At 40.3% G+C, this 144179-nt stretch overlaps 6 protein-coding genes across 10 annotated transcripts in view; 3 read left to right on the top strand and 3 right to left on the bottom strand.

Moving 5' to 3' along the window:
* The window catches only part of fbxl6 (F-box and leucine-rich repeat protein 6), an 8520-nt gene extending 4581 nt beyond the window's left edge, over window positions 1-3939 (bottom strand). Inside the window, exons 1-4 of the mRNA XM_050034827.1 lie at window positions 3882-3939; window positions 989-1605; window positions 145-303; window positions 1-21 (exon numbers count right to left, since the gene is read on the bottom strand). The exon at window positions 1-21 is cut by the window's left edge and continues 43 nt beyond it. Coding sequence (XP_049890784.1) covers window positions 1-21; window positions 145-303; window positions 989-1530 — 722 coding nt within the window. The 5' untranslated portion in view covers window positions 1531-1605; window positions 3882-3939. The remainder of the gene's footprint in view (window positions 22-144; window positions 304-988; window positions 1606-3881) is intronic.
* A 65-nt stretch (window positions 3940-4004) lies between these two features.
* LOC126384014 (uncharacterized) lies at window positions 4005-8725 on the top strand. 2 transcript variants are annotated; one of them, XM_050034825.1, is made up of 4 exons: window positions 4005-4093; window positions 4850-4958; window positions 5475-5541; window positions 5825-8725. In XM_050034825.1, exons 2-4 carry the CDS (start codon window positions 4902-4904, stop codon window positions 8326-8328), a joined length of 2628 nt encoding a protein of 875 aa, XP_049890782.1. In that variant the 5' UTR covers window positions 4005-4093; window positions 4850-4901; the 3' UTR covers window positions 8329-8725. The 2 variants fall into 2 exon arrangements, with proteins under 2 accessions (XP_049890782.1, XP_049890783.1); XM_050034826.1 differs by having other exon boundaries at window positions 4850-4962.
* An 866-nt stretch (window positions 8726-9591) lies between these two features.
* slc52a2 (solute carrier family 52 member 2) lies at window positions 9592-18125 on the top strand. Its single transcript, XM_050034965.1, has 4 exons — window positions 9592-9867; window positions 13063-13912; window positions 13998-14121; window positions 16374-18125. Exons 1-4 carry the CDS (start codon window positions 9738-9740, stop codon window positions 16590-16592), a joined length of 1323 nt encoding a protein of 440 aa, XP_049890922.1. The 5' UTR covers window positions 9592-9737; the 3' UTR covers window positions 16593-18125.
* A 5339-nt stretch (window positions 18126-23464) lies between these two features.
* Window positions 23465-27858, top strand: si:ch73-196l6.5 (riboflavin transporter 2). Its single transcript, XM_050034798.1, has 3 exons — window positions 23465-24477; window positions 27321-27444; window positions 27587-27858. Exons 1-3 carry the CDS (start codon window positions 23465-23467, stop codon window positions 27794-27796), a joined length of 1347 nt encoding a protein of 448 aa, XP_049890755.1. The 3' UTR covers window positions 27797-27858.
* An 11905-nt stretch (window positions 27859-39763) lies between these two features.
* Window positions 39764-93942, bottom strand: nfatc1 (nuclear factor of activated T cells 1). 2 transcript variants are annotated; one of them, XM_050034405.1, is made up of 11 exons: window positions 93566-93942; window positions 90408-91455; window positions 89898-90057; window positions 82327-82529; window positions 79094-79266; window positions 75687-75827; window positions 63565-63620; window positions 59737-59869; window positions 54056-54682; window positions 46350-46465; window positions 39764-40858 (listed from the first exon to the last, which is right to left on the bottom strand). In XM_050034405.1, exons 1-10 carry the CDS (start codon window positions 93582-93584, stop codon window positions 46365-46367), a joined length of 2661 nt encoding a protein of 886 aa, XP_049890362.1. In that variant the 5' UTR covers window positions 93585-93942; the 3' UTR covers window positions 39764-40858; window positions 46350-46364. The 2 variants fall into 2 exon arrangements, with proteins under 2 accessions (XP_049890362.1, XP_049890363.1); XM_050034406.1 differs by lacking the exon at window positions 46350-46465.
* Window positions 93943-110555: 16613 nt separating this feature from the next.
* atp9b (ATPase phospholipid transporting 9B) overlaps window positions 110556-144179 on the bottom strand; it is a 60786-nt gene continuing 27162 nt past the window's right edge. For 2 of the 3 annotated variants that reach the window (XM_050034255.1, XM_050034257.1), the window contains 20 exons: window positions 141936-142011; window positions 138783-138859; window positions 134861-135021; window positions 134400-134542; window positions 131855-131967; window positions 128665-128916; window positions 123094-123255; window positions 122684-122776; window positions 121074-121157; window positions 120745-120915; window positions 120252-120350; window positions 120050-120139; window positions 119521-119665; window positions 119148-119212; window positions 118100-118255; window positions 117513-117577; window positions 117008-117116; window positions 116806-116863; window positions 115635-115838; window positions 110556-113413 (listed from right to left, as the gene is read on the bottom strand). In XM_050034255.1, the coding sequence (XP_049890212.1) occupies window positions 113277-113413; window positions 115635-115838; window positions 116806-116863; window positions 117008-117116; window positions 117513-117577; window positions 118100-118255; window positions 119148-119212; window positions 119521-119665; window positions 120050-120139; window positions 120252-120350; window positions 120745-120915; window positions 121074-121157; window positions 122684-122776; window positions 123094-123255; window positions 128665-128916; window positions 131855-131967; window positions 134400-134542; window positions 134861-135021; window positions 138783-138859; window positions 141936-142011 (2460 nt within the window). In that variant the 3' untranslated portion in view covers window positions 110556-113276. Of the gene's footprint in view, window positions 113414-113817; window positions 113851-115634; window positions 115839-116805; window positions 116864-117007; window positions 117117-117512; window positions 117578-118099; window positions 118256-119147; window positions 119213-119520; window positions 119666-120049; window positions 120140-120251; window positions 120351-120744; window positions 120916-121073; window positions 121158-122683; window positions 122777-123093; window positions 123256-128664; window positions 128917-131854; window positions 131968-134399; window positions 134543-134860; window positions 135022-138782; window positions 138860-141935; window positions 142012-144179 lie in introns of all 3 variants that reach the window. The other variant, XM_050034258.1, reaches the window with a different exon arrangement.

Raw genomic sequence — 144179 nt, 5'->3', positions numbered from 1 at the left:
AAGTCTCGTAGGCGAGAGAATCTACAGAACAACAGAGTGCAGTTTATTTCTTTTTCGAGGTTTTAAAAAAAATCTAAGCACAAATTAAATCACAGTTCCCATTATGTGTATTTCAAATCTCGTCATGAATCTAACGACACACACCTGTTCTGTGCCAGCCAGCTGAACGTGTCCTTAACCTTCTTCTCAGTTTTAGGTAGCTGGCTTTTCCCTGGTGCAATCCAGCAGTGACCTACAGTCACTTTGCGCCACAGGACTGGACTGGAGGCAGCGGCGTTCCACAGATGACATACTCTTGCCACCCTACGCCAGAAACAGTGTAGAAATGCATGGATTTAGTTCAGTGGGGAATTTACGGTTCCCAAAAAACACAACACTACAAGCTGGATGACAAAATCATTTTCATGACACCTATATTATTATTTATTACTTTTATTTCTTTTGAAAGTTAGACAGTGTATGGGAGTTTGACTGAAAAATGTTTCCTACACGTCCCTCTGCAACGCATGTTTCGAAATAGATGTGTAAAGTATTGTTCTGTCCAAAGCCCAAATGTCAAAAACTCATTGAAATAAATTGTGAATATTTGCTGGTTTATTTTGTCTTCTACGTTATTAAATTGAACATATGTGGACTTTAGACTCTTCAGGCCAATCTTCAGATGCCCCCTTGAAGTTGTGAAATTATGATCTGTATTTTCACTATGTTCTGATATTTTATGGATGACATGGTTAAGAAAATTTAGTAAATTTATATGGAATTATACATAAAACAATGAAATGTATGTTCAGTGCAATGGAATGTGTGAAACTGTTATGCATTAAAACAGACAAAAGTCATTATATATTTCCACTGAAAGTTACCAAACGATAATATTGAAATAGAGGATCTTCCAGCCCTGTATGCTAGATCTCAATCAGGTCATAGTATAAATGTTTGGTATTTAAGTATTCACTGAGATACGTCAAATCAAAAATGTGTTTATTACCTGCATAGAAATGGTACAGCACCATCTTGTACGACAACCATCTGAAATATATTGACTAGCACCTCCTCAGGAAGACTTTGACCCCATCTATTGTCTGCTGCTCCCTTTGGCACAAACAAATCAGCGTCCTCTTTTTCCTTGGCAACAGGACTATTATCCACTTTAGGCTTGGCACGGACTGTCTTTTTTTTCTTAATCTGACTAGCTTTCACTTTTCCTTTAGTTAGCTTCTTCTTCTTTTTGCTTCCCTTCTTTGGGGGAGTCCAGGCGGAACCATCATACTGAGAGGTAGAACTCGAAATGACGAGAAGCATATCTTCCCCTTGATGGACAGTGTAGCCAAGCTGGGCAGGCCTGGAGACTCTGGCCTTTTTACGCTTCTTGGTTTTGGCATCTGTAGGGTTACCAGTGGTCCTCTTTAAAGCTGCCTTCTTTGGCTTTGGTCCATCTTCTCCTTGACCTGATGTATTTGATGTGCTTGGTGTGGTGTCACCTCTTGTCTCACTGTGGGCTGAAGCCTCTGCTTCCGGGGAATCCATCATCCGCTACTAATTTGTCTTATCATGAGCTTCATTCAAAGACAACTGGACATTGGCTGAGAAGTGACAAACTGGTATCTGAAAATAGGATAAAAAATAAGATCAATTTGCATCTGTGTGGGTGATTTAATGTGAATAAGGATGTTAAGTACACAGTAGCAGAGTGGATGGAGAGAAATCAAATAAATATAACAGAATAACTCAAAAGATTGCAATCTTATCTTGTGTCTTAGAGGCCGTTTACACGGCAACGATTCTGGGATAAAACGGCAAACTTTTGTTGCGGTTTGGCCGTCCGTTTATACGAGAACAGCGATCTGGCCGCCTGAAACCGCAAACATTTGAAAATTTACACTGCCGCCCATTGGTCTGGCGTGCATACTACAGCGTTTCCAGTAGATTTTGCGGCTCCGTGTGAACGGGGATCGTTTCAATAACGTTGTCATATAAACGCAGAAGTTTTTTAAAACGCAAAGGACATACTTTTCCGTTTTCAGAGAGACCGTTGTCGTGTAAACAGGGCCTTACTTACAGTTGGGGATGCACAATAATAATGGCATGTCATCTGTATCGGCCAATATTGGCTTTAAAATAACTATCAGAACTGCCAAACATGCTTTTTCTTATTTTGCACAATGAATGGATATTACATACATTGGAAAGTATTGTATTTCATGTCTCCATCTGCTAGTGGGCCATCATGATAGAAGTATACATGTATGACATGATGTTAATTCTGCTGCAGAAGAGACTTGATGATTACTAAAATTTGGTGGGGGGAAAAAAGTGAATACATCAACATCGGTATCTGTTATCAGTTGTTATATATCAACATATCGGATATTGGCAAAAAATCCAATATTGTGCATCCTTACATAGAGCAGATCAGTACAAATTTCCATGTTTTTCGCAAAACTTAAATCTCACACTGATGCCTTAAATGCAGATTTTCTTATATAAGTATATTGTAAATGACACATAAAAGTCCAGATTTCTTAACTAAGTCAGTGCTAAAGGGGACAGTATAAGACAACAGAATCCTACACTGCTCCATGATGATGAGTTATGTGATTAGCTGCACAGATTACCAAAATAATGTATGGAAAATGCTCAAAATCTAGATATGGAAACATCCCTTTCAACACCGAGCACAGTCTGTGCTTTGATCTAACCAAAGCACTGAATTTAAGCAACTCAGTGGATGGTTTTGCCCATAAGACTGGTAAGAAATATATATGAGGTTTAAGGTAATGTTACTGCAACTTTAAAGCTGGTTTTATAAAAAGCGCATAAGTATATGCAAGTCTTTTGTAGGACTGCTAAGAGTTAGTGTGACAGCTAATGGCTGAGGCTTGTTGAAAGTGGTGGATAAATGGTTTAGATTTTAAAAGGCATGACTTAGAAAAGCAGAAACACAAAGTGACTGGCAGGTGTATAGAGTTTCTATTTACTTCCCTGCGTCCAATGAGACTTCTTGTGGCACATTGCTGTATGAGTAAAGCATTATCATTATCATTCCTACATTTCTGATATTTAAGTTTTTGCACTACAAGTCACATGTGGCATATATCTCATATCTAGCATATTTTGCTAGCAAACAGTGCTTTCCAGTGGTTCAAATGTCACTAGATGAGCACAGATTTGAGGTGCAGTTACTTATTCCAATGAGTTTTTTCTAATTGATGCTATTTAATGGTTCTAATCATGTTGCAATAAACTTTACGTTAGTGCAACTGTAACAATATACAGTAAGAGTTTCATGCAATCTGCCAGTACTGAGAGTGAGGGGTTTGTTTCTCTTTAAGCGTGTGTGGCCCATTTGTGAGCCAGGAAACTGTATGAATCCATGGATAATGTGCTGTTAGTTGTCCATTAACATGTAAGAAGTGGGGAAAAGTTTAGAAAATACGAGGACAAGAAATACAGCGATTTCAGCGTTTTTGAAAATGTGTTGTCTGTCTCGAAGCTGCGTCCTCGATTGTGTGTAAATGGAGGAAAGGACAGTCACATTCATCACAGATTTGTATACAATGAGGGGGGAAAAGACTATCGAATAAATCAAATACAACATTTAACAACGTTTTTTGTGGCGTTAGTTAAAAATTAATCATTTATACCTCTTCAATAGCATCAATGGTGACGTTAATTTGTTAGTTAGCTAACACCAAACCGATCATATTGGCTGTTAACGTTGACTAAGCTAACCTTCCTGCTACAATTAACTAGATAGTTAGAGATTCGCCGTGCAATATAACGTAGCAGAACAATGGCGACTGTTACAACGCTGACAACAGATACTACTGACAGAAATATTTTCTCAAATAAAAAAATAGTATTTCGTTATTTCACATTACCTGCTGCTAGTTCACCAAGTCGGCTAACAACCTCAGCAGTAGACCCACAATGCATTTCAGGTCCCTCTGTGATTGGTGGAGATTTCGACAACAGCCCGCCTTCTGTAAAACTATCCAATCACCGACGATCCTACTGTTTTGACTCCACCACGCTGTGTTGTTGTGTAGAGGAGCGAAGACACACTGCACGGTGATGTAACATTAGTTTTGGGGTAAGAATTTACACTTTTAAAATAATACTTTACCACTTATTAATGTCGAATTATTTGTGCATGCTACAGCACGCAGCACAGCACTTCTACCTGGTATTAATCACGGACGACTGTAGTACAGTATGCTGACTTTCCTGCAAGTAAAGTTGGTGCTAACACTCACAAGGCTAACATTAGCATGCAGAGGAAGAGCAACATTAGCATTGATTTGCAGATGCAGCGGTAATGCGTGAGTTCTGTTTTAAGTTAGAGCCAGCAAACCACAGAGATAGTCTTCAGGTTGTTATTGATATCCTTATTTATGGCAACGAGAGAAAACAGTGTTATTTTTGCATGTGTACAGCTAATGTGGAATATCCAAGTGTGGTGGGGAGGGATTCACTGCATAGCATGGAGCACAAAGTGGCACAAAGTAACACAGATGCACACTCATTTTTACCAGTTTATTAGGTGCACTTTTCTAAAAAACAACAACAACAACAACAACAACAAACAAAAAAAAAACAAAAAAACACCACAGTCTAATACAATAGCCCTTTTCGCTTTATTGTCATTTGAACTCTGTAGTCTGCGCTGCTGTTGTAATGTATTGTTATGACGAGGGGCGTTTAGTAAAATTGTGTCCACCCTATTTAGATCAATAAGATTTATATTAATAGTGTTAGAAACACCTCTCAGCATAACACAATACAATTCAACTCCACCAATTTAACCATAAGATTGAGTAAAATGTTTTCAACTCATCGTCTTTTTCAGGAAAGGAAAGAAGTTACGTCTCCCACAGAGCCTCAGTGTCGACTTGCTGTGCATGCTAATGCCAAGAGGAGGCATTATTCTGCAGGGGTGCACTCTCCAGGACAACACTGTAGGTATGAAACTTGTTCCTGTGCTGTTTCATTTGTAGAGATAGCTTTCAGACTTGTTTACTCTGCTTTTTAGGATTGAATGAACACAGAGGCATGGAAACTGATATATGAGTGGCTGTCCTTAAAGATATACAATGCAGAATTTTACTAAAAGAAAAAACAATGGACAGACTCATACAGAAGTAACCCATGACCAACTAGAAGTGAGTGGCGATGTATTTTACTGCAGAGACTCTCCCCTCTACCTGTATTTTCTTATTTTTCTGTGTTCGGGACAGTAATGGGCGTGACCCTCACAGCGCTCAGTTTAGATTGGGACTTCATAAAAAGATAGTGACCAGGTGCCAGATATGAACATTAAAACACAAATCACAATTGAACTATTCAGTTTCACCCAGATGTTAGGTATGATTACAGTCATACTGTACACATCCTCTTTCTTCTTCAAGTGGTTATGCATCTAGGTGCTGAGGATTGCATCTTTTTTTTTTTACATGGTCTCTCTTTTGAAACAGCGGACAATGGAGGAGGGCCAAGATTTCTCCCTTTGTGGTAAAGCCGTCGTCACTGAAGCTCATCTAAGTAAGTAAAATGCACACATAATAAAGCTGTTATTAAGATGACTGTGACCCAGTTCTCTGTATAATACATGTATCACTTAAGTTTTCTAGCATTATTGTATTTTTAAAGCATAACCCCCATACTTTTAGAGAAGCTTGCATCGTTGGTGGTAACATTGTCATTAATCAGAGCACCTTTAGTACAATCACAGATTTTTTTAGCAATCCTATTTCCACCCATTCTTTTGCAACCTCTTAGTCAAGCACTACTTTTCTGCTCACGTGCCAACTTTTCTGTTTTTCAGGAGATGAGTATTATTGGAAGCTTGTTGCAGACTTCATTGGTCCTCAGACGGGAGAAGGATTAGAGCTTGACTGGGCATCATGCAAGAACAGACTTTTGATTCAAGTAGGACTTATGATAGAGGACAATAATTTTCCGTGGATTGCCATCATAGATTGGCTCAAGAAAATCTTCCCCAGTCACCAGTCAGCTGACTTTCGTCGTTTGGTCGAGAGAGGCATCGCGACTACACTGAGTCTGGGAAGTGAAGCGAGGCTGACCTTCCTGGAATCAGATGTCAACTTCAACTTTGTTGGCCCAATATGTGACAGCATCGGAGTTGAACGACAAGATCTTTTGGAAATGACAGATTTTTCCGAGCGGGCGCAGTCAATTGAAGTCACAAATGGATTGATCCTAGAGTTGAGCAACTTTGTCACCAGGGAACGAATTACGCCAGTCTTTTTAGTTCAGTGGCTGAGAAACTTCAACCCTGAGTTTTGTAAGAATGGGAATATTCAAAGGGCATATCAAGTCCTTAGAGCCAAGATAAAAAAGTTAAAACAACTTTACCGCAATCATGAAACGAGGAGACACAGGAGGAATGCAGCAATGGAAAATCTGCTTCAAAGTCCATTTGAACTGGTGAGGAAAAAAACACCAAAATTTCTTGTGAAGAAACGCCCGAAAAGAGACGACACCAGAAATTACGAAAAAGTTGCAATCAAGGAGGAACATGAGACCTATGAAATCATGCAAGGCGAGCAGTCTGGGACGAACAGAGGAGTTGTGAGGAAAATAATACGGAAAGATCATGTCTCTGTACGCGACGAAAGTGATGAGGATACGGATCAATCCAACAGTGAAGAAGAAACATTAGATAACCAACAAGAGGCCCTGACCCTGCTTGACATTGCAATGCTGTCTGTCCAGAAGCTGTCAAGCGTGTACGGTGGGAAAAACGAAGGATGCAAGCAAGTTTGCTTAGATCTCCTCAAAAATCAGTACGCGCTGACATGCAAGGAGCACCCAGCCTTGGCCGAGTTTGAGAAAAAACTTGACTCACTCTGTGAAGAATTTTCAGTTGTTTATCCCGTTGTGTTTTTAAACTACAACGCCAACTTCCTCGTTGATGTGCATGACGCTGTTGAGCAACAGATCATGAACTTTGAAAAAGACATCATTCTATCGACGGGAGAGAAACTGGGCCGTGACAAGCTTCCAAAATTCAAGGACTTTGTGAATTTTTCAGAGAGTGCCACTTCACGCTACATCCACATGGCCTGTGATGTGTTAAGCCCGAGAACCCCTGCCACGCAGAACTACAGGAGACACTGGATAGCTTTCTGTGAGGAAAAGAAAAACCCCTCCCAGTTTGCAGTAAATCAGTCGAACCGATTCAATAAATACTTTGAAGCTGCAGCGGGTCTCATCCACCATCACAAAGAGATGGCTCTCTTCCTCTCTGACCTTCTGTCAATGACCAACGACGAATGCCCAAACATTATTCTGGAATGTGTTGCTGCTGATGCTAATGATTCTGTGATACAGAGCCTTGTGTGTGTTCTGGCCATCGTGTACTGCAAAATCCTCGGCCCTTACTGGCAGCTTCTGAAGAGTGGAGGAGAGTACTCCCTCTTTAGCCATTACCTACTCTGTCTCTACCAAAAGTTCCTGGATTGGTCCAAAGATCCTTCAACACTGCTGGAACCTGAAGGGGGAACAAATGTTTTTCTGCAGTTCCCACTGCAAGAGAAAACCTACGAAGGAGTGTTTCAGTACTGCGGTCAGTGGCACACAAACAGAGACCTAATCAGAGCTTGCTTAAAAAGGATGATAAAGGTGATTGCTGGCGTCACTGAGGAACACCTGAGGGATTTCCTGCCTGGAGGAATATTTTCTCAAGTCCCCTCACCAGATTTGAGCTCACAACTTGTTAGTTGCACATTTTCTGTCTTGATGGCAGAATATCCCTTCAGTCATGCAGACCCTGACAAGAAGAAAAAAACTGAGAAGTCCCCCAAACGTTCTCAGGAAGACAACGACCATTCTGGTTACTCTGATGACACTGACGGTGAATCTTATGCTAAGAACAATCCCCACACCAGCCAAAAAGATGCCTACAGTCCGCAGATGAAGAAAGGTCACAGTGATAAGAAGGAAAAGGAAGCAAAGGTGGAAGAAGAGCGTGAGGAGAACAAGGATATAGAGTACATAAAAGCTACAGTGACCAGAAACGGAGGGCCGTGCAAGACGCAGCAGGACGTCGACAAAATGATGCTGCGTTTCGATGGGAAATCCCGAACTGAGAAACGGGAAGCGATGCGTTGTGAGATATTGTACCAGAAAATGGTCCTGAACAACACAGACCCAAACTTGTATTGTACTTTCCACAACAGCACACAGATGGTGTTGAAGCTGAAGCTCGCACTCCCTCGAGTTAAACCTGGGTACTCTCTTGTTTGGGCCCCTAAAAAGACAAAAACAAAGGCTACGACTGGATGGAGTGAACACAGCAGCACATGAGAGATTTCATTGTGATGAGGCGTGATATTGAGGGAGAGAGGATGTTTGTGTTAACATGTGACTGACTTCCTCATATGATTAGAAACTAAGCAGAAATACACACAACGACCTCAACATTGCCACACAAACACAATGTATTTTCAGTGTCATTAGTTGAAATTATAAGGTTTGATTTTGTGGCTCTTATACTTTTAATATGGTTTTGATATGGTATAATTTGTATGATGCTGTATTGTAACAATGACTTTCTAGAAAAATAACTTTTTTGTTGCTGAAAAGGAAACATTATTTTTTTTTACATAAGATTGTACCCATTGTTAATCAGGCAAAGGTCAGCCAATCACTGCTGACTTAAAATGTGTTGTATAAACCACTGACAAAATAAACATCTTTGTTCATATTCAGTTGATATTTACTTTCTCAACCTGTAAGACCAACTAGAAAAGGATAAGCTAATGTCAAGTTATTGAGACGAGAGTTCTGTGTTGCAAAATCAACCCAGTTTAAGTTCAAGTTCACGGCTGTGTTCTCCACCATCGGTCAGGGTTTGGGTTTGTCAGTCACACAATGAGTCTTGTGTTTTTCACATTTGAAGGGTATTTGCGGTTGCATCACAGGCATCAGCCATGTCAATGAGTTCGTTCTTTTAAATGCAGTGACTGGGAGGGACTCAACAATACAAGGAAGCAGTAATGAAAAAAGGGCCAACTGGGGTCACTGTGCTACAAGGCAAGGCCTTAATTAATTTTCCATAGAGAGAGGAACCAACCCCACCCAAAATACCTACAGAACATTATGGTGTCCCTAAGCCTTATAATGAGCAGCAGCCATTTGATTTCCTGTTATGGTATTAGTATTTTTACAGTTGTATGTAAGCTATAGACATATTTATAATTCTGTATAATTGATATATTTACTATGACACAGTATAAACATGAAGCAAACCTAGCTGTCTCTGTGACGCCGCCCGCCTCCGTTGTCAGAGGGCAGTAAAACAAACGCACCCACTTCCTCCAACCTGCAAGTCCATGAGGCTTTTCTTTGACAATGGTGCTTTCAAGTCTTCTCGGAAAATATGAACAACGCCTTACACTGCAACAACTGACAGGGCCGCTGTCTCCCACTGAACTGATGTTTAAGTGTTACTTTCCAGTTAAGAAAAGGGACTGGTTTTGTGTCCAATAACCAGCATACAAAGAAATGATAGCCCACGAGAGTAGCTTGATATAACCGTGACGTGGCAATTTACGAGGGGTAAGCGAAGGCATCTGAAGGGGCGGGAACTTTGCGTAAGAGTCCACCATTCTCCAGGTTACGGCGTGTTAGAGAACACACTGTTGTTTAACCCAAACAAAGCCGGACGGTCCACCAACATTTTCTTTGTCCACTTGGCCAGAGTAAGCGGTACCATGTCCGGTAGCTGGTGGCGCAGTGCGGCGGTGACCCACGGGCTGGTGGCACTGTTCGCCATGGGCTCCTGGATTTCCGTCAACAGTCTGTGGGTCGAGCTCCCGGTGGTTGTCAATGTGCTGCCCGAAGGTCAGTGGTCCAGCTTCTGCTTAGAGATAACATATGCTCACCTTATCTGGCCTTTGGTCTATTAGAGTCAAGCTTCTGTTAAAGCAATCTTATCATTTGCATCCATTTGCTTTAATATTCAATATTTGGTGACTTTAGTGGGGCTTTAGCCTAAACCTGGCGATGCTAGCTTGAACCCAACGACCCAAGCTAAGGTTATATGTTCCATTTAATACCACAGCTGTAACGTGACTAATGTGATGGTTTCTCAATTCAGAAATACTAAATAATAAATGTAAATTTATATAATTCATCGCAGTTACGGGTATAACAGCATCAGTTAATAAAATAGTAATATACATATTTCTACACATTTTTGTTGCTTTTACTCGTGGTGGAATAACAAACGTTTAGTAATCTACAATCTTGAACGTACCTGTACTTATATGAGAATTTAAATTTTATTATACTTAATACCTCATTACGTTTGAGAATAAAACATTAAACTTTTACATATAGGCCTATCCGATAGCAGTAATTGTTACTGAATGCATTTAGTTTTACATTAAAAGCATGTGATCGATTTAAAATTATGATTTATGTATATGTTAAACTACCCAACAGTACATACAGTTAATAGTAAATGCACCTCCACTAGTTACATAGTAATCGATGTGTCATAATAATCCAATAATATATTTTATAACACTGACAGGGGTGATTCTGTGGCATAATGAGTACTCTGATATTTCAAATTCATTTTGTTGCTAATACTGTCTTATATTGCTGTAATTCTTATATCAATAATGAAATAAGAGAGGTATAATGAGCCTGAATATAAAAATGCTGGATGGGCTGTTCAAAATAAGTTATTTCACCAGCAAGAGAAGTTCAAGTTTGTAAGTTTTTCTGAAAGCACCAGTTGTCAGTCCTGAAACATTCCTAATTACTTTTATTTAGATATGAAATATAGTGAATTGGTGAGTATTGGGGTCATTTTTTTACCAGCTTATCAAGAGCCTTCCAGTTCATGTCAAAGATTTTTTTTTAAATTGAAAACTTGTATTAGCTTCATCGGACATTGCAAAATCCCATAGCTCTCCTTCAGATGTTTTTTTTTAAATTATGAATATTTGAGGTTTGGCCCTCATAGCTGAATTTATCATTTTTGTGATTGTGTTCGAAACCTCACAGGTTGCTTAATTTTTACCGTATTGGGTTGAAATTTGTACAGAACATCCAAGAAACCTTAAGAATAATTTGAAACATAATTTCATGTATCTTACATATTTGTTGATGAATGTTTTATAGTGGTTAAATGAAAATGTCTTACCCAACCTATGACTTTCTTACTTCCAAAACCGTAATATCTCCTCTAGTACTCACTGTCTTGCAACCAAATTTTGATTCTGTGTTAATATAGTACTATCACATCTAGAAGTTATTTTTAACTGCCTAAAATATAAGTGCCACATATCTTGTATAGTTTAGAGTTGAAAAACCTCTTTTTTTAAATATATATTTTGACTATATATTCCAAAGAAGGATTATTTTAATTTCCTTGAAACGTTTTAATGTTAAAGTGTTAATATCCATTGCTGATATATTAAAAAAAATCCAATATGTTATTACTTCTTCATCATTTCCTAAAAAAATTAAAATAGCAAATTTTTCATACGGAAATTTGCAAGTTACAGCTTATAATGGCTTGGTTTGTTGCGTACTGGTTATTATATTATTCCATGTGTCAGGAGAAAATATTAATCGTATGTCTTTCACTCAACATACATATTTTTCAGTGTCAGATTTTTCTGAACTGGTGTCTGACAGCATGAACTAGTAGTACTAGAAAACAAAGCAAGTCTGAGCTAACCCCACCTGAAACAGGTTTGGGTGGATTGTTGCAAAATGGATTGCAACATACCCAAAAGTGTTGAAAAGCGTGCAATAATAATTTATTTCATCATTTAGTTGTTTTTAGTTTAGTTTATTTGATAAGAATTCAAATACAGCAGTAAAAAACACAAGTTTATATGACATGGTCAGGGATGACACAGTCAAGTCCAGGACCTTTTTCTATTGTGATCACTGATGCTCCGTCATATGTGATGTGATAACGAGATCATGGAGCCCTGCTCCTTTGGAAAAAGAGACCGCCTGTCACAAGACAGCCGACACTAAATGGAAAAGATGATCTTTTAGGTTTGGCAGAGTTGGGAACAGAGGAAGAGGAATGAACTATTGAAGTTGAGCAGTGAATGTTCTGACTTGACAGATGAGTTTGTTTACAAGATGACATCTAGTGTGCAACGGACCAAGTCATTACAAGCTGTAACTTGCAAATTTCCGGATCAAGCGAAAAACAGGCTAAATAGGTTTCACAGATAATAGAAAACCTCACGGTTAAAATACCTGACTATGAAATATACCTACTAGATAGAGCAGCCAGTGAAAAGTGTGAAAAATAAGATGAGAAAAAAAATGATGGATCAATATAACATCTTTGAATCTTTTAATTTATCTGTAATGAATATTAACACTAACCCATAACCCATTAAAAACCCTATAAACCCATTAACCCACAAAAAGCCATAATGAAACTTAATCATTCTTGGGAAAATAAACAGTCAAAATATCTTAAAAAGTGCAAAGTTCAACTCCAAAGTTATATTTAACAAGACATGTGGCAATTACTTTTACATGCAGGACCAAATGACTTCTAGATGTGATACAACTAGTGGAAACTAGTGGAGATATTAATTTTTGGAAATGAACAATGATTCTTTGGTAAAGTTTAGAACACAGTTGCAAAAATGATGAAATTAGCTCTGAGGACCAAACTTCACAAATTCATAACTCAAGAGTGTTTGGAGTAAAGCTAAAGGATTTTGCAAGGTTCCATGAATTTATCAGAAGTTTGCACATGATTTTTTTTTTTTTTTCAAGAAAATACTTAATAAACTGGGAAGCCCTAAGTGAGTTTGTATGGAATGACCCAATTTCTAAATGAACGTAACTTTTTGTCTTTATGAAACAGCAGAAACCCTGTTAGACAATTATCCTGTCAATCTGTGAAATACATGTATAAAATGGGACAAGTCATGCATTTTCATATCAATAGAATAATGTAGAAGCCTGAAAATAAAAATGCTGGAGTTCAGATTAAGTTATTTTTTATCCATTCCTTATCAACCTAACTGTCTTTCCCTCCTTCAGGGTGGAATCTACCAGCCTATCTCTCAGTGCTGATAGCGTTTGGGAACATTGGTCCAATAGCGGTGACCATCACACACCACTGTGCTCCAGGACGTTTAAACGAACGCCTCATCATCCACTGTATCCAGGTGCTGGCAGTGGTAGCCTCTGGTCTTCTGGCTATCTTCTGGTCAAACACCGTCACAATAGCCGGAGGAGAAAGGTCACTGCCGTTCCTGCTCTTCACCTTCGTGTTGTCTTTTGTTTGCTGTACATCCAACGTCACCTTCCTGCCTTTTATGTTTAGTTACCCCCCTCAGTACATCCGTACTTTCTTTATCGGCCAGGGCCTCAGCGCCTTGTTCCCTTGTATTGTGGCTTTAGGACAAGGCGTTGGCAAGCTGGAGTGTAAAAGTGTGAATGGCACAGTGCAGCCAGAGTATTTAAAAGAGAACTTTCCTGCGCAGAACTTCTTCTGGTTCTTGTGTGTCATGCTGTCAATCTCAGCTCTGAGTTTCCTGATTTTAATGAGAAGACAAACACAGTCACAGGAAGATGCATCGCCAGAGGAGTTTGACAATGCCGCAGCGGTAAAAAATGGAGAGGAAACACATCCGCTACGAAACGGAGGGACACCAGTGTCTGAGGATCAGGTGCAGGTGGTGGAACAGCCACAGACATTTTGGACAAAGAGAAACATCTACCTGCTGTCGCTGCTCGCCATCTCCAACGCCCTCACCAACGGGGTGCTGCCGTCTGTACAGAGTTTCTCCTGTTTGCCCTATGGCACCATGACCTTTCACCTCTCTGTGGTCCTTGGCAACATCGCAAACCCTCTGGCCTGCTTTCTCGCCATGTTTGTTGTCATGAGGTGAGAAAATATAAGAAGGATTGAATACATAGATTACTTTTTAAAAATCTTTACAGAGTTTGATGGAGCACTTTTTGTCTTCCAGGTCCTCCACTGGTCTGGGCTTCTTGTCTGTAGCTGGGGGAGTATTTGCTGCATATCTCATGGCGTTAGCAGTGCTCAGCCCCTGTCCTCCACTCCTGGGAAACTCTGCTGGCATGGCTTTAGTGGTGAGTGGTGATAAATATTCCTGGAGCTCAGTTTTCGTTTAAAATGTATCAACACAATAATTGAGTTTTTCAGCCTAATACCAAAACAACCCTTTTTCAATACTTTGAGAATTCCTTTTTTTTTTTTTTTTTTTTTTTGAGTTTAAAGTTCAATGTTTCAAAACACAAGCAGACATGTGAGAACTTTGCTTAAAAAATGTCTAAAAGTGGCAACATAAGAAGAACTATCTGAGAGTAAGTGAACAAAATTATGAATCTGACTAGACATTTGATGCTGTCTCCTAATCTATAGCCCCTTTTACACTGCCAGATTTTCGGCGAATGTGGGGCCGTTCTGCTGGAAAGCTGTGAGCGTTTAGACATAGACACACAGAGCTGGATTGGCGAGTTGATCTGAGGTACCCAATTTTCCACCGCGTAGGGGTAGACATATTGGCGGAACCTTTTTGGTTTAAAAAGAACGAGGCGCCCTTCCGCCACAGGAGGGGCAGTTGATGACATGTGGGAGGAGCTGTTGATGATGCCGCACGTGCGACCCACTGGCGGTGGATAAACAGGAAACAGCTGATAGCACGAATGAGCAGCTCATAGCAAGAGGGAAATGCAAACCTGACAGATCTGTAAAGATGAGTAACTGGGGAGACAAGGAATTGCGCGCCCTCCTTGCCCTCGCAAACGAAGAGGCCATTAACCGTCAAATGACGGGGATGGTGAAGGACGGGCCAACTTATGAGAGAATCGCCTAAGGACTGACCAGCAGCGGCTTCCCTCCCACGTCACTGTTTACGTCACATACTGAGCTACATGTTTTGTTACTTGCTCACGCCCCCCATTGCCCCGAAAAAGGCGCATTCTGTATAAACAAAAGTAGGCAGGCGGCATTTTGCTGCACTCCCCAATTTTGTTTTTAAACTGCCAATGCTGAAAAAAGACTGATTGGGCTTTCCTGCAAATTTGCACAATTCCTATCTAAAAAGGGCTCGTGTGACACATTGTAGTCTGTATGACAAAAGTTTTCAACATCCTGAAAACTTTGGTGTCCAAAATAAACATAACATTTATCTGCCAAAGATTGTTATTATGTCATGAGACATTTCTCATCATCTTTCTCCTCACCTTGCCTGTGCTCTTCTCGCTGGTAAGTGGTTAAGCTTAGTTGGCAACACTGCAATTTAAGAAAACACATGAAAATACATAAAACTGTTGTAATTTTTTCTATGTTATATTATGTCTCTCATCTTTTGCACTGTGTTTTTATCACAAGGCACCAAAACACCAAGATGGTAGGCATGGGATGAGCTGCACCTTAATAAACTGTCCTGTGTTTGTCTTCTTTTCGGGTGCAGAAGTTAAAGAAATGTCACAGTGTAGCAAAGGACAACTCATACGAAGAGCAAAAAAAGATTCAGACTGAAGTCTGGATTTCAGAAATCTCTATTACATGTTGCAGGGCTGAACAGACAGTGAAAAAATATGTAAATATACACAGAGTGCAAAAAGTGCAAATGTTTCAGTCCATGTTGGACTTTCCTCAGAGCAGCCCTGCAACATGTAAAATTGAGATTCTTGAAATCAGACTTCAGTCTGAATCTTGTTTTGCTCTGTCCTCCTTTGCTACACCAAGACACGTGTGTGCAAACCTACTTGCCAAATACAGGCACCCACGACAATGAAAACTGTTTCTAACGGACACTCAAAAGTGATGCGCACGACTGGGACATGATGACTTATTAAGTTATTGTTGCTGGCTGTCTGTAAGTGGTGTTAGAAAATGAGCTAAAATGCTCAGGTTTTTTTGTTGTTTTTTTGTTTAGTGGGACATGTGTGTTCAAGGTGTGTTCATCACTTTTCAGTGTCCCCTGGAAACAATTTTCATTGCAATGCATCAAGCTCTCAGGACCACTGTAGATAAGTAGTAGTAACAATTTATTTTGGCCTTTATTGACAATTTTCCAAAAGGAATGCACACAATAAAGAATATTTAACAATAAGGCATTAAATTACAACAAAAAATAGTGACAAAAGAGGTGTAGGTTGAAGCTTAAGCTAATTATAGCAACCCTTGTTACATATAATATTCTAACAGGCAACCCTATCACACATTTTCTTGCGCTCATCAGGGTTTAGTGATATTTAAGTCTGCTTTACAGATTTCTCTCACCAGATCCCTAACTGACAGAGGCTAAAGCCTCTTTTTTCTCCTGTTCTCATGTCCTTCACTGACTTCAGCTGCGTGCTTGTGCCCACTACAGGTCATCTCCTGGATTATTTTCACTGGACTCTTCTCCTATCTGAAGGTGGTGATTGGGACATTGCTTCACGAGGCGGGTCACGCCGCACTACTGTGGTGTGGCATCTCTATCCAGGCGGGCTCCCTCATCGGAGCCCTCACCATGTTCCCTCTGGTCAACGTCTATCACGTGTTTGCCCGGGCTAAAGAATGTGAAGATAACTGCAGTTTGCAGGACTGAGATATGCAATGCTTTTATGTTTTTTAAAGACACACTTCCTGTTAATTCATCACCAAATGACTGTTTTAACCCAGTTTCTGGGGCTCCTGCGTGAAGCACCACATCTGTCTCGGGGATCATGCCACCAATGAGGCATCCTCTGCTGATTCTGAGGCCTCTGAGCCTGTGAAAATAAAAACATTCCCAGATAATGGGAGCATTGTGCTGCTGCGTATTTGGCCAAGGGGATGTGAAATGCCTATGATGGAGTAATACCACAAGTGCTTTGTGTGGTATTTTGAATCTTTGTAGTTGTTTACTGTAGAAAAATACAGCAGCTGATTTTTTCCCCCACAACAACAGATCATGTGAAAAGTTATTTACTCAGGGACATAATCGTTAACTCATTCATTCACTTCGTGGCGACTGAATCTAATTCATGAGAAATATTCATATTGTTAGCTGCAAACTGCAGTGCCATCTATACAGATGTGTTTTTATTTCATTAGTTGTTTTTTAATTGCTGTGACTGTCTTCAGTGTCTGTCTACCTCTTTCCATTTATTCAATGCAAGTATACAGTATGATTATAATGACAGTTTCAATAGAGTCAGATATATAACCAAAAAATGTGGGAGAGGTTTGACTTGTAATTTGCTTTGTCAGTAAGTCATAACAAAAATAAATACCTAGGCATACTGCTCTGCAAACATCAAAAAGCCTTTAATGTATGAGCTTAGCACCTATGCGTTTCCACTCACTCTTCATCAGGGCTGTGACTTATTGACAAAACAAATTCCAAGTCTAACCTCTCCCTCCTTTTTTGCTCACAAATGTCCTTGGATCCAAAGAGCACCTGTTTGTGATACATACATAAGTGAAATAGCACTCCCCAGCCAACCTACTTTACAGAGTCAGATATATAATTTAGTTATGCTGAGGTCAGCATAATGAAAACTTTAACATATAGTTCATAGATTCAGTGACATTCCTTGATTTCATGCCAGAATTGTTTATTTGTGCCAACTTCATAAAACATGTTTTCACAAATTTCAGTTCACTTTAGATTTGACTGTATTCCTCCTGTTTTAAACAAACATTTTATGTCATGTACTCATCACTTCGGATTTTGATTCATTTCAGATACACAGTAATGTCATGTTGCCTTAAGGGAACAGTAGCTGGCCTTAATGAGTAGTCAATAAGAAGTAAATAGTTTTGGTAAACAAGGGATTGTGTCTCAGTCTTTGAAACAAAAACAAGGAAATCTTGTAAGGTTGCTTTATTAAACATGCTGCTACAGTAAATCAGATTTGATAACTTCATTAAACTACAGAAGCTTACAACAGAAGTTAATGTTGCCTTAACTTTATGGTGGCCATTCTGCTTTTATTAATTTATCAGTGCTTTGGTGCTGATTTGAAACATGTTTGAACTGATCAACAGTGCTTTTACCTTTATTTTGTATTTTTTTCTCACGATTTTCAAATAGTGTAAAGTGCATTATGAAGGTTATGAAATGACATGTAAACAATAAAGATTTGTTGAAAATTTTCTCTTTTTTTAATAATTATATTTTTTAGGATAGGGTAAGGTATTAAAGTGCAGTGCAGTATGAACCCTGAACTTCAACAATAGATAACTTCATCAATTAACACAGAAAAAAATAGAAAAGCACTCGGACAGAGCAGACCTCCGCCAAGCAGCTCAGATTTCCCGCCATTTTATTATTTTATCCACTTCACTTCAACCGATCACCAAAATTTTATCATCTGTTCCTTGTCCCATTATCAACCTTTCCTGTTTCAACAAAATCCATTCAGAACTTTTTGAGTTATTTTGCAGACAAACAGACCAACGCCGGCGAAAACATAACCTCCTTGGCGGAGGTAAAAATGGGTTCATTATATATTGCATTTTTCGTTATTTAATGTGATGTCTGACTTGCTTCATTGCTTGACTTTTGTGATGTAGGGAACAGTATGTAGGATATATACATATATTGCTGCTTCATTTGTCACTGATCAACATATACTTAGTTATGATGAGTTGAATTCAGTGATAGTGAAAACAGAACATTAATTCTGTGTAGGTGAGCTTTCCAAACTCACTTGACATCAAATGAAAAATTATCTCTACTGAACACTACAGACACGCTGAAGAATGTTGGACTGGTGTCCATTTGTTAATTTGGGGAATCAATATGCCTATATAGGTATATTACTGGTTACATACCAAAATGTGACATTAAAGGAACATTTTTGGAAATCCACTTCATCCTCTTGCCAGGAGTTTGATGAGTAGATCGACGATACCACTCTCATGTCTGTATGCTAAATATAAAGCTACAGCTAGCAGCTTGTTAATTTAGCTTAGCATAAAGACTGGAAGCACAGGGAAACAGTTAGCCTGGCTCTCTCCAAAGGCAAAGAAAATCCAACTAGCAACACCTCTAAGGGCCGTTTCATAGTGGATGCACGCAATGCGAGCAAGCGACACGAGCAACGTACTTCCTTTCACAGTCAACACATTGAACGCAAGCGATGCGGGCGACACTTGAAATGCAATACATCGCTCGCTCGCAATAGGGGGTAGCAGAGTCACTGGTACATTCCGGCTAGCTAGTACTGCTGTAGCTAGCTAGTACTGCTGTAGCTAGTGCAGGGCACTAGAACTGTCATATAAATGGGGGTGTGCCCGTACAAGTTAGCAAAGTTTTTCCTCCTCGCCCGCCATATTTCATACCTGCTTCTTCTGTGGATAACAAAAAGTAATTAATTTCAAGTGCGTCGCTTGCATGATCACCCCCGCTGGCAACGCATGGTATTACACGCGTCACTGCATCGCGTATCAAAAAAATGGACAACAAATTTTGAGACGCAAGCACGCATCATGGCGGCCAATGCATCTTGATGCGTCGCAATGCATTCGCGTCTGTGTGCCTTTGCGTCGACTATGAAACAGCCCTAAAGCTCACTAATACATCTCATTTGATGAATTCTCAGGTAAACAAAAGTTTCACGAGGGTTATGTGCCAGACCTTTTCTGGCTGCTTGATTAGCCAGATTGTTACCACTGTTTCCAATCTTTACCTTATGCTGACTGGCTGTAGTCCTATTTTAACAGACATTTTTGGTAGTGGTATCAATCTTCCTATTTGACTCACGGCAATTAAGAAGCATTTCACAGCAGGAAAGATGGTCTTTTCATAAAACTGGGCTGGCTATGCAGTGGAAAGACGCCAATACATTTGGAATTGGTGCTACATGACCTGAGAAACAAGGGAAAAAGGGCTGTGGCATTCATTTTTTCTTAACAGGAAGTAAACTGACAACTAATAGAATGCACTGCGCAGCATCGAACCAATAAACGCTTCTGCTGGTGGCTGATGAAATGCGAGCTTATCCATTTTGACTATGGATGTATAAAGACACCTGGATACAGCATTGGAGGCGAGACCCCATTCAATCCTATGAAAGTTGCTCAGTAGCATGAAGCCAAAAACATTCAACTGTCACGTATAAAATTACCCAGATGATCAGTGCCACTTCTGCATCATTGGGCCCCATGGCTAATGTGACCAACACCACACAGTTGTGTTTGGCTACTATGAAAAATGGCTTCAAAGCCCGACACACTTCCTGGTGGCCTGGATTTGACAAAGGAAATAATACGGCCGCCGGCTGCACTGTAACAAACAATGTCGTAATACAGTTAAACGGTAATCTAAAATATGTTTATGAAATCATTTTAGGTGAGAAATGGACGATGCAGAAACAGAATTCGTCTGAATTAGAAGGGGTGCGCAATCTGTAGTTCGTGCAGCCAGGCCACCAAGAAGTGCATCAGGTTTTGAAGCCAATTTTCGTAGTGACAAGGAACTACAATGCCCAAGTCCGTCACATAATGCCATGGGGACCAAAAATACTTTTTCCCATAGACTTACATTGTGAAAGAGATGTCAATAAAACAGTGAATACATTTTTTGAGCATCACAATCCCTGTGATATGACTCATTTCACTATCAGAATTTGATCCATTTGGTCAAATAACATTTGGAAAGTCTAGAAGAGCCTCACAATTGAATAATTTTGTCCCTATTCAAATTAGTGGAATGCTAAACCGGAGGTAGCTGGCTCGACCAGTGGAAGTCTCCAGTGCGCCTGCTCTATGGGCCCAATGATGCGGACGCAGCGCTTATCATGCAGGTAATTTTATACACAGCAGCTGAACATTAAGCAACCCAAAAAAGCAATGGACAGGTCTCCGCCTCCAACGTTGTATCCAATTCTCTTTATACATCCAATGACAACAGCCCTAGAGCTAGTGAAAATCTGCCGGATGATTTGAGCTCAGAGATGAGTAGGTAAGATACAGCAAAGTTTACCACAGGTAATTTTAAACATACTACCCACATTATCATGATATAAAGCTGGTGGAAAATAGGCAAAGTATCCCTTTAAGTGAATCAATGTTGAACTATTCCTTTAAGTGTTTGAAAAGTGCCTCACATGATCATTTCAATTACCAGATTATTGGCTTTAAATCATCTGGATTGTTGTCAAATGATTACATAAGGTTACATTAATTCCGGTTTTCCAAAATAGTAAATTAACTTGTGAAATGTGTAGTTGTGTAAGTAAACCATGTAAACACTGATTTTCACCTCTGCTCTCATGATCCCCTTAAGAAGAATTAACAAATTCTGTAGATTCTTGAATGCGTCTCACTCATTCAAAAATCGCCTCTAGGAAAAGAAACTGCATGATGTGTCTGCAAATGACAACATGTGATGTTTTTGTGATGCTCCTAAAAGTCCAGACAGTGAAGGTACTTCATGTTGAGACAATGATCAGTTAACCAAACATGTGTTATGGTTGGCTACATGTTCTCACACTCACTCCCCCTAAGGAGGGTTTAATCCCTTGGTGCACACAGAGTTTACTGCAAAGGACTTTGGCTTCTTTCTCTCTGCAGAAAACTCCAAACTCTCCAGCACCAAACAGCATGTGAGTATCAGCAGGGGTCCACACTGGGATCAATTTGATTTGAATAGTTAAATGGTTCAATCTTAGCTTAATTTTTCATGTTTTATGTACAGAGCTGTTATTAAAATATGTGCATGCTTTAAACAGTTTGATGATTCTCTAATATTATAATGTTTAAAAGCTAAATATAACAAACTATAAATCAGGAGTGTGCATGCAGACCTAACAGATAATTCTTTTTTTGCTAACACACTGCTTAGAGAACTCTCTCTTCTAACACTTTGAATTTTGTCTCTGATCAAAGACCACATGCAGATTCTTTTCCTAATAAACAATGCAATGTTGGGTGTTTTCCTAGATTATGTAATAGGAACCAGTGCAGTAGGTGGTCATGTTTCCTTTGCTGTATGCTTGCTGTTTTAAGCTGGTTTAACCAGAACCTTGACTAAAATAAAAAATAACTTGGGTGAAATCTGGCACTGTGCGTGCAACATTTTCAGCATGTTGCAGCTTACGTGACTGACTGAGAATCTGCACAAAATAAAATGGGCTTCATTTCACAGCAGGCAGATCAGGAAAAGACAAGGAAACAGTAAACACTAACCAAATGCAGGAATAAGTCACGTACTGCACCTTTAACAAGTGTTGGCAGAAAGATGATTCGTCATTGTAGCACATTAATCTGTGATGTTGAGTTTACCATTGACATTCTGTGTAGTAAACCTTTTGATGATTTATTTTACTCACTTAAAATTATTTGCTGCAATGATGCAGATAAACCTGAAATTTGGCTTTCTCCCATTAATAGTAAAGGAAACGGCCAAACACACAGATATACATTTGTTTTTTGACGTAGGAGGACATTGCATTACTTTAACTAAACCATACCCAGACTCTTATCCTGACTTTAACCAAATATTAAGCCTAACCTAAACCCAAAACCACGTTTTAACTCTTAAGCTAATCATTAACTTTTCGTACCAACATTTTGTCCCTATGACATCGGCATAAATCAGGAATGCTTCTTTCCATCCAGACTGGTTTGGTTTGATTTGCAGAGATTTTAAGATACTGGCAAAAAATGGGTGTAAAAAAAAAAAAGTACCTTTAAAAAAAGAAATAACTTTATTATTTCTATATTACGCTACTTAATACATCTCCACAACATCTCAGCGGCAAATATTGTTATAACAATAACAATATTATTTAATGAATTTATCAAAAAATAAAAGCTTACCACTACTTGAGCAGCATTCACGCCTTGGAAACCAGAAGTGAGACAGGAGTCCTAAATCCTATAGCTAACCACTTTTAAGCCCGAATAAATGTCTTTGTAAAAAAGAGTTGACAAAAATCTGGGACACATCTTTAAACATTTTATATTAAAAATATATTTTAAAACAAAGATGATTATAGCAGTACATTTTTACACCGACATTATGAGTACAAATTGTTAGTTTCCGATTTTTAAGGCTTTTAACACATTTAATTGTTTGAAGTTGTGAATTCTTGTCTGGGATAAGGCTATTTTCTGGCACAGGACAAGTTTAAAGTTCTAAAAATATAAATGCAATTGAAAATATCTTTATAAATCATATTTATTTCATACATATATATCCTGTAAAAATATGGTTTAATCCAGAAACCAAATTAATGTGTTGATAAGTTCTAATTTTAAGAGTTATTTTGGAAGGACATGATTTTTCCCAATCATCAGGAATGGGTGACACCAAGTGTTCACCCCGTACTTGTGACTTTGTGATAACAGTTTGAGATTTGAATTAAAATGACTTAAAGGTCAGAGTTCATGTGATAAACGTGTTTGGGATTAAACTAACTAGAACCTGTTCCACTTCTTTAAATCAACAGACCTTCTTTGTCTACTTCTACAAAAGACACCCCCACCATGTCCCTTCTCACCCACCTGTTGGCGTGTCTGTTCGGGATGGGCTCCTGGGTCTCCATCAACGGTCTGTGGGTGGAGCTGCCCCTCATTGTCCCTGAGATCCCAGAGGGTTGGTACCTGCCCTCGTACCTCTCCGTCCTCATCCAGATGGCCAACGTGGGGCCACTGTTCGTCACCCTGATGCATCGCTTCCGGCCTGGTGCCCTGAATGAAATAGCTGTCATATATGTGATCATCGGCCTTGGCACTGCGGCGAGCTTCCTGCTGGGCTTTTTCTGGAAGGAGACTGTAGTGGTGGCCGGTGTTCCTCGCAGCGTAGCCCTCCTTGTCTTAACTTTCTTCCTCGCTGCTGTTGACTGCACTTCCTCTGTCACCTTCCTCCCCTTCATGATGCGTCTCAAGACTAAGTATCTGACCACGTACTACATTGGGGAGGGTGTGAGCGGCCTGCTGCCTGCTCTAGTGGCTTTGATTCAGGGTGTTGGGGTGGTCCACTGCATAAACAGCACCCAGTCTCTGAGCCACACACTTAACTCCTCCAACAGTTCTGTGACCTTTGACCTCCGGGCTCAGTATCAGCCAGCCAACTTCTCCGCTGAGGTGTTTTTCTTCTTCCTCAGCGCCATGATGCTGGTGTGCCTGGCGGCATTCCTGCTGCTGAACTACCACCCGTCTGTGGCCAGGGAGCTTCCCAACGGTCGATACACCAACGGGGTGAAGGAGAAGTCTCAGAGTAACAGGAGGTGGGCGGAGCAGAAGTCCATGATGGATCCATGCAGACCTGCCACTCAGAAGCGCAGAAGCAGCTTTGGCACCGGCTCTTACAGCTGGACGCAGGTGTTTTACATCTTTGCGATCCTGGCCTGGGTGAACGCTCTGACCAACGTGGTGCTTCCCTCGGTGCAGTCCTACTCATGTCTGCCGTACGGGAACAACGCTTATCACTTATCAGCCACCATGGCTGCTGTGGCAAACCCTCTCGCCTGCTTCATCGCCATGTTCGTCCCTATAAGGTCAGTGTGTGTGCTTTGATTCACTTTTTTTAATTTCATCAGTCAACTTTATCTACATTTCTTAAAATCATAAAAATACATTGGAGGTCCAGTGTGAAGGATTTGGGGAGATCTATTGGCAGAAATGGAATATAATATTCAGAAGTATTTTTTCTTTCGTGTGTAATCACCTGAAAATAAGAATCATGTTTTTGTTACCTTGAAATTAACTATTCAAAGCTCCATTAGGAGTGGGACCTCTTCCACAGAGCCAACCAGGTTACACTGCCATGTTTTTACAGTAGCCCAGAATAAACAAACCAAACACTGGCTCTAGACAGGGCCTTTCTTGTTACCTCAAGGCCAACGTAGGTTCTCTACATGCTTGGAAAGGGATTGGTGAGTGGAGGGGTATTCAATTGGTTGCAATTTTCAACCTCAACGCTAGATGCCACTGCATTCTCATGGATACAGCAGATGGTAAACGGCAAACCTGATATCATTTTAGTGGACGAGAGAAGGAGGGTATAATTAGAGAGAATACCAGCAACAGTAATAGTGGATGACCTTATCATCCAAAATTAAAATATTTTAATTTTCTGATATCCACTGCGATGGAATTTACAACCAGGTGTGACATAGCTCCGTCACACAAGGAGAGAACACTGGACAAATCATTTTATTTTTTGTAGTTTATCCCATTCTTTGTTAAAAATAAGCCATCACCATCGCAACATATCATCATGCATCTTTCATTTTACCGTCCTGCCATTTTGTCAGACTGTTGTTTGTTATTTCTGCTCCATCCAGAGGGTGTTGTCCCTTTGCCATCTACCATCTGGCTGATTCCATGTAAACACAGCATAATGACTGGACCTTTAAAGCTAATAATAATAATAATAATAATAATAATAATAACAACAGTAATAATAATTTGGACAGCCTGGAAAAGCCTTTATCCTAGACCCTCGGTCTGCATGAGGGAAAAAAGTACTTACAACACAAGAGGGAGAAAAAAAGGAACTTCTGTTTAAAAATCTTAGTAAACTGTAAAATGTGAATAAGTTTCAATATTCTTATGTTAAGAATTTTTTCTTCTAGGTTCCACTGCAAAATGCATATAATTTATGGAGCTTGATCACTATCTTTATTCAAGAGAGTGGCCTATCAGTTTGAGAGAATTATTTATTGATTTCACGTTCAAAAACCCTGCCCTCGCACTCAAATAACCTCTGCTTGCGCTTGGATCTACTCTGTTTCTGCTCAAACTGTGTGCTCGCACTCAGATACCATTTGCTTGCACAGATTTCCTGCTCGAGCTTCGGCTTTTCTCCTCGCGCTCAAACTGTTTCTGTGCGTTCACGGAATTTCTGCTCTCAGATTTCTGCCCCGCGCTTCGATTTTTTTGTGTAACAACCCTGTCAAAATCCCCCAACCAACAGAATGCCAGATTTACTGTTGACCAATGAAATGATCCCTGCCTCCTTGTGGGCGCGCTCGCTTTAGTATTAGAGCGTCCCATCCAGGCGGGTAGGCTACTCTTTAACCGGGTTCATCCACTCCCACCCTCCAGGGCTTTGTTAAATATTCTTCCCTTGCTTTCTTTACCAGTTTTGGAATAAAGGGACTGTTAATCATCTATATATTTATATCTATATCTATATCTATATCTATATATATATATATATATATATATATATATATATATATATATATATANATATATATATATATACATTTTTATGGTGAGAAAACACAGGAAATCCTTGTAATTGAAAAGCTGGAGGTTGCAAATGTTTGCCAATGTTGCTTAAGAAATAATTCAAAATGATCATGGCCACTAGCTCCATTTAGACATCTTTACAGAAACTGGACATTTGTCAGACAATGCAAACATGATCAGCACTTTAGAGTCATAACCAAGAGTGTCAGGGGGCCCCTGGCAAAATGTCACTCATATTAAAATGTACTGAACAGGAAAAGCCTTGAAATGACCACAGAGATGCAAAGTAACTGTAAAGGGAAACAAAATTACCTTTAAAGAGACACAAAACGACAACAGGGAGGAACAAAGACACTACAATTGGAAATAAAATGGCCAAAAAAGACACAAATATCTGAAAAGACAAAAAAAGGACCTTTAAAGAGACATAAAACCACAAAGACATGCAGAGAGACTACAAATAAAAACAAAATAATTACATAGAGACACAAAATAACCAACAAGACACAAATATTCAGAGACAGAACATGACTTCAAAGAGACACAAAATGACTACAGAGAGACACAAAGGAACTTCAAAGAGAAAGACAACAACCAAAAAAAGACACAGATATACCCCTAAGAGACATAAACTGACCTTCAAAGAGACACAAATGACAACAAAGACATGCAATGGAGCTACAGAGACAAACAAAATGACTACAAAGGGGCACAAAATAACCAAAAAGACACAAATATTCTTTAAAGAGACACAACATGACATTAAAGACAACACAAAATGACAACAAAGGCACACAAAGGAACAACAAAGAGAAAGAAAATGACAAAAAAAGATGCAAATATACCCCTAAGACACAAAACCACAAAACAAATGCTGACAACTCCAAAAAGATGCAAAACAACAACATACAGAGGTGGTGGGGCCTTTTGCACGTCTGTGCCCAGGGGCCCACTGTCTCATAATCCACCCCTGATACTTTGTCATACTGTGACATATTTGACAGTATATTTTAACCCTGCGATTTGTTTGTGATGTATTCTTTGTTTTTATCCCTGAACGCAAACGTTAATAAATCCTGGTTCCCAGAACAAACCCTGATTTGGCCGATATTTTAAAAGTGATGTGTCTTTTTGTTCACAGATCTCTGCTGCTGATGGGAGCACTCACAGTGATAGGAAGTGCAGTTGGAGCTTTTATAATGAGCATGGCAGTGCTGAGTCCCTGCCCACTGCTGGTTAATGAAGCTTCAGGTAGTGTCATCATTGTGAGTACACTGCCAGTCTTCATTTACACACTTTACCTCCGTTATCGTCCTCACTTGTGCATCACTGTGTGGATGTTACATAACACTACATGCAGGAGACCACAATGGACATATTCAAACTCACCTTCCTCTCCCTCCACAGGTGTTGGCCTGGATCCTGTTTGTTCTCACTCTGTCCTATGTGAAGGTGATCATTGGGGTGATCCTGCGGGATGAGGGTCACAGCGCCCTCGTGTGGTGTGGAGCTGTGGTGCAGCTGGGCTCTCTTCTGGGAGCTGTCACCATGTTTCCACTGGTCAGTGTCTACAGCTACTTTTCATCGGGGGATCCGTGCAACACAAAATGTCCCTAAATGAAGAGGTCATGAAGAAGAGACTGGAGGCAGATAAAGCGACAGCTCAAGATGTTTCACATCTTTGGTTGCACAATGATCCACGATTGTGGAGCAAGCATTGGTTTGTTCTTATCAGGATTTATTTACTTAGCAACGTCTGAATTTCATCCTGTCATCTGAGAGATTTTGCTTGTTACAAGAAAAGCAAACCACAAATACAGAGCTACATAAAGTCATAATGTAGCTGCTTCAGACAGGATGGGATCTTTACAGATGTTGTGGAAATACTCCACTACAAGTCAAAGTCCTGCATTCAAACCTTACTTTAGTATTATCAACTAAATTTACCTACTTAAAGTATTAAAGGCAAAAGTACTCACTGTGGAGTTAATTGTTCCCTGTCAGTATTATACTATTATATGTCATGTTAATAATTAATAGGGGAGACCAGGGTTGGTTGACATGCTTTTCACTCTGCCATACTTTTCTGGCATAATTTATGTGAGAATATTATAACCAGCAGCAAATGACAGCTTAAGGTCTCACCTATAACTATAAGTGTGTTTCAATTGACACAAATGTTTTCGAAAACCTAGCGATGAATGATTAAAGTCTTGTGCATTTGTGCCAAACCAGTCCCATCACAGGTTGCTTGGCACAATGTTAAATTGCTATAGTTATGAAAAAGAAGCAAACAATAGAAACAATTTGAACATTTAATTTAAAAAAGAGCTAGAAAACATGAACATTTAACAGAATATCTGTCCATTTTAAAAGCAAACAACTTTCCTAGGAAGTTCATCAGTAGGGATGTCTAATTACTCTTCCCATGGACCATCCAAAGAAATAATAATTAACTATCAATACAAACATTGTTTCTGATCTTTCAATATAGTTTTAATGTCAAAAAATACAGTTACAGCTAATTGGAAAATTGGATGGACAATGTGCCAACCAACCTCTGCTAACATCTCACCCACTGCCATCACTCATTAGACTTTCAAATCTTATATCAAAATGTAGCTGACTCCTTTGTCTCAACTAGAAGTAACTGACTTCCAGAAGGTTCAACACAATAGATGAGCAAACATTGTGATGTTACATTTGTGTTTCTGTGACATTCAAAAGACCAGAAAATAGCTGTGTGCCAACCAACCCCGGTCTCCCCTACTGCTGCATTATGTTGGATTATACTGCTGTAGATTTTGAAGCTTGTGCTCATTTTAACTACTGTGGGGTGGTTTAATCTATATTAATGCATCATATTCTATAAGATCATTATATATTTGTTGCATGGGTGTCCTGTGAGAACCACATATCTCTAAAAAGTCAACTTCTCATGGTGTCAAAAAAAACAGCCCTGTTTTCAGCTTTGTGATGATAAAGAGTTTATTTAGCTCAGGACAGTGGTTCCTAACTGGAAGGTGGTGGGTCCATTCTGAATGGACCTGCAAGTGACTTGCGAACGTGTCATGTTTGAAAATACCACACTTCTTTTTAAGTACAGTGAATTTCCAGTGCAATTTCCTGCTGTAAAAGTGAGAGAACAGACAGCTACTTGACAGAGACAACAAACTAACTCAATCACATGACCAAACACAAGTATAATGCTGAATACATTTAACTGTGTGGACCTTGAACTCATGACTGAGGAAGAATTGGCCCCCCATGGCTGGATAAGTTGGGAACCACCGGCTTAGGAAGTAGGCAGCTTTTCTCAACACATGAAGGAACACTCCATCCCTCAGTTTATCACTTACATTCATGATGAACACATCTGGAGATACATGGTTTTCACTAGACAGGAAGAGAATTGTAAAATTGTAAAATTGTAATCTGTAAAGAAACTAAAGCTTTCACACACATTTAGTATAAAGTACAATATTTACCTCTGAGCTGCAGTGAAGTAGAAGAATAGTAAAATAAAAATACTCAAGTAAAGTACCTCAAAAGTGTACTTAAGTACAGTACTAGAGTAAATGTACTCAGTTACATTCCACCGCTGTATAAATCTACTCTGACAACAGTATTTGGGGCGGTACTCTATAACCAGAGTGTCAATTATTATCAAAACAGTAATATATGTTGAACATGTTAGATCTCCTGAAAATGGCTGTTATCAACCCGGAGCAAAAGTCTACTGTGTTGACAAATAGGCAGAGAACATTCACCAATATATGACTGTCAATAAATAAAAAAAAGCAAGGAAAAAAGTAAATGTAAGAGTAAAGTTACTCCAAAAATATAGCTGACAATTTGTTTTTTCAATCTTGAAGTTTTAATTTACTTAAAACTGAAACATCACTGATATGTGCGTGCTTATCTCTCTTATTTGTCAAGTCTTTAAGTGTTTATTTTCCTTAAAACAGTGGTTTTCAAACTTTTTCTGTCGTGCCCCCTTCCCCTCACAATTTTTTAAATTAATTGTTAACTGGGGAAGCAACTAATAAAAACTGATTCATGTTTAATTTGAGTGAAATAAAGATAAAATTAAATCATAAATCATATTCATTCAACATTGTTTCACTACATACTTTCCCCCTGGTCATCCCCGCTCCACCGTCAGTGGCTCTGTGCACCTCCGGAGGGGCTCGCTCCACAGTTTGAGAACCACTGTTCAATGTGTCCTTTCTGTTACACTGAGCTGCATCTGACCAGCACAGTTTATAGAAAAATAGATATTTGAATAAGTTGTGTTAAAACAAATGATTTGTAATATAACAATTGTGAAATCATATTGTTTTTTTTTTTAAAAATGTATATGTGTTTAATCATATTATTTATTGTATGATGTGACATTACACTATAAACATATAATCCAAACATTTTAAATAACATAATGCCCCTGTCGTCTTTCTATGCCGACCTGCTGCACACAAACAGGACAATCCGTCAACAGAGGATGCTGAACATACATTTTTTCAGAATACATCATATTGTGCGGCTGTCTTCTACAAATAGATTGATAAATAAATAAATAAACACATAATTAAAGTTAAGGGTGGCACGGTGGTGTGGTGGTTAGCACTGTCGCCTCACAGCAAGAGGTGTGGGAGTCCTTCTGTGCGGAGTTTGCATGTTCTCCCCGTGTCAGCGTGGGTTCTCTCCGGGCACTTCGGCTTCCTCCCACAGTCCAAAGACATGCAGATTGGGGACTAGGTTAATTGATAACTCTAAATTGTCTGGCGACCTGTCCAGGGTGTACCCTGCCTCTCGCCCGATGTCAGCTGGGATAGGCTCCAGCCCCCCCGCGACCCTCAAGAGGATGAAGCGGTTAGAAGATGAATGAATGAAGATAATTAAAGTTAGTGAATAAAAATAATAACAAAAGAACAGTTCAAGACTACACTTAACTGACATTTCCCTCTCTTCTCTATAGCTTTGTTGCACCACTTAGACAACTCCCAGTGGCCCACATCATTGAAAAGAGCCCCAGACCAAAAGTATATACAAAGGTGTAAAGACAGGGCTGCCCACATAATTATGGTGTAGATTATGCTTAAGGACAAAGTCTGGTGTTTAAATTAAATTATATCCATCTCCTGATTGTAAAATACAAAGTTTTCTTCCATACACAAAAACAAATAAGACATATTTTTTTATGCTTCCCCCATGTCACACTTGCAGTACAGGGCAAGAGAAATACTCCTTCCACTTTACAGATATTTTTCATATGAAAATATCATCAGCATTTCCATAGATACTCTATTATTTATCCTGTAATCTCCATTTTGGCATTAGAGGCAGAAACCTGCAAAATGAATGAATGATTCAGTCATTAATTTCCTGTGACTATCCTGTAGCTGGGGGCCACAGACATGTCAATCAAGGCTCAATCCAAGAGGTGTGTCTTCCTCAAGCTTGGGTTCTCTACCAGAGTCCTGGGAGTTTGAGGGTTCTGTGCAGTATCTCAGCTGTTCCTAGGACTGCACTCTTCTGTACAGACACCTCAGATGTTGTACCTGGAATCTGCTGGAGCCACTCTCCCAGTCTGGGGGTCACAGCCCCGAGTACTCCAATAACCACTGGCACCACTGTTGCCTTTACTCCCCACATACTTTCTAGCTCCTCTTTCAGCCCTTCGTATTGTTCCAGCTTCTCATGCTCCTTCGTCCTGATGTTGCTGGATTGCTACATCTATCACCACTGCCTTCTTCTTGGTTAGCCATCACCAATTTGTCAGTCTGGATCTGGAAGTCCCACAGGATCTTAGCTCGGTCATTCTCAACCACCTTAGGAGGTGTCCTCCATTCTGACCTTGGGACTTGTATATAATATATATTCTGGGGGATGTTTTGGGCCCCAGATTTTGCTGCAGAGTGAGCGCTCTTGACTTTCATGCTACTCTTTGGCTGCGGACACAATGCAGCAGCACAGAGGGGGAGAGACTCTGCACCATGAGGCTCTGAGATAACATTATCTCCTCTCTTCTGCTTGGAAGTGGTTAATTTACAGCTCACAGATACTTAATACGACACAATCTCTTGCTTTTGTTTGAGATCTAGTGTTGGCAAAAAATGGTGTTGCACATTTTTGACCCATCATTAATGCTGTTAGCTTGTTTACTATATTGCATCACTGTCACTCTGAACATCCTGCCTGCTGTGCCTGTTAACACTTTATATTGAAACCCCCCCTGAAAAGTTGAATATTCGTATTAAATGGTCAAATCTGACTCAACTCAACTCTGAGTTGTGTACAGCCCTACATTTTTCAATTGTTCTCAATGAGGAGCAAGCATATGCAGCTGCCTAGAGAGAAAACGCTGCACTCAGAGGTTGTTTTTTTTTCAGTGTTCCACCTTTTTTGTGCTATGAGTGCTTTAAACTAAAAACTCTTCAAACTTTTCAGAAAGGCGCTGGTGATGTCACTACCGCTTCTTTAGCTAGGCTGCTGTCTAGCTAAAATATTTATATTGTTGTCACAGAAACACAACCTATGTGCAGCATGTCATTAAAAAAAGCATTGCCAGGGCCTAAAATGTTTTGGTTGCCTGTTAAGTTGCATGTGCTGCCGTGCAGAGCTCAGTGGCACTGAGAACATTATATTAAACACAGTTTACGCTGTATATTTCATTGCCCAAATGTAATAGTTCAATGTATTGTTCAGTTTGTAATGCATACCAAAGCGAAAGCCTCGTTCCGAACGGTTAAATATGAATATACATATATATATATATAGGCTTCTGTGTCAGTAGAGGATGATTTTCGCCTCTTACTTTAAGCAGGTGAGCAGCTTCCCCTGGGTGGAGAGGTAAAGCAGTGGATGCACAACACTTGCAGCAGACAGTACAAATATACATGCAGGTGTTACTATACATTCATATATCTTTTCATTCTCATGCCTGAACCATTGCAGGTAAGTAACTGGGACGTAACACAACAAGGTGATGCGTGAAGTGGCACGGACAGTTTTTAGGGCTCTCCTCTTGCTAGGATGCAGCAGGTCTTTCCCCGGGCTGGACTTCTTAAGCGCCCTTGCAATATTGAGGTTGCACATCACCATCATTGTAGTCATGACCAACATCAGACCCGAGGGGACTTGTGAGAAGGAGGGATTGTCTGGGGCCAAAACACTCGCCAAAGCAGTAGGCACAGAAAAGAGCCACACTGTCACAGCACCAACCTCCCTGCATCTGTATTTCTTCAGCAGAGGATAGGACGTGGGGTAATTCACAGCAACATATCTTTCCAGGCAGATAAAACTCAAACTCATTGGCCCTCCGATCTGCACATACACGAACAAAAACTTCAAGATGATTCGGCTGTTTTGTGGCAACAAAAACAGGGCAAATAAATGCAAGGTGGAAACCAGGTACTGCATGTTGTGGAAAAGAGCTAAATTGCAATTCAGGATATCTGAAGTCTTCTTGGACTTGAAGGTGATCCACAGCAGTCTGGCGATCACTGGCTGTCCAATGAGGGAAGTAATGATGTTGTTCAGTGAGAGAATCACCAAATGGGCCTGTTGATACTGACAGGACTCCAGTTTGCCGAAGATGGTGGTGACGTTTTTCTCACTCTCTGTGTTATTCATTTTATCAGACTGATGTTCAGACCTGAAAGAACCAGTCAGAGAGAAGCTACTGATGGACAGTTAAAAATTTACATCACCTTAGATTGAAATTTTAATACAAGAGCAAAGGAAGCTGCATATCTGAGTCACCCAAAGTGTGTGAAGGAACGCTATCGCAGGTCCTTCCTGCCTGCTGCTGTCAGGCTACATAACCAGCACTGCTCACTGTAAACTGCACCATGGACACTTTATAGACACTATGGACACTTTATGGACACCACAGCTGTCTGCTGTTTTGCATATATAATCACTTGCACTAGATGTGCTCCCTTTATCCACTCCTCATTTTCATTCACTGCTGCTCATTCTTATCCACTTCTCATTATTATTATTATTATTGTTATTGTTATTTATCGCCGTTTCTTGTATTTTTGTAGTTATTTTGTACTTAAAGTTTTTTAAGTTTTAAGTTTTTAAGTTTAAATTTTGAAATCTTTAATCTGACTGCTGTAACACTGGAATTTCTCAATTATGGGATCAATAAAGGTGTATCTTATCTTATCTTATCTTATCTTATCTTATCTTATCTTATATCTGCAGCAACATTTTCTGATTCCTTCATGCCTAGATGTGTTTGACCTTGTAATTTTGTCAGGAACAGTTTTAATTGTACAGTGCTGTATGCCCTGGGGTCCCCCAAGGAACGCCTCGGGGTCCCCCAGGAGGAGCTGGAAAGCGTTACTGGGGAGAGGGACGGCTGGGTGCTTTTCTTGGCGTGTTGCCCCCGCAATCCAGCCCCAAATAAGCAGATGAAAATGGATGGATGGAGTACTTTACCATAAACCCTGACTTATTATGTAAAATACACCGGTGCTAAATTAATTCAATGTTTTTCCAGTGCAAATAAAGGTCTTTAAAGGAATACTTCACAAACAAAGTAATCATTTGTATATCAATTACTCACTCTGTGTCATGTTGAATTTGTGAAGTAGTATTTTTCCTGCATGCCTCCATAGTGAACAGAGAATCCAAAAACAGAGAAATTCCTGGTGAATTGATGTCATTGGAGTCCATCTTTAACAATAGCAAAACTTCAATAAAGCATCTGTTTACAAAGCCTCACATAACTTATACAGTGTAATCCAAGTCTTATTTAGTCAGTTGTATAATCAGTACACAGTATACGTGCATTTTTTGCTAAAATTTTAATATTTAAAACTGAACTGAAAGTGAATCTTATCAATGCTCCCTTCAAAGCCAGACTCCATTGACAAAAACAATCATTTTATCTCTGTGAACACAGGAGCTGTCTACCGCTGCCTCCATCAGTTAGTTTGTGTTATTGTGTGACCTTGGTGTTTTAAAGGTTAGTCTGGATTCAGCAAAGACACACGATAACACAGACAACTAACTGATCGATGCAGTGGTAGATCAGCAGCTTCAATGTTTAGCGAAGTAAAATGACCCAATGACTAAAATGCTTTGAAGTGAGCAAAGATAAGATTCCGTTTCAGCTCAGTTTTCAATACTTAAGTTTTAGCGAAAATGCATGTGTTTGGGAAGTACTGAGCTATTACTATGTAAATGAGACTTGGATTATACTGCAAGAGTTGTGTGAGAGTTTGTGAAGTAATGTTCTGATATAGTTTAACTGTTTTTAAAATCGAACCACTATGACTTCATTTCATCAAGAATTTTTGTTTGGATTCCTCGTTCACTGTGAAAGAATGCAAGAAAAACGTTTGGGTTTTTTTTGCATTAATTTAACATAACATGGGGTGAGTCATTGCTATACAAATGATCACTTGGAAGGTGAAGGTTTTCTAAATCTATATATTAGTATCTTGAAACTAGACAGAATAAAGCAGATCATTGCACTGAAATGAAGAAGAAGGACACTTGATTCCTGAAAAATTAATAAAAGCAGTTTGCTTTTAGTTGGGAAAAAAATAAATATAACTGTGCTGCTAGAATTCTTTGTTTCTTTTGTAAAAACATGATTTTTTAGGACATCACTACAGACAAGGAGACTTTATAATGTACATTTATGCAGTGTAATCATGTTTGTAATTTAAAATCTTTATGTATGGATGTAATAGCAGACATAATAAAGATTATATTTAACTGTCCTCATGTCTAATTTCTTTTAGAAATCACGTTACCTTGAGCTGTCAATTATACTAACAGTATATTCATACAATTATATATAATATAACACAACACTCATGAAGTCGGAGCTTACCAGGTGTGTTCAGCTGCTGCTCAGACGTGACCAAAGAGTGATTGACCGGCTGAGTAAAAAACAACACCTGATTTTCCTAAAAGACGTGACAGGTGCAAAGCAGCCAAGCAAAACCAACAAACTGTGACCCCATCACACCCTGATTTTCCATAACAGCAGAGTGTTGTGTCAGGAGGATCAGGCATAAACAAAATACAGACATCATGATGTATGAAGTGTTGGCAAAGCTGAGAGTCATTCCATGTGTAGAAATCCAGCAAAGATCCTGCAGACCACCAGGTGTCAGTGTGCACTGTAACATCCACCCACTGCACTGGAAAGGCCTTTAAGACTAATATTACACAGTAATGAATATAAAAACCTTGTGAAACAGAAGATGTTAGGTTGTGGATGCGGAATCTATTCTAACTGGTGTTATCAATCATAAAGTATTATGTGCAATAATGTTTTTTAGCAGTAATCAAACACTGATGGATCTCCAGTGAGAGTGTGGTCTCTGTGGATGCAGGGAAGAGTAAGATTAGTTTGTGTGAGTGATGGTTGTAGGTTTAATGGATGTGAGGTTTATTTTTGGGTTAAAGCCACTACAGCACCACACTTACAAAATAAAAAAGTAAAAAATCAGTTACTGTGAAAGAAGCTTGTTTTTCCAGCAGCCTAGGGACTGTTCATTTCTTGTTGGGGGGGAGCATGTCAAATAATTTTTTAAGCGCTGGGGGGGACTTTTTTTTATTTTGGCTTAGAGCCTGCAGGCAAGTTTGGAAGGCATTTTTTTTAAAATCTGCAAAATTACACCATTTATCATAGCCAGAAACTGTAAAAACAGGAATTATCATTAGATTTTCAAAGTTCTGAGGGTCGTTGGGCACGTCATTTGTGACGAATGCCTCAATCGGTAAACAAAATATAACTAAAACTTAGCTTAACATAGTGATATTTCATCAAAATCACTTTTTTCTACATCTCACTTAAAATTTCATTCATTCCTTCATTTCATTTTATTGGCCCAAAATAAATCGTTTGTCCTGACTAACCGGCATGCACAGCAAGAGTGAAAAAAACAACTTTTAACTTTAAAACATCAAAGGGTTAACTTTAAAAATCTAATTACTAATTTATGCTAGGGGGAGGCTCATGCATTTTCTGCCAGTCACTTAGGGAGGCCCAAAGAAAAATATTTGTAGCTACGGGTAGGCTCAATTAGCCTGGCGTTCCAGACCCAATCCACAAAACAGAATGGGTCTGGACACGGACTGTACATTTCCTCTATTCCCGAGGGGCGGTATCAACGGCTGTCACTCAAAGTGCCCCTTCATGCAATTGGAAAGACGGAAAACCAATCAGAGTAAACGAAACGTGTGACGTAGGCTAGCACAACGCCACTGTAAACAGACCAGCAAGCTGCAGCAGAGATGAGCTGTGATGATGTCTGGGAAAGAGTGTTGCCATCTTTGCGGATTTCCTCCTCACTGTGGACTCCGGGTTGCATGGCTGTGATTCCCACCTTGGTCGCTTCCCTGACCTGCTCCTCCATGAGAGCAACTAGCCGAGAACCAACAATAGCCACTGGGTTTTCACTGAGTCCCATCTTTTTCCCGATCAACGGAGCCAGTTGGTAAACACATCCACATCCAAGATGGCAAACACATCCTTTTTTTTCCAATAAAGCTTTCAGTGCAGCCGTTTGTTCTGCTTTTAAAGAAAATGTACATTTCAGTTCGTTCAACACATTTACCATCGCAGTTTCAAAATCAGTAGCCATGTTGGTTGTTTACGAAATGCATTCACTCCGCTCCTTGTCCCTCCTATTCTGATTGCATGGCCAGACTGATCTGCGGAGCGAAATAGAATATGAGCTTGCGAGATTAGGATGGTTTCACCAGGCTAAGGCTCAATATAAAAAACAAACAAAAAAAACAAAACAAAAAAAAAAGCCACCCCCTCCTCTGATAAGTAAAGAACAGTCCCTTACCGGTACTTATTGGACATTTGAAACAAATAAAACCCAAGTTCTTCACTTTTCCTGTGAACAATTTAACTTGAATCTGGTAACTGGCCTAGAATTTATCAATGCTGTTGTTAACATGAATCTACTCTTAAGGCATCTTCCTCTCTTTCATAATATGATGACTGATTTCATGTCCTCTCTACAGTATGAACAGGTCACTCAGATCCAAGAGATGAAGGCTTATTTATTGACAAATACACAAAATAGATCACAAAGCAGAATTATGAGTTGTAGAGCAACAATAACCTCCTTGGTAAACATTTTAGTATGGCTTCGGTTACAAGGATTAAGACTCATAAATACATATAAAAACATGAGAACAAAGTGTGTAAGCCCATTCAGTTTTACTATAAGAGCGCAAACTAATGAGTAGATAAACCACAGTATGTAGGTAACCATGTCAGAGAGGCTGTATGATGAACATGACTAAACAGAGCACATGCTAAGAGAATAAATATGAAAATAGAAAAACAAACATCAACGACTTTATATATTTGTATTGCTGTTCACTTTTGTTATGTATTCTTTGGATTAGAGACAGTTACATTCTGTGAGAGACGACCGGCATGTTGCATATAGTAGCTTCCAGAGAAAAGTCAAGCTTTGTCAAAACTGAGATGATTTCGTCTTTGATAGAAATGACTGTAGCCAACAGTTTACTCCAAAGTTCATGTTGATTTCAAGTTTCGATGCAGAAATGACACAAACTGACTCGTTATTCTGTGACTACACAGTTATTTGTACTGTATGAGTGCATGAAGACATATGACCTCTAGATGAGGTTTGGGTAACTTGTTGTTAATTCAAGTGACAATAAATTGTTGTCTTAAAGGGTCAGTTCAAACCAAACCAAAAACACGTATTTTTTCTCTTACCTGTTGTGCTATTTATCCGTGTAGATTGTTTTGGTGTGAGTTGCTGAGTGTTGGAGTTATCAGCCTTAGAGATGTCTGCCTTCTCTCTGGTATAATGGAACTAGATGGCACTCAGCTTGTGGTGCTCAAAGTGCCAAAAAAATACATTTGAAAAACTCAACAGCAATGTCTCTTTCCAGAAATCATGACACGGTTACTCAAGATAATCCACAGACCTTGTTGTGAGCAGTTTCATGCAGGAACTATTTTCTTTCTGTGATCAGAACAGAAGAGCACTCCTTTAAAGAGGCAGGCTGGGGCACAGGCTGGGTAACAAACCAGAACCTTTCCTACCAGGAGACTGGTGTTCAAAACTGTGTGAACTTTGAGTCATTTCAAGGTATGTTGTCAATGTGTTTCTTTTCCTACGCCTAACCTCTTAACTTAACACTGACTATGTAACATTACTTTAGGTACGTAACGTTGTTCGTGGGGCTCTAATTTGTAGAATATCATACATATCATTGTGTGAGGATATATTGCTGAGCTAGCCAGCGTTACAGCTCAGCCAAGAAGGATGCCATTAATGTTTATATTTCATGCTGTAACAAGCATGAGTCTCTCATCCATGAGTAGATGCATGCTTCCTTCTGTGCGGTGCAGTTGGCTGGTGTACTCCAGTAGAAAGAAAATAGTTCCTACATGAAACTGCTCACAACAAGGTCTGTGGATTATCTTGAGTAACAAGGTCATGATTTCTAAAAAGAGACATTTCTGTTGAGTTTTTCAGATGTATTTTTTTTTGGCACTTTGAGCACCACAAGCCGAGTGCCATGTAGTTTCATTATACTGGAGAGAAGGCAGACATCTCTACGGCCATTATCGCTATCACTCAAGCAAAACAATCTAGACTGATGAATAGCTCTACAGGTGAGAGGAAAAATGTGCATTTTTGATTTTGTGGTGAACTGCCCCTTTAATGGAATATAATATAAGTAATACCACAGGTTTAGTGGTTAAGTGCTTATTGTTGTTTGTGAATACAGAAAATGTATTCGATTTTATTAACCTTTATTTGTCCAAACAAATGCTGACTAAATATGATTTAAATGCAGCTTTTAAGAGAAGTAACACATTCTTCCTTTTACAAATTAAAAAAAGTTGATGAAGTTCATGAGAAATTAAACAAACCCTTCATCAGTTCAACACACCCAGGGGTTTTGTTGCTACAGCCTCACTGAACAGTAGCTTTTGGGGGGCTAATCACAATTCTCTAATCATGCTACTGTTTGCCTTGCCTCATTTAACATTACCCCATTATTACCATTTGTAGCCTCTATTCAGCAAAAGTTACATTATCTTACTTTATAAAATCTTTCATCTGTTGAAGTTGAACCTGTGAAGCCAAACTCAGGCCACATTTTTCTGTTTCCAGTCAAAAAGGCACTTCTCTTTTAAATTGTCTCTCTGTAAAGTCAGATACGCAAACTGAAGCACTACAGATACTGTATATACAAATATCATAACTCATAGGCACTGGATCATTTACAAACTGCAGCAAAAAAAGACATATAAAACATATTTTGGTCCTCTAAAAGCATACTTTGTTGTGGGGTGGCAGGTTTGGTTGCTACATACTCAATTTACATGTCTTTAAAAAAGTCAGTCATGTGATTTATTCCTTGGATAATTTCTGTGTAAAGGCATTATATATATGAAAAACAAGGCACACGTTGGACCCTGGTCATCTGGACAATACATTTACATTTGTTCTTTTTGCATTTTGTTTTGCTGCTTCTTCCTGCACGCTGTAGTCCAAGCATGAAAAGCACAATGTCCATCTTTTGTTTGGTGTTTCCCTTTTTTTTTTCTGTGTCCCGTGTCAGTTTTGTTGGTGACGGGAAACTACGCGTGGCTGTGGACGGAGATGCTCGACAGGTCGTTCCTGATGATCTCATTGACTGCAAAAGGAAAAAAAAGAGAGAAGAGGACGGTCAGTATTTATGACCTCCAAATAGAGTAAAGTCACCATGCTGAGTGTGTACATGTACTGTACAGCGTAATGTTAAAGGCCCTGAAAACTTATTTTCTCATTCGCATTTTGCTACTGATAGGATCTAATATGAACACATTTTTTTTCCAAACTCAATCTTTGATTGATGTTTATTTAGTTACAAATATTTAATGTTTATTTTAAGTGGAAATAGACACAGTTTTTGCTTTAACTTATCATCATGAAGTTGATTGACTATAAAATAAGGACACCTTCTGTGTTTCGGTCTGTTTCCTATAAACCTCCCTTTCACTCTGCAATTCCGTCTGCCACTGCGTACCATCTCCCAGGAAAATTAAGGCCTGATCTACACAACCGAAACAGGAAGAGGACAGTGCTTTTGCTTTCCCCGTCAGCTATCAGCAGCTATCCAAAACTACCAGAGAGACTCAATGTAAGTTCTTTGCAGTTACTATTTCCAGTAGCAGACATGGCGGACGGCAGAGTGACAGAAGTAACTGTGGAAAACAAAATGCAATGTGTCCTGTGCTGTTGGTAGTTGCAAGGCTCTGAGGAAAACAGAAAGGATTATGGTTGTCTTTGCAACAGTGGCACCAAAAATAATACCAATGGAAAATGCTGGGGGGAGAGAAGATGAAAATGTGTCTATTTCCACTTTAACATCTAAAACAATATTAATGAATTGACAATAGGCAATAAGCATAAACTATATAAAAAATAGCAGACAAAGCCACAATGACATCTTTCATTGATTTGTGGACTCCCATTTTGGAGCCTTGAGTTTTTGCCAAACCCCTGGGAAGATTGCTTTGGAGCCAATGAGACACAGTGGCAAAACCGTGGAATTGCAACTTCTGGGTTCATCACGTGAAGCCATTGGTCCAAAAAGACTTTTTCTACATAGAATTAAACTGTGAAAGGGACGTCTGTAAATCGTGGGTTACCGCAGGTTCTCCAGCTTCCTCCCACAGTCCAAAGACATGCAAGTCAGATTCATTGGTGACTCTAAATTGCCCGTAGGTGTGAATGTGAGCATGAATGGTTGTCTGTCTCTATGTGTCAGCCCTGTGATAGTCTGGTGATGTCAGGGTAGGTAGTCACTCACTGAGTGTCAGCTGGGATGGGCTTCAGCCCCCCCACGACCCCTACCAGGATAAGCGGTTATGGAAAATGAATGAATGAATGAACGTCTGTAAATCAGTGGATACATTTTTGGAGCGTCACAAGCCAGGATCAGGATTTGATCCATTTGGTCCGATGGCACTTCTGAAGTCTAGAAGAGCGGCATGATCAAATCATTTCATCCCCATTCAAGTTAGCAGTGCGCTAGACTGGAAGTTAGCTTCTCAGCTAGCAACAGCCTCTAATGCACTTGCTCTATGGGCAACACAATGTGGATGAGCCTGGTAATTTTATACCCAGGAAGTTGATCTTTTTCGGCTTCATGCACCACTGACAAGGGCCCTCCTCCAACGCCATCCAGTTCTCTTTATACAGCCATGATTTTGGCTCTTGCCAAAAATCTGACTGAGAAGCTGAGGACACTATCAGCAGACAGCCATTCGACGCTGCCTGCCCTCAATTATGCATAACTTTAAGCCTTAATAAAATGTAAATGGATGAGTTATATAAAAATTAACCCCCCATTTGGTTGTAATGAAGAGGGAGATCAGTTATAGAGACCAAAACGTTTATATGTACCTGGCTGTATACATGGTTATTTCTGCTGTAAAGTTGGGCATTTTAACATGGGGGTCTATAGGGACTGACTGGCCTCTGGAGCCAGGCTCAAGTGGCCATTTGAGGTACTGCAGTTTTAGCACTTCATATTGCCGCTTGGTTGTAAGTCACTGTGGGTTCATCATTACAAGTGACCCTTTTTACATCACACATAGTTATTTCTTCCATTGTTATTATCAAATATATTTTAGTACAGCTTTAAAGTTCCAGCCACTGTGAATATAAGTCCTCTGAGCTCTGAAGAAGCTGTTATTTCCTCTGAGCGAAGCTAATAGAATCACTTTATATCTGAGATCCCCAGACCTTTTTTATCAAGAGAGATGATGCAACCTCCTGCTGTCTCTTAAGGATCCAGGTGCACTTGTTTATCTGTTTTCATCAGCTGTGTTCTTTGGCTGACGGAGGGGGGTGGGGGGGAGATCCAGGAGTAAGTGAGGCTGACTGAAGCTAAATCAGAAAAAAATACGTAGATATCAATGCACCGATAACAAGAGAAAAGGACAAATCTTTCATTTTTCTCCTCACTAAGGGGGATTGAATGGGTTCATTTTTCATTAGCTTTAACTGTTCTTATCTGTGAACTAGTTTATTACTTTGAAGAGATAGTCTCCACAGTTCCTCCCTCTCTAATCAGCCTCCAGGTTCAGGTTCAGGCCCTCTTTTCTCAGCTCTCACAGGGATGAGAAATGTGAGAGGGGAAGGGGAACACCCCTCGCTGGATCCGGCCCCCGAGAAACCGAGCCAGCAGGCTGATGGGAGGAATTCCCTCTGACTGACTGGACGCTGGAAAAGCAGCCTTGGAAACCTGAGATTCCCCTCCACACAATGGAGTTACTTTTTTTTTTAAAGTTTATTTTCATCGCAGGCAGCAGAGCAGCCTTTTCCTCAGTGACCCAGCACTGGCACAGCCATTTCCTACCAGAAATATCACTTGCTTCCTATTACAAGAAAGATGACAGGGTGTACGTGCCTCGCAAGAGGTGGAGGAGGCCACCATGGTGAAAAAACACAAAACATACAAGTGTGTCATCATTACCTTTAAGAGGGTAGAATAATAAGTCAGGAGGAACTCATAATAGCTCAAAAATGTGGGTGCAAAACAGCAAATCACCCAGACAAGAGTGATATGTTACACTCGTCTAGACATAAAGTTCATACGCTTGGCGTGCTGGTTGGCTGCTATTAATACGGCAACAGGAAGATCTCTTGAGAGATTTGATAACTGCAGCACAGCAGAGATCTCACAGGAGTGTGTGACAGAAACACACTGAAGCTATTATGTGACTATGAAGACAGGGTGAGATTCACAGCAGGATGTCTTCATGGAGAACTTGGCAGTGTGGGAGATAACTCGTCAAAACAGCAGTGACATTTATATTCAGGTGCTTTAAATCATTTCCTCTTGATTTAGCACAGGGCCAAAAAAGGATAAACTCATCATCCATGTTCAAAAGATTATTCTTAAAGGAGTACTCCACTAATATTACACAATGTTTAATATCTCCTGTGGTTCTGGACAGAGTCTTCTGAGCAAATAATCCTGATTACAGTGTGTTGGGTTAGGAGACCACAACTTCATAACAGAAAGTGTTAGCAACCTTTTTTTTTTAAAAATGGAGTACCATTTTTTAATTTTCTGTCAATCAGTGTGCCATATCAATATAATGTCAATCCATTGCGCCTCAAAATGCTCTTTTATTGTTTGAGGCATTGGTTTTACGCATCAGAGCTCCTCCCTTAAAGACAAATCACAGTGTAGCCCCTTTTCCACTGCACAAATAACCCGCTAACACTCGCTAACATCTGGCTTTTTAATGTAATAGGAATCGGTGTTCACACTCAGGTCAAATGGCTCTGCAGTAATCACGGGGATTTACTGGCTCCAGCTCAGATCGGCATTGATGGAAACACAACACCCAGGTGAACGTGCTAATTTTAGCCCCTTAACTGGTGAGATGCAATGATCTGCCACCACAAAATAACATCCCTCTCGTCCAGGCCACACTCAAACATCGATCCAAATTAGTCTGCACTGAGTTTGAAAGACAGATTAAATAAATAAGAGATATTTGAAAAGAAGTAATCACAATTAAGTTTTTACAGGCCCCCATGCTGCTTTCTGCTGTTTAATAACCTGTTTTCGAGCCTGTCCTTGACATTGAACGTGACACACCAAAAAAACAAACAAAAGAACAACAACACACACACACAAACACACACACACAGAAAGGCATACTCATCTGCGCCGTGTTCACGTTCGCTCTAGTCTACTGGCAATGAGAAAGGAGTATATTTTTAGCTGGTTTTCCCATGTGTTTTCCCACATACACACGCTAATTTTGGTGGTATGTCTTCCGATGATTACCAAACGTGGTATATCATTCACATCCACACTTCATGAAGTGTAATACTAAATATCGTGCTGCGCTCTGTTTTCTCCCATTTAATCAATGTGTCGTTTTTGTGTATGGTTTCAAAATGGCATTTAACACTTGATGTTTGGCAAACAACATTTTCAAGACACACAGTACACACTGCACGACACTTCTGAATCACAAAACTCCACTCCTCTACATATGTGTGTACATATATATATATATATATATATATAGATATATATGTGTGCGTATATATAGGCTATATATATATATATATAGATAGATAGATATATAATTTATGTTAAGTAAAATGTTTTTGTTTAGTTTTGGTTAACTATAATAACTTTGCTTTGTCTTGTAACTTAAATCCTCAAGCAATCAATCCTCCATATGCTTTTATGTGAAGTTTTCTCTTTTTTAAAATCTTTATTCTTGTTTTAGTTTTTGATATACCTGTTATTATTTTTTTTTAACTTTATTTATCTCTACTATTACTGTCTTTGAGCTGCTGCAATAATCAGATTTCCTCACTGGGGATCAATAAAGGTTTATCTTATCTTATTTTCAATACAGTACCAAAGTCAACTTGGAGTGAATACTTTTGCCTTTTTTTTTTCTTTAGTTAAAGTTAATATTTTAGGTGGTGATGCTGTTGTGAGCAGGCATTAAAGACTCAGTAATGATGCTTTCAAGAACACTCATATATCTAAGAGTAGGCTGCCCAACAAAACTGTTCTTTAAAAAAGAAATAACGTTTATTGAATTTTTTTTTTTTTTTTTACCTTTTGTTTGACTTCTTAGTTAAAATATTCTCTGCTCACAGCTACTTTATCATGCAGAAATAATGGAGCTTTGATTAATAAAAATGTGACAAGTAGTTAATAATAATAATAATAATAATAATAACAATAACAATGATAATGAATAAACACTCAAACAAGTTTCAGCTCTTTGCAGGTTGATACTGAAACAGAGGAGGCTTGGAAGGTAGAAAAATCAACCAAGAAACTTCTGCTTTTTGTGTTTGTGATTCTCTGGTAATGTGCTAAAAAAATGCAAAGCCGCTGGTGCTGGCCTGTATTTTAGCCGTGTATTATACATCATGGAAAATGGATACACCCATCTGTTAGAGCACAGTGGAGGGAATGAAATCTGATGAGATGGTTAATGATTAATACTTATGTTTATACGGTAATGCAAGATGCTTTCTAACATAGCTCATCACAAGGACAGAATGCTGCCGCCAGCCATGTGAATGTGAGAATATGACCAATATCACCAAAAAGACATTCTTGAACCAGAAGAAATAAACACTCTAACCTCATCTCCACCCTCCTACAGCGTGTCGTTCCGCTGCCATGTGTGCTCTTCTCGGCCCAGACTGAACTGACTGACCTCGTCTCCTCTATTTGATCTGGCTTTGACCTTCTGCGCATCTGGAGGTGGAAGGATATAATCTTTGAGTTCAAAAACCTCAATGGGACGTTACTACAACGACTTCTCAACGCGCACATCGAGCCCTGATGTCGGCTGTAAATTTAGCACATCAAGACACTGTCAGAGCTCCACATCATGTCATCACCTGTCCGGTAGCTATCAAAATCACGGATGAATTATGGCGTTCAGATATTTTTCCTTATGCATCATTGTGCACCATATGTGTTGGAATATTTTTCACATGTTAATGAAAAGGTGAAAAGACTCTCGCAGTTTATTCTGATATAAAACAAAGGAAGGGCAGGTAGTAAAACTTTATCTTTTGTCCCACTGAGGCCACAACGATCACAACGTTTACTGTTTATGTGTCCGTTGCCATGGCCCACTTTTCATTGTGGCGTCACATTTGATGTGGAGGATCTAATTGAAAGAAAAAGTCAATCTATTGATCTCTAAGTGTGTTTACAACGAAGTCCTAAAAATAGGCCCAGCACCAGTGTGACATCTGTGTCATGTGTCATCCGGTCACATTGATTCGTTCAGGAGAGAGTCGGGTGATGGAGATGCTTCAAACAAGTTTACAGCAGCTGGGTGGGACGGTAGACTCTGGGTGTTCATTCAGGAAATGTCACTTGAATTCTGATTAAAATCAAGAAAATAAAACAACTTCTTTTTTTTTTTTTCTTTTTTTTTACAGTATACGTGATTTTAAAAGAGACGATGTTCAGTTACTGTACGGATCATTACTAATGTACAAAAATATAATTTCAAAAATACTTCAGCCCCAAATGACCGTATCATTGATGTTTTTCTGTGTTTAATTTAATTAGTGGAACATTTTTTGTTTTTCTTGCATCTCGCAGTCATGGGGTCCACAATTAATAACAGAGAACCTCCATCAAAACATCAGTTTACAAACACTCACACATCTCATGCGGTACAGACGTCTTATTTATCCAGTTGTATGCTCAGTTCCTCCTAAACAGACAGCCCTGAACACGTGAGCTGCTGGTCTACTGCTGCGTCCATCACTTAGTTTGTTTGTGTTATTGTGACTTTGGTAAATCCAAACTAACACTATCCTAACACACCAAAGTCCCACAATTACACAAACTGATCAATGCAGCGGCAGTCCAGCAGCTCCCGTGTTCAGTGAGGCAAAATTACTGTTTCTGTCAGTGGAGTTTGGCTTTGAAGAGAGCATCGAGAAGTTTCACTCCCTATACCCCATCCCAGTACCTCTGGTCCTCTCCACCCCCACACCCACCCTTGGTGACAGAGCATTCAGTGTGGCAGCCTCCACTGTCTGGAACTCTACTGGCAGAGATCAGCAAAGCTCCGTCTCTGGACATTTACAAAAAACTGCTGAAAACCTACCTACAATCATCACTATAACTATTTCTGTTCTTGTTTTGTTCACTCTGTTTAACTATTTGTTTATTTTGTTTTCTTACTCTGTTGAGTGGCCTTGGGCACACTGAAATGTACTGTATAATCCAATTTTATTTTTAAATTTACTATTAAAGAAAAAATAAATAAAGCTAAGAAAATATCCTCACCACAAGGTCAATTTGGTAACTGTTCTGGAGGCTATTTTCATGCCACATGACCGTCATCAGGGGATGCAGTTTGCTCAGTTGTCAAATTCAAATTTTCATATTTCTTTTAAGAACTTCTTGTTCACGTTGAGGTTTGGATTTCATCATTCATATGATTGTGATATGATCAAAAACTCCAGGACAACTACGAATTGGACCTTGTGGTCAAACTGTTTGTTCAGTGGCAGCTTTTGAGCCAACAAGGATAGAAAGTTTGTATCCGGACAGTTAACCCCAAAATCAAAAACATATTTTTCCTCTTACCTGTAATGCTGTCTATTAATCTAGATTGTTTTGGTGGGAGCACAGTGTTTGAGATATCGGCCATAGAGATGTCTGCTTTCTCTCCAAATCTAGATGACACTCGGCTTGTGGAGCTCAAAGCACCAAAAATTACATTTGAAAAACTCAACAGCAATGTCTCTTTCCAGAAATCATGACCCAGTTACTCAGAGATTGTTTTGAGCAGTTTCATGTAAGAGCTATTTTCTTTCTACTGAACTACAACCGCCGACCATATCACTGTGCAAGATCTCCAACACACAGCAACTCACACCAAAACAATCTGGATTATTAAACAGCAGGTAAAAGGAATAAATATGTATTTGATAACTGGTAAAGACTGAACTTCAGACTGTAAGTACAGCTGGGAACAAAAGAACAGGAAATACAACTTGCTTCTTATGAAACAGTATATAGGCTAAAAATATGACTATGCAATATACTGTATATATATTATGTAACAGTGTTACTCTGTGCTCGTACTTCGCTACTAATCTAACACAAGGCACTGCAGTGTTAGTGAACTAATATGCCTCACACTTTACAGTTATTTAAGAACAAGGAAGGTGGGGTTTGATATGAAGTAATCCAGGAACTGGTTTCCTGTCCCATGGAGGTCCGCAGCAGCTGGAGCTGACTGATACAGCCCAGCTCTCTGACCAGGAAACCCCTGACAAACGAGGAACTCCCAAACAATTAGCAGGACAGCACTGTTTGCCTCATTAAGGGACGAAACGCGTCAACAAGATCCTGCGCCTGTAATAACACAATACTGCAGGGGAACCGATCAGCTGGAGAGATACTCAACAATCTCTCTGATCGCTGTGAATAAATCAGCTGAGGGACCGGAGTTGAGACAATGAGAGAAAAAAGGCTGGGGGGGCACAGAACACCCACGAACCCCCTCCCCCGCTTACTGCCACGTCAAGCCCAGGCCACAAGCCACGAGATGTTCTTGGCCCACATTACGAGGCTCCTACTGGGTTACTGCAAGTCAGTCCCTCAGAGCGGTTCTATAGTTCAGCTCTGATTCTGCCAATTTTTTTTTTTTTTTGAGCTCAGGTATTATTTAAAAAGAAAATATCTGGGGACAATAGCTTTTTGGAAATGGTGTGAGCTTTAAGAAAAAAGAATAATAGAAAAGGGAGAAGACCTCTGAGAAACATCTCTGCAAAAAAACCCTTTTATACTAGAAAACTAGAAAATAAAGATATGCACTAAAACAATCCTGTAATAAATGACCTGTGTCACATGCATACACACCTACAAACTCTCGCACACATATGTCGATGCATACACAGTCATAAACAATAAATAGAGACACACACACACTGTTTTGCGTGTTCTGTTGTTTTATCCTGAATCTACTGTATATTTTTTAACATGAATTTAAAATCTTGATCAGGGGCTGCAAATTAGCTTCAGCTGGACACCCTGCAGTATGTATATACAGTACATCACACATGTTGCTGCTCACACACTTTTACACAGAGATTCTTCACAGAGAGAGAGATTTGTGTGGTGATTCAAGTAGTTAAATTACCTTTTTGCCAGTTTTGTGTCATTAACTATGACCAATTTTTGGCCCTCAAAGGAAAGGAATGATTTTTTATTTTTATTTTACTACTGCTTCTTTACTTGGACTCTACTCTCTAAGGCAGGTGTCTGACTGTATACAAAGCCAAAGATGACATTCCTCAAACTTTCCCATGAATAGCTGGGTATTTTATGTTTTGGAAATGGCTCTCTATGACCTTTAATTTGGAAGGTAAACGTAAAAGTGATCTCTATAAAAAGTGAACTTTTTAGGCTGTTTTTAATTGAAGGGCTGATGCATTTCATTACATTGTTACACTAGTGTTTTTTTTTCTTTTCTGGCCACTCATTGGATTTAAAAATGCACTAATAACTAACTGGCAACAAGTCATACCAGATGTGGATGTCGATGAATTATTTGATAAACCGCAGATTTTTTTCGTACAAAGATAGCGTGCTAATAACTAATATTTGAGAAAAGGAAGCAAGTGTTACTGTATAAAATCAGACAGATTCAACAGAATCTTCAGTCAGATACTTCTCACAAATTCTTTTCCTATGATCATCTAAAATCTCTGCTCATCAATTATACAGTTCTGACATCTAACAAGGCCACAACACGCCATAAAAAAGCGTTTCGTAATGCTATTTGGCTCCGATCTGACTCCAGAATGCACATGTTTTGCTCATGTTACCTCACCACTGACAAAAGTCTTCGGCACACTACTGTGCAGTATAACGTATGGCTTTGGCCACCTCTTCCAGACTCTCTCTGTGAGCCAAAGGGAAGCATGCAAACCTCTCAAGTCAGCAAGTTTTATGGCAGCGTGGCCGGCCTCCATCTCCCTCAGCCTCAGCAGCGCTGGAGCTCAGACTGTGCACCCTGCAGCCTAAACCTCCGGCTCAGGGCCAGACAGCTACGATTCAGACTTTCCATGAGCAGACATGTTTGTAACCTCTCAGGGGACGGTGTGAAAAAATGAGCAACAGAAGGGGGTCCTGATTAATACAAGAGGGCTGCACAAACAGGGGGAAAGATATCAGCTCTGATTACTGACAAAATGGCAGCAACAGAGTTGGGGTGGGGATCAAAAACACCTGAGTGTGTCACTTTCATTTATAAGTGACGTTTACTGTGGCTGCTTGACACCATAAGTGCTTAAACATTCACGCACTTAAATTATTTGTGTCAAATTGGTCAGAAATTAAATTAAATTGCACTACATTAAATAAATAAATGCCAGTGATTCATCTCTATGTCTGGCAATAATGCACAGATAATGATATACTAAATTACAGCCCATAAACACAATCCTATTTCCACTGAATTCTTGTAATGACAGTCAGTGTCCCAGTTCCTCTAAAAGTCTCAGATATCTTAGTTTTAACGATCATGGCCAACACGAAATTACAGTAACACCACACCTGAACGAGGCCATAAAGCAAAGCGTCGCATCAAACTCTGCCAAAGGTTTTAATGAAGTGAGAAGCCATATTAAGTTTGGAATGCTTAGCAAAATTTCCTCCAATTTGCCAATGAAAACAAGTGTAATAGGGGGCCCAGCTCCTCAGAAATATCCATTATGGTTATGGTGGCGCGCTTTAAAACTTTTCACTTTAACTACACCTGGTTTGAACCAAAAAATCCCCAAGAGACATGAGCACCAGTTAGAGTATAATTACAAATCAAATCTTTAGCCCGAGCCGGCCAAATATCCTCGCAGACAGGCCTAACAAGTGTTAATGTATTTACCCAGACTGTTCAGAGGAAGTGGCATGGGAACAGTCTGAGTCCTGCAGTCTGCGGCCCAACAACAGCGTCTCACTCGCCATCGCCAGGAAGCCCGGCCAGACGATTCAGCGGGGGCTCTGGTGACGGATCAAAGCCCCCGCTGCTCCGTCCGCTGATAGCTGCTGGTTAGTGTTGCTTCATCTACTGCACTCCCCTTTCTCCACGCAGCCGGGGACTGTTTCTTCTTGCCCCGAGGAAGATCATTTATCCAATTTATTTCAAATCACCGCAGCGCAGAGCGCGCAGCCCCCTGAACCTCAGTGGTGAGCACAGAGGGCCTGAGCAGTGAGATCATAAAGTTTGTGCTCCTAAAAATCTGCTCTCTCTGAGATAAATAAAAGGAGTCACAAAAGCTGTGTTCATTATATCAGCGAGCTTTATGCAGGCTTGTCTCATTCAGGGTTTACAGCCAAATATATCAAATACAGGACCACCAGGTTTCTTTGCTCTAATTACCTCAGATGTTAGACGACAAAGGAACGGACCACAAAAGTGAAAGTACTCATAAAGAGATATTAAAAAACATGTCTTTGAACAGCCTCTATTCAAGTGAAGTAGGACTTGCAACAACAGTGATAAATCTTTTGTCACCACATCACTCCCACACCAAACTCCTGCTACAGTGGCCTGTAACTGACAGTAATATCATAGTTTCACAGTGTAGACAAGTGAAGAGGTGTTGGGTTGGATAACTAATTAACGATATCAAGGCTGAATTCTGTTATAATAAGCAGAGCTAAAAATACCTCATGCATATGCATGGTCATGCACAAAAATTTTGAGCTGCTCAGCTCCACATGCACCAGTGCACATAACTTGGTACAAATATGTTGCACAGGGCTGCAGACTCTCAGGCATTGATCGTTAACTCACACAATTGAAACTTTTCACATGTTCTCACGTCCATTGTCTCGAACAATAAAAAACACTCTGACAGACTTGGATTTCAATGCACGTTTACTCGTGCTGTATGGTATCGGTACTTGGAGTGGCAAAAAGGACAAAGACTCACATTACAGTAATAATTTATCACACATTATAGTCTCATTGAATATGTGATGTCACCAAAATTAGTCCTAATATGATGAAAAGTTTTCATAGGTTTGCTAGAGCCATTTAAGCTTTAAAGTAGTCTCACTACACATCACTGTACAGGGGAGGCTCAAATGACATTGTAACACATTGCAAATAAATTTGTAAAAATCTCTCACAATGAATAAATGTTTTCTTTCAAAGGTTTGCTGAAGTTTCAGTGATGAGAAATAAGGCCAAATACACCAAACAGTGCAGTAAATAGCAAATTTTGGTGCACATAGTTTTGAGAGTGTTTTGAGACCTGAGAAACATGTGTCAGTTGATTTTGATGGTTTTTTTCAGCCTTTATAGATTTAACGTGCTGCAATGTTTGTTTTTCGTGCTTTCTTGCTGAGACTTGAAGAAATAGAACCATCATTTTTGCACTGATTTTATCAAATGAAATATAATGTAGGACTGCTCCCTGAAAGTTGAAGATTCAAATCATACGTCAGGGACCTCTCCACTGAACTCAGTATACAGTGTACTTCTGTGTCAGTCAGTATACAGTGTACTTCTGGTGAAGTTACTGTGTAAAGATTTCGCTGCAGAGTGAGCACTCCTTGCTGCTCTCCAGTACAGGTAGCTGTGGACCCAGACCCAGGGTGAGCCTCAGACGGAAACAGAGGCTTTGCCTGGTCAGGCCCTAAGATAACATTATTCCCTGCCTTCTGCTTAGAAGTTATGAATTTACAGCTCACAGCAACTTAATATGATATGGTGTCTGGCTTTTGTTTTATATCTAGTGTCTGCAAAAATGTTATTGAGTCAGGTACAGCCCTAGCTTAAGATGTAGTGAACTTTAAAGGTGTTGGTAGTCTGCTTTTCTAACTTTTGGACAGAGGCAGGCTAGCTGTTTCCCCCTGTTTCCAGTCTTTATGCTGAGCTAAGCTAACTGGCTGCTGGCTGTAGCTTCATATTTACCATACAGACATGAGTGGTATCAATATTCTCATCTAACTCCTGACGGGAAAGCAAAAAAAAGTGTTTTCCCAAAATGTCGAACTGTCCCTTTAACTGAAAATGGGTTAGGAATTTTTTTTCCAAAACAAAAAACCTCCAAAGTGAGTTTTAAAGGCCAAAAGTTTCCGCTCCTGGCAAAGTGATCAGTGAGTCATACTGTATGATATTGATCAAGACTCCTATCAGCACCTGCAGACATGTTATGATCATTTGTGCTGGAGGGCAATAAAAACCTCTTTGTTTAGTTAATTAGGAGGTTGGACGAGTAGTTCGCTTTATAATTGTTTCCATGGATTAGAACGTTAGGCATCATTTTGTATGATAACAAAAACGTTTTCACTCACCATCATCAAGGTACATCTGGTCCAGCTCCTGTGGTTCTTGTTTGATGCTGACAGCCAGCGTCGGGGGGCTGCCATCCTCCTGAAGGGAGCCCCGCCCCCTCTCTGGCACCTTGGGGTGCTGCTGAGCTCCTGGGCTGGTGCTGCCGCTGCTGACCGGCTGAGCTGGTGTGATGCAGAGGGCTGGAGAGAAAGGGCCGTCGGTCGGGGTTGAGGGCTGCGAGGTTGGGGAGGAGGAGGGGGAGCTGCTGGGTGGGTAGAGGCTGGGCGGCTGGTAGCGCCCAGGAGTCTCCTGGATGATGGAGACATGCGGGATCGGGGACTGTTGGCCCGGGTGCTGGACGGCTGGGCCGGCAGAGAGGCATTTGGAGAAGGGCGGCGGTGGCGACAGGTCGTGCAGTTTGGGGCTGGTGCTCGGAGAGGGGAGCGAGGAAGGCTTGGCTGCCAATCTTTGCTGGCTGACAGAGTAAGCCCCGCCCACAACGCATGGCCGGAGGTCAGAGGTCATCATTGGGGTCATGACCTGAGGGGGGAAGTATGGCTTTGGGTGCATGGACAGGCCGGGGCCATGTTGGCCGCACACCAGGGGGGCGTCGTAGTCGTCGTGTGGCTCCGTCTTTATTGTCGGAGCTGAGGGCAGAGGAGGGGAAACAGAAGAAGGAAAAGCTAAATGAGTAAACACGTACTGCAGCCGTCCTGCAAGTGTGAGTGAGTGAGTGGGTTTGTGGCTAGGATACCCGCTGCCAAACAAACACTCTCATCAATGAGACTCTGTGTCTGGGCCTGAGCTCTCCCACCCTGCAGAAAATATTCACAAAAGTAGGAAAAAAAGGGATGACTCATCAACACGAGAAACATCCAGCTGCTTCTATAATAAAATGCTTATTTTCTTTGGACACTGCTCTGGTGCTAATATCCATTAAATGTGCGATATGAAATATGTTGCTGTAACAGCAGCTTTATTCTCAGCAGGGTTCGGCAATTTAAAGTAAATTACTGCTCGCTCATTGAGACAAAGAAAAAGTTTAACCGAAGCTGCTTTTTTTTAAACACAAGATGAAGCTGAAAAAAGACAAAATGGAGGCTGTTGGGTGTTTGAGGATAGCAGTTATTGCACAAATGAGGACCAGAGTTACACTGAGTCAAGGATTTGTTTTCTGTCATCCAGATTTCAGTGCGAAACAAGTTTTTAAAATGTGGGCCGCCGATATGCTGCAGCTCCTGACACGACATCAGTCTTATATAACAAGCGTTTCAGTCCAGTAACAAGGAAACGACAACACGGCTCTGACCCTGAGCTTCATCACTGCATCACTTCACTGGATCTATTCCTTCTTCTCTTCTGTGGTGAAGCTGCTTTAGATTATAACATGAAGCATGTGTTTGAAATCAAAGCTGACACAGTAAAAACTTTATTTGTCCTTCTGTGACTCTTATTCTTATATTTCACTGATGCACATAATTGTTTAGTTGTTTATCTGCATCTTTTTCTTAGCTTGGGGAAATCTCCTGACAAAGATATTTTTAACCTCTCAGCAGGCTAAGTGAGTGACTAATTAGACCAAAAGGAGTGAAACTAAGACGCGTCATGCTTTACTGAAGCCTCCATTTTCAACAACTGTAAAAGAGGAACTGTGATGAAATGGTTACACCAACCGCAGCACTAAAATAGCACATGCACCCCTATTTCTGGCCTGTTTGGAGGAAGTGTTTCTGTCTGCCTGTGGAGGATAGGCACATGCACAGAAAGGGAGCACAGAAGAAGCGCGAATGTTTGTGTTGCCACAAAAGAGAGCATCATGCCCCTGGGTTTCCGGAGTGTGAAAATCAGCCGTGTGCATGTTCCCAAAATAAATCTGCTGTTTTCGTACGAGCTGTTGTAACACCTGCTGCCGCACTAAAGTTAATGACGTGATTTTAAAAGGAAAGACTGAAAACAATTTACATTTCATTATTGAGAAATTGAGCCTCTCATATATTTTTACAGCTGTGTTTTCACCTGGGGTCGAAGAAGATCTTTTACTTTAGTGTAAAAATACTCTGTTACAAGTAAAAGTACTCAAATCTTACTCAGGTAAAGCTGAAACAATATTAGCACCAGCATGTCAGTCATTTCTCTGAAGAAAACCAATTGAAATTGTCATTTTAAAGTTAAGATTATCACTCAAGATATAAACTTAAAGAAAAATCTCACAGGGTAAGGATCTCTCTGATTCATATCGTACTGTAGTTATTGTGTTCAATATTTGGGTTAATTGTACAGTTTATCAGTTATAATGTTGTGCTTTAATTATAATGACAAATATCCATAAAATATGTCACTCAGTCAGAGCTCGTCAGTGTACTCAGTGAGAGGAAATATAGATGGGAACTACTGACTTAAAGTAAAACAAGTAAAAAAAACAAGTAAAATTAGCAGAGGTGGGAGCAAGTCTCAAGTCTTTGCACTCAAGTCCCAAGTCCTGAGTCAAGTCACAAGACAAGATTGACAAGTTCTAAGTCAAGTCCCAATTAAAGACTGACAAGTCTTGAGTCAAGTCCCAAGTAAAGACTGACAAGTCACAAGTCAAGTCCCAAGACAAGTCCTGAGTCAAGTCGCAAGACAAGATTGACAAGTTCTAAGTCAAGTCCCAATTAAAGACTGACAAGTCTTGAGTCAAGTCCCAAGTAAAGACTGACAAGTCACAAGTCAAGTCCCAAGTCAAGCAAGACAAGTCCTGAGTCAAGTTGCAAGACATGATTGATAAGTTCTAAGTCAAGTCCCAAATAAAGACTGACAAGTCCTGAGTCAAGTCGCAAGACATGATTGATAAGTTCTGAGTCAAGTCCCAATTAAAGACTGACAAGTCTTGAGTCAAGTCCCAAGTAAAGACCCAAGTCAAGCAAGACAATTCTTGAGTCAAGTCGCAGGACAAGATTGATAAGTTCTGAGTCAAGTCCCAATTAAAGACTGACAAGTCCTGAGTCAAGTTGCAAGGCAAGATTAACAAGTTCTAAGTCAAGTCCCAAGTAAAGACTGACAAGACCCAAATCAAGTCCCAAGTCAAGACCGATGTCAAGAAAGACAAGTCTTGAGCCAAGCCCCAAGTAAAGACTGACCAGTCCTGAGTCAAGTCACAAGGCAAGATTAATAAGTTCTAAGTCAAGTCCCAAGTAAAGACTGACAAGACCCAAATCAAGTCCCAAGTCAAGACCGACATCAAGAAAGACAAGTCTTGAGTCAAGCCCCAAGTAAAGACTGACAAGTCTTGAGCCAAGCTCCAAGTAAAGACTGACAAGTGCTGAGTCAAGTCGCAAGGCAAGATTAACAAGTTCTAAGTCAAGTCCCAAGTAAAGACTGACAAGGCCCAAATCAAGTCCCAAGTCAAGACCAATGTCAAGAAAGACAAGTCTTGAGCCAAGCCCCAAGTAAAGACTGACCAGTCTTGAGTCAAGCCTCAAGTCCCAAGTCATCAAATTCTTAATTTGAGTCCAAGTCATGTGACTCGAGTCCACATCTCTGCAGAATGGCCCATTTCAGAATGATGTTTATTACATCATTGTATTATAATTATTAATGTGTTCATTACTTTAATGTTGCAGCTGGTAACGGTGAAGGTAATTTTTAACCACTTCACATCCTGCTGTGTAGCTTAATCTGTAATGGAGTGATATGTCATCATTTATTAGCTGATAGTATTTTGTATTAATAATCCAAACCTATCAATTAATAAGTAATTAAAGCTGTCAAATAAATGTAGTGGAGTAAAATAACATGTAAATACTCAAGTACAGTACAAATATCTACAAATTGTACTGAAGTATAGTACTTGAGTATTTAGTTACATTCCACCACTGGTTTTCACTCCACCCATTTCTTTTTAACTTTCCTTGACTTTCTCCTTTTCTTGAGGACTAGCAGATCATATTGTTCTCCGGGCCGACTCGTCACTCTTTAGGAGACACTGACCAGACTAGCCGTCCCCCAGTCTTTCCCCTCCCTCACACTCTGCGCGTCCCGAGGACAATGCTCCACTTTCACAGCGGGGCACTCCATCGCCCACGTACAGGGCTGGGCCAGTTCACTTGAATCACAGCTTTGAACCACCCACTGGATTTTCGCTCCAAGCACCGCAGTGCAATTAGCAGTGGTTTTTACATTTCAGTTGGTGGGTCAGTGTTTATATTTAGCTTGGCAATAGGTTCTCTATTCAAATAACATGCTTTTCCCATGCCCCCTTTCCCCGCCCTTGTGTGTCCAGTCACTGCAGTGTACAGGTATGGAAAAGAACAGATTTTATAGAGGTTTTTTTTACAATGAAGGAATAATAGCGTTGCTTTGTTCCTCCCTTGCAAACCACAAGACAAAGGGGAATACAAACTGTTTGTTCTTGTCTTCAGATGTAAAATGTTTTTAATTAGTCTGGGGTATGAAAGGCAAAGAGCCGACTGAGAGTGGTGAAGTGCTGCAGTGATGACAAGAAAGTAAAAGAAAGACAGAATAAGTAACGATGTGTTGAGGGCTTAGCAGTAATGAGGGGGTATTCTCTTATTTTAGTGCTAAATTTGTATGACAATTAAATGTCTATTAAACACTCTAGTGGCAGTTATTTCACCAAAGGTTTTTCCTTTTTAACAAATGTCAGCAACCACTGAAAGCATTATTCATGATCCACTGCAGTGATTGTCTGCTGATATTGCTGACACCACAACCCCTCAACATATCATATAAAGGCTATTCTGAGCATGTTTTCTTTAGTGTATAATCACCTGAAAATAAGAACTGTTGTGTTTTCGTTACCTTAGAATGAGCCATTTATATCTACATAGGGAGTTAGTTCATGGAGATTGCTATGTTGCACCGCCATGTTTCTACAGTAGCCTGGAACGGACAAACCAAGCACTGGCTCTAGATAGGGTAATTTGTGTGTTTGCATTTTTGCATCTGCTACCATAGTTAGAAGCCCATCTGCAATGAGCAATATCAAACTTTCACTGGTATTAAAACTACTTTCTTCAGGGTTTTTACTAGTTTGATTCACCAGGTCCTTTTGTTTTGGAGAGGAGGAGACCTCTGTGGATAATATGGCTCATGGTAAAAATCTCCTGAACGTCTGGAGCTTAAGTTATCAGAGAGAAAAAAGGTGCAGCAGGTGCAGCATTGGAGAAACACTATCTTGTAACATGAAACTACTTTATTCAGTGTTTCTACCGGTTCAAATCACCGATTCCATTTGTTTTGGAGAGGAAGAGACCTCTGCGGATAATTTGGCTCACGGTAAAAACCTCCTGAATGTCTGAATCAGAAGGTGAGCACACAATACCAAGTGGTGGGCGAGCTGCCCGTCTCTGAAATGCCATACAGCGCAGGGGAAAAACTGATTTGTAAAGTGAAACTGCTTTATTCAGTGTTTTTACTGCTCTCAATCACCTGGTTTGGTTTGTTTTGGAGAGGAGGAGACTTCTGCGGATAATTCAGCTCACAGTTAAAAACCTCCTGAACAATGAACACTGAAGGAATTCTGGCTGGGAGAAGTTTCAGCTGGTTGCAATCTGCAGTTTGCAGCTTGACACCACCAAATTCTTTCAGTTATGCCATCACAGTGTTGGGCAGTTCAAATCGTCATGAAATGGGCATTCTCATTAAAAAGTCAGTTAAAGCAGACAGGAGAAGTGGTGAATGTGTGAGAGGAGGAGAGCTTTACCGCTGGCAGGGACGTAGGTGAAGCGCTGGTACTGGCTTCTTTTCCTCTTGCCGTTGCAGACGTAGAAGTTGACGTGGACTGGGGTGGAGAGTCTTTGGTTCCGGTAGGGAGGGATTTCAACGATTAGTGAGTTCTGCAGCAAAGAAAATTGAAATCAAGACATGCATTCATAGTCTGCATAAATAAATAATAATAAATAAAGAGATTAAAAAGCTAAAGCTTTCTTATCACCTCCGCAAAGGAGGTTATATTTTTGGTTGTGGTTGTTTGCCTGTCTGTCAGCAGGATTATGGAAAAACTGCTGGCCCAATTTTCATGAAACTTGGTGGAAGGGTGTAGCATGGGCCAAGGAACAAACCCATTACATTTTGGAGCGTAGGTCTGCACTCTCTGAGGGTCCTTCTAGTTTGTTTTATGGTATAGTTATTTTTCCATTTTTCTGTATAATTCCGTCAGATCTAGTTCTTCTAATGTTTTATTTTCTTTGTTCTGTTTTGTTACCCTTTGTTAATCCTTATCTGGTCTGTCTCTCTTGCTGCTGTAATACTTAATTTATGTCTTTTGAAAAATAGAAAAGGCTGGTTGCAAATGTCACTGGTGAAAAAGGTGATGCAAAAGGCCATTTTTGTTGATCACTTTGAAATGAAAAAGCATTTTCATAAACAGAGGTACCACACTGTGAGTAAAAAATGAGCAAAAAAGGGAAAACTGGGCCTACTCATGTCTTACACTTTTTCCAATTCTTGTTTTCATTTCATGTGAGTATTTGTTTTGAGCTCTGGAATATTAGTACCTGTTACTAGTATTTTGTATTAGCAGTATTTTGTATTGTCTCGATCTTTGTTTGGGAGAGACAGTGCAGCTCAGCAAAGAAGATGTGAGTCCTGGATTCCTTTAAATCCATAGCCTGAAGTTGTGTGTGTGTGAGGGCGGTGGATAAAATCTGGTTGTAATCCCAAACGAGGGAGCCACAAAGAGACCATGAAGTAAGGTTATAGAGAGCCGTGGTTGTTTGCATAGTGAATAAATTGAACTCGGGATAGTTTATTTCCCCAGCAGAGCTTCCTGCTGTCTGAGGAGAGAGCGAAGGCCAGGAGCGACCATGCTCATCAGCCCCATCTGTGTGTGTTTCTGTGCATGCGTGTGTGGATACATATATCTGAGTGTGTTGGAGGTGCTGCTCAGTAGCAAGGGAGGAAGTCATCTGTCTACAAAACTGTGCTTCGGAGGACGGCTGGCCCTGACGTTACAGGTGAGAGCTGACACACGTTCTATTAAATCACTGCAGTCGTAAAGTCAAGTGAAGCCAGATGAGGCTTTTCGACTTCTCTTATTCAACACAATCCATCTGTCCTTCGGAGAATTAGCTGATAAAAACTCTGGAAACGGTTCACCGTTTGCACTGCGTAAGCTGTAATTGTGTCCAGGTTTAACAGGAATATTTGAAGCGTTTCGCTCGTGTTGCTGCTGTCCAACATGTCAACTTACTCATACGCATAAAAAACAGGCTTAGTTATGCATCCAAAACATGCACGAGTGAAATCATTCACTCACTCCTGAAAGTTTTATGTTCACATGTGATGTTTTGTAAAATCATCTCAACCCACTGAGGACACAGTGGACCTCCAATTTGTGTAAAAAGCGTGAAAATCACCAAAACACACTGAGATGTTTTTACCTGACAAAAGTAATTTCTCTCATGCAGAGGGAGGAAGATAAAATATGACAAATCGAGCATGAAGGAGCTTTCTTGGACTCCTCAAGTGAGTGCTGCAAGGCCATTTGTCTAAGTTTATATGAGTAATCTGCTGCATCTAATTGAAAATAATTCTTAAAATTAAAAGTGAATCATCCTTCTTCTTCTACGTCTGCCTCCCTCTCGGGGGAGGTCAGTCTGCGCAGGTGACGGAGGCAGTGAGGTATTCTGAATTTGTGGTTTGGTCTGTGTTGTGGTAGAGCAGCAGAGGTTAAACCTGGCCAAGGCACCGTCAGTGTTTAAAATGGGCCCAATCCAGGAGACTGGGCTGAGAGGGGAGGGAGGCCCTTTGTCTATTCAAGCAGACAGATGTGTCCCAGCAGTCACTGTATACTTGTGTGTGAGAGAGAAAGTGTGTATGTTTTGCAATGGGAAGACACTGAGAGCAGGTGCACCGCCTCACATCTAGACACCCTCTAATCCCCTCGTCTATCTCCCAGACTCCCACCACTACACATCTCCCTGTCTCTCTATCTGTCCGAGGCCAAGACAGGACACACTGCCGAGCACAAACTCCCACTGGATGAAGGTTGAACTTTTGAAAACCTTTTCCACACGTTTCAAACACAACATAGCTGTTCTCCTCTTGAGAGATTCTGCTCTGGGCTGAGAAAATCTTCAGCCATATCCAAGATACACTTCTATGTATCTGTGTCATTAATGTGCTTATGTTCACCAGTGTGTGTATAACTACAGTGGCTGACAAGGGCAAATGCACAGTGGTGTAGTGGAGGATATACGCAGGTATACGTGATATATCCACCTCTTTATGTGGCTGTTCACAGTGCACCTATCAGGCAAAAAGCCATTAGAATCTGTAGGAAGGTATACTCACTTACTCCTCGATAACCTACCCACCCACCTGGTAGTGCACAGCTCATCAACCACCACTACACCACTGCAAATGTACTACAATGGCCTAAAACATTACTTTTAGGAGAAACATGCTATAGCTCCAGAAATTATGCCATAATAATAATTCCAAAAAGAGCTGGTTTGGGCCATCTGCCATTTACTTTTGTCGGCTCCCATATTTATCCCATGTTCATAATAATGCTGTGTTAGCAATGCATGGTTTAAAGGTATAGTTTGACATTCTGGAGAAATGCTCTCATTTGCTTTCTTGCTGAGATGTAGATGAGAAGATATAAAGCTATAGTCAGCAGACTGTTAGCCTATAGCTTAGCACAAAGACTGCAGAGACAGCTAGCCTGGCTCTGTACAGAGGTAACAATATCTGCATGGTTAGTTACCATTTGAGGTAATTAGATATTCCTTTTTTGTTGTGCATTTGAATCGACTGACCCCTAAAAGTAAATGGCTGAATGAGGTGTGCAGATATTCTGTAAATCTAGATCCATGATTCCAAAATCACCAGGTGATGTGGAGCTCAATTGGCCCTTCATAAGTCCCTCCCCTTTCCACTCAGTTGTGCAAGCTTGGCCCCCGGGAACAGTGCTAAGCTTTGAAGCCATTTTTACATAGTGGCCAAAAGTGAAACTACACCGTCCTGGACCGTCACATGATGCCATTGGGCAAAATCAGAATTTTTCCCGTACACTTACAATGTGAAAGAGACATCTGTGAATTTGTGGTTACATTTTTTTGTGCATCGCAACCCACATGCTACCGCAATTTGATCCATTTGATCTGATAACACGAGAACAGAACAGAAGCCAAGAGCCACTGACCTGGCTTCCATATCTCACGCCCCGGGAATGAAAATGGGTTGCCACTGGATATTATACTCCTTGCTTTCAGCTCCTTGAAGCTGTATTACTTAATGCCAAGAAACTATCTATCACACCGCAGCACCTGGCTTAACGGAACTGGTGTCGCCATGCTTCTTTCTGTCAAGATTGTGCGGCCCAGCAGCAGTAACTAAAGGGAGTAGGACTCAGTTAATTCACTCTCAGCTCACTTGATTTAGACATCAGCTAGTTGTTTTTTTATGTAAAGTCTGAAAATTCTTTGCCACTGAAATGATGGAGAGCAGCTGTTTTATCCTCAGTGCTTTAATCCTGAAATGAGACTGGATTTGTCATGATAACAGCGTCACATGTATCACTTACAGGCTTAGAGGCGTCTCTGTCGACCTTGGCCTCCGTCTCCCAGAGGTGGTGACCGTCTGAAAGAGAAAGAAAAAGAGATTCGTAATGACAAATTGGAAAATAATCCACCTACTTGGCTCCCAACAGAAATGAAGAAATGGTATGAGCGTTGTTATTATAATCTGTTACATCAGTGATATATAAAACAGCCACACGTCATGCTGTCTGACCCGCCGCTCATGAGCTCATATCCTCGGTCTAACAAACCTGAGAGACACAGACAGAGAGAAATTCTGATGCAATCCTAAAAAAAAACCCCAGTCATACCAAAGAGATGAGCGACATCTTTGGTGGATCGGAGAAACCTTGACTTCATCGCTGTGTGGAATCCCAACATGCTCCAGCAGCTGGTGGGCTCGTTAATGCACAACGACTGGAAACTGACAACTCGCCTCAACTTTCAAACTCCTTATTTCTCGTGTTCTCATAGGAATCTTTCTGCTATCCCCATATAATGACTGTTAAATGGTATTTGCTCTTTTTTTGGTAATGCATTATTTTCTCCTTAAAGTGGCCACAATAAAGAGGTTTCCCATCAGGCAATTAAAAAAAGAGGCATCATGTGAGCTGTCGGAAAACACAGGCCTGGTAAAAAAGAAGTTTGATTTGTCATTCTGCCCAGTGAGGTGTCAGTAAAAGTATATTTTTACCAATTTATTAGTCACAGAAGGAAACCATTGTAATTTCTTTAGCCTCCTGACTCATTAACAAGGCCCTAAAAAGGACTGTGAAAATGACTTTAACTGGAGTTTAAAGAAAAAGGGTCAGCTGTGGCCAAGTTTTGTTAAAGAGAAAATTAACTAAGATATATGCAGTGTTGCTCAACAGGCTGTCAGCAGTTTGATATGTGGAGCGTTTGAATTGAGCAGACAGCACGGTGCAGATGGATTGGGCAGCGCTCGTTTGTGTGCAGAGGAGTTGTGAGGTGGCAGAGATGGAGGAGGTGCAGCTTGGCCCTGACAGCTTCCATTATGTCTGAGGAGACACTGGAAACCTGCTTCCCTTTCCTTTATTTTCCCACACCGCTGTCAGCTGTGGAGTGGAGTTTTGGCTGCTCCTCTCCAGGAAAGAATAATATCTTGTGTACCACCTTAAAGAGAATTAACCCTCTGCCCCAAAGGAAAAACAAACAAATCAACCAGGTATGGTGCCAGATCTCTGAAATTCTTGTTTCTGTTTGTAGTTGGAGTAATTTGACTGATCACTGCCTCTCAAAGGTTGGCTAAATAGATTTTTTGGTGAGGTGAGGTAAAACCTGGCACAGGGGTCCCTTGAACTCCTTTATGCTAATCCCATGCAGTTTTGGGGTAAACCATGCAGTTTTTTGCATGCAGTACAGATGTGTTAATTTCGCCTTCTGTATTTGAATATTTCTGTATACCAAGGTCCCTAAACACTCTTGAAATTGCATAAATTTGGTATGACTGGAAAGTTGTGACTCTTGTGGATTCAATGAGCCCAATTCAATTAATGTGTGATGATGTTAGCTCCCACAGTAGCCATTTCATTGTAGCTAGACCATTTTCTCAAACTTCACCTAACTGTATAGAATGACCTATTGTGACCTCTAAGATAATCATAGCATCGTGAAACTTTACAACTTGACCTCTGGCATTCAGAGGATGTATGGCTTTCACAGGTATAAGGTATATGATAAGGGGTTTCTCAGCAGTTTCTAGAGCATAAGTGTTCAGCACCCAATCATCAAAAAATGCAATGTTTGCAGAAAATGTCCAAATGTCAATGGTTTTTGATACAGAATCATGTCATGGACTTTTCTACTGTGCTCCCCAAGGTCTTGATGTCTTAATGTGGTATTTTAGAGGAAGTTTTGAGCATTTTTATCAATTCTTGAATAGTTTACAATGCTTACATTTAGTACCAAATCTGTGTAACAATTAGTATCAACCCCCAAACTGCTGCAACGACTTATGGGACACAACTGAGCATGGGAATGGTCATCATATACTTCCATTTTAATGTTCTAAGCCCAAACCAAAACATTATGTTTATCCCTTATTTATGACTTCATGTCAAATAAATTGTTAAGTTGTTAAGCTTTCAGATGATGTATACCACTTCTGTGTGGCCTTAACTGTTGACCTACTATCTCCCCCTAAAGATCCCCTTAAAAGACACAAATGGATCTAGAGTGGGTCTCAGAGGGTTAAACCTAACACTAAGAAAATAATTCAAAAATATTTGCTATAAATAACAAATATAAAGCTAGCTAAAACAACAGTACTGAATTTCCTGGGCACCATAGGAACAATCAGGTCTGGTACATGGCATGGTGCAGACATCTGGCCTGCAAAAAAACCCCACCTGTGTGTGGTACTATGACTCAAATATAACATTTGCAAACCATGTTGCAAGGAAGCCTTTGTGTAAACAGAAATGAAAAGGGAAACAGCTTGTCATACAGGAAGTTGTACAGGATCTTTGTCAGAAAGGGTCAAAGGACATTCAGTGTCCAGTGGATATCTTAATTTCATTTTAAAAAGAAATATTCGATACATTTTAAGTGTTACCCTTCAAAAAAGTTACATCCATGACCCTTCAAGTGGACAAAAATGTCCATTTTCTAGAAAGTGTCCAACAAAAGGTCACAGGGGGGGTGATTTTTGGCAAGGGGGGTTAATTTTAGGTTAAATTTGAAAATCCCAACATTCAGCATGAAAATCCATTATTTGAACCTGTAATGCATTTTTATCCCATCCATGACCCTTCAAGTGGACAAAAATGTCCACCTGTCATTTAGCAATTTGTTATAGTTGCTATACCATCCATTTATCATGGGTGGTTCTAGAAAATGGACATTTGTGTCCACTTGAAGGGTCATGGATAGAATAAAAATGCATTACAGGGTCAAATAATGGATTTTCGTGCTGAAAGTTGAGATTTTGAAATTTCATCCAGAATGACAACCTATGCAAAAAAATCATTGATATTTCATTTGTCTGTGAGGGAGTTTTGAATTTTGGAAATGGACAAAAATGTCCAGGGGTAACACAAGGGTTAATAACAAAGCCTATTCTGACTCAAACATCTAGTCATCTGAGTTCAGAGCAGGAAATTTTGACATCACTGACTTTAAACCAATTATTTCTTACTCCAAGAAAGCAGTTCTGTCTCTAAAAAATGTTTGTTTGACTTCAATCTGCTCGTCCGTCTCTTTTCTCTCTGGCTGCTTCTCTCCACTTTGGGAGCCTCTCCAGAAGGGAAGCCTTTGCAGCCGATGTAGATCCACAGGAGGTAAACATGTTTTTCAGATCTCCCTCTACGTCTCTCTCTCTCTCTCTGCTTCTCCCTGTCTGCTTTTCTCTCTCTGACTCACACTCACATCATTTTTCACATCAATACAGAGATAGAAAAATCTAATTTAGCACTTTTTTTCTGTGCCCGGCTACCTACTGCCAGGAAACTTCTCAACAAAAAAAAAAAAAAAAAAAAAAAAAAAGAGCTTTAAATGCGTGGGATGCCTTTGTTTGAAGAGAGTGTACCGGATAATTGATAACCACAGAATGTAATTGATAACCACAGAATGTTCCAGAGTTATAGGGCAACATCTGCGCAGCGCCTGCACTGATCCAATGAAAAACTTCAGCAGCATTTACTCTCCAGCTCCCCTCCTACCAAATTTCAGCGAGCTCAATATGGTTTCTAACTCCCTGGCCCACTGTGCTGGAAAATATCCAATATTATCTAAGTTAAACAACTCAGCCTAAAACCTCTCCCCTAAAACCACCCCGACCATATAAACCCAGTACCCCTCTCCAACTCTCACAACGCCCAAGCTCCACTTGCCTTGGCAGCGTCCCAGCCTTGCAGAAGTCTTACAATTCACATTTCGTTAGCAATGGTCTATACAAATCATTAGTTTCTCAGAACAGACATAACACAGAGCAGTCAATGGCACAGCGGCGGTGTGCTGTACAGAGTCATGGCAGCCGAGGGGGATCAAACAATATACAATACAGTTATTTGTCATGTTAGGTTTATAAAGGGAATCAAACAGCTCCTTGTGCTCCTTAATTGGGGCTGGGTGGAGTAAAAGTTTGGTGCCCAGAGTGAAACAGCGGGGTGGCGTGTGCCCAAGCGCTCATAACATACAGTAAATATAAACACATGCTCTACCCATGCTGAAAGAGTTCCCTTGTCCTCTGACTGATGACTGAAACTTCTTCCTTCCTCCCGCCCTGAAAACACGTGGACTTTGCAAGTTGCATGCAAGCTGCTGCGGTAAGGAAGGGGTGGCGACTGAGCTGAGCTACGAGCTGATAAATGGCGGCGGTTGCGAGGACGAGATACTGACTACCACTCTGCAGCAACAGCAGCTACAGTGGCGCCTGTCACTGAGCAGCGTCATCTGGACGCAAAGCAACGCTTTCATCAAGAAATCAATCTCTGGAGTTCCTCAAACAGGCCTGCAATTTTTATGAATCATGCACTGTAATTTATGAAAACACAATCCCCGCTGTTTATGTGGCTGTAATTGATTTGTTTATGAAAACAGCCATTGTTCTCAGAAGTGTCAGAGGCAGCCAAACCACTGAGCGGCTTCAAGTGGAAGTCATTGTTCTATGAATGCAATGAAACCGAAGCCGGTTGACCGCCCTTCCCTCCGAACAAAACCACTGCTCAAAGCTAGCAGAGCTAACGCAGCTACCACATGTTCAAAACAGCCTCACTTCTTTTGCTGTTACATTATTGTCATCTTGCTCACAGCTCTCATGGGGCTTAAAGGAGGATGGTTATCTGTAATTTTCTACAGGTAATTCCAGACACCATCTGGCAGCCCTGCAGCACAATAATCCTCTCACAGTTCAATTTTCAGGTTCCTGTTACCTCTGCGGCTGCTCTGGCCAACGACAATTAGACAAAATTGTCTGGGTGTTCCAGGCAGACGCGGGACGCTCGTCCAGGTCTCTACCTGTTTGAAGCTGCGACTCATTCGCTCGCAAAAAAGATGGACAGGTGAGGTAGATGAGTCAATAAAAACACAGCTACCCTGCAGCTGAGGAGGTTTGATGGAGCAGGGAAATGGTTATTCACAGTGATACTGAGCACAGCAGAGCAGGCAGCTGTCCAGTGCAACAGGCCAGATGTGAAAGAGCTCTTTTCACAAGGGGGTTTCTCCTCTGCAAGGATTTCCTCCAGGATCTCTCACTCAAATTAAACTATTATCAATCATGGTGGGAAGCACTGAGCAGAAAACCACACGTTATTAAAAGAAAAGACTGGAGGAGAGTAAAAAAAGAAACTAAGAACAAATAATCAATAAGAGTAGAACACAAAACTAGTAGTATTCATACACCATATGAAGGGAATACAATGATACACTTAATACAATGGCCACATTCAAAAGTAGTACTGGCCAGAACTGGATTGTGATTGGCTGGAGGGGGTGCATTATTTCCAGACAACTACACGGCTCTGAAACAGAAGCACAATCACAGTTTCAACTGGATTCAAATTCTCCTACATGTTGAACATATCTTTATCAAAATACAGTGCAAATGCAATTTATTTAACCCCTTCATATCCTGTGTCTACTGTGACACAACATGATTTAACCAAGTAGGACATGTTCCTGGATCAACATCCCACATTGCGATCCTGGACCAACATCAACCAATCACAGCCCTCTGACATCATCAGTACACTGTTCCTGTACTTCTTCAGCGCTAAGTTTTCCAAAGTTAGCACAATTGAACAAAATCCTCAGTAACACTGACCAAAATCCTTGTGAGCTACTGCAGGGTTAGAAAGTTAGCTTGCTAACAAGGTAGGCTACACTAACAAGTTAGACACATCCTGTTTGACTTGGTAGACACCATCTGTTCATTGGTTTCAACCAATGAAAACCTCCCGCCTTGCAACTGAAGAGACTATAATTACTCATCATTATCAAACTCACAGCTAGGTGACTGTGTCTGTCATGACAAAGACCAGTATGGAAGAGACAGAGGAAGAGAGTTAAGAAACTTATTAATCTTTTAAACATATGTATAGATATTTTTTGTTATTTGTTCATTTATTATTATTATTATTTATTTATTTATTTTTTTAAATATTTAAATCTAATTCTATGTCTTATATTTTGAAGTATGGCTCCTATATTACTGTTTTTCCTCTATGTTTATTGTCAATTGTTTTATCACCCTGTGCAGTTTGGATGGTTAACCACACCTGCCATTATAGGGCTTGTCGGCCTTTTGGTGTGCATTATGTACAAATGTAGATGTGGTTTCCACTTACTAAGCATTCTGACCTGACATGGATCCAATAAGACTTAAGCATGGTCTTTATTAAACCTTTGTGGCAAAATGTGCAGGCGTTACTTTTTATTCTTATCTTATATATTTTAAACATCAGTGTACAAATGTAAAACAAAGAATACTTAATATAATTTGATTGCTGCTGAGTGGTTTTGGCATAAGTGGGTTAATCCACTCTGATGTGTCATTTTGAGAAGTAATGCATAATGGATAGGCTCTAGTTTATCTCCAGTAGTTGAATGAAGACCATGCCATGCAGCTGAAAGTGGACCTTTAAGTTAGTTTTGTTACTGTTACATATGTTTCACTCTCGTCTACTCTTTTTAACTTAAGTTAATGAACATGTTTTGTTTAAATAAGTTTTATTTACTTTAGTATAATTCTATATTTAATCCTTTATTTACTTTAATGTAATCCTATCATGTCCTCTAAGCCCACATTACATATAAGCCTAATATATTTTTCTATGCTTTGCTATGAGATTGTCATATAAGCAGCAAATTCTTACTTCTTCATCAGTACAAATCATTAAAACACATTTGATAAGCTGATAAAAGCATCTTCATAAAGCTCAAAACAGGGCTGTTTTTCTTAGCTTAATGGGAGTTGACATTTTGGAGATAGATGCAGTTGTCACACTTCTGCTTTTGAATTATAAAATCTCATATAATAACTTGTATTTGAATGTTTCTCCTTCACAGCGTCTTCTCCAATCTTTGCACCTTTAGTTTTTTTTATTTTCAGACAATAAATTTAATCTGAGAACACTTCCAGCAAAACCCAGAACACCACACCACAAAAAATCAGAGGTGAATAAAGGACAGAAGGGCCTAATTTCCTGAATAGAATGAGTGCGACTTATCGGAGACAGCATCTTCTGGGCAGAGCCGGGGCAAATGAAAGCAAGGTGAGATTGAGTCAGGTTTAGATTACAGGCCGATGTCTGCAGCACTGAGGCTGTACAGTAATCTCTTACGACTGATTGGCTGTAACCAGGAGTGACAACTGAACTGATGCTATCTTGGTTATTTCTACTGAGGCGGCATTGAGGCAGGAGACAGGAGGGGCAGGAGGGCGTGACGGAGCAGAGCTGACATGCAGTTACTGTTTTCAGATGTTGTGCTCTGACCGAGCAACAGGTGACAGAGTGCGTCTCTGTGGGGGGAAACAGGGATTTCCTTCAGCGTGAGTCATGGGTAGCAACAACAACACACTCAAAAACATGAATATGAAACTGTGCAGGCACACAAATACACATGAGACCTTGCTGTCACTGTGTCTTCCTCCTCTCAAACACACACACACACGCACGCACACACACAGATGTGGAAACATCATTTAGACCATCGAACAGTAAGACAGAAACCAAAACAAATAAAATTTTCAGTTTGTTGGCAGCTTCTTAAGGCAGGGTGTCCCATCTTGCCTATTATGACAGGGGAAACTCTGACACACACACACACACACACACACACACACACATTTGTGAGTACGGGACACATGCAAACACCCAATATGTCAATGCCCACATGTTCTGTTACCGCAGCTTTGTGAATGTTATTTTGCATGAGCGCTTTATTGGAAAATTTGCAGGAAAATTGTACATCGGTGAAATTAAATACTTAAGCTCTTTGTGGCAACAACATTCACCGCTCTGGATTTATGAGTTTGATCGTTAAAACTGTTTCTCAGAGCTTTGCTTTGGCGCAAGTAAAATAACAATAAAGGCATATTAAATTTCCAGCTCTACACGTGAAAGCTGAGATGAGTTGAATCTTTTTTTAAACATGCAAATTAGTGTTTTTGCATCTTGTCATATTTGGATGTTATTAAACGAGTGACGCCCTTTCACCCCAGAGATTAATGATGCCTCTACTTGTCAACTGTATCTATTTATCTATTTGTTTAAACAGAGACCAGCTGTAGAGAAGACCCAGTATGATCCGTAGGGAGCCCACAGCTTGCAGAGTTAATGAACTGGTGGCACAGAGGCAGCTTGGATAGAGAGGTGGAAGGATGGAGGGAAGCAGAAGGGGGGGCAGTGTTGTGGAAGCCTGGCTTAAGGGTGTTTCCATGGTAGGATTGCCCAGGAATCTGATGCTGGTGCCAGACGCGGGGAAACCCTCATCAAAAACAAGGGAGCACACCCATCGACAGCGGTCCAGAGGCTGCACATGGCCCCAAAGACAGTCAGATTCAGAGCTGCTGCTGCTGACCAACACAAGACTGTACAACTGGTCACGTCTCTCTTTGCTGCTGTAAAGCTAATCCTCCAAGCGACTGAAGTTGTAGTTTCATGGAGGCAGAAGTAAACTCATTGGTTGGAGCTAAAGAACTACAGTTACTGTGACTGAGCCGAGCAGGGACGGGCTTGGACTGTTGTGAAAAACTGGTATGAGAGGATAAAAAAGTGTATTCTTGATTTCGGAAAAAGCAGACTGACAAAAAGGAATCTTGACTTCCACTTATTAGTTGTTTTTTTTTAAACATCTCATGATCTTCCTCAGTGGATACAGCTTGAATTATCATTATTATAGGATTTAAATTATGATTATTAGAAGGTCAAAGTCATAGAAATAACATCTTTGGCCAGCATATTTTCACATCTGAGTCAGTGAAACGTACCAAGTTGGTTACCAACCAAACCTGAGTTGGTGATTGTCGGAACAGTGGAAAAGTTTCTCTCTTTCACCAAACTAAGACTGGCTTAATTGCCATGACTCACCAAAACCATCCTGGTTAACATGAGTCAACTGCCAATGATGGAGGCCTGGTTGAAAAATAAAAACACTCCTGTGTTTGTTAATAATTAGAGGCCAGCTAATTAGACTAACTAACCAGCTGAATGCTTATCAGAGTGTGAACTGCAGAATTCGAACTTGTTGAGGCTACCAAACAGCCAGCTTTAAAATATTGTGAAAAACAGCAATCCAAACAGAAAAGCCACAAAACCGATGTTTATTCCAAAGATTGGTTAGTCTAAGGTAATATCAAAGTTGAATCTCTGATAAGCATAAGGCTGCTAGCTAGGCTGAAATCACAGAAATAGTGTGTACATCTTGCATATTTTCACATCTAACTCTCTGTACTCTGTACACATGACATTGTACGTCTGTCCATCCTGGAAGAGGGATCCCTACTATTTTTTTGGGAGGAGAGTTTTTTAATTTATCCACTGTGGGGGTCCAAGGACAGAGGGATGTTGTATGCTGTAAAGCCCTCTCAGGCGAATTGTGATTTGTGATACTAGGCTTTTTGAATTGAACTAAACTGAACTAAACTGAACTGAACTGAACTGATTGAATTGAATTGAATTGAATTGAATTGAACTGAATTGAATTGAATTGAATTGAATTGATTTGAATCGAACTGAATCAAATCAAATCGAATCGAATCACATGCTTATTTTGATCAAACCAGAGCTGGTGGTTGTTACAGTGGCAAGTTTCTCTATTTCACTGTACTAAAACTAACATTAGTTTAATTGCCTTGTTAACTCATTATAAAACACACTTTACACTCAATAGAAACAAAACAGAACTCACCAAAAACGTCTTGGTTAATGTTAGTCAGCTACCAAAGATGGAGGTCTAGTTCAAAAATAAAAATACTCCTGTGTTTGTTAACACCTGGAGGCTAGCTGATCAGCTTAAATAACTAGGCTAATGCTTATTAGATTTTGAACTTAAAAATTAAAACTCGGTGAAGCTACCAAATAGTACCCATCTGTAAATTATCATGAAAAATAACAATCCATTCAAGCCAGAAAATGACTCCTAATTCCAAAGATTTGTTAGCCTAGCACAGCATCAAAGTTCAATATCTGATAAGCATAGGGCTAGCTGGTTAAGCTAATGAGCTTGCCTCGAATATTAACAAACACAGAGGTATTTTTATTTTTTAACCAGACCTCCATCTTTGCTTGCTGGCTTACGGGAGCTCGAAGTACGGTTCTTTGTCTTTTAAAGGGACAATATGTATTTGTTTTATTGCTCCCAGAGTTCTCTAAATCAAAATAATAACAAAAAACAGAGCAATACCATCATTGATCTGTTTCTCCTGGTTAGGATTCTTTCAGTGTTTATTGGTCAGGAGGGTTTTACAGGGAGCCAAATTATCCACAGGGGTCTCCTCCTCTTCAAAAGAAACAGAACTGATTATTTAAACCAGTAAAAACACAGAATAAAGCAGTTTCAATTTAATGCTGTTTGGCTTGTCACAGAGGGGCTGCTAGCCCAGTTCCTGCTAATGTGAGTGCACCGTTTTTCTCTGATAACTGAAGATCCAGATGTTCAGGAGGTCTCCTCCTCTCCAAAGCAAACAGACCTGGTCATTTAAACCGCTAAAAATGCTGAATAAATCAGCTTCATATTAAAAATCAGTGGGTTTTGTTTTTTATACTCTCTGGCTCGTTGCAAGGGGGCTGCTAACTCAGCTCCTGCTAATATGTGCTCAACTTTTTTCTCTAATAATTTAAGATCCAGACATTCAGGCCGTTTTTACCGGGAGCTGAATTACCCACAGAGGTCTCCTCCTCTCCAAAACAAACAGACCCAGTGATTTAAACCAGTAAAAAGTCTAAAATCAGTGTTTCTTCAATGCTGTTTGGCATTTGTTCAGCTTGTTTCTCTGATAACTTAAGATCCAGATGTCAAATAACTTAAAATTCTTTATTGGGTGAAACTATATGGTTAAAAACGACCAAGATCCAATAAATGTATTGTAAATATGTAGCTTAAAAAGGGATTAAAAGTAATTTGTTCCAGACACCCACAATCCTGCATGCGATAAGGAGACATGATGCCACTGACAGGTGACGGCGGCCAAATGACACAGATTGTATCCTTGATTAAAATTACAGACTTCTCTGGGTTTGAACATTACTGGAAACATTTGGGATAATGTAAATACACAACTCAACAAATATATAATATTGGTCCAGTTGTTTTTAGACATTTTAATACATAAAAGTTATATATTACATCTTTAACTGAAGTTTAATCCAACCACGAGACATTATTGTTGTCTTTAGAGCAGCTCTGACAAGCGTTACACGACTCAAAGACTGATCTGCCCTCCTCTCAGGAAGAGCTCAGGGTTAATCAAAGAAATTAGGAACAAGGCCTCCGCTCATTCAGTCACTTCTTGTTTTGATAAACAACCTCACTACTCCATTGTACAGTGCTGGAGGGGGGGGCGGAGGGGCAGCCTTGAATTCTTCCTTCCACAGGTGGAACAATGAAAAGGCTTCCCTCTTTTTCTGAATGAGTCACCAGGCCGATAGGATCACACGTGTTTACACTGCTCAGCCTCGGCCCAAACCATACCTCACGTTGCCTCGCTGAAGCTAATCAAGGAAATTGCTGTTTGTAAACCTCCTCGTATCAACATCTGGGAGCAGTCCCCTCTCCCCTCCAAACCAAAACGGCTTAAAGTAAGAAAAAGAGAAACAAATACTGAGGCATGGCACACACAAAAGCGCATGCATCCACACCACGTGCACAGCCACCCACACACACACGCACGCATACACACAACACATGCTGCATTTGTGATCCATTCCTCTGCTGAACAGGCAATGGAAACTTCTGCAAATGTAAATCTGCTGGGTTAAAAATACAGCGCATTAATGTGCACCACATGTGGCACTCTGGCAGGATGGAGGATATTTTGACGGCGGGGGGAGAGCGGAGGAGAGGAGGGAGGCAGTCCTGGGGTTTCTCCAACAACGGAGAGGGAGACACACACACATACATACACACACACAGCTGTACTGGGAGTCCAGAACTCCTCCTATTTTACCTTGAGCCTTTTCCACAAACACCACCTTGGAGTCGTGCTGGAAGTTGTGTCCGTCGATGAGCATCCTCTCCCCCCCGGGGGCAGGACACGTCTCCAAGCTCCTCTTATCCACCAGCGGCAGCTCCTGGGCCGATCTCTGGGCTGTGGGAGGGAGAAGAGAAACCGGCCTCATCGTTCTGCTAATACACACCCACTCCCCATGCAGACCTGAGCATCCAGACTGAGGCTGAATCACTAACCTAGACAGCTCTCACGGAGCAGTCAGCTGTAAACCTCCACCTCTTTACGTTAGAATTAAGCTGCCTCTTTGCCAGTAAGTAAAGAGAGACTCCATGTTGTGTTTATTTGTGTTTTCCGAAATTATGGTGGATGTTTTGTCTCAAATATTTGGTTTAAGTGTTTCTTTTCATCTCCTCGTCTGTTTTACTCCTCTCTCTTACCTTTTGGCTTCTTATTCCTCACTCCCTTTCAGTTTTTCTTTTTATTACTTGCCATGAAATATTTGCAAACCTTTTCCGTCTATAATGCTGATGTCTTGGCCAGGTCTCTCTTGTGAAAGATAGCTGTAATTTCATCGTGATTGACCGGGATACATAAATAGAGGTTCAATAAAACCTGAATAGTTTTCTCATATGAGGATCATCTCTTAGTAATTCGATGCTTCTGCTTTTCTGATTTTGATAAAACTCAAATTCTCCGTTTTTGGAAACCATCAGTCTTTCCCACATCTCTCTGTTTCTGTCTGTCGTTCTGCTTCACTCACACACAAAGTGAATTTTGGTCAAAAACAATTGCTCGGTGGCAGTCGTTCAGAAACTAACAATGGTCTATTTCAAGGGGCTGAGATCATGGTTTAACTACTGTCTTTCATTTACCTCATAAGACTTAATCTCTATGGCAGCTCTGACTGCCAGAACCACATGAAGTGGTTGATGTGCCTGAGTTTATCCCAGTCCAGTGAAAGGTCAACTCCAGTGCACTGCACAGTCGATAGAGTTTATCGAGCAAGCCCTACATTAACTTTACACAGACAAATACTGTTGATTTAAAATGTAGCTCACAATCACATGCACCAGTAGTTACAGGGCTGCATTGAATTATTGCTATTTTTACCAATTGATCTAATGTTTATCTTTTAATTAATTAAGTGTTTAATCCATAAAATTTTCAAGTTAGAGAAAATAGCCCCAAAACAGCAGAAAACCCAACAGTATCTATATTACAATCACAAAACAATAAATAAAAGCAGCTAATCTTCATCTGAGAAGCTTGACCCACTGACTGTTTGACATTTTCACCTGATATATAACTTCAAGGATTACTTGATTATCTTTCTGCCAACTTTCTGCCTATTGACTAAATATTTAAATTTCAATGGAGCAACTTTTACTTGCCCCCCTTGTCACGTGTCATTTGCCAAAGAGTTATGGAGAGTTGCACCATTTTTTGTTAAAATGTTATAATATGATTTTATTTCCCTTTCTAACATCAGATTTGTTAATTTCAGATGGGATACGATGCGATGCGATGCGATGCGATACGATACGGTACGATACGATGCGATGCGATGCGATGCGATGCGATACGATATGATACGATGCGATACGTTACAACACGATGCGATACGATATAACATGATATCATTTGGTACGTTACATGCAGGAAAAACTGTAACTGTAAATAACAATATTTCTCTGCAAAACCTTTGTTAGAAATTCTGTAAATTTATTGGTTTTGGACTTTTTTTTAAATATGATATTTAACTGTAATTTTACAGTTTTTGTTTGGCAGCTACTACTGCCAGGCATCAGAGGTATTTGATTGTAATAATTCAGTTTTTTCTGCTAAACTTTTAATGCAATCATTTAATTGATGTTGTGTGTTCATAATAATTTAGGGAAAAACTGTAAAATAACAGTATATGTCCACAAGACCTTTAATGAAAACGTATATAAATGTATTTATATTTATTGTTTTAGGATATTTTAATTTATTTGCATGGTTTTTGCTTGGCAACCCCCAATGCAAGTCATTTGACCGTTTTTTTTTGTTTGTTTGTTTGTTTGTTGTTTTACAATTTTTTTTAATACAGTGTACGATAGGATGCAATGTGATACGATACTACACAATACAATATGATATTATATGATACAATACGATGTGATATGATACGATACAATACTTTTAGATGCGATGCGATTAAACAAGACAAGACATTGGAATTATGATAGCACTCCCTTATTTTGATAACACTAGAAAAATATAAAACAAAGTCAAAATAGTATAAATCAGTCAAACTAGGAGCAGTGCTCAAAGTGCTATACAGTCTACAAATAAACAAAAAGCAGCATACGATCTAGCAGCAACACTAGGTGCAAATAAGTATCAGTAGCAGCGTAAGAGTATGGCACATGGACATATCGCATTATAGTGAGTTCAGTCAGTGGGGGGAAGGATATATCAGTCAGGGTGAGTTTAGCAATTTGGCAGCTTTGGGCAAGACGCTGGTTTTTAGCCATGTAGTGTGTGCGTGCATGTTTTGTCCTGTAATAGAGGCCTGAAATTGTCAAGGTTTCCAGCATTTTCCATTAACAAGACTAAGAGTCTACAGCCATGCGGGCAGCCCTGTGAGGCCACATTTAGATTCAGGGATGCTTTAAGCTAAATGCTAACATCAACATGCCAACATGCTCGCAATGACAATGCTGACAGGCTGATGTTAAGATGGTATCATGTCCACCATCTTATTTTAGCCTGTTAGCGTGCTTGCATTTGCTAATAAAGTACAGCTGAGGCTTATGGGTATGAGATGAGTTTAGCACAGAGGTGTCAAACTCATTTTAGTTTATCAGCAACATACAGCCCAATTTGATCCCAATTGGGCCGGACCTGTAAAACCATTGCAGAATAACCTATTAACAACAACACCTCCAAATTTTCCTCTCTTTCTTTTAGTGTAAAGAAGTACATTCAGGAAACATTCATGCTTTTACAAATCAAATGATAAACAGTCTGAGATTTCAGCAATATGTCTGTTTTTCCACATTCAGTGGGTCTACTACCCACATTACTACTCTTGTGTAGTAATGCTGACATCACCAAACCAAACCGAAGTAAAAGATACTGAGAAAGTAGGCTAAGTTTTCCCCTGCTTTATAGACCGTTTACAAATCAAAAGCGTTAAACAACAGGAAAAGACGACACCTGTGATATTACAATATCTAAATTCTAAGTCGATATCTAGTCTCATGTCACAGTATCGATATGGAAGGATTATTAAATGGGCAGTTGGTAGTTTTAGAGTAGTCTATTCTCCAGTAACCATTTGAGTACTATTCAAATGTCATGAGAGGAATGAGGCGTTAAGGTGACATTTTCAAGGGAAAACAAATAGAAGATGTACTCACAGCACTCAATGGGGTTGGACGAAACCTGCAAGGACACTGTTCGCCCCGTGGCCTGGTTGATGTGAACTCTGAAAACCATCCGCACACGTGTGTTCTTGCGTCCGATGTCAGTCTCCCCCTTTCTCAGCTCAATGTCCGAATTACGCAGCTTCAAGATCCCTGCGCAGTCAATTCTGTGTTTGAGGAGACAAAAGATGAAGAGTTTGCCAAAGTCTGCCTGTCAGCAAGGCAAACTATCACATACACTAATGATATATTCACATCTAAAGGTAATCAGGCTGTGATTTATACAGTATTGCAGCTAATTCAAGAGGGATTTTCACTCTGGACTCCATTAGCATGGTCCTGACGGAGGCTGCAGTCATGTCAACAGAAGATTAACACCACCACCTCCAACAGAGCTTCTACACCTCAGTGCATCCACTTTTGAGTGAAACTCAAACTCTACAGACTGGGAAACGTTCATCAAATCAGGAAAATCTTTGTTATGACACACAAGAGATGGTTCCTAAAATACTGCTCCCCTTCCACAAATCTTACAAAAAGAGTTGGCTGTAATGATTTCTTCATCAGTCACTTAATAAAAGCCCCCCTCCTCCTCCTCCTCCTCCTCTTCCTCTCTGTCTGCACTCATCTAACTTTTTCATACTTAAATACCTCAAGCCTCTTCCAAACGCTTTCTGGCTTTTCCATCGCCGTGCTACTTGATGCCGCATTCCTCAAAGCCTAGTTAATGTCAACTTTTACACACATTTGAACACTCCCTAACATTCTTCTCACCAGACACCAGGGTCTGCTCCGCTGGCGAAGCAATCAGGTGTTGATGCTAAGGACCCCAGCTGTTCAGCTCTCTGCCTACGCAGACAGGCTGAGTGCAAAACCACATACTGAGGCGTCCATTCAGTGCCTGAGATAAAGTTTACACTAATTGTATTGTATCATTTAATTTATTAAGCGTTACTTGGAGTCATACCAAGCTGACCATATGTGGCTTCAAGTTAGCTAACTGATGTTGATTAGTGATTTAATTTAACACACAGCCCCCTGAATCATCATGAATAACTTTTTCAGAAATATAATAATGCCCCTTTCTATACCACATAATAAAACATCTATATGTCAAACTGGAGGACATGTCAAAACGAATAAATCTCCCTCAAATCCCCTGTCTACACTGTAAGCCTTCTGGGGCGTGTCCCCCGTGAGAAAAGCGAAACCGTATCCTGAGGTGAAGTCGTTGTATAAGAGGAGCTTATGTGTTACATCCATTAAAACGCAGAGAAAGTGCTGACGCTAGCAGGCTGCTGCTGCTGCTGCTACTGCTGTCGGCAGCTCAGACACAAACCCCAGGTCCCTGTTAGCAGCCCAGAGCTTCCCCCAGTAATCTGATCTCGGAGGCTTATAAAACAGGAAAGCCACCCATCTGTGTACAGAGGGCAACACTTCACAACACACACACACACTTGTGGACACACACAGAAAACTAAACATCAGCAGCAAACTTTATATCTACAGATTTAGCTGTTTTTTTTGTTTGTTTGTTTTGTAGAAAAACAGTGATCTAACATGTTTTATGAGCCCAAGAGGAACAACATTCCTCCTGAAGAGGACCGGAAGGGTCCCTTAGTTGAAGTAAACTCCTTAAATTTGAGTTTAGAGATTTTCATGTAACAACAGTGATGCACATCTTTGCAGAGAAGCTGGTGTTTACAGCATTATGCATGCTCAATATTTCATGCCAGGACTTATTTCAAGGTCTTTTCAGAGTTCAAGTGCTAAGCCACTTTAGACAAGTTAAGCCTATGTTAACCAAGTTATGACTTGGTTGGGACTGCAAAGAACACAGCTTTGGTGAACATTCACATACACACAAAAGAGCATATTTGCTTATGTTAAATTTTGACTTAAGGACTGTATCAAAAGACTAAAAGGAAAACTGCTACCATAAAATGACCGTTTGTATATCAGTTAGTCCTGCTGAGTTACCTTGAATACCTGAATGCCTCCATAGAATTTGGCAAACATATTGATTTATTGGGGACCAGGATTAACAACAGCAAAGATATATCAAAACATCTGTTTATAGTTTACACTCTCACAAAACTCCTGTAGTATTATTCATTTGTTGTTTTCATTTATCCAATCATATGCTCAGTACTTCCTAAACACATTAATTTTTGCTAAAAACAAACAAACAAACAAACAAACAAACAAACAAACAAACAAACCTATTTTTGGACTGTGAATTTGAAGAGATCTCAGAGTCTTGAGTGAAATAGACTTCTCTCCAATAATTTGAGACTTACCTTGTTTTAAATGACTCAAGACCTGACTTGGACTTGTCTTAAATGACTTGAGACTTGATTTGGACTTAGCCTCATCAACTGGAATATAACTCTAGATGTATAAAACGTTTAACCATTTACCAGATTCACCACTTTTAACCTACACATTTAGAATTATTTCTAAAGGCCGTTACACACCAGCAACCTGGTGAAATACTCAATAATAATAATAATAATGATAATAATAATAATCAAAAAACCTTATACCGGGTGCGCTGCAAATTTGTGACAACTACTGGGATCCTTGTGACCCAGAGCGTGTGGCAGTCTGTACAGTAAGTTGTTGTATAGCCGAAGATACTGTGAGCTATTTTATTGAGTTTCCTCTTATCAAAATGCTGCGAGTGGTTTTGGTATGTGTTGCCTTTGTCAAGGTTGAAAAGAGTAATATTTACCATCTTAGTTTGGACTACAGAGCCTCCATGTTGTTGTTTTATAATTATCATAAGTATAGGCGCAACATGATTGGCTGATGCCTCTATTTGTGAAATGAAAGTTCAGAAAAATTGACCTTGTTCTGAGAAAAAAATTACATTGCTTATTGGTTGTGGAATATTCTTCTCTGTGAGAGTACTCATGACAGAAACAACAGTTCGAATGTGCCAATGAATTGGATGGAGAAACATTCCTGATGTGAGAAGGCCTTATTGTAAGTCTTTTGGGCCAGTCCAAGTCTCGAATCATTTAAGACAAGTCCACATCAGGTCTTGAATGGATCCAAACTTGACACCCGAGACAAATCTTAAATTACTTGAGATTTGACTTGTATTCTTCCCCTGAAGACTTAGAAATAACTCTTCATCCCGGTTTGAACCTACTGTGGACATGTGAACATATTTGAACCTGCTGTAGACGCCTTACTGGACGGGTACAGCCCCTGATACTCACATGGCCCGCATGTTGTTCTCTGGCAGCAGTGGGATCTCCAGGATCTTGGTGTTGTTGTGCAGGGCCTCGTGGCTCGGGGTAGACACAGTCTTCCCTGTGATGCGGTGGACCTGGTAGAAGGCGTGGGGCCTCAGTAGCCTGTCGTCAGCAGTGCCAATGAACAACTGCAGAGTGAGTGGCTCGCTTTCCATGTAGCCATGGAGCTAAGAGGGGAGAAGAGACAGTTGTGTTTAAGCATTCATGTCCCCTTCAAAAAAACATGCAGTTAAAGACTAACGCAGGTCTTTCAGAGGTCAGGCTCTCAGCATGATGGTTTTCAAACAAAGCACCCATTTAGGATCTTGTAATCACCCTTGTCATCTCCTTTAATTTACTACCAATGGCCTGTGTACACTTTCTCCATCAGTTCATGTCAGGCCTGCCAAGATGTTGATCCTACAGTAGCTGAAGGAGGCCGCCGCTGCCAGAGAGCAGAAAAACCACCTACGGCAAGCAGCGTTGTGATTTGTGACAAGACTAAGCTAATGTTTCAGAAAAGTCATGTCAGCCCCACCGAGCCTCGGCCAATCAGGGTCAAGAAAAACTCTCAGCAGTGACCCTGCTCTGATCTTTATCAGTAAAATGATCCCGGCACGATGGAGCTGGAGAGAAACGCTACTCGCTGGAAGTGGTGGGCTCGACTCAGAGCTTCTAAAGCACTCCCAGACCTCCATAGGTGTTGCTTGACAGGAGGCCTCCTGCCAGGATGACCTCAACCACCCAAACTGCAGAGTGCAGGCATGAGGCCCAAACCCACAGAGTGAAATCTGAGCACAGTAGCTACCACTGACACACTGTCTGAGAGTTATGTATGTTATCAATACAGCGCGATGGGGGATGAATTAGAGCAGAATACTTGGCCTTTTGACGTCAAAACAATCGCAGGCAACACAATGCGTGTGATAAGAAATTACAGGAATATAGTGCAGCATTAGATGTAAAGATTTTATTACAAATTGTTTATATTTAATGTTATTTGAGAGGTTAAAGTTGTCAAAATTGATTGTATGCTATATTTGGATATGGTAATATTGTAACTGCTGTCTTTCCCTGGTTTTAAAGGCTGCATTACAATAAATGAATGCACCAGACTGTCCTAGCTGTTCTGTTTGTTGCATTATTAATATTATTCTATCTACAAGGAGTTCACGTTCAAATTCACGCAGTAATAACTCAAAACTAAACTACACCTTATTGCAAAAAGAAACAGTATTCTTATCCTTAACTATAGCATATATAAAAATAAAACTGAACCAATCTGAATTTTTGAGTCAAAACTGGCCTGAGTGGGCAAAAAACTGGACATGTTCACATCACCATCCACAGACCATGTCAGTGTCAGTGTTACAGACGCAGATGCTGAACCCCGCCTAATTATACACCGCTGTGTATGAGATTGTCAGCTGAAGTGATCGTCAGGAAAATGTTGAAATGGAGACCACAGTTTTCACTTACACAAGAAGAGCACTCGAGGCGAGGAGTGCCCACAACAAGAGTGAAAAGCTCGGAGTGGGGAGGCACAACATGTGATTTGGAGGAGGATCCCTGTCAGGGTTAAGAGCCTGCAAAAGCCCTGTATATTTGTGTAAGGAAATGGGTTGCTGCCTAGCAATGCTGTTTATTTAGGCAGCAGGAAAGAGTGTGATGAAGTGAGGAAGCCCGCTCGCAAGGTTAGACGGTTCCTTTCAAAGTGTGATTACAAACAGATTATCTCCTTTGAATCATTATCAGCATGAAAGCAAACAGAAATAATCAAACCTGACAGAGTCATCTGAGTGATTTCAGCTGTTTCTGATCGTTTCCAAAAAGTACTGTTATCTTTCATTTTAAAACATAAAATTATCAAAGTGGCAATCTTAAAATCAAAGAACCGTTACGTTCTGTGATCTGAATCATCTGTTTTATGAAGCTGCTGCGGGAGACAACAGTTATGATTTGTTTGTGTAATTAAATCACTGTGATACCACTTCATGTAAACCCTCTGCTCCTCCACCCTGGCAGTTTGACATTGGCAATGCATCCACCCCTCCCTAGTTCATATTATCACCCACAAGAGGAATGCTGAGACTCCGGCTGCCCAGAGGAGGAGAGAGGGGTGAGGGCGACCGGGGCTCCCTCTCCATTCCTATTATTGACCCTCCCAGCTCTATAAGGATGATCACACACACATACAAAACCCCACACACACGGGCTGTGTTTGAATAGTCAGGAGAGGGATAGCTCAGCGTGACCGTCACGCTTTTTGCTCCACATGATGTTTGTTAATTGTACTTCAAAGCAACGAAAAGACACATGACTCCAAAATATTAATCTTCAAAAAGGCATTTCAAAATGGCTCTTAGTCTGGACGTGTTTTTCAGCAATGTGCTGATCATAAAAGCTGACAGAGGAAAAAAAAGAAGACCTCACAGACTTGAATAGGGGGTATTTCCTCTCCACTAAAGTACAGCATGAAACCGTGAGCATTAACTGCGGTGAGAACTGCACACAGCACTTCAGAGGGGCATACTTCAGTCTGCTGCTGGCGTAAGGGCGGGAGTGGTTGAGGCAGGCAGCAGCGATGGCATTGAAAAAGAACAGAAAATAGCCGACTGTGCTGTGTGCTGGATGCTGAAGAAAAAAAAGTGTACCACACAGAACAGGACCTTCCAGAATAAACTCTGTAAAGTCTGGGCAAGGTTTGAGTCAGAGGGGCGGCAAGACGAGCCGCAGAGGCTTCGTCAGCCAGCGTCCACACAGCAGAGGCTGCGGCGCTGTGTGCACCATGTAATCAGGAAGTCACAGAGATGGGGGCTGCCTTGTCTGAGGCTCCCTCCAACATCTCCATCAGAGCCTGCCAGAAACGTGTGTGGTTAAGTTGCTGCCGCCTCCGCAGGACGCAGCGCGCGATGATGTCAGCCGTACACACGGGAACTTTCCTAAACAAAGGGAAGTCTGTGTGGTTGGGGTGGTAGCTGGCGGAAAAGTAGGGGGGAGGTTTGGGTTTGGGTTTAAAGAGAACACACACTCTCTTTTTCAGCCGGGGTGAACCCAGACCTCTGTCATTAAATCATTAGCACCTTCTCATGGACAAATACACGCGTCCAGCACAGATGTGTGGCTGAAGCTGCAACATGCTGGATGGTACAACATGTTTTGGTTTCCAAATGTTGTATTCCACAATTCCATACAAATATAATATTCCTGTTTCCTTATTCCAATGCTGTTTCCTCAATGAAAAAAATATTTCACAACACTGTTAAATTTAACTTCAAAGCATTTTGAATAAGAAACAAAACAATCATTCTGTTGGATGAAACTATCCATTCTCAGCACTAACAGTACAGCCTGTACTATATACTTATTGTCATAGTATACTGTTTTTGCCACAACGTCCTCGTACCGAAACAACAGACTAGATTGTTAACAGTAACAGGAGCTATTTAACAATGTGAAACAGCCACAGTTTTGAACACATGGGTAACGTTCAGGGTTAGGCAACAAAACTACTTGATAAGTTTAGGAAAAGGTCATGGTTTGAGTTTACATAAGTATGTTTTTTTCATAACTTAAGTTACGTATACATGTAACTACTGTGCAGGAATGCATTTTATTGGCAGAGCCTATTTCTGAAAAATGTCTTAGCTTTATCACCCAGTTTAAAACATTTGCCAGAAAAGCAATAAAACAGTAACTGACTGTCATAAGTTCCATTACTTTGATGAAGCAATTAAAAAATAAAGTTATGTTCTATATTAAATTTTCACAGTTACTAGTAATCTATTAAATTTCAAAATTAACCTTTTCAACACTGCACATAATGTAAGTACATCCCCTTACGTAATCTAAGTACAAAAGTTAATTTACAAATATAAATTAAAAGAATTCAGTGTTGACATTTGGATTCACACGGGACACAAACACCTGTCTCCTGGGTAAAAGTCCTCTGTTTGACCCGTACATCCACCCCAACCTCCTCCCTACATGGACTGTTGCTCTTTGTACTATGTCACCCGTCATAATTACTATGACCAGAAGCTGCCACCCTATTTATAAATATAAATATGAGGTCGTAATCAGGCCCCAAGGAAGTGCGCTGGGCTTTGAAGCCAGTTTTCGTAGTGGCCAAACAGTGCAATTACACTGTCACATGGGAGAATTGTTCATATTGACTTACATGGCAAAAGAGACATCTGTAAATCAGTGGATACATTTTTTTGAGGATCACAACCCCCTGCGAAATGATTCGTTTCACCATCAGGACTGTAACCATTTGGTCTGATAACATTCAGAAAGTCTAGAAGAACCGCCCAATTGAATAATTTCTTCCCCATTCAAGTTAGCAGAGCATTTAAATGGAAGAAGCCAGCTCAGCCGGCTTCATGCGCCACTGAGCAACTTTTATAGGAATGACCGTGGCTGCACCTCCAACCCTGTATCCAGGTCTCTTTAGACATCCATGGTCATAATGCTGCAGACACAGACAACGTCACTACCAATGCTGCTGTTTAGTACAGAAAAGATCAGTGTATACAACAATTTTGTTGTAACAAGAAATTATTAATACTTATTTTATTGTTTTCCAAGATCTTCCTGCAGCTGTATCTACTGGGTCGGGCAAATATTATCAGCTAGTTTAGGCTAATTACAGATACTGTATATTGTATTAGTATGATTGAGATACTTTGGCAACAGTGTTGCAATTATATACTGTAGTTTGTCAACTAGAGAACTCTGACAAGTTTGCTTTTTAACTGTAAACTATGCTGCCCAATATGTTGATTAATATGTTTCTTGGTCACAAGTATTTTATAACAAATGAAAGGAATCCTCTTCAAAAATGTTGGTTGTAAGAAAAAAAAAGTGCACTAGCCAACATGTATTATCTGCAAAGTTAGACGATATTCAATATTGGTATCAGCATCAAAAATATTACCTTTTGGTAATTAAACCTGCATTATCTACTTTTTTGGCCACTTGGGGGAAGCACAAATAAGCTAAACCTACACTTTGTAGGGAACAGTGGCGTATTTACACACCAAGCAAACACAGAGTAACATTAATATTATTTAGTGTTGTATTTCAAGCCATCTGACAAATGTAGGTCCAGTTTTTACTCTTCTTTAGACTCTGTTTTGGTCTCCACCAACTCCTAAAGGGAATATTTGTCTCATTAGTTGTTAAATGCTCCACTATGCTCATGAGATAGTCACTTAATTTGTCTATCTGACTTTTGGTAGGTAGAGTACCCTACTAATAGTATAAGGTACACTCGTGAGTATACTTTGTTTTCCATTATTTTTGGTGTGAATACAGTAATTAACACAGATTTGTATAGAGTGAGTATGTGGTATGGAATTTGGACACAGTTTTTTTTGTCCTTAAAAAGGATGCTTAGCAATGTTAGCATCCCCCATTCAAACTAAGGGGCATGAAAAGCTAACTGCTCCTCTGTGGCAATAAGGAAAACTACTCATGCTAAAAAAGACATTTCATCAAAACTGAAAGCCAAACACAGAAAACTCTACCCCGTATGTGACGGATCTCTGGTTAACTTGTACTCTTATTGTAATGTATTAATAAAATGTCAAAGGGTATTAATTAAACTGACAGCCTGGCTAAGCACACACTCTGTCCGACTCCAAGCTGCAGAACCTTTATTTATTCAGAGACTGAGGTCAGCGGTGTGGAGTAATGGTTGGGGGACCAGATGGGTTTAAACCAAAACATATCTGCAGTTGTCCACATTTTCTTTTTTCTTTGGAGTCGACCACCAGAGCTACTGTGGTTAAAGCTCATGACTAAGCTCTTACTGGCCATGCTACATCACTTTGTAACTGTCTGCGCTGCACTCGACAACGCAATGGAAAAGTCTGACTCACCCTAGTCTGGACAGGAACTGACTGAGTGGACCGGTCTGTCTAATAGCATACCTATGGTATTCCATTCAGAAATGTGACATCTTTAAATAACATAACAGCCAGGCCATTAAACACATGTCGCCCCAATCTATTTTAACACATGAGGTAGAAAAAAAAACAGGGGGAAAGTGTTGAGGCGAGAAGTGACGAGGTAAGGAGAAGGAGTGAAAATGGGTTTAATGGCTGCACCGTGTGTTGGTCTAATCATCACAGGAAACCAAACAGTCTAGCTCAGTGGTTCTCAACATAAGGTTCGACGATGAATGTGAAAAAAATTTGGGTTTTTTTCGGTGATACAACATTCAGAGTCTGGGCTGGGATTTTCTGCACACGGCTCTTTCCTCTGATGTCACAAACCAGGATGTTCTCATGCACTGTGTTTAGATTATTCTACGAAAAGTAATTCTTACATACCCTTCGTAATCATGACTTAGTAATTCTTGCATAACCCACGTATTTTGGAAAGCTGCAATCATGTGACCAACATGCTGAAGGGAGTGAGGAGGGAGGTGATCCCGAGCAGTCCACATAAGGATGCAAGCTGGAGTGATGGATGGGTCACAAAACACAGGACTTTCCTCTGGGACTTTTCTCTGGAGACCGGTGTTCAGAACCATTTGACTTTGGGTTGTTTTAAGGTAACCATGTTTCTTTTCCTAACCCTAACCTCATTCTTGGGGCACTAATTTGTAGGATATCATACTGTTGTATGAGGATATGTTGTACTAAGCCAAAATGGCTGCATATAGTAGCGCTAGCCATGCTTACATTGCTAACAGCTCTAACAGTGCTAACAAAAGCAGCAGTGTTGACTGCAGTGTTAACTTGGGTGGGCGCTCTACTTCCGCAACAACATTATCAGGAGAGGGGAGTAAAGTGCAGCAGCGTTTAGCTACACTTTATTCTCTGGTCAGGGTGCCATTACTCCACTATTACCGAACTCAACGTGACATCACAAGATCGCAGCCATCTGTGTTTAAGGGAAAGGTTGTGTGTATTCTGTGGTCTGTATACTTCAAAATCTTGAGTGAGCTTCAGATTTTCATCCTTTCTGGTTAATTTCACAACCTTGAATTACATTTTGATTGGATAATATTGAGGCCTACATGGCGTTTGATTATTTTGGAGCTGGTGGTCAGCTCTGGTGAGCTGAGGCAAGATGTGAGAGAAAACTTGCCATGGTCGGCCTTGAATCATGCCTTTGGTTGTTTATGAAACCAATACCTTTGCGCTAGCTTAAAAAATGAGGTAGTATAAGTATGAGTACTTTAAACTGGCCATGCCTGAGTTTATAAGGAGCTTGTGAGTCGTCATACACCAGTCATCCAGCAGCTCTTTGGCATGTTGGTGTGTTGATTTCACAAAGAAAACACTCCTAATTTGCCGCCTTTCCAAGCAATTCTCTGCACTGCTACAAAAGGAACTAAAATAATCTCTCGGCCAAAGTTGGCTTCAAGACTATCTTTACATACCAAATAGGTTTTTGCTGCTATATTAATGTTTCAAATTTCACCACTCATATTTTTGCTTAATTCTTTTTCTTTTTTTTCTTGAAGTACTTGATTATTTTACCTCTAACAATATTCAAAAAGACTTTTTAAAAAAAAGGTGTAAAGCACTGGTTTAGCAAACCTGAACAACAGGGTGTCCTCCTGCCAGGGCCTTCACTGCTCCCCTACTGCCCTCCGTCTCATAGTGGGCTCGATGGTGGGACTTGGGCTGCACATCGATCTGCAGGCTGTATGGCCCTGAGCTGGACGGCAGCTGCCAGTCGAGAGCTGGCAGGGATGGGCTGTCAGGGCAAAAACATGTCCAACATGTCAACTTAGCAAAGAGGGAGGAGGGCTTATTTTAGATGCACTTATCGAGGTAGAATGTGCAGAATGTGAACACTGTGATGTGCCAGAGCTTGCGATAAACCTGCTATGAAATTACAAATATGTTCAAACTTACTGCTCGTCAAAGTAAAGTCTATGTATGGAGAACATTTCATATAATTGCCAAAAATAGTTAGCCTGTTTAAGTTTATGCTTTTATAAATTTTAAGCACACAAGCCATTCCCTTCAGGCTTTATTTCAGGTTTGAGTAAATCTTGTTAAAGGTGAAAATCTTCATCTGTAATTCTGCCATTCCTCACTTACCTGACATATTGCTTTGGCTTGGACCAGGAGTATGGGTGCTGTGGCACATCTAGGAACCCACCACAGTAGCCCTCCTTCTTTAAAGGCAGGCGATTGGAGGGGTGATCGTCCTGACAGAGCTCCCCTGGATTCAGCTCCTCACCTCCAGGCTCCAACTTCAGGCTGACAGTGGGGCTGTGCTCCAGGCTGGTTTTCCGGGCTTTAATGGGGATTCCCTCCCCAAGGTCGGCCACTCCATCTGTGGTCAAGGCATTGATGGCTGCCAGGATGGCTGAGTTGGTGTACTGGTTGGTGTTTGGCAGCCAGGTCTCTTCTGTTATACTGAGGCGAGGGGAGGTCTGCGGGGACACTCCAGGGGAGTGGTTGGGCGAGTATGGGTAGTGCTTGTGCGATGCCCCGCTGCCGTTAAAGCTGTACTTCCTCTTTGCACCACAAGGGGAGTTGGGCCTGGAGCCGCGCTGACCCATCCAGGTATCATCTGTCACACTTGTACGTGGGGAGGTGGAGGGGGAGTGGCGAGGGGAACCACCGGAGGTGCAGCCATCACCTGGCAGGGCGAGGGTGGAGCCCTTTGGGGACACAGAGGGCGACTGCCAGGGAGAGTTCTGGGGTGAGTTTTCATAGTTGTAGGAGAAGCTTGACTCATAGGAGGAGGCGTCGGAGTGGCAGCTGCGAGATGAGATGCTGCTGGCCGGGCTCAGGCAGCTGGGGTCACGATAACCATCTGCACTGGGGAGGGTCAGCGTCACTATAGAGTTGACTCGCTTAGCAACAGGAAGGTTGCTCTCCTCCACTTGGTCCTCAGGAAACTGACCGTAGGCTGTGATCTCGATACGAGGACTCTCCAGGGTTGGAGCCCCATTTGGGCGGATGCTTGAGGATGAATAGTAGCCGGCTGCTCTCATGTCATCCTGGGTGTCATAACTGTGAGACTCGGAGACAGAGACAGATATAGTGGGGCTGGACTGGAGGCTGTGGTACTGGGAGGGAAGGCAAGGGTTGCCCAGTGGGAGGGAGAGACTGACGTTTGGCGTGTAGCCATATGCATCTGGAAAGCAAACAGATTGACTTTGTTACCATGATAATCAAACACACATTCACTGGCTCGCTTACTGAGTAGGAGACAGCTGCCAAGTTGAGTCTTATGAGAGCTGTTGCAGAGGTGTTGCCTATAATGGCAAAAGAGCTGCTTCCTTACCAGATTTGGCCCTGGCTATTTCCCGATGCATGCAAGTTAAAGGGAAACTCTGATATTTTTCAACCTGGATCCTATTTCCCCATGTTTTGTGTTTAAGTGACTAATGGAGACAACAATTTGTGAAATTGGTCCAGTATTGAGAGAGGGCTGCAGCCACAGCAGTAAAAAGGGCTGCAATGTAACCACACGGGGCAATTGGCACTGTGAATTTATGTCCATTAAAAGTGCTTGTTTTTGCCACTGACAAGCCCAGGCTATAATTATGAGTGTCTGACAACATAACAGAAAGAACTCTATAGAGAAAAGACACACATTTTCCTTACATTTCAATCGATCTGGTCTTTGATTGTGTCTAACCAGGTCTCACTCGAGCAAGTTGAAGAGAGGAGTGTGTGGAGTTTGTTGTGTTGGAGTACAGAAAGCAACTCTTAGTGTTATCTGAAAGAGTTGTTCATGCTATGGCTGAATATGTGGCTGATTTCAACAGTCAGAGCAAGACTTTTCCCTGAACAAGTCTTGGTTACACACAATAACAAACAGACCGAATCAAGCTACAGTTAAGGATAAACTTCCCGGCAGGGTCCTTTCTGTGATGTTGTCAGAAACTTATAGTAAGAGTCTGAGCTTGTCAGCGGTAAAAACCAAGCACTTAAAGTCGACGTAAATTGACTGTGCCAAATGCCCTGTTTGGCTACATTGCAGCCTGTGTTGCCGCTCCCAGCTGCACGTCCTCTCTCTCAAAACTGGACCAACTTCAAAAACTATTGTTCCCATTAGTCACAAAAACATGGGAAAATAGGGTCCAGGTTGAAAAGCTCAAAAGTTTCCATTTGAAATTTAACGCCTTGTGTAATGGGGATCCCCAAAAGCACTAAGTGGCACGAAACATGTCTGAATGGCTCAGACTGCACAGAGCAAAGGTGGGGAGACACGAATAAAGGAGCCAAAAATAACTCCAGTCTAAAAATAACCAAAGGCGAAACCAGGTGTTTTTTTTCCACGTCACATTGCCAGATTTATGCCACTTAATGCACATGCTGCAGCCCATAAACTGTAACATTATGAAAACACACACTAATGCTTTTGTTGGCCAGTTTCGTGTTCCAGCAGCCATCGAAAATAAACACAGGAGGGACATGATTCGTTTATTTGCATGCTGTAAAGGTGCACGCTGTACCCAATCGGGAGGGAGCTTGTGGTCTCGTGCCAACGCTCCTGCTGGGTCATATGAAACTCTGCCTGTCTGTTGCGAAGGCTGAGGTCACAAACAGGGGGCAGGGAAGGGGGTGACATGGGAACAGGAGCTGTGGTTATATGGTGCATGAGGCTGGGCAAATGTGACCACAGTGGAGCACATTGATATGGATGGAGACGGCTGCTGCAGACAGACAGCCTGCAGTTACCACAGCTCCTGTCTGCTGTAAATTAAAGAGAATTAGGGGCCCCGCCATAAAGACTATGACATCAGTGCAGCACCATATGACTCCTCGTAATAAAAGAAAATGATGCTTATATTTAATGCTGCTTGCGGTGTGTGACACAGTAGCACTGAAATGTTTGCTTTCTATAATTAGACTGAATGAGCCTACAACAGGTAGCCTGGGGGGGCTGCGCCATCTAAATGCTGAACACCATCTGATTCACCCACAATTTTACCCACAATGCCATGTCAGTCATTAGCACAGGTTCACTTCTGACTATTTTGGGAACACTTTTTAGTCATGAGTGGCTCACAGCAGCAGAACCACGCCCACTTTGCCCAAATCATAGGGAGGGGCGCACACTGAATATCTCCACCACAGCTTTAATACTGTTACTGACTGTACTGCACTGAGGCTGAATACAGACATTCAACTGGTCAGAAAGTGCAGCTAAGACCCTCATTTAAGGAGTCAAATAATGATGAAAAGTTGAATTAAAAAAAGGAAAGCCTCCTGTTATAAATTAAAGTCAAACTCACCCTCTTCAGCAGATTTCATTTTCTTCTTTGCGCAGAGAGAAACGTGTGAGATTAAACTCTGAGTACAGCTGCAGATGGGAGCTTATCCATATAGCGGAGTTTATATATTCCACAGCTGTTGCTCTGGATCCTCTCTCGCTGTATCGCCGCAAACAAACAACAAGAAGGAGAAATAATAAAGTCAAAAGAGACTGTAACTGCTTCAAAAAAGGGGGAAACAAGTCGCATCCAAAAACGAAAACCCTATAAGAGATGCGAAAACTATTACAACTTGTGGAATAAGATCATGGCCGATGCAGACGCGTTCTCTTTGAAAAGCTATTTTCGTCGCTGTGTTGAGATATCTGACTCGGGGGATCCTGGCTCTGCTGGGTCGCTGTGACGCACTGCTCCGGCGCACAGAGGACTTCTGCGCTTTTAAACTCGGGGATCACCTCGGCGGCGGCGCACCGCCCCTCCACACAATGACGCATCTACACGCCCGACCACCAGATGGGTCCAATGGAGAGATCCTCTCCCTTTCTCTCTCTCTCTCACACACACACATACACACGCGCACACTGGGGTTTCCAGGAGTCAAAGGAGGCCAATTAGCGAAGCTGGCAGTGAAGCCTGAAGGCTCCGAGATGAGTAAAATAAGCCTCGCCACGGGAGAGCCACATGCAAAACCTCCAGTGATTGGAACAAACATCCTATACAGACCCAGCGCAGTTGAATATGAGGTATCCTTCCGAATATAAACAGTGGAATAAAGGTCCAGTGTTAAGGGTTTAGGGGGATATATTGGCAGATATGGAATATAATAAGAATGTTTTCTTTAGTTTATAATCACCTGAAAATAAGAACAGTTGTGTTTTCATTATCTTCATTAACATAGATATGTACATAGAGAACGGGTCCTCCTCTACAGTCTGCCATGTTGCACTGCCATGTTTCTACAGCAGCCCAGAACGGACAAATCAAACACTGACTCTAGAGAGGGAACATTTGTGTTTTTGTTGCAGTCATGGTAATCAGCAGCCCCTCTACGAGTACCGGAAAACACAGATTTGTAATGTGAAACTGCTTCATTCAGTGTTTTTACTGGTTTAAAACACAGGGTCTGTTTGTTTCAGAGGGGAAGTGACTACTATGGATTCTACTCCCAGTAAAAACCTCCTGAACGTCTGGGTCTAAAGTTATCAGTTAAAACGGGTGAGCAGCACACATGAGCAGGCATGAGGCTAGTGGCTTGTCTCTGATGTGCCAAACAGAGACACTGATTTCTAACATGAAACTGCTTTATTGAGTGGTTTTACCCGTTTCAATCACCTGGTCTGTTCATTTTAGAGATGAAGAGACCTTATTTCGGTTCCGGTAAAAACGTCCTAAATGTCTGGATCTTAAGTTCTCAGAGAAAAAGGTAAGCACATATCAGCAGATGCTGGGCAAGCAGGTAGTTAAACAGTGTGGGAGAAACACTGATTTGTAACATTAAACTGGTTTATTCAGTGTTTTGACCTATTTTAATGACCTGGTCCATTTGTCTTGGAGAGGAGGAGACCTCTGCAGATAATTCAGCTCCCAGTGAAAACCTCCTGAACAATAAACACTAAAGGTATCCTAACCGGGAGAAGTTTCAACTAGTTGCAACCTGCAGTCCTCACCTCTACATGTCTATAGATGCTCATAAATCCCCCAAAATCTTACACACTGTTCCTTTAAACCGACCCAGCATAGCATAAAACATTATGACTTGTTGGGTGGCAGATGTTAAACCCATGTCCCCATTATCCATTGACTGACTTAATGAGCATGAACAGCATTAATCTGCAGTTTCCACCCACTTTATCTACAGTATCTGTTCCCATTGGCATGATTCACAAAGGAGTCATCACTGTGCTGCTGCGAGACACTGCACATGGAATCTCCTAAATCAAGATTTATGTGCAGACTAATCCTCACCAGCATTTTTACATTAAACTGCTGCCATTTTCGCCCTGAAGGAGCCATTCATCAACGGCTGACGGATGTTCGGTTAAAGGCTGCTGGGTTTTCAGATCGCAGCAGATACAAGGGCAGGTGAGCTGAGGGAAACATGACAGAATGCTGCTTCACAAGACATATAAAACATAAAACTTCCTTCAGATGTTGCATGGGCGTCTCATGGGGTTTTGAAGATATTGCAAAGGCAAATAATTGCTTTCCACTTCCTCCTGACAGACTGCAACGTCTGCGGGGCACAAAACACATAATTATCCATACTTTCATAGAAGTACTATATAAAAATCAAGTCATATACCCGGTCATTTGACACGCTGAACTGAGAATCTTCATAAAGTTTTCCATAGGCCGCTCTCTGCGGTTGGTGTATACTTATTCAGCTTAGTCCCATGCAGGCAGGGTTGTTGCTATCTTTGGCAGGTCTGGACCTCTCAGCAGCTGGCAGCAGGCTCGTGGTTTCTGTGATGACAATAGTCACATGGCGGCTCTCGAAGAGTCTGTCCATCCCTGGAGGTGGGAAGCTACATTGCTGCACTACGGCACCTTATCAGCTAGCCCTAGTTGGTGGGATTCTTAGAGGTGGCGGGCTGAAGTGTCATGCCACTTCCACTCTCAGCCAGGGAGTGTTAGGGTGTGTCTTCATTTATGGGTCATAACTCCTCATTGTCTCATTCTACTTTATATTTGCAGTATGTTCCCTCTGGTGAGGTCATTTTTGTGATGAGCTTTTTTAAATTTCTTTTGGGGATTGTCCTTTGTGTAATTTCCCAGGCTTAGTGAATTGGGAATTGCACATCCAATTTTTCTTACGCAGGTGCATTTGGAGAGGCTCAATCTGTTAGTTAGATAAGGAGAATCCAGCAGACTGCTCTCACATTCATCTATTGAATCACCACCCCAAACTTGGTCCCTGCAGACTTTGCTCAGAGTTCTTTGTCAAAAAGACCAGAGATATCGTCTTAGCACCTTCCATGCTGATTTTATTTATAGGCGTCCCAGAAAAGGTCTTCAGCTTGGCAGGCATCTCGACTGGGATAATACTAAAACATCAGAGCGAGTTTTGTGGTGCCAAGGTTTAAGGTGCTAAGTGCACTGTAGAAAATCTTTTTTGATAGTATGCATGTTTTTGACCTCTTGCTGCATCTGTATCAGGTACAAACTACTTCCTAAACCCTGAGTATTCAACTGCTCGATTGTCTTCACAGTATTACTCTGTCCCTCCTCCCGGGATTTTAGTGATTGCTTTTAAAGAAACTGTTTCAGACATCAGCTCTTAATCCACATTTGACTCCATTGTGCAACAACATGGCATGCCTGCCCCACATCCAAAGCAATATTCCCTCCTCACCCACTGGGATCTCATTTTGGCCGAGCTCTCTCTCCAGCAGAGTATCTGAGGGAGTGACGGCACTTGTGAAATCCTAGCCGTCTGTTTCATCATGGGGACGTGGCTCGGTGGCTCCCCAGTCATTTGAAGAACCCCACACGTTTCTTTGACCTCATGGAAATGTCTCATGGGGCTGGGGGGGCTAAATGGGGCAAAAGGGGGGGGGGTTGCCACTCCACAGTTATGTGTAACTGAAACATGTGCTGCAGTAAACACTTCCACCCGTCTGTAGTTAATAAATAGCTCTGCTGCTGATTGACTCGTGGACCGTTCTACGTCAGGGCGGTGCTGGGGCTCGTAGTTTTCCAGCCAGGCCTGGTGTTGGTTAGTGGACACCTTGGTAACAGGCCACTACAGACCGGATGGATCCAGAGCCACAACTGAAAGAAGAGCACAGTCGATAATGAGAAACAACACCAAGGTCCTGCGTAGATAATGTAGACACAGCAGAGTGAACACAAGAGCCCTTTGATATCAACAAGCTGCTTTCCACCACCAACACAAGTAACACAAGAGACTTTATTTCATAGTTTTGAAAAAAAAAACCTCTATTTTTAAGTCTCATGGGACAAGTACAAATCAAATCTCAGGTCCTTTAGAGGAAGTCCAAGTGAAGTCATCACTCACAATTCCAGGAGAAGCAAACTGATATCTCCAAATGCGGAATATTAAAATTACACGGTATTTGAACATTTTCCATTTTAAGTATTTTCCTAGTTCCTGTTTTTACACAAATGAGTCTTTTAATGTGCTGGCCTAATTAATAAATGCTCAGGTGTGTGCTTTTGCTTTCTAAACTTACGACTTAAGCCTAGTTCACATTACACGATTTTCACCGTGATTTTGACGTCGCAGAGGATCTTGAAAACCACCTTGGGTCGGAGGTGAGTCGGCAGATCCTCTGCCACAACGAGTCTTCATGTGTGAACAAGCTCCGTCGGCAAGGGCTCGGTGGAGAAATCTTGTGGTGTGCACACACAGGTCGTAACGCAGTTGGCGAGACTCCCGCTGACAGAAACACACGTCGCCATGGTATGAACACTCAAAAGATTACAATAGTCTCCGCGACGCAAAATCAGGGTGAAAATCGTGTAATGTGAACTAGGCTTTAAATGGTTTTTGCTTTCAAGTCTCACAGCAGTCAAGTCATGCCGAGTCTCAAGTCCTGATTTTTATGACTTGGCTAAAGCTGCACCAATCAATAGTGCTGTTTTACAAATGACTATGTTTAATATGAAAGGGTTCATCTATAGTGACGAAGCTAACGGGACAGATATCCCCCTCATGGGTTGGTTGAGAGGAAAACAGAGCTAAAAGGTATATGGTGAATGTTACATTTGCTGGTTGTCCTGAAAAAAAGAAAGATGCTGCGTCATGTCTGCTGGTTGTCTAGCCTAAATAAGCAACTTACTGCCAAAAGAAGTCCCATATCAACTCAAAACTGACCTATTATGCTTATTTTCAGGTTCCTAGTTGTATTAAAGGTTTCTAATACAACATGTTTACATGCTTAAATGTTCAAAAAACACTTGATTTTTTCTCATACTGTCCGTGCTGGAACACCTGTATTCACGCTCTGTCTGACACGCTGTGTTCAGCACCAGTCTCTTTAAGTCTCTCTCCTGAAAAAGCCCAGTCTTTTTTTAACATGAAAAATTCCCAATTAAAGCTTCTGGTAGATCTGAAATCAGGGAGAAATTATTGACATTAGCAACCAAGATTACGTTTCCCTGACATTAGCATGTAGCTACATTTGGCAGTGAATGCAATGTAAGCACTTGCAGTACAATACCTTGAGCTGATGACCATATAAAGACATCTGTCAGGAAATGACGTCATACTGTAGCCAGAATAGGGGAAAAAAAGTCAGAAACAGAGCCTGAGGTTTTTGCTGGCAGAGATTATTTTTACATACATTTAGCTCATTATTTGAAACTTTGGCCATGTTTGATATGAACCTATGAATGTTTACATGCACACTAATATTCCACTATTTTTCAAAATATGCCAATATTCTGATTTAATGCGGGTCATGTAAACAACACATTCTGTTTGGATTTCCCACATTAGGCCTTTTTCCAAATGTAGCATTTTTCCAATTAGGACGTGGTGTATATCGATATTTGCTGGGTTGTACGAGAATTCTTTAAACATGTTTACAGCGCATTCAGAATATGTGCCTCACTTGGGGTTTTTACTGCAGTTTGCGACACACAGCCTCTTATCTGTTTATGGTCGGCCCTGTGCTTTGTCATGGATACGTTGTACACAAACTCCCCAGCAGTTTGCAGAGCTGTGGGTTAGAGATGCGTGCCCAAAAGAAAAGTATTTTTGGTCTTAAGGAGAAACACACAAAAGACTTGGATATCAACAGATTTTTCGATATATGCAAATATTGTGACACCGACATTTTCAAGAAGGTGGGTGACAGAATGAAAGAGGGAGGCTGTGTTTGCATAGTCAATGAAGTCCGCCACCGGTAGGAAACTTTGAAAATATCCTGTTTTATTTTCAGTAGCAAACAACTTAGCACAATTATTGTCTTTTTTCAGAATAAGGGCAAAAAAAGAGTATTTTGTGCATGTACACGTGACCACTGTGACATTACATATATGACACAAAATATGGAAATGCATAACAGGTCCCCTTTAATACAAAGACTTTCACACACAGTATTGAGGGCAGTAATACACAGGGCAATTGTTGGGCAACTTGGATGAGCGGCAATGAATTGGCTCAGAGTTGTCACTTTAATCCCAGAGGAACATCCTGTTACCAGGAAACAAGTGAACAAACCCTGTGGCTCATTTTCGCTTGTCATTATTGCCCAAGTGACTTTATTTAACTAAAAGATTTAAAATTGTTTACATGTGAAAATGTTATTTCCATCACAGGGCTGTTGAATAATAACTGCTGCAGGTCTCACTGCCTGAATTCATACTGTGTTTACAGTGAGACCTTCACACTGTGCCAATGTGTGACCTTCACTGTGAGCTAACAGTGCAGCTTAGTGAGGACAACACAAACACAAAAAACACACTGTACACAGCATCCTTTATGGTGCAATCCTTTTGGCTAATAAGTGACACAATCACATTGCTAATTTAATCAGACTGTAGATCATCTTGTGTCCAGGAAACATTCAAATACATTTTTGACCCCACGTCTCACTGTGATTCCCGCTGCCAGGAGCATTGCCCAACTGTGTTTCCCAAAGCTCTGCCGAGTGTATCATCATTTTAAGAGTGTGGGAGGGGGTTGAGGGTGGTCTCGCTGTCACAAACCCACACATTTTTGTCGTCTGCCATCCCGTATGTGGCCACTGCCAAACTTAGTGAACGCTCTGCCCGGTATGACGTGGTTTGGCCACGGCGAGGTGGAAAAGACCTCAACTCGCTTTTCTTTCCACAGTTCTAACCCTCAGAATCCAGTGCCTGGCTTTATTTGTGTCTGAACAAAAACACGACGGAACATTGGACAGCGTTGTAAGTTATTCATAAACTAAGAAACAACCCAAAATGCTGGCTTTCCCACTGCTGAATCACCTGTTTGTTTTGGAAAAATGAATTGGAAGGAAACTGAAAAAATTATTACTGTACTTCTTTGTGTTTCGGAGCCTGCTCGCACACCCCCCCTTCACCATATGTGCTCTCATAACTGCTATTTTATAAAGTGTTTCTTGATGTAGAATAATAAAACGTTATAAATAGTCTCTATGACCATGAGTTCAGACTGTGCCCAGAAAACTGGTTTCAGGGGACTTAAGTAATCTGCAATTTCTATTGCTGACCAAAAAAAGGTGCATAAGCCTCAAAGCATCTTTGGCACAGCATCCAGTGACCTGAAAAGACAGGAGAGATGAAAAGAAAGGTAGTTAGAGCTGAGATCAAACAGAAAAGTGAAGTATTACGTATCACAGTGCAAAAAAGTACATGAAAGCTGCTTTTGTCGCTGCTTTGGACGCCAGAAATCTCACCACCTGGTGATGTAATCACTGAGTCACTGGTATTTATTAACCTTGTATTTATGTTCTGGTCAGTTTGAGCCATTAGGGAGTGAATGACTTTCTTTTTGCACTTTTAAAAATGCCAGTGTTTCTCTCTGTTTGGGTACTTTGGATATTTTGGTAATATTTGGCCTGTCAGAGGAGCTGTGACCCCTCACCACACCACACCCCACCACCATCCCCGCTCTTTCTTACAGTCAGACTTCCTGTCTCCCATCAATGTTCTCCTTTTTTTCTCAGCCGCTGTGACGGAATCCCCTGCTCTGTTTCCTGTTGTGAAGGCCCGTTGCTTGGTTACAGCCGAGGGAGGAGTTTTCATAGCTGAGGGAGCGTTTGCAGAAGGCCGGGAGGTTAATTTTCTCTCCCTAACAGGCCTAACGCCAGTGTTAACTTGGGCACAACACAGAGCAACAGCCCTGCGAGGCACACAGCACTTTACTATCTCTCAGCTGTGGGTCGTGGCTACACTGGCTCCACATGCCCGAGGTCGTTTACATAAATCAAGAATGGAGCTAGTGTAACTGCAGGGAAGTGTGGTTACCATAAACCAGTTTGTAACTGTGGTACACACTGACTCTGTTGACATGGGGAAGTTTGTACCAACATAATCTGGTCTTTTACTGATTGTAATAAGCATAATAAGTGTTAAAACACTTGTAGGTTTAACATGGCTCTTCTGCAGTCTTAGTGGAACTGACAAAATTATGGAAGCCCATTTCTACCAGTGTAATAAAAACTCTTTTTTCATTATTTTGAGATATTAATTCATAAATTTGACCTAAGTAAGACATTATTTTGGGAAAGTTTCTCAACTGAAGATACAAACACATAGTTTTAAGATATTAACCTCTGATTTTGAGAGCTCCTCACTATTTTTGAGATACTTTGTCATTATTTTGAGAAAGTTTCTTAACTGAAATACAAACTCATTGTTTTAAGAAAGTTTCTTATTATTTTGAGATACTAATTTAATATTTTGAGATAAGTGAGTCATTATTTTGAGATTTTTTTCTTTCAACTCGAGACACTAACTCATTACTATGAGAAGTTGCTCATTACTTTGAGATACTAAATCAATATTTTAAGTTAAGTAGGTCATGGTTTTTTAATAGAATCTCACTATTTTTGAGGTATTAACCCGAAATTTTAAGAAAGTTTCTTATTATTTTGACATACTAATTTAATATTTTCAGAAAAGGCGGTCATTATTTTAATAAAGTTTTTTTTTTTTTTCCCATTTTGAGCTACTAACTCATCATTATGAAAACGTTTCTTATTATTTTGAGATAATAATTCAAGATTTTGAGAAAAGTAAGTCATTATTTTGAGAATGTTTTTTTTATTTTGAGATACCAATAAATTTTTTGAGATCCTAACTTATTTTTTTGAGAAAGTGTTTTATTGTATTTGAGATACTAACTCATTATTTTGAAAAAGTCTCTCATTATATTGAGATACTAATTCAGTATTTAAGTATTATTTATTTAGTATTTAATTACTAACTCTTTCTTTTGCGTTACTAAAGCTTTACTTTGCTAAAAAGTAAAAATCAGTTAAAAAATATCGGCTGAAGTGTGAGGGCTGAAAGCAAGGAAGAAATGAAAGCTTTATTTCTTGTGAGTAGTGTCACTGAACTCTTCGCTGTTTCACTGTCGACTCCTCAAACTCATCCTCACAAAAGAATGAAAAGTTGTCTTGAGTGTTTTTCTGCCAAAGATTCAGTGCTGTTTGCAGTTTGGAAACTACAGTAGCTGATATTCTAACTTTAATGTATTTTTGTGTATGTATAAATAATTGAATGTTTTCCCAACTGGACCCCTGGAATGAGGAGTAGCCTGGTCTTCCTCAATACATCCTAACTCTTCTCCCCCATCAAGCCAGTCAGGGAATATCATTACCAGTAACTTTATCTCTACTGGTTGTTGATTCCTAATTCAAACAGGGTGCTGTGGAATTTTATAACAACCTCAGTCAGATGGAATATGGCTACAGAAGCCACTTAGCCGCTTAGTAACAAGATAGCATAATGGCATAATGGCAGGTCTCCCTCCAGAGCATAAAAAAGCAGCAAAAATGTAAAAAAAAAAAAAAAAATACTAATTTACGAATGTTCCATGCATCTGAATTTTCTGCTGCGTAAGTGTTTTGTATCTGGGGTTGGATAAAATCTAGTTTATGCCGAGATGGGTTTTTCAAAGAGGCCTCATCCTGTAGGGCTTTAAATTAAGTTATGGACAGCAATTTGTTGTACAGGAGATGAAACACTAGATTATAAACTTCCATTTGACATGGCAAGAGCCCCACTGTTGTGTTTCTGCACTTAATCAGAGCGTGCAGCCTCTTCTATAGAATAAAGGCTCAGAGCTGTTGGCTTTGCAGTCGCTCTCATCTGTGTAGGTTTTACATAAAGTATGCACTGAATGTATGTAAACACATTTGACTGTCAAAGTGCTGCAAAAGAAGAAAACGTGACTGAGATATAAGAGCTCTGGCAAATTAAACCTAAAGCTAAGGAATACACATAAATTTGTACTTTTATGGTGAAAGAGAGGCTTTATAATATAATCTCAAAATAATGCTACAACCAAATGTCTCTCATTGTCTGTCCGTTATTACAATCTAGTAAAGCTTGTTTGTAATCATGTGATTATTATGACTCGCAAAGTTCAGATGGAGGGCAGGAAGTGATAAATCCATATATGTGAATCATGGCGTGAGTTGGATATAGAGCAAAGTGACTACATAAAAGGGTTGGATGAATGTGCAGGCAGGAGGTATCCTCAGAAAACTGAAACTCATGTTGGATGTGATCCATTCAAAACAACGAAAAGTGATTTTTCCCACAACTTAAATGATTTGCCTGGTGTCTACATGATCATGGTTACAAATGACCTCATCCTCCAGGCCTCCTAACGTTATCAGCGTTACACAGCAAGGCAAAGACTTTTTTTGGCTGGGAGAGTAAATGTGCTTGAGTACAACTGACTTATATTTCAACTCTGTACTCAGATACTTTAGCTACTTTCTACCTACTGGGTCAACCGTTTCCATAGGTCTGGTGAAACGCTATTAAAAATGTGGGTCGTGACTAATACATGGAGAAGTTGTCACAGCACAACCTCATCCTCCAGGCCTCCTAACGTTATCAACATTACGCAGCGAGGCAAAAACTTGTTTTGACCTGGAGAGTATATGTGCTTGAGTTCAACTGTCTTTTATATTTCAGCTCTCTACATGGATACGACGCTGTCAGGCTAACATTACTAGCTAACGTTAGCAAACTTTAGCTATACTTTCTACCTACTGGGTCAACCGTTTTTGGTCTGGTGAAACGCTATTAAAAATGTGGGTCATGGCTAATGGGGACAGCCCTCCATTCCGAAACACCGCCGTTCCGAAACACCCGCCACTCCAAAACTGATTTTCAAGTCCATATCGAGTTTCCTGCATCGAACGCTGCCGCCCGCTCTCTGGCCGCACTCGCACAATTCTGAAATTCGCTGTAACAAAAGCTTGAAATGAATGTTCAACTCATTGTTTTTTATTGAAAATATTTCACTGTCTTCATTTATTATGTATAATTTCGCTAGCAGCAAACACATTTAAAAGGAGACGTTTGTCAAGTCTTTTTACGTGTGCTGTCCATGGTGCTGAAATCCCCATTCCCGGCCGCAATCCCAGCTGCACTCGCACAACACGTATGCCTGGGGGGGATTGCCCCCCCCTCTGGTCAGACAGACTAGTGATAATCTGGCTTCTGGTCGGAGTAAATATATTAAATGCAATATTCGGAATAGTGGGGCCTTTAGAAAAAATGGGAAACCCCGCCATTATGAAGAATGGAGGTCTATTTTCGGAAAGGCGGGGTTTCGGAAAGGCGGGGTGTAACCGTGGCTAATGCATGGAGAAGTTGTGTCAGCACAACCTCATCCTCCAGGCCTCCTAACGTTATCAACGTTACACAGCGAGGCAAAGACAGCTGGGAGAGTAAATGTGGTTGAGTACTGTCTTTTATATTTCAACTCTGTACATGGATGCACCGCTGTCAGGCTAATGTTACTAGCTAACGTTAGCTAACTTTAGCTACTTTCTACCTACTGGGTCAACCGTTTCCATAGGTCTGGTGAAACGCTATTGTGTGTCGTGGATAATACATGGAGAAGTTGTCACAGCACAACCTCATCCTCCAGGCCTCCTAACGTTATCAATATCACGCAGCGAGGCAAAGACTTGTTTAGACCAGGAGAGTAAAAGTGCTTGAGTGCAACTGTCTTTTATATTTCAACTCTGTACATGGAGACACCGCTGTCAAGCTAACGTTACAAGATAATGTTAGCTAACTTAAGCTACATTCTACCTACTGGGTCAGTCGTTTCCATGTAGAGTGTGCCAGGGCTGACGTCAAAACCCGGAAGTTTAGCATCCCGCTGGTTCCCGGAAGAGAAAGTGAATGTGATTTTTGCATTGCGTTTTGGATTATGTCAGAAAATAAGCTCTGTGGCTAACACAAGTTTATGATACTTACAGGTTTTGTTCAGCAAGACAAAAACATAGAATGGGAGATTTGGTGGTTCTCCGCCAGAAAATTTTGAGCATTAACGTTACATATCTCATTTCCTGCGTTCTGGTGAATTTTTATGGACTAATTTGTGCCCTTTCTGCATCAATGCTTTTGTCATTGTGTGGTTGGGTAGAGACACAAAAACCACTTGGTTAGGAAAAGGTTGTTTTGGCCTAAAATACCCTGTTTAGGGGACATAATCCTGGCAGGAAAAGCATTAATGTCTCTGTAAAAAATAAATTTAAAAATTAAAAAAAAAAACACACACAACTGCTTTTCAGGACACTATCCTGAGAGGAATATGTCAGTAGGAAACAGCTACTTTCTGGGCCTAAAAAGCCACTGGTAAAACAGTGACAGGTCGCCACAAAACACCCACATTTGGTGCTTAAACGTTGCTGGGAACACAGAGATGGTTCTCTAAATCATAGCTTCGAGCAGTTGTCTGCAGCTTGACAGGCCATCCACCATCCCCTCCATCTCCTGATGACAAAGTCACATTATATTTTACATCATTTACCAACGTTGATATAATATGTATAAAACAAAATATTCTTGGTTTGCAGGAACGTACAATGCCAACCACAGAAATAAAATGACAGTGGAACAGACATTCCCATTCGAATCAATGGCAGGGTGGTCAGACCTGCGACCATTTTTATACGCTGTTGCCACTGCAGTCGTCGTAGGGGGCTAACTTCTATAAACTTCCCTAAACAATCTGACCTGTGACAAGTCACTAACTCACTGTCTGTTACTTTTAAAACACCACCGTAACTTTTTGACTCACTTCAACTTGATGAATGAAAGATTTATTTTGACCATACCAGAGCTGGTGATTGTTGGAACAATGAGCAAACTAACAGCTAACAAGACTAACTAAGACAGTTTTGATGAGATTTATTTTGTTTCTAACGGTGGTGCAGTGGTTGATATTGTTGCCTCACAGCAAGAAGGTTCCTAGTTCGAACTTGGGGAGGGGGGTTCGAACCCAGGGAGTTTGCGTGTTCTCCCCATGTCAGCATGGGTTTTGTCTGGGTACTCCAGCTTCCTCCCACAGTCCAAAGACATGCAGGTTAATTGGTGACTCTAAATTGCCCGTAGGTGTGAATGTGAGTGTGAATGGTTGTCTGTCTCTATGTGTCAACCCTGTGATAGTCTGGTGACCTGTCCAGGGTGTACCCTGCCTCTTCCCAATGTCAGCTGGGATAGGCTCTAGCACCCCTGTGAATCTCAAGAGGATAAGCAATTATGGAAAATGAATGGAAGAATAAATCTGACTGACATGTGTTTTACGATGAGTTAACAAGGCAGTGAAACTAAAATTAGTCTCAGCTCGATGAAAGAGAGAAACTTTGATTTGTGCATGGTTGTATTTTTCTGTGTAATAAGAGAATCAGTTGTAAGTAGGCCAAAACAGATTTCTTTAACTAGTGAGTGTGCTACGCTTTACAGCCCCACTAACGTGTGTTGTCACCGTAACAACTAGCAACATCCGACTTTTTTTTGTACTAGTGAAATGACCAAAACAAACAGTTCAATGTCCTTTCTATTCATTATGATGCCAACAGTTTCTACTGGTGACTGGGGTTTAAAAGTACATTTCTGGAGTTTCTCTGACTCATAAACATTTATCTTTTTACGCTCGACTCTATGAGCAACTTCAGGTCATCAAAGCAGTGTAATCCAGATGTTCCTGTAGGCTTAACTAAATGATCAGGAAATGCCAATCAGTGCGTATGTGCTAAATTATGGACTAGAGAGCTCAAATGTGTTAAATCTGTTTTACATTTTAAATGTTGTTTGTTATTTTAGAGGCTTTTAATGAGAGTCGTATTCATTAATCTTCTTGGCTGTAGTATTGAGAGTATTTTACATATTTTATAAACCACTTTGAAAGTTTTGTTTCTAATTATCCTTTTTTTTTCCCTTTAAATTTTACAATATAAATAAAGAGGAGACCCAGCCTGATCTCAGCACTTTACCATTTAATGAAAAAAAACATAACTTGACACACAAAAACTGCACAAAAAGAACATCGCTCCAACAAAGACAAACTGTTCTCTGTTAGTACAATAAATCATTAGTCACATGAACATTATCCGGTCCATCAAAGCTCCTCATGCAGCACATTAGCTGCAGCTGCTTTGGAAAACACACCACAATGATCTTCCATAGATGCACACACTGTAGGAACAGTTAAATACAACCTATGGTGCGGCACTTCTCTCCCGTGGATGCACAGCTACAAAGTGAACATGAGGAGATGAAAGAGAACATTTCTTAACATGTTAAAGCCAGCGGACCATCACATTCATCACTGGGTCACTCCTCCATCCACAAAGTACTTCCTGCTCTGCAGGGAGAAATTGATAACACATTGTCTGTTTGCTCCACGACTGCCTTAGATTACATAGTAAAACATATCTTTTCTTTGAGTGTATACATTAAATCTTCCTCCACAGTTTTTGCATTTAAAAGCACAATCTGTAATTACTATATAGGCATGTCTGTTTTTAAGCTCTCTTCACATACAGTAAGATTCCATTATTTAAAGATCCCCTACAGATAGGTATTAGGACACAAACTCTACTTTGACTTGTGTTTCTCATGTTTTTTTTTACATAAATAAAATAAATATGTTGTTTTCTTTATTTAAACATATCAAAATATTTTGAGTTGAATGATAATTTGATATATTTTCCACTAAAAAAGGTTAAAAGGCTAAACTTAGCTTGTTTTTTTAATGATGTGAATATTATGACGTGATACTGAAGGCAGAAAGTGATCAATCCAGAGTGGTGCCAGAATGTGTCGTGAAACTCAGAAATGAGTAGTTCCCAATAATTCAAAATTACAATGGAAAAATCCCACTGGCTTTTTGAAGAGGAGACCAGGGTGACCCTAACTTCCAGGTTGGTTTACAAAAAGTGCTCTACTGGAAATAGAGGAAAGTGATTGAATAAAACGGTTGGATGAATCTAAAGATAGCAGGTATCATCAGATAATTTTAAACTCATGTTGGATGTGATTTATCAAAAATGTAGAAAAGCGATTTTTCCCACAACTTGACCGATTAACCTGACGTGGACACAACCGATCGATGTCCTCCAGACCTCCTACTGCTCGGCAAGCCAGATGATAGCGCGCAGTCTAGAAGACTAGGACCATCTTGTGTGCAGCTGGGTCAAAGAACTCAGAGCAAAAGTAACACTGAACTACTGCCATTTTGTTTTTGGCTGGGTGAGTAAATGTGCTGGAGAATAATTGTCTTTCTACATTTCAGTTCAAATATATAGCTACATGGATGCAACTTTAGCTACTACTTTTAGCTGCTCCTAGAGGTCTTGTGAAATGCCGTTAAAACCTGGATTGTCACTAAAAAACACAAAGTTGTCACAGCATGTTGTAACTGCAGGGCAATATCAAGTCAAAACATGTTTGATGCAACACTTAAACTTAACATGAGTTGACTCTACTCCTCCAGACTTAAGATGGAGGTTTTTGATCCACATTTGCTTTAACTGTTGTTTTTTTGTTGTTGTCTTTTAACACTTCACCCTGTTATGTACTAATTTTTTCAAGTGGCTTTTATTTTTCCCAATTTATTCAATTGGAGCAGCTGTATAGCACAAATAATAGGCATCTGTGCAGCATTGGTCATCTTTACCTCAAAAGCTGCCTCCAGTCACGTGCCCTTCAGCTGTAAAGTGCACCAATGTGTGCCGTCACATGTCGACACCTACTCCTTATCCTTCTTTGACAAATCCACAAATCTAGAATCTATCAATTTGCAAATATTTTCTGTGTTAAAAGTTTAACTGCCAGACACAAGATGTCTCAGGTTTCAAGTTTCAATCATACTTGTGCAAGTTGCAGACTGGCTCATGATTGGCTTCCAATCTTATGATGTCACAGAAGTCAGCTGGTGCTTCCAGGTGTTAACTGAAGATTTAAGGTGAGCATGGAGAAAGTGAAAACAGCCTTCTAATGTCAAACTCTGCACATACATCATTCTGCACAGTGAAGCTCAAACATCCAAGGGACGTAACAATAAGAATAACAGATTTTTGAGCAGAGGCAGGACTTTAAGGTATTACTCAGATAACCGACAGTTGGCTATGTAACAGTTGTGACTGTGTGTAACAAGTAGAGCTGTGTGTTGGCAAGAATCTGGCAATAGGATACGCATCACAATATAGGGGTTACAGGTCTGTACAATATATTGCAATACTGTAAGTTGATACATTGCCCTTTTTAAAATCTAATTTTAGAGAAAAAAAGTGTATGAAGAACACAACACCATGGGCGTATTAATATCCAACATCTTAGAACTACTTTTTGTCCAATCTCAGCAAAGGATTACCATTTATTATCAGTAATAAAATAAAATAAAAGTGCTTGAAGGTTTCTTTGGGTAACAAATAAGGAAAACAAAAAAAAAAAGTAAACATTTAAAAATCAATACAATGTTTTTGAGAATCAATACAGTATCACAAAACATAATGCAATACTCAAGTGTATCAATATTATTTCGCACAAGTACTTTGAGGGCTTAAAATGCGCTAAAAGCAGTATTTGATAAAACTGAATACATAATGTTTTTTTCTGGGTAAAAAATGTTGCATCTACAAAGTACCCAATCTATTTCTTGTTAAATTGCCGTAGAAACATGTTAATTTAGAGCATTGAGAACTTGGGTCACAACGATTTGTTGAGTTTATTAATGTACATTTGTTAAATCATATTACTGCACTGAAAAGCACTGGTCATTGTGGATGTTAAAATCTCATATTCCATATGAGCCCCTTATATGTGGTATTTATATTCTCAGCAGAGCAGCATTTTCATGAGTAAACTGAGTTATATCTCTAAATGGTCAATAATATTACAGTGATCCTTTACCTTCAACCACATCTTCCTCAGTCAAGTTTAATCTCTATCCCCATCTAGTGGCCACATGATGAGCTTCATGCTGAATAAAAGCAACTGTCTTGAGTTTCTGATTCTGTCAACATTATGAGAAGAAAAAAAAGCACTTTTGGCATCTGTCGTCTCTTTATTATTTATTAATCAATAACAATATTATAAATAACAAGACATACTGTTAGAAATCGCAATGTAGGACATGGAAAGCAAGTTGCTGAGACAGAAAAAGTTTTTACAACATCACATAGAGCACAGAGCAAAGATCTCAACATAAAAAACGGGAATCAACATTTGGAACTGCTCTTCATAAGAATGTAAATCAGAAATTTAAAACCTAAATGCAATTTGCATCAAAGTGTCACAGTCGCACCCAAATAGCTATTTCCTGTATTTGCCTTTTTTCCTGTAGTGTAGCTACATTTTACAGTGCGGTTGCCGACAGCTATATTAAGTCAACCTGAGTTAAACTCAATTTAGTAAGAAATGACAACCTGACTAATAAACATAGCTAGACTACACCCTGTTTAATGAACTGTACATTTAAAGGATCAGTTTCACTTTCTTCAACTGTGCTCAAAACATACTCAGCACTAGGAGTACATGGAGTGAATGATAAAACTCATTCCTCCTTAAAAAGAGCTGAATGTCAACGTCCGCTACAGGCCAAAGTCACACTGAAGCCCAGGGGATTCATATTGTCAATAAAGGCCTAAAAATAAATACAGCCGTCAGTGTTTCAGGGTCCTTCATTGTGACTTTTAAAGTAGTTTTACCATCAGAAAAATGTTCTCCATGTAGAGCAGCAGGATTCAAGCTCCTGGAAGTTCAGATCAAACATCCAATGCTATGAGACGCAGCTTCGGTACATTGACATACATGATAATGAGGCACAAAGCGAGCTGCCATGTCCCGACAAGAGGACTGGTGGCCACTGACAGACATCATAAATGTTAAGTTATGCAGTATAATCAAGGCCAAATATGCTGATGATACAACATTTACTGATGCTATGGAGTGCTGGTTTTATACTACGAAGATGATGATTGATGATGTCATTCACTGTCTTGTATAATGGACAGGACGTAAAGCAGCGAACACATGGAAATTCAGTTTGAAGCAAGTCCCAGCATTCTTTTTGTGAATGTCATCGTAAATGTTATTTGAAGAGTAAAAAGGACAGTCCACCTCAAAATCAAAATATTTCTCCTCTTACTTGTAGTTCTATTTGTAAGACTGTTTAGTTGTGAGTTGCAGAGCGTTGGGAGATATCTGCCCTAGGAACTACTGTCTTTCATTACCCGCCAACCGTAACCTCGCACAGAAGGAAGCATGCATCTACTGCTAGCTCACCTAGCATCACTAAGCCAGCTAATGCTACAGCTCAACCAAAGAGGATGCCAATAGTACCCCCCTTTACACTGCCTGTTCAAGGTGGAAATCTTGCGCCTCAACATTCTGTATAAAAGGTATGATTGTGGAATGGGGGGACAGAGCTGTCTCGCTTTTAAGCCAGTAGCATAGGCAGTAACGGCGCTGAATTGACATCCGTGTAAAAGGGACAGCTGACAAGACGGAACCATGGAAGAGACAAGTGTGATGTTTTGGATAACAGCTAACTTGAAAAAGAAGTACAGCAGTTGCAAATATCAGCAAACTGGGAATTCAATGAGGTCTGGGAGCTCCTTCCGCTCCGAGCACAGGATGAGGTCAACCGCCATATTAGAGACGGAGGATGATTGTTATTGCCATGTTAATGCCATTCTTATTGTTTATAAATTTGCTACCCATGTGTGTTATACATCACACTAGAGGCTGATGCTGTTAATTTACATGTCACGCCTCTCATACTGTTTAAAATCACACACTATGCCGCCATAGTTTTCCATGAGTAGATGCACACTTCCTTCTGTGCAGTGATTCAGTAGGTCGGTGTAGTTTGGTAGAAAGAAAATAGTTCCTACAAGAAACTGCTCACAACAAGGTCTGTGTTTTATCTTAAGTAACCAGGTCATTATTTCTGGAAAGAGACATCACTGTTGAGTTTTTTTAGATGTATTGTTTTGACACTAAGAGCACCACAAGCTGAGTGCCATCTAATTTTATTATTTTGGAGAGAAGGCAGACATCTCTACGGCTGATATCTGCAACACTCTGCAGCCCTCACCAAAACAATATGGATTAATAAAGAGCAGGTGACAGGTAAGAGGGGAAAATGTGCATTTTTAAAAAAATGTATTTTGGGGTGAACTGTCTCTTTAAATGCAGTGAGGTTTCACATTGACAGCAGCAGTGATCAAAGCTGCATGTAAAGGCTTTATTTACAGTAACATACAAAAACATTAAAATAAAAGATCTTTTTTTAAATTTTTTAAATCCCTTACAGCAACTCAACACTGTTGAAAGATGCAGGCCAGCGACTGTAATTAATACCTGGAATAAAAAATAACACTTAAAAAAATTCTGAACTCCACATATAAAAATTTAAACATTTAAAGAAACGCATCAGAACTGTATAAAATGACATTTGAAGCTGATTTGTTGTAAATGCTTAAAAACAAAAGAAGGCAGATTGACCCTTTTTGAGTCAAGTTTGAAGTGCAGTCACTTACACCATTTTGCCCTTCTTTTGGTGACTCTGTCCTTTTAGTCTTTTTTCTTATGTGCTCCGTTTTTTTTCAAGTAATCCAAAATCTCAGTGACATAATCCAAAGAACATTTTCGATTGTTCCAGTGGTTTCTTACCTGTCCGTCACTGAGGATCAGTGAGTAAGGAAAAAGTGCTGAAAAAAGAAAGCTCAGAGAAGCACGAAAACTACGAAACAAACACGAGTAATCCAAGTTTGGCTCATGAGGATAGTTTGGAGTAGCTCGGTGGGGAAAACTTGCGCTTCAGGTATTTGATTATGTAGAGAGGAAGACAGCTGACCAGCGTGATGGCAGACACCTTCCACAGGAAAGGCCAAGTCGTGATGAACGACAAGTCTGAGAGAAGAAGCAGAAGAAAAACAGCTTTAATACACATCTTAACGTCGGAAAATTGGCATTAAATCAAGTGATGAAAGAGTCACTTGAGGAGATAAAAGCAGCATGAACAGTTGAGAAACAGCTTAGAAAGTCATCATCAGATGTTGGTCTTGATGTGCTGGATCCAGTCACAACATGTTGGAGTTTGTGTATTTGTCACAGCACTAATAATGAAAACGTAACTGTGGAATGACACAAAAAACACAAGATAACAAACATCTGCAGTGCACATGACGTAAAGAAACCTTGATTCAAATCAAACAAAAAGATGACAGAGTACAACATCACTGGAACATACAGACATAAATGTAGAGAGGCGGATGAGGGAAATGAGGAGATGAGTTCACAGGCTGCACACCTACCAAGGAAAGCTCCAAAGGACACCCTGCCTATGCCTGTTGCCAACATACAGAAGCAAAAGAAACGCAGCAGAAATAAAGTGAGTGCAGGACAAAGGTTAGCAGTGAACAGAGAAACAGAGAGAGACAAAGTGAGAGAGGAGAGGGGGAGCAGTTAAAGCACAGAGCTGAGGGCTGAACTACTGCACAACACTTGGGTGTCAGGTAGTGTTACATCAAAATCAGCACAAAGCAGGTGCAGTAAAGAAGACTGTGGCCCCTTCAAGTGCTAAGTCCACTCAATACTGGACTTACCAAACCAGAAAGTAAAGTTATTCTTCTCCTGTACAGACAGCTCACTGGAAGTGAGTCATAGATGTGTTCTTTATAGAATAATATCTGAAACGATTAGTCTTTATAGTCGATAAGTATTTTGGCTTTTCAAATGTGAGAATTTGCTTCTTTTCTTTGTCACATGATAGGAAACTCCACTTTTTGGGGTTTTTAGATGGCTTGTTAGACAGAACAAGAAATCTGACTGCTGCAGCTTGGGTCCTGGGACATTAAAATGAGTATTTCACTCTATTTTGTGACATTTCAGACAAAAAAAACAACACAGAATCGATTATTTCAGAAAATAATCAGGAGATTTAACAGTAACAAAACATAGGTTAACTGCTGTTGTGCCAAATACCTCATTTATTTCTGATTTAAAGGTATACTATGGAGAATTTTCCTTAAAGAGCAATGTATAGACAGTAGCTCACTCACTTGGGGGAATGAGTGACTGCTTTTTCAAGTTTTTGTTCACAAGTAAGGGTAAAATGGAGTGTGAGAATGGATAGGCAGTTTGGCATGGCATCTACAGTGATGCGGGCACTGCACTGAAAGAAGGTAAGGAGCGAGACGGAAGCAAAGATCTCGTATTATCGGTCAATCTACGTTCTGACCCTCACCTATGGTCATGGGCTTTGGGTAGTGACCAAAACAATGATACTGCAGATACAAGCAGCCGAAAGAGTTTCCTCCTGAGGGTGTCTGGGCCTTAGTGATAGGGTGAGGAGCTCAGACATACGGAGGGAGCTCGCAGTAGAGCCGCTGCTCCTTCATTTTGAAAGGGGCCAATTGAGTTGGTTCTGGCATCTGATCAGGATGCCTCCTGGGTACCTCCTGTCAGAGGATTTTACAGGCTCGTCTAACTGGTAGGAGAACACCCTACAGGGATAATATATCTAATCTGGCCTTGGAACGCCTCCGGAGAAGGAGCTGGAAAATGCGCTGGGCAAAGAGACGTCTGAAATAATTTGCTTGGCCTGCTGCCCCACGACCCGGCCCCAAATAAGTGGATGAAAATGGATGGACGATGTATATATTCTTACAAAGCTAATACCTCTTCATCAACACTTATGACCTATGGTGTATTTATCTGCCCTCTGTCTGTATTTTCTGCCTGTGTTTGGGACATTCGTGGGCACAGCACTCTGGTGAGGTCAGGACTTTATCAAAAGGTAGTGACCATAAAAAGGGTGCATTCAACAGGAAGCCACAAAAATCATGGACACAGCACAAAAAATGCAAATACAGCAAAGAGAGATGCCAAATAGAGTTAATCTGGGGTAGGCTTTCACTTTTGCTGGCAATACTGTAACTGGCAATTCCTGCATAGTATACCTTTAAGTCTTTTAGAGGTCGCAGTTTTCATCAAACTTGGGCACATAAAACTTTGCTAAACTAATTTCATAAAAGCATCTTTGCATCAAAAAATTAAGCTTTTCTTTTAATTTCTGAAGTTTCCAAAGACACAAGCTCAATATAAAAGAACCAGATAAATGGATACCTACCAAAGTATTCGTTGAGGAAGGCGAGCGAGGCCAGGTAGCAGCCCAGGCTGAAGAACTCAGCCACCACCATGAGCCAGTGCCAGGTGCGAATCGTCAGCGCCACCATCAGCAGCTCGGTCAGGATGAGCGCTGTGAAGGAGATGGCGACCACGTGCACAAACTCCGACTCAAACAGCACCAGCGCGCCGTACATGAGGATGCCACCTGGTGGCACCAAAGGAAACAAATCGACTGCATGACATCACAGTTGTTTAAAGAGATGATAAAAAGTGGGTTGTATACTTGTTTGAATGCTTTCCTGCGGGACCATTTTTCTTCATGCATTCTTTCTTTCTTAACATTTTTTCAAAGGTCTGCTCCACAATCATCTGACTGGGACACCGAGTTAAGGATTAATGTGTCTGGAGATGAGGACTGATTTGATATCGTTATTTAAGAGAGTAAAATGTGCTCCAGTGTGTCTCCGTCTGATTAACATCTTTATGTGTCCAGACACTCACTCATCTTAGGGCGCCTACTGTATCTTGATAGCCCTTCATTTTATCATAACACAACACAAATTGAGCTTAATAGCCTATAACTGCACACCTAATTGCTTTTTCATACAGTCTTTATACAGCACACATTCCAGCGAGTCAAACTCTGTAATAAATTAAGAAAGATTGGTGCCCAATATTTTCCCCCTCTGCTGTCATGCTCTCATATCGTCTTCACGTTTCTTTTCTTTTCTTTTTTTTTTTTCTCCACAGACCTGGTATTGGCCTTTAATTAAAAACCTCAAGCTGTCAGGAAGTCACGCTCGAGCAGGAACATAGATCTTTCTCACACGCTGCATGGCTTAGCGATTACAGAAATATCGATTTACTGGACAGACAAAAGCCTGCATGTAAAAGCGGATGGCGGTTGGAAACCTAAGATACTGAGAAACTGACTGTCTGAGAGTTTGAAGGGGCCCAGAGATCCTGGTATTAAGACACAGTAGCAAAGATGAAATGGTGGCTGAGGAGTTGCTGTGACAGTCTACAATACCAGTCTGGTCAATCTTTAGAGACACTGTCATGTCTCAGGTAGTTCTGTTAAAACATCAGGGTTATTTTTATGAATCTAATGTATTCATCAGCCAGAGAGTGATAGTAGAAAGTAACTTTAAGAACGAGACTGGGCACCTTACCCTGATACACACTGATCAAAACCCAGATGAGGAAAGTCTTGAAAGATAATGAACGCCCCTGAAAGACACAAACATCACCCATGAGTGCAACTGTATGTTTACATGATATTGACCTCCTAATAAAAGTTCTTAAGGGAAGAAAATGCAGATAAAGTGAATTTATTTTGTCAAATTTGTACATTTTAAAAAACGGGAACTGTACCTTGGTGAGGTCTTTATACAGCTCTGGGTAGAGAAGAGCCATCTCAGGCTTCACATCTTGGTCCAGAACCAAGGAGAACACTGGGAACATGGTGTAGATGGTGGCATAGCTGCACAGAACAAAGTGGTGTTTCAATGGAGAGAATGGGCACCAAACTCCATGTTCACTTTATCAAATAAACCCTCATTTCTGTGCTGTGTTGCTGTTGCTAGCCTTTTTTTTTTATATCTCAGCTGTCCAAAGCATCTTGTATTTAAAGTGGCGATCTCAAAGATTTTGTTCCTGGTTTAATTGGGGTACCCAGGAGCTACTGGCAGTAATAAATGCAGTTTAATACTACAGGTGACAGAGTTCTGGAGGCAGCAAAACAAACTATTGTTTTAATAAAGAAGTCAGACAATGATTGGCCTTGTTCCATCATTCTGTGAGCAAAGTGAGGTGGTGGATACAATTAGAACAATAAATCATTTTTAACCACATAAACACATTTGGAGCAGGTACATACCCAACCATGAGGAAACCCTGGTACAATGGCACAGAGGCAAAGTAAAATACAGAAGAGAAGACAGCCTGAGGACAGAAAACAAACAAAAAACAAACATATTAAAAACAAAACTATTCATTTTAAACAGACATTAAGAACAGAACATTAACAAACATGACAATGAAAGCCATAAAAAGTCATTTAAAATTCCCCAATCATGAGGTGACACACAGGCCAGAGCAGAACTACATGCATTTCTATATTCTTATTTTTGTTTGGTTGTTTTATCCCCACTATTTTTTTTTCTCCTTTTTTCATTTCCCCTAATTTTTAGCCCTTTTTCCACTTCTCCTTTTCCCTGCTTCCCCGAGGCTGCCTCCAGACCTGTAGGAGGATGGCCTGTTGCAGATCACACTTCCTTCAGGACAGTCCCCAGCCATTCAGGAGGGGTCTGCTCAACTGCAACTAAGGAGCAGCTTTCTACTAGGAGATGGGCCTAACAGGGACTAGGCCTTCTGTGTCCACGCCGTCTCACACTAGTCCAATCCCCCGAGCCCCTCCCGTCCCCAGGGCCCAGTATTCTGTCAGTGATTTAATGATTTTTGTACCTGCATGGTGGAGATGATCATGCCTCTGTGCATGACAAACTGACCCAACGCTGCAGAGCGCTTGTAGCTGTTCCTGCCGTGAACCATGAGCAGACGACCGATGTGCTTAAACTGAGTGATGGAGAAGTCTGCAGCCAGAGACGCCTGCTTCCCCTCCTGTTTACACACAAGAATGAAGATGCCATTGCTGAGTTAAATTTAAGTACATCAGTAACGTCTGCTTCTACAAAACCTGATACAAACCTCAAAACTGAAAATAAAGGCAGATACAGTATGTAGAAGCATGAGCGCTGTAAGTTATCACAAGACACTTCTCTTAATGCTGTGAACTGTTGTTTGTGTGCCGCTAAAGTTCTTGACAGTTTAGTAAGAGGTACGGCCTTCAGGGAAAGATATCACCACTGAAAATGTAGACCTATGAATACTGATAGTTTTACTACTTAACAAAATACTTCATCACCCCTAATGACCATCCATATATCAATTATTCATCCCAGGCTATGTTGAATTCATCACGTGTTATAATGGTTTTTTAAAGGGTTAGTTTGGATTCACCAAAGTCACACAATAACCCAAACAAACTACTGATAGGACAGTAGTAGACCAGTTTAGGTTAACCTATTGTTTTTGTCAGTGGCTTTGAAGGGACCATAGATACATTTAATTTCATTTTACCACACAGCACACAGGAGTTGCTAGTCTACCGCTGACTCCAAATTGGAACCAAATTAACATAGCATCTGTAGCAGCACATACTGTAGGTTTATATGTAACAACTTCACTGTGCAGAAACCAATGTTGGATTATGTGTGAAAAAGTTTTTAGAAGGGCTTGGGAAAATAGCATTTTGAGGCTATAACACATTGTTTGACCAAATTTTGAAGTTTCGGATTTGACACTACTGGAATGCTACAGAGTGATTTAAAACTTCAAAAAAGAGCTTTTAACATGTTTATTCAAGATTATCAGAAAAATCTCTCACTGAATTCTAAAAGTCTTTATGAAATGTTCTGTTGTTACTGTTAATGTAATATATGGAGGACATTACCTTTCCTTCAATCCCAATACCACAGTCTGCAGCCTGGATCATACTGACATCATTTCCTCCATCACCTGACACAAAATGGAAAGATATACACATTCTAAAATAAGCTTTACATTTTTTACATTGTATGACTGGGGTTAGAAACATAGCAGACTTTGCTGGGTGCCTCTCTAGGTGAGCTTTGACTGCCATCTGGTGGATTAAAAAGAGCAATATTTAATATTACTGTCTATCTATCTATCTACAATATCTATCTACAACCCACTGGCCTGCTAGCGTAATTCCTCTTTCCAACAGATTGTTTTACACACATTTTTCTCCCCTTAAACGTAGCTAAATCTACACAGACACACCTCCCCTGTCTGTCAGCACTCACCTATGGCACAGGTTCTGTTGGCTGTGTGCTGCTGGAGGAGCGTGACTATCTGGGCCTTCTGAGTTGGGGAGCAGCGACAACAGACCACCGCCGGACACTGACATGCCAGCTCTACAAACTCATGCTCGTAATACCGCAAGCACACCTGCAACACAACAGTGATGGAGATACACAAGTTTACTAGACACTAAAAGCTCCAGATCTATTTACATGATTTCTTTCATTACATTAATCAAATTATCTTGTACGCCATGCAGGTGAAAACACTGATGTGTTTCTCTTCCAACAAGCTGTTAGTTGTTAAAAATTTTCAGTAAAAGTTTCAATTGTTTTGCCTCCTAAAAATAGTGACCAATATGTTTTAGTGTTTTGTTTTCCTCTTCAAATCCTCAAGGCTTTGTTTGAACTCCAAAGTATTAGTCTTGGATGAGAAGTACTTTTTATTCTCTCATCGCCTGTTTTGGCTGCATCCTAAGCATCATCTGCTGCGCAATGAAATGTCACTGTGTGCTGCGCTGTGCTGTAGTACCTCTAAGGAGTCTCCAGAGATGACCAGAGCACAGTCATGTTTCCTTCTGAAGGCGTTGAGCTCCAGATGGGCCTCTCCTCTGCTTGAGACCTGCTCGAGAGCCACACAATACAATTAGCTATCAGGCAGTTAGGCTCCCATTACGTAGGCACATTATGATTGTTACAAAGCACGGGAAAGAGGGTAAGGTAAAACAGCGTACCGGTCTGAAAACATGAATGTCCTGGTTTCTGGAGACTAAGTGGGAGCTTTTCGCGATGCATGTAGCTGTCTCAAGCTTGTCCCCTGTCAGCATCCAGATCTGAGGAGAGAACGAGATTACAGCAAGTGTGAAGATGTTTCATTAACAGGCAAAATATCATCACTATGAAGTACATGATACTCTGTCAGAGTAATTTTAATTTTACTCAAGAAAATGTACAAATTATGCCTACTATACACTAGAAGACTTTGAAACAACTTGAAAACTCTCACACACCTTCTAACATCTAATATCAATGTGAGTTTTTAGTCACACTCTGTAAGACTTTACAAAGTCACAGTCTGGTTTAAATGGACACATAGACACAACTGGTTTCCAGTAGAAGACCAGCATTTGCCTGCTTTTTGTGTATCTTATTACAACCCCGACAGACTGCTGAGGTGAGTACTTTATCAGCATTAACCTGGTAGTAATGCTTTTTTTCCTTGCTCACCTTGATGCCAGCGTTCCTGAGCAGCTCCAGTGTGGGCCTGACGTCTGCTTGTAGCTGGTCTTCTACACCAGTCAGGCACAGAAGCTCCATCTCCCTCTCTAAGCTCTCTACCACTGCTGCAACCTTCAGGCCTCGGTCATGGATGCTCAGCTTCGCCTGGTTGTAGCGGCTCTGCACATACAGGGAGGTGGCAGGGGGAGACAAAAGGAGGAGGAAATATTAGGGTAAACAGGCTGCAACAGACCAGGCAACTGAGACGTAAACCAGTCAAAGAGTAAATACTGAATAGAGCTGTTCAAACTTTAAAAGACAGTAGTGTCCATCCATACCTCAAAGTCCTGATACTGCTCCTCAGACAGAGACTTCTTGGCCACCACCAGTGTCCTCAGGCCTTCTCTGGCCATGTTCCCACACTGATAGGAAGGAGAGGAGGATGTTAATCAACAGATATACACACAGTTTTTCTAAGATTTTCAGAAGGATTTTCCACTGTGGCTCTAAAGATTTATTTCTATGGTTGAATTTAGAGATTGTGGTTATTCAAAATAAATGTTTGTGAATGTTCAGTTATGTCATTTCTTGAAGATAAGTATATATCAAACATAGGGCAGATCATCTGTTCTATCAGAGCAGCTGCTGTATAAGTACACCATGTACAGTACCATCAATAGCAGCATATTGTTACCAACACCAAAGAAATCAATAGTGAATAACATAGCCTCTGGTGAAGTTCAGAGGACACAGTAAAACAAAGGGATGGATGGCGGTTTATTTTTGATATGAAACACCAATGGGGCAAATCTGTCCTGTTGATTGGTTATTGACAAGCAGAGTAACCGCAGTGCCGGCTGCTTTGACAGCGGGATATTACAGCCAACAGGACATCATTAGCACCATTGTTCAAGAATATGACATACTGTAATTACTTCAACTTTATGTAGGTCACTAATTAAATCAAACGCTGCCCCCAGTGCTAAATGACTCAATAATGCCAATATAATTATGAACATATGCACACAAGACCTTCGACCACCACACTGGTGTAGGCGCGGCCCGTTGGTCTCTCCATGAATGTCCTGATTATGAGAGGGTGCTGGACATTAACAGCACACACAAAAATCTGGGTTTTTAATGTGCACATTGTCTGGTTTGAGTATACTTTATTTTGTCACATTTTCCTGCCTCGTTTACGTCACATCATAATTACGCTACGTGATTACAAGCGACCGAGTGACCAACATTGGCATTGTAATTCAGTCTGAGATAAAGAATTTCTGACAGTAACAATCAGCGTTGCCAGATGCAAATTGTCAAACATCAGGTTTAAAATGATCATATTTTGAGAAAAATGATTGTATGCACATCATTTTTTGTTTTCTTTTTAAAGCAAGCTGATGTAGATATCATGTGGAAGGGGGTATGTGTCCGTAAGTCCTGTCATGCTCATCACACTATATGAAGTATGATTGTCTTGAAATGGGTCACAGGGGAAGAGATGCATAAAAACAGACGTAGGATCCATATTTTGCTCTCTTGATCATTTCAGGAACTGACTTAAAATGAGACAGTGTAGTCCGAAACCAGCTAATAACTACTGTTATTGTTGCTGTTGTGCATCTCTGTGTCTCTGTCCCCTCTCTCACTTTATCCTGAGATAACTTTTGTAATAATTCGCCACTCTCTATATATAAAACTGACGTGACAAACTGTAAGTGTCAAAAAATGGTCGAGTTTCTATCTGTGTCCCTTTTAAACAAACCACTCCACATACGTAACGCAGCATAGGTAGCTAATTTAGGCTTTTTAAATGATGTGACTTCAGTGCTAGTTGTGAAAATAACCAATGTTCGAACACTTCCAAGTGAGTACAACCTAAAGTCTTGAGAAGAATGTACCATTAGTATGAAGTATGGATTTGCATCATTGCTAAAGCCTTTACCTCTTCTTCCAACCAGTCGTTATACTGGACGATGCTCGCCATGGCAACATCAGCACCCTTCATGTAGAAAGTTATGTCACCTGTGGACTCCTCCTGAATCAAATTACAAATGACAATTAGTACACTCTCAGTGTACAACTAAAACAGCAGAACTATATCTCTATCCCAATTCAGCTGCAAGTTTCTGTGCAGTTCAAAAGATGCAAGAGGACACAAAAAAACAAAAGACCTACAATATAGAAGTCTGGTTTCTCTAAGGCATTTAAAACCTCAAATGTGAACAACATATAAGTCCTGTAAATCTAATGTCTGAAGAGACAGACACAAACAGACGTAAAACACATGATTTAGAAACAAAAACACCCCACAGGAAGGAGCATCCACACATCATATTGTTATGAGTCCCACACCCTCACGATGATGCCCATCCTTTTGCTCTCAGAGGTGAAGGGGAAGATCTGCAGGATGTGGAAGGAGAGAATCTGTCCAGAAGGAGTCTTCAGCTGCAGTGAGTTCAGGTCTCTGTTCACCAGGGTCAGGCCAACACTCTCTGTCCATCGCACCAGCTCAACCTGGGGAAAACATATGAAAATAACTGCTCAGACCATACAGCTCGACATTTTGGCCCCTGAAGAATTACATTTATACTCCAACTTTAATACAAACTAGCAGGGTGATGAATTTTGCCAATTTTACACTGACTAGATTGGTGAAGAGCATGTACATGTAACAACAACAAAACTCTGTCACAACTTCAATTTACAAACTTTCACACAACTTGTGCAGTATAGTCCAAGTTTCATTTATCCAGCTGCAAGAGTCTGTAAACTGATGTTTTGATATAGTTTTAATGTTAAAGGCAATTGCTTATGACTTCAATTCATCAAAAAGTTTCCCAGTTTTTGAATTCTTTGTTCACCATGGAGGCATGGGAAAGTTTTCTTTATGCATTAAACATAACATGGTGTGAGTAACTGATATTCAAATGATTATTTGGGGTGTTGAGTATTCCTTTAAGGTCCCAGTGAAACTTCAAAGGCCTGAGTTCTACAATACAAGCATGTAGGAGGGAGGTGTAGTGCATTTAACCCACAGATTGCACAGTATTCTGGCATTTACTCAATTACTTTATACTGAAAAAATGAACAAGCAAGAAATGTGGGAAGATTTCGGAAAATACATTTATGAATTACAAGTGAATATAAATTTTATATCTATATTTATGTTGATGTTTAGGAAAATCACTCTCTTTACCAAGTATAAATCAAGAAAATGACCTTTTATATATAAATAAAAATCTGAACCTAAAGCTGACCAAATGTAATTTCACTTGAGGTTGAGAGATGAGGCATGAGAGAGTTACGGTATCTCCAGAGCTGCTGAGCTCTTCTCATTCAGCTCCAGATAAGTGTTTTTCTGTTTCTCTTTCCTCTTTTTCTCCTCAGCAGGAACTGCGGCCCCCGAGTGAGTGTTCAGCTGCACACGACTCAATTCTCAATGGGTTCATTTTCAATTTGCTCACTCAAAGGTTGTTATTATACTCTGACCTACAAATTGGAACTTCCTGTTAATACCCCATCATTTCTCCTGCTCCCCCTTTGAGCTCCGTAAAAAGGAGCTGCCTATATTTACTTAACACACATCTGTGCGTCATTATCCTAGTGTGTGTGTGTGTGTGCGCGTGTGTGTGTGTGTGTGTGTGTGTGTGTGTGTGTGTGTGTGTGTGTGTATATGTATGTGTAGCTACACACACACACACACACACAAATGGACACATACACCATGTGTTGAGGATGCTAAACGGAGCCCTTCAATCTACCTTATCAGCTCTACAGATACTATTTAAAGCTTTGTCAACTTTGATAAAAAAAACTTCACGTCAATCACGTGTTACAACAGTAATAGATAAGACTACTTTATGACAGCGGCGGACTGGCTTAAACAACCCGATCAATCATTTCAACTGTGTTCACAATGTTCTAGTGATCATGTAAATCAAGCATGTCAGGATGAAAACAGACCAGCAACAGTTAAATTCTTCTCCTGTAATGTCACTGGTAATATAAAGGGTGCACATTCAAGAACTGAATTCATAAAGGGATAGTTCGACACAGTCTTATTATAGATTTTGAAGGATTAATACTATGAATCTCCAATACATCTCTATATAGTATTTCTACTGTGAAGTTCAGGGCTCAACAGGCAGCACATAAATGGGTGAGTATCAACCACTCTGTGTGGTGTAACTGCTGCTACTCATGCCTTGTGTTAGTGTTGTCTAAAGTATCGATTTATCAATACATAACAACTCTGGATATTTAAAATGGTTACCATGCTTTTTTTCCCACAGTATCAATACACTGGTCCCAGCTGTGCGTTCTTGGAGTTAGCATCACAAATAACCTACGTGACAATACTTAAAAGAGAAGTTTTTGAAAGACAAGCCATGTTCAATACACAGTACTTTCATCTGTGAAAAACAAATTTACTTATTCTTAGGAGTACATTATATAGTGTACGCTACATCTACCTGTGGTTTTATTGTATGGGTATTCATTTTGTCAGTAAGTAGTGCTGGTTAATTAAGATAGAAGCCTTGTAATTCAATGCTTTTATCAGGGTTCCCACACCTTCTTAAATATCAAATTCAAGGACTTTTCACGGTTTTTCCAGGCCCAATTCTCTCAAGTTCAAGGACCCAACATGCCATAGTTTGAGAGCAGGCTTTACAAAAACTCACTGAAAACAATTTATAAGAGAGAGATGCTTAAATGTGTGAACACGAAACATCGCCTTTACGAGCGTTAGCAAAGAAAGATATGAACTTCACACTCTATTTCTGTATGAAGTATATAAATTCAAGCACTCTCAATGACCCATGTCTATTTATGCCTATTTTTGAAAACTTGAAGGCCTAGTTTTTTTTAAAACCAAATTCACAAACCTTTACGGATTTCAAGGACCCGTAGGAACCCTCTTTCATAGATAAATAAACAGAGCCTTTGATCTGTTTTAGGATTTAGCTCGTGGGCTGCATCTCAAGATCACAAATGACTCATATTTGGGACAACTGACAAAACTGTCATTATTTCCTCTACTGTGATTATCCATGTTAAATATGTTTATTACACATTTATATCTTTAAAGGGGCTCTGTGCAAATTCAGAGAGTGTGAGTTGTCTGCACACAGTTCTCAACATGTAGATGGTGGAGCCAGTAGCTAGCAGCTAACAATGCAAACTCCATAAATAGTGCTTAACAACAGCAGCAGGGCTGAGAGAGCTAATGGTGTTAACCCAGGGGGAACAGGAGGGCAACACCATCCCAGCATCATTGGTAAACCCCATATGACCACACTGCGAAGTGGTGGCGGTGAGCTAGGCAGTAGGATAAACACATGCACTAACATCCATGTGCAGCTGGACCGGCTTGCCACAACAAACCACAGAGAAGCTTAGATTAACACACATAGGTAACGTGACTTCATTCTCTGCTCAGGACACCATCACTCTACTATATCTTTACATAGCAAATAGTGATTTATTGCTGTATTAATGCTCTGAATGTCCCACACAGGACCTTAAAATGTAAATGTTTAAAACATGGCACTGATCATTTGCTGATGCCTGGCTGCTAGCCTTGCAAGCACTTTGAAAAGTAATTGCCTGGCCTGAAGAACTTATACTTTATTGGCATATTTAAGATGCTGTCTTCCTCCCTTACGGTACATTTGCCTCCATACACTCACTGAAACTGACAGTTACATCCAATTGGAAATGATAAAGCACCCACTTCCTGGACACAGCAGTCATTAAAGGCTACAGTCAAATGCTCTTGTCCGTTATTACAAGGGTCAAAGGTCCAAGAGGACTCTGTTCACAGCATGGCTGACCAGCAGGTCAGATGACCCCTGTTTTGACCTTGGTGGCCAGCCCACTTCATCTCCTTAATGATGGCTCATTACATTAGAGAGGCTGAGCAGAGAGCGAGGGCCAAACAAACTATCACTGACAGAGGAGCGGTAGCCAAGATCTGATGCTGCAGTCAATGAGAGTGAGGAGACAAGGAGGGAGAGAGGGGTGGAAATGAAAGGACAGAGAAAGAACAAAGAATGTAGTAGAAGGGGAAGGGAGAGCTCCACCAACAATCACAGACCTCCACCTCTCATCGTCTCTGGGAGAAAATTAAATATTGATCAATCCAAGCAGTGTGAGACAATGGAGAGAGGGGAGATAGAGCAGAGTGGGCAGGGATATAAATAAATATATACATCAACTCAGTGGGGGAGGACAGACGGGCAAAATGGAAAACTGAGATTTATCTTTCGCCACCTTTTTATCTTCATTTTGATTACTAGACTTCTAGACTGGGGGTTTGACGCAAAGTATGCAAGCCTTACAAAGGCTTTACAAAGCCTCACATCATGGGTGATAAACATGCCAACAGTCTTGAAAAGGGTGTGTATGGGAAGATTAACTACCCTTCAATATGCATTAAACATCTCTTTAAATAAATACTGACTATAACTTTTCCTGATCAAAAATCTTGCCCTGTCTTCCCAGTATTCAATTACCATCAGCATTCAATTTCTCTATTGATAAAGTCTTAAGTATGATTAGGAGAGGCTGTATATAAAAAGGCTTAGTAGCACCGTCAGCAATAAAAGCTCAAACTCTTAGGTTACACGGAGAGACAGCCAGAGGAAAGAACCTATAGGGATGCCTTTGGGGATCGTTTTTGCGCTGCATTCTTCTTCAGTTGGAGCAGTAAATTCTCAGGGAGCAAATACAGACGATTAAATAGCTTAACCTCTACGAGGAGTTCATGACCTCTGACTTTAAGTTCATGAGATGACGATTATGACAAACAAGGGTTATTTAGGATCACCAATAAAACAAAGACAGAGAGGAAACTGTGGAGAGGGACTTAAAGGGTTTGCTCCTGATAATCCCCTCTGTTTGTTCTTAACAGAAATGTGTATAAAACACAATTGCATTTAATCCAGATATGAGACACTTTAAATGATAAGTGTAAATAGGGCCTTAGAAAGCAAAACCATTTGCAAAGAAGCTACACATTCTAAAACGTGGATGCTTCATACACATCTCCTGGCAGCTCAGAAGATCTGAACAATCAACAGTTTCAAGATGGACAAGATTAGTGTCACTAATTCAGTATCTGACCCAATTTTCCCCCTTCTGTTCCTGAGTTGAGACGCAGAGTAGGCATTTTCAGACCAAATAGTTGTGGGGACTCCCTGAGAGGCACTGCCCACTGGGGAGCTCCCCCAAGAACTACATACCCTCTTGGGTCCAGTTTGCATTTGCATCGCTAATGGAAACCCTGAAAACATAGTGTAAGCTGTCTAGCGGTTGTTAAAGCAACTTCACTTTCACTTTGACAATTCAAAATCAATTGTATTTCCATTACATTTATGCTCAGTAAAGCCTGGACTTCACTATCAGTCTATTTGTCTGTGTTTTCTTCCTTTTGTTTTCATTACGAGCAGCTGTTGTTTGTGTTTTGGGTTGTCTGTTGTTCACATGGCAAACAGGTTTTTACAAATGCCATGAAAGAGAGGGGATGACATGCAGCAACGGGCCACAGGCTGGAATTGAACCCACGGCTGCTGTGGACAAAGCCTTTGTACATGGGATGCCCTCTCTACCCAATGAGCTATTGCGTGCCCCTTTATGTGTATATCTATATGTATATGCACTTACATGTTGCCCTAAAAAATATTTTAAAACAGATTTGATTAAGTGCAACACAAGGGCAGTGAACCCATTAAACCCACTAAACCCATTGGACACCATTCAACCCGTTAATTTTGAGTTGCAAGTTCAATGATAGTCTAATATCTCTCAATCATTAGCGACCCCCTCTATGTCTAAACCAACATCACCACTTTTTAGTTAGTCCATTTTTCTTTTCTATTCAAGCTGGAGGTGGTAAAACTCTTCACTGCATCTCGCCCTTACCTCATCAGGGCTGGAGGCCTGGTAGGTGCGATTGTCATCACTGAAGTCCTGGTCAGCTTCAGCAGACTCCGTCTCTCCATTCACAATGGCATGTGATTCGTAGACGGGCGTGACATTGTGGCACAAGGCAATCGCCTTCACAGCCTCGTGGATGCGACTGCTGACGCTCTTACGGACTTTCGGGCCAGACGGCTGGGTCTTCCGCGATGGAGTGGAGCCACTGGCGCTGCCGGTGGAGGGCTGGGAGGTCACCTGATATCACGATAAATAACGTGAACCATGGAGTCAATAAATGAATGACTTACTGAAATCATACCATTTCACTGACATCTATGGATGACACATGTAGCTGAATAGTAGTAGTTGACCTTAGATCGCCCAAATAGACAAATGTTGCAATGTTTCAATCATTTTCATTTGAAGTGGTAGTTTTAGCATGATATTAAAGCTAGAATATGTGGATTTTGTACCAACATTTGGAAGCATCTAATTACATTTAATTGTTGGCTCATGACTGATTTTGATAGTCTATTACTACAAAAGCTATGCAGAGAAACTACTATAAAACCAAATTTTATGAAATAAGCTGCCTAATGATTAATAATGATTACCAAATAATACACACATCAGATGAAAAACTGCATTTTTTCAGACCTGTAAGTTGTACTTCAACTGTTACAACTCTGAATTTATTTCCTAACTGCAGGATCCCTGCACATGGCGGCCAGATCTAATCCAACACTCGCAGCCAATTCACTCTGACATCTCTTTTCAGGCTAAATGACACAGCGAGGGGAAGTGGTGTATCACCGTCTTTATCGTGTCATATCTGATTTGACGACCTTTTATGTGTTCCGTTGTTTTGACATCAGCCATCAGTTTAACTGGGTGGTGACTAGCAAGCAGACAGACAGCCCGCTGTGCCAGCTGCATTTGACGGGTGCGATGCGCTCTACTGAAGCATTTGATTTTGGCTTATTATTAACCTTCAATCCTGCCAGGCAGGAAAGGAGGGGTGATGGGGAGTACAGTAGGGATGCAAGATGACAACCTTCATCAAGAGTGACTAAAAGATCAATGGAGAGATCATTAGATCATGTTGTCAGACAGGTTTAGTGTCTGAGCTACATGCAGAGGATGCTACTGAAAGCACAGCAGTTATTCAACAGCAAATCTGTGTACAAGAAGTTTGGTTAATAATGCTTCCTGGATTTGGTAATATTAGTTAATCAACAAGTCCAGCAACACTCGCAACACCCTTGTTTTATTATAGAACTAGAATTACTGTCTCAAAGGTGCATGTTTCCATGAACCAGTCAAGATGCAGTTACAGTTTACAGTCATATCTGTCCAGACTCATATGTAATCATGACAGTGACAATGCTTGAAATATGGATGCTGCTGCTAAGTTGCTATCAATCCTAAAAGTGGATCCTTCACACAAGCAGCACAGAAGATCCATACAATCAGCACAGTTTCAAGGTGGACGACCAAAAATAGCATCATTAATTCATTCTCCTCTTCTTTTCCTGAATTACGGCAGCAAATAATGGCCAGATTAAAGTTTTTAATAGAATAATAAAGATTAATAAAGAATAGGATGGACGGAAAACCCAAAAACATAATGTCTCTGGCCACAGCTGTCACCAGCGCAGAGGCATAACAAGAAGTTAAACTTTTAAATAGTTCTTATTGAATTTCCATTACAATGTGTATGTAGAAAAAGTGTACAAAAAGCATGATTAAATGGGGCTACTGTTGCTATTTGGTTGTACCTTTATCACAAAAATTACAGTTGATTCCTATTCCAATTGTAACATATCCTAGAAAGTTGGTAGATGATTAAAGATGCCCTCAAGTAGAATAGATCTGAAACAATTCATCAATTAGTTTACTCACAGAAAATTAATCTGCAACTGTCAATTACTTACTTGCATCACTTAATACAAATTCGCTGGTTCCAGCTTCTTAAACGAAAGGAGCTGCTTCTTTTGTCATATGTGATAGTTACTAAAAATTATGCTGAGTATTTCTGATTTATAGAGCAAACAGTAAATTAATTTGTTGAGGAAATTATATAAATGACAATAACTGTAAGTTGCTGCCCTAGTCTGGATCCAATATTGTTTAAAATGACAACAGTTTTTAAAACCATGCTTGTGTCTTGTAAGTGTGTCACTGTGACAGTAAAGAAAAAGCAGCATAGTAAAAATCAGCTGGACTGAGGCATCGCTGCTCTGCTCTGCGCTGCTTCAGCTGCGCAACCTCTAAAAAGACTAGTCATTTTTCATTAGCTGAGATTACACATAAGGGTGTGGGGCAGATGGTTTTAGTGTCGACCAGCTGTTTGGAGCTGGCTGAGAACGAACAATATCATTCTGTCAAGACTGCAGCCAGATCTGAGCCACCCAGTGAGGAAAACACTTGCTTACAGTATGTGGAGTCGCTCAGGGACACTGAGTGATGAATGAACAATATGGGCTTATTTCCTGGAAAACATATCCTTAGCTAAATATAAAAATTGATTAAACTGATCTACAGGGAGAGGCGGGAATAAGAAGGAAAAACATGGATGGAGTGGACATATTTATATTTCAGTGTATCCTCTCCCAAACTGGAAACACATTTTAATACTGGAAGTGACAAATTTTGCTTTCTTTTGGTTGGTTTTGTCTGGTGTTACATATGGGATCATGTAGATCTAACATCATTTAATGGGAATTAAAAACTTTGCATTGTTAAAGGGAACAAAAAGGAGCAGGATGTGCCACTCCCAAATTAGCACTGAAACCTCACGCTATGACACAATGCAACAGCAGCAGGGACTACAGCATCAGAAAGTGCTCATAAATTTGAATTAACACCTCTTTAAAACAATTTTAACAAAACCAGAGCCTTATGACCTTCGTGTAGGTAGGATTTATTGCAAGACTGCATTCGTTTTAGCAAAGTATACCAAATAAACTGGCAATGGATCATATATGTTACACTATATCATTGTAAACTGAAAGTTTACAGTTCGATTTTGGACCATTGGTCATGAGAAAACAGGACATTTTGAGACATCATCTTAACATCTGGGAAATATAAATGGACTTTTATTCGTTATTCCCTTGCATTTCATTATCATAACAATTAAGTGAGGACATGTTCGACAGATTAATCAATAACGGGTAGTAATAAATCTTACCTGTGCATATGACTGGATTATGTGGCTCTGTATCTCATCCATGGTGTCAGTGCCATAAGATACTGTTCCCAGGTGCAGCCGCTTGAAGACCATTTCGTTCTGTGTCAGAGTCCCTGCAGTTCAGAGGACCAGTTTAGATGTTACAAGCCAAACAGAAATGAAGAAAAGACACAACACTACTCCTCCATTACTGTTTTTCACCCAATGATCGCTGCTATTTCTGTTATCATCAGAGCTTAAAGGTCCAGTATGTAAGATCAGAAATGGTGTATAATATTCATAACTATGTTTTCATTAGTTTATAATCTCTTGAACTAGAAATCATTGTGTTTTCGTTACCGTAGAACGAGCCTTTCATAATGGAGTCTGCCATGTTTTTCAACACTAGCCCAGAGCAGGAAAAATCAAACACTAGCTCTAGATAGGGCAGTTGTGTTTTCACATTGGCCGCAGTAGTTCTTTTACATGCTTGGCACACAGGAAAAGTTTCTGTTTTGTAACCTCACTGCTAGATGCAATTAAAGCCTAAAAATTCTAATTGCAGAAGCAAAAGTATAGTCACACTTATACTGGATTTTTTAAGCCGAAACTGGTATCAATGTTTTTTTTAAAAATCTTATTACTGTTTTGTACACAAACACAATGTAAAAAATTTGGGAGGAACCTCTTTTTTTATATAGCGTTGTGATGGGATACATACTAAATGAGAAACTTAGTCAGTGTTATCTGGTGGACAAACTATATTATAGGGATGCTGTTTTCAAATAAACTGAGGCCTAGGTCAGCATCTCTGTACTACTATTTCTTATTACTTATCATCCAACATATACATGATATGGTATCTGCAGTAAGCTACTTTCAATGTGTACAGTATATAGGCAGTCTACCACACTTTAATTCTCATACAATAACATCTGAATTCCCAATTCAGCTATTTTTGTTTGCCTTGAAGCTCTTTCTGACAATAAAAAAATAAAATCAAAGTAAAAACAAACATAGCATCTTCTGTTCTGTAAACACAAAGCTTGTGGAATAAGATAAAGTAGTTATATAAGAAATGTCAGCCGTTTACTGACTGTCAGGGGTAAAAATAAATCAGGTGTCTTATCACACCACCTCTCTTTCATAGAAAAAATAAAACATATTCCAGATACTCAACACCACTTAAAGCGCACACACACACACACACACACACACACACACACACACACACACACACACACACACAGAAAGCACAGCATTTGTTCCCAGAGGACTGCCTACAATGCATCATGGGACCTGCAGGGTGGTGTGACTGCCTTCTCATTGACCTAATCTCATTACCAATATGGACTGCATGTCCTCTCTGACTAACAGACAAGACACAACACTGCATACAAAAAGACTGAGTGAATGTTCAGACACTAAAAGAAAAAAAGAAAAACTTTGAAAACGAGGGCAATGGCCTTGTTTAATGGATGTCGGTTGCCAGAATGTGTGCCGATAGAGCATAAAGCTGATTAGAGGGCATCTAACTTCCAAAAACATTAGAGCCACGGGGTTAACCAATTCTGTTGGATTGATTGTTTGTTCTTCTTTCCATGTGCTTTAACTATCAACCTGGATAAATAGGCTCTACAGCTAATCTATTCCTACCTAGATCAGCGTGGTAAGACAAAGAAGCATGTTAGGGCCCCAGCAGGAGTTTATCACTCTGGCACACTGTCTAGCATTAGTAAAGAGCAGCTATTTGTTATTAGAGGATCAGGCCATGATTGTAAAATGAGAGAAACTGAATGAGGCTTAAATAACTCCAATTCAGAAGATTTGTTGAAACTTTTGTCCTCAGCTATTTTTTTATCTTGCATTAGCTGCTATTATGTCAACAATTTCTTCAATCTGATTGAAATTATTCTAAATTAGAGATTCCAACGTAACTGTTTACATGGACACAAAATAAAGTAAGGTAAAGTTTACATGGCCCAAAGCATTTCATCAGAATATGACTTTTTGGACTGGCGCACTGTGGTTCTGCATGCAGTTAAACGTCTATCCCTCAGAAATATAACAGAATAAGTCATTTATTTTCTGAATTTTTGGGAGAATATTAAATGAATTCATATATAAATAAATATATAAAGTATAGAAGAAGAAGTGGATCCACTTGTTACTATAATTTAGTTGTAAGAAATCTAAATGTAACCCAGATAACTTCCTTTAGCTGCAAATTACGGCTGTCTCCTACACAGCTTACATGCAGACTATCAGTATACTCTACATTTAACCGGTGTTCCCTTACTTCTAATATGCAGGTTGCCACTACTAATGATAGACAGCTGTTAGGGCCAATGACTCCACAATTCAGCCTGAAACAACAATGTAACATAAGGCTACTGTTTCAAAATCAGAGAATACATGTATTAATCAGAGTACTCACATATGAACATAGATCTAATGGTGCACTAAATAACTATAAAAACAATAAACAATTCTGTCAAAATCAGCAGAGGGAGGCGCACAGAAATAGCTCCTGTAAATGTAATCTTCAGTACTTTTGGACACTCACCCGTCTTATCAGTCAGCAGATAGACTAGCCGGCCCAGTTCTTCTGGAATGGTGCTGGTTCTTACAACAGTGCCAGGGATGTTTTCGTCTTTCATGATCATCCAGCCATAGGCTGACTTCCCCATGTCCAGGTTTACACGCAAACTACACATGGGAAAAACAAAGCTGTAATCTATCACAGAACAAATAACAATAAAACAACAGCAACAGAAACTGAATTAAAATATCTGGTATGTTCTGAAAAATGTCTTCTGAAAAAGAAGCAGATGGGCAGCCTGGGTTTCAAAGCAGGGACACAAGATTTTCAAATTTAATTTATGCATTAATTTTTCCCATTTTGAGACCAAATGTTCTGCTTGGAAAAAAACATATTACTGTTCAGCCATGTTTATTTGGCTGTGGTCCCAAAATGACAAACACATAACAACAGCAGTTCAAAGAATGGAGAGAATCACAAAGTACCTGATGGGGATGATGTAAGAGAAAAGCACGACAAAACGGAAAAGGTTGCGGAACCAAGGACCCACAAACCCCTGAAGCGCTACCATGACAACAGACAGAACCACCTGGGCCAGGAACAGGGCCTTTGTGAGGCGGTTCAGCTCTAGGTCCAGTAAGCCAACCTTTGGGGATAAGAGGTCAGAGGTCAAAACAGTAAATATTACAGATTCACTATTGTAACTATTTCTTCTAAGCAGGTTGGAGCATGGAAATAATTATAAAGATAATCTTGTGTGTATTAGGTTTGGTCCTCTCTACACTCCATCGCTTAAGGACAGTGATGTTTTCCTTCAGTGGGAATCACACAATATTAAGTCCAGACTGGAGTTTTAGAGTAAACATCTTATTTGTTTTTTGACAACTTATACTAGAGAAGACCCTTTGGAACTTTCCCATCTGCTCCTAAAGCCTTACAATATGCTACACAGGGAGAAAAAACAAAGCCGATGAAAGACATTCTTAGCTGCAGGCTTTTATCATGCAAACCATGTGTACAGCATAAATAAGTTTATTGGTGGCACTATTTTGTGGTAATCTACAAGCTGCATTATTGTCACACTGAAGTATTGTCCTTGAATGCAACGGAAGGTTAAAAGGGCTCAAAAATAGATAAAGTTCCCATATTGAGATGGCTTTCTGAAGGAAAAAACACAACAAAAAAGGGGTCAGAGTTGTCTTTTATTTTTCGAGTGTATCTCCCAGCCAATGGAGCATGTGGGAAAAAGATGTCAAATAAAGAAGTGCCCTTCCCCTTTCTGGCAGAGCTCACAGCAAAGCCCTGTACACAGAGGGCTTTCTTCTGACGCACCACGCTTACAAAAACAGCAGAACATAACATCTCTCCTCCCTCAAATAAAGGAACTGCTCTGAAAAGGAGGGGAGGGGGCAAGCACATATAAAAAGCAGCAAAATTCCTACACTGGCGAAACCCCCACCAAGCCCATTCCCCTGAGGACTGGGAGAGCTGGGAGACCAGTGTGACTGATTTATCAGTTGCTGTTAAACTCCCAGTAGCAGAGTGCGGAGGAAGGGAAGGGTAAGGGGAGCGAGCGGGCGGGTGGGTATCTCCCCACCCCACTGCCTCACTACATGGTTCATGGTTGAGCTATTGAGAAAAATAGGGGGTTTGGGTGGATTAAAATGAAGAAAAATTAAGACAGAGAGCACAGTGCATGCCTGAAAAGCAAAGGATCCCCTTCTGCTTGAACAATGGCTAGTCTAAATTTTCCAAGCCTTGCCGGGGATCAGATGAAGTCATTATTCATTCAGTCAAGGGGGGAAAAAGGACTCAATTACCTCAACCTAAAGATGCTATCAATGAATTAAAAAAAAGTGCATATTTTACTCCATTCATCTCCAAGCCATTAAAAGTGAAAGGAATGATTCGATCTGCCTGTGTGGCTTGTATTTTAGCATGTGTGTGAAATCTGATGAAGAATTGCAGCCCCAGGACATGAATATTCATCGAATTAAAACTAAAGAATATCAGGACTTCAGTCCGTACGTAGTGCATTGTTTGGTGCTTGTGACACCGACAAATCAAGGAAGTCAGGAAAATAAACTGAAATTGATTCTTGGGATCTTAGTAAACAACTTTAAGTGTAATTATTTGCAGAGTAACACAGTTTGAGGCAGACGTAGAGTATTGGGACTTGGATATGTACTTCAAATAGAACAATCTTTATTGAAGAGCAGCCTCTTGTCAAATGACATTGTTCTGCCTCTTTACTCAGACAGAGGTCTGTCTAACAATACTGAGACAAAGAGTGAATCTATGTCTGACGTCCTGTCAGATTGATCAAGTGCCGGCATTGTCCTGGCCCGTGTCACAACAGATTATATGAGGCCAAAACGTTCTTGTGACTTTAGCCACACTGTATCGACTTTCTCCCCCAATCTCCAGTCTCCATATTGGCACTTCTGACATCATCTCCTTGAAATATTGAATTCCTCTCAACTGTCGAGCTCACACAAAACAGTGGCCCCCGCCGTTCGACCGGCCACATCAGCGTTCTTAATAAAAGACACTGGTGTCAAAACTGTGCTGCAGTAGGAAGAGGCTATGTTGTGCCACAGAGAGCTTCAGTGGTGCGAACTGCTGTAGGTGATAACTTTGTGTGTAAAAGTCATTGCATGGTGTATGCGCTGTAGCCAAAACACCGCCTCTTGAGATCCCACTGATGCCCGCCTCTATCAGTCGACCCGTGTCTATCTAGCTCAACTATCTTCCAGGTAAAATCTTATATTTAGAATCAGATTTTCATTAATCTCCTCAATCTGGGGACAAAACACTCGATGGGGATTCTGTGGGATTAACTTTCTGCTGAAAATGTCATTTAAATCCTCGGTTAGTTAATTTCCCTTTTGGTTAATTAGCAACTGGCGCTGACCTTTCGCATTGACAGGTCCAACTTTATCTAGAAAGTCAAGGTTAAAAAACCACCTCGCCATAGTGATTGATTAGTGATTAGAGGCAGGGGAAAAAACAATGGCATGAGGGGAACTTGGAACAGATGTTACTTTGTGTGAGGCATTTCACCCTCTGCAGCTCTTATAAACTGTTTATGTTTTTACTGGCATCACCTGGCAGGATCTTTATATTTTTGAGTTTCTTAAAGCTTTGGGGAAATGCCTGGAAAATACCTGAATGTCTCAGGCATGCCGGAATATAAAACCAAGATATACTCATTAACATTTTTAATCAATCTCTTTCCCAAAATCAGTAAGTGTATTTTAGTGTTGTCAGCAATGTAATTTAGTGATTTAGTTATGATTACCACATTTTATGTTACATATTTATATATTCTTTATATGGTCTTCTGCTTCAGGCACACTACTGCAAGTGTTAAAATTACGTAGCATACACTGCTACATGTAGCTACATGCTAACATCAGAGAAGCATTCAAACTACATTGCAAATGCAGATTGCTGCTGAATGTGTTTGGTTGTGTTTAGAAACTTTTATTGATGATGCTTTTTAATTGTTTAAAGTGCTGCTACCCACATTACAGTCATTCCCTGGCTGCAAGTACACAGCTAACGTACATATAGCTACATGCTAACGTCAGGGAAACATGTAACCTTGGTTGGTGATGTTGTCAATTCCTCTATGGATCATATTCCTGCTGGAACATGCCCGGTCGTGTTTAGATGCTTTAATTGGTGAATTTTCCCGCTAAAAAATGCTGTTATCCTACGTTACAGTCATTCCCTGGTTGCAATGACAATGCAGAGACGCCGAGGTACAGAAGACTTGAAAACGCTGACCAATCAAAGCAAACTGGGCTTTTTCGGGACAGGGGGCTTAAAGAGACAGGTGCTCCACGGAGTGTTTTAGACTGAGGGTGAATACAGTTGTTCAAGCACAGACAGATTGAGGAAAATAAACAGTTTTTAACTTTTAATTAAAGCACGTAAACATGTTCTAGCAGAGACCTTAAATACAAGTATGAAACTGAAAATGAGCATAATAGGTCCTTTATACATAAAGCCAAAATGATTAGGGGATTTGAAATTATCAACACCACTTATCAATTAATGTGTGTATATATACAAAAAATACCTTGTACCAGCTTCTAAACTATATAATTTGGTGATTTCCTTTGTCTAAGGTGATAGTAAATAGAATATAATTGGATTTTTAGACTGCTGAAGAAAAAAGACATTTGCACGTCATCTTGGGATTTAGTGAATTGTTGTGGGCTTTTTCTGCAACTTTCTGAGATTGTATACACCAAACTACTTATTACATCATTTGTTATTTTAAAAAAAAGGGGAAAATACTATTACAATTAAAGCATCTATGTCCCAAAACTGTCAAACAAATCACAGGACTTGCCGTCTTCCCTGCACAAATACTAAAAAAACTAAAAAAGTATTCACCTTGTTCTTGGCGTAGGACGTGTTCAGTACGCTTCTGGTCTCTTTGCCTGTGTAGATCACCACCCCTATCACTGTGCCTGCCAAGGAGAGAGACAAGGAAAGTAATGCTGCTCATTAACTGCACCCCACCCCCACCATCTCCCACACCACACACATACACACACAAACATACATGCACACACTCGTCTTGGTCAAGTAAGATGAACAGCATGAGAGGAAACACAATAAGGCTGAGCTGAGGCAGTTTTGTCTCATTGCCACTCAGGCCAACAGACAGGAGTTTAATACGCTTAGACTCTCAGGGCCTTCAGCCACCCTATGGAAGCTCATAAAACCTGATCAATACACTGCCATCTTTATTTGCCAATTCATTACGGTGGCCTTATTACAAAGGATTAATGAGTCATTAATATTAAATGAGCTTAATGGGTGAGCAAAGGCAATAATAAACCTAAATACAGCCCCTGAAATCCCCAAACCATAAAAATGGCAAGAAAGTTAAAAATGGGCAGAAAACAAAACGTGGAAAGTGAAGTGCAGGCAGGGAGAGGAAGAGAAAAGAGACGGAGAGCTGCAGGACCTGTGGAGAAAGGTGATGAATTGCTCTCGTTGACTTCTAACTTCAGAAATATTGAGGGATGTGACAAATGGTTTGAGGCTCAGCATGCACAGGGGCTTCAATTTGAATATGCGAACAACTAATTCTCTTGTCACAGCTGGACTGGGGCCTATGAGAGAGTGAATACATGGTGATCTGGGCCAGTTCAAGTGCCCAGAATGCCACTGTAGAGGCAATGAAGTGCCTGTCAAGGAGAGCCTTGTGAGGGAGAATGACATTCCCAAGCCGAGATGATGTAAGGGGTCTAAGTCAGGCTTTTTTGTGCGAGAGTGTGTGTGTGTGTGTTTGTTCTTCTGGTCAAGGTCAGGCCAGAGGGGAGAGCAACACCGCAAATCAATGGTGTGGCCATCGCTGGGAGCGCCGCAAACACTCTCAACTGACACAATCGTTTCTGTGGGGAATCGCTAAGTTGGAGCGAGGGAGGATTACCTCAACTGTGGGTATTCTCATAGTTCTTCAAACAAGCACACTGCAGTATCAAATCAAACGCCTTCAAGGTTTAATGCCACAAATCCTTTGTGTAACACAACTTAGACAGAATCACTTAAATTCCCCATGAAATGAAAAAATACATTTTCCCAGTTTTAATCCTGTGTCCCTGTCTTAATTGATCATTTATCTTGTATACCACCTATATCTCAGACAATCAGCATGAAAATATATTTACATTACATCCTCTGTCTTTTCTCTTCCTGTAAATCCAGCTGAAATTATTTCACATGTTTGATGACTCATCCTGCACTCAGGGACGTTTTCTAAAATTCATCCAATCAATGAGACTTTGGGCGGCTAGCTAACACAGCAATGTGGAGAGAAATGTGTGCTTGGATATCATCAGGCAAAACCTTTGTTTTCAAGTCCAAAACAACATGGTGGAGCTCTAATGAATTCATCTCTCCCTTGTCTTCGTCCTGATCTCAGGGCGAGGAAGGTGAGTATGGAGAAAACAGTCAATCAGCTGCGACTCCACTATAGCGCTGTATTGCACTAAACTCTAAGCCTGCCCACTTTTTAGCAGTCCAACCAAATGCAAAGGATTTGATTTAAATCTCTCTTATAACTGTGCACTGCTCAAATATTTAGTTTCAATGGGAAATATGTCACACTACAGAAGCTAAAGGCCCTCCAACTTTCATTTCATGGGGAGTTTAAATCATTAACTACAATGATGAGCAGGGGTTAGAACTGGTGACTGGTTTTGGTTCTATTAAAATGTCAGAGAAGTATAACGCAAATGTCTAAAACCTCAGAAAAACTGAATCACTGTCATCAACAATTTTTATGTGAATATAAATGTCTCTTCTGATCCACATTTCCCCGTCTGTGTGCCACTATAGTGGGTGGAAGGGGGGTGAAATTCAACAAGGGCCTCTGTCTGGACTTGAAACAGGGTCGTTGAGGTTACATACACTCCCAGCACCCAGACTCATTTTATGTCTTTTTTGGTGGAGTAGTTGAATGTAATAGTGAGTCCCAGAATGACATGAAGCAGAGTAGGGTACCGTGAAGTCAAGGTGTTCGATGTACCAACATTTTCACTCAAGTACATAAAATGTTTTGTGATACTGTTTTAAGATTTTAATGTGTAAGTTAAAATTGCTTATAAAAACACTGCCCCACAAAAGCTTACTGCAGTAACCATGGCAACACTAAAACTGAGAAAAGTGGCTTTTAAGTTTTTTAACCATCCAGTCAAATGCTTTATATGTAGAAAAGTGGTAATACAGTTATTAAAAAGGTATTTGTAAAACCACATTTTAAGCCTAAAAACCATGACCAGTGATTTGACCTATGACCACAAAAATGCACTAAAACTGTAGTTCCTGTACACTGCCTTTGTATTACCTTTAACAGCTATATAGTTAATGCAACAACAAATCGCAGTAACTACAATTTTAGCGTCTTATCTTTTTCAGTATTAGGGAAATTGTTATGTCTTACAAAATTCTATACGTATTTGTTTCATTAACTTTTTTTAAGTAACCCTCAAGTATCATTTTGTTGTAACTATCAAGTTTGACCTCACTGATCTTGCTAAGGTCATTAATTATTTCGACTTTGGCATCATCCTCATTCTCAAGTTCAACATTAGGTAATACGCATACTGCAAGTTTTCTTGGCCTGAAAGAATCTCAAACCTCAGGGAACCCAAGACAGAGTGCAGCGACTACATTTATTGTGGTTTGCCTTGGGTGTTTGGACTGGACTGTGTTGTTACTGCAACTTGTACACCCTATTTTCTCTGACCAAAATTGTAGTAACCCGGATTAGCCTATGTAGGGCAGAACTGGTTGAAGGTAATGTACCTTTTTGGTGCAGATATACAGTATTTTTCAATGTAATGTCAAGGTTTTAAAATTGCTGCCTGACAAACATGGAGATTCAACAGGCAGCAGACTGTACATAAAACTCTACATAAACAGTCAATGTTACTGAAAACCAACACACTGTGGCTGCAAGGCATCATCTGGAAAAATCTTATTTCTCATTTCAAGACAAAAACGGACTTGAAATAAAAGTTGCCATTCACTTACCAGATGCAACGACTGTGCTGGCCCACAGAGTGTTTTCAATAGACAGACTCTCGTGGATCTGTGGATCTGTGTCTTCCTACAGGAGAAACAAAATACTGCTTTACAATTTGTGTATATGTGTGTGAGCCTGTTAATTGGCAGTATGGTACATAGTAAAGAGGAGCTGCTATGTTTCAAACATTATCTTTATATTGAATCTATGCTGTTGTGTTGTCATGATGGTGGAATTTCTAACTTTCATACAATACCTTGAAAAACAGAGATATTAATACCATTCCCAATCAATAACACAGGGGAATTTGAAATTGAAAGGCATACAATTTAACCTTTTAACCTTTACCATGCCCTTGACTGCCTGCATTTCTCATTTGCTGACTGCTGGCATGTTAATATTTTCATCTTATAGCTGTTTTAACCTTTCCCAAAACTAAGGCCTTTGAAATGGTTTTCCATAAAGATAATGAGCGATTACCAATGTTGGTGCGGTTGACGTCCTGAACCAGAAATATTTAAATCTGTTATTAAAAGATGAACATAACAAGGCCAAACCATGACTGTGAGTCTTGAAACTGTTATAAATATTCAGAATTGATAAGTAGGGATAAAACAATATTTTTGACAGTAGTACCATGGTGGCACGGTGTCTCCATGTAACTGTCTAACTAACACTACAGCCAATGAATACAGGCATTGTAGTTCAATAACGGTTAACAAGGAATGTCAAATTTGTTTGCACATCCTTTAGTAGAACACCCAAATATAATTAGAAAATAAATGTCACAGGTTTGGTTGAAAGTGACAGTGTTAATTAGAATTTAACTCGTAAATGTCCCTTATTAAAACACTTTAGTGGGTAAACAAGGAAGTCAAAAGAGAGAAAACACCTACTTGAAAGAAATACCTTAACTGTGTAAATTTATTTCTGCAATTAGCAACCTCTAATCAGTTCTGTTCAGTGTGTGCGTGAGCCATGAATTTTGCCTGCAGATAGTTCATTTATGCGTTTAAGCAATAAATACTCTTCAAAAATTAAAAGAAAATTAAAGCTTAAACTGATTTACATCAAGTAAATATTGTAAAGTAGTGTGTAGTGTGATTTCTTAGGTCACATTCAAGAACATTTGTTTTTAGTGATGGACCTGTTTTACAGTATTTGTCATGATGTCTAAAAACAATTTGGCAATGGCTCACTGACTAACATTTGTAGTACAACTAACCAGTTTTATGTGTTTTATTGGAGGACAGATAGAGTCAACACTATTGTGGTAGTTTTGGTAGTTTTAAATCCTATTTGAAAACCAGAATTACCACAAAAATAGTACAATTGCACAGTTCTTTTTATTCTCTGTTTGGGGAAAACACTGTGTCAAGGCTAACAAATTTCCCCTGAAAATAAAAAATTTCAGCTGTACAGACATGAGGAAAACAACCTCAGTTAAGCATACAGCCTGACCGGAATGGCCAGGCTCTGCTGTGCCATTAATTTTCACAAGCACCTGACACAGTTGTGCAGACTGTAGCAATACAGTGGTCCCTTTATCAATACTACTAGATTTGGCATGGCGATAGAGGCTCCTTTTAAAAACAGTATAGAGAGTGCACGTAGATGAGATTTCAGTGATAAATAAGCCCCTGGAGAGCCTCTTGTTTCACGCTCCCCCCCTCCCCCTGTTTTACCCCTCACTCTTAAATAAAGACGAAAGCTGAAAATGGCTTGAGTCAGGAGTGCAGAGTCAAGGCTCCAGTTTCGGCTCAAATTGCCTGCCTGATATGATAATTATGATACCTAAGCACCCACATCCTGTCAAACCACTCAAACATGGGAAGAGGTGCATGAAAAATAAATGGCAGGTTGCAGAGTGCTTGACCGCTCTGACATTGGCATCATACTACGGTGTTCATAACTGCAGAGGATCTCAATAAAGACCACAGAAACAAAGCCACCATATCCGTCTCGAGGAGAAAAAAAAAAAGGAAAAAAGAAAGCCTCATAAATAGGTAAGTTCATTTGCTGCGGATCTGTGGGAACCCATTTTTTTCCCATCCTGCTCAGACTAAAAGCACACGCTATGCAAAGGAAGGCCGCGGAGGATGAATGAGCGGAGGAAGTGCTCGCTCACTAAGCCTGGTGTGTGGCCAAGAGTGAAGACGGGCCACAAAGCCTCCCTTTGTACTGGAGCTCTCCTCTCTGTGGGGGCTGCGCTAATCTGCTATTAATAAAAAAAAAAAAAAAGGGAAAAAAAA

This window comes from Epinephelus moara, chromosome 22 (assembly GCF_006386435.1).
Source record: "Epinephelus moara isolate mb chromosome 22, YSFRI_EMoa_1.0, whole genome shotgun sequence".
In the NCBI taxonomy this organism is placed as follows: domain Eukaryota; kingdom Metazoa; phylum Chordata; class Actinopteri; order Perciformes; family Serranidae; genus Epinephelus; species Epinephelus moara.
Note: the sequence above shows the minus strand (reverse complement) of the source record. Positions and strands in the feature narration are given on the sequence as shown.

Bases quoted from the DNA above. Each gene is read 5' to 3' on its own strand.
- si:ch73-196l6.5 (XM_050034798.1), top strand. From the start codon at position 23,465: ATGTCCCTTCTCACCCACCTGTTGGCGTGTCTGTTCGGGATGGGCTCC. The intron at 24,478-27,320 runs GTCAGTGTGTGT...TTTTGTTCACAG, and splicing joins GCCATGTTCGTCCCTATAAG to ATCTCTGCTGCTGATGGGAG. The intron at 27,445-27,586 runs GTGAGTACACTG...CTCCCTCCACAG, and splicing joins CTTCAGGTAGTGTCATCATT to GTGTTGGCCTGGATCCTGTT.
- slc52a2 (XM_050034965.1), top strand. From the start codon at position 9,738: ATGTCCGGTAGCTGGTGGCGCAGTGCGGCGGTGACCCACGGGCTGGTG. The intron at 9,868-13,062 runs GTCAGTGGTCCA...TCCCTCCTTCAG, and splicing joins TGTCAATGTGCTGCCCGAAG to GGTGGAATCTACCAGCCTAT. The intron at 14,122-16,373 runs GTGAGTGGTGAT...TGCCCACTACAG, and splicing joins CTGCTGGCATGGCTTTAGTG to GTCATCTCCTGGATTATTTT.
- nfatc1 (XM_050034405.1), bottom strand. The intron at 63,621-75,686 runs GTAAAATAGGAG...TTTCTCTTTCAG, and splicing joins GTTTGTGGAAAAGGCTCAAG to ACGGTCACCACCTCTGGGAG. The intron at 59,870-63,564 runs GTAAGTGATACA...TCTTTGCTGCAG, and splicing joins ACAGAGACGCCTCTAAGCCT to AACTCACTAATCGTTGAAAT.
- LOC126384014 (XM_050034825.1), top strand. From the start codon at position 4,902: ATGCTAATGCCAAGAGGAGGCATTATTCTGCAGGGGTGCACTCTCCAG. The intron at 4,959-5,474 runs GTAGGTATGAAA...CTTTTGAAACAG, and splicing joins GCACTCTCCAGGACAACACT to CGGACAATGGAGGAGGGCCA. The intron at 5,542-5,824 runs GTAAGTAAAATG...TCTGTTTTTCAG, and splicing joins CGTCACTGAAGCTCATCTAA to GAGATGAGTATTATTGGAAG.